At 40.9% G+C, this 127529-nt stretch overlaps 2 protein-coding genes across 2 annotated transcripts; both read right to left on the minus strand.

Moving 5' to 3' along the window:
• Window positions 1-25035: 25035 nt before the first annotated feature.
• TAF1 (TATA-box binding protein associated factor 1) lies at window positions 25036-96689 on the minus strand. Its single transcript, XM_037126704.2, is given in 39 exon segments — window positions 25036-29126; window positions 29129-29194; window positions 30245-30401; window positions 30670-30774; window positions 32051-32176; window positions 35154-35270; window positions 35632-35699; window positions 57028-57112; window positions 57195-57287; window positions 58956-59078; window positions 60160-60227; window positions 66560-66737; window positions 67034-67132; window positions 67365-67473; window positions 70301-70512; window positions 72463-72628; window positions 73109-73322; window positions 74419-74597; window positions 75203-75378; window positions 75659-75778; window positions 75970-76119; window positions 79869-79949; window positions 80580-80710; window positions 81342-81483; window positions 81614-81814; window positions 83541-83645; window positions 83890-84063; window positions 84530-84703; window positions 84831-84938; window positions 85036-85163; window positions 85530-85706; window positions 87122-87329; window positions 87670-87888; window positions 88276-88494; window positions 89140-89381; window positions 90502-90624; window positions 95193-95309; window positions 95443-95557; window positions 96516-96689. Coding segments are annotated over 39 exon segments (5457 nt in total). The 5' UTR covers window positions 96636-96689; the 3' UTR covers window positions 25036-29064.
• A 9642-nt stretch (window positions 96690-106331) lies between these two features.
• On the minus strand, window positions 106332-112840 carry LOC119035391 (rho-related GTP-binding protein RhoG-like). The gene is made up of 3 exons (XM_037126715.2): window positions 112755-112840; window positions 107315-107406; window positions 106332-107135 (listed from the first exon to the last, which is right to left on the minus strand). Exons 2-3 carry the CDS (start codon window positions 107315-107317, stop codon window positions 106545-106547), a joined length of 594 nt encoding a protein of 197 aa, XP_036982610.1. The 5' UTR covers window positions 107318-107406; window positions 112755-112840; the 3' UTR covers window positions 106332-106544.
• Between the last annotated feature and the right edge of the window lie 14689 nt (window positions 112841-127529).

The raw sequence follows: 127529 nt of genomic DNA on the forward strand, positions 1-127529 counted from the left end.
GGAGGAACACTCCAAGGCACATCATAATTGCATTGCCCAAGATGCAAGTTATAAGGAGAGAATCTTCAAAGCAGCAAGAGAAAAGGAGAGAGTTACCTATAAAGAAGTTCCCATAAGACTATCAGCTGATTTCTCAAAAGAAACCTTCCAGGCAAGAAGGGGCTGGAAAGAAGTATTCAAGTTATGAAAGGTGAAGACCTACATCCAAGATTACTCTATCCAGCAAAGTTGTCATTTTGAATGGAAGGGCAGATAAAGTGCTTCCCAGATAAGGTCAAGTTCAAGGAGTTCATCAACAGCAAGCCCTTACAATAAGAAATGTTAAAGGGGTTTATCTAAGAAAAGGAAGAAGATAAAAAATACTAACAGTAAAATGACAACAAACTAGCAACTATCAACAACCACACCTAAAAACAAAAACAAAACTGAAATCAAACTAAGCAAACAACTAGAACAGAAACAGATTCACAGAAATAGAGATCACATGGCGGGTTATCAGCAGGGAAGGAGAGAATGGAGGAAAAGGTACAGGGAATAAGAAGCCTAAATGGTTGGTATAAAATCGACAGGGGGAGGTTAAGAATAGTGTGGGAAATGGAGAAGCCAAAGAACTTATGACCTGTGGACATGAAGAAAGGTGAAGGAATGCTGGTGGGGGGCGGGTACAGGGTAGAGGGGAACAAAGGGGAGAAAAAAAGGGGGATAACTGTAATGGCATAGTCAATAAAATATATTTTTTAAAAAAAGATCAGCCCCGGCTGGTGTGGCTTAGTGGATTGAGCACTGGCCTGCAAACCAAAGGATCGCTGGTTCGATTCTCAGTTGGGGCACATTCCTGTAATGCAGGCCAGGTCCCCAACAAGAGGTGCATGAGAGGCAACCGCACATTGATGTTTCTCTCCCTCTCTTTCTCCCTCCCTTCCCCTCTCTGAAATACATAAGTAAAATATTTTTTAAAAAGACCAGAGCAGAAATAAACAAAAGTAACTTTTAATTTTTAAAAGATTTTATTTATTTATTTATTTTTAGAGAGAGGGGAAGGGAGGGAGAAAGAGAGGGAGAGAAACATTGATCAGTTGCTTCTCCCATTTCCTCCAACCAGGAACCTGGCTCCCAACCCAGGCACGTGCTCTGACTGGGAATCGAACCAGCAACCTTTTGATCTGCAGTATGACACCCAACCCACTGAGCCACACCAGTCAGGAGATGAAATAAAGTTTAAAAAAAATACAAAAGATCAGTGACACCAAGAGCTGGTTCTTTGGAAAGATAAACGAGATCAACAGAACTTTAACTGGAATCATCAAGAAATAAAGAGAGGACCCAAATAAATAAAATCAGAAGCGAAAGTGAAGTAACAATTGACTCCACAGAAATACAAGTGATTGTAAAAAAAACATTACAAACAATTATATGTCAACAAATTGGACAATCTGGACAAAATGAATAAATTCAAAGTAACATACAATCTTCCAAAACGGAATCAGGAAAAATTAGAGAATCTGAATAGGTCACTAGTAAAATTGAGGCAGTAACAAAAAACAAAAACAAAAAACTCCCAAGAAACAAAAGTCCTAGACTGGATAGCTTCACAGGAGAATTTTACCAAGCATTAAAAAATGAACCCCTCTCCTTCTAAAACTATTGCAAAAAATTCAAGAGGAGGAAAGACTCCTGAGCTCATTTTACAAGGCCAGCACTATCCTAATTCTAAAACCACATAAAGACATTACGAAAAATGAAAATGATAAGCAAATATCCCTTATGAACATCGATGCTAAAATCCTCAACAAAATATTAGCAAACTGGATCCAGAAATACAACAAACGAACTGTTAGAAAGGCAAACTAAGAAAACCACCCCACTTACAACTGCATAAAAAATAAATACCTAGAAATAAGTTCAACAAAGAATATAAAAGACATACTCAAATAATAAGACACTGAAGAAAGATATTCAAGAAGACACACACAAGTAGAAGCACATAACGTGTTCATGGGCAGGAAGAATTAACATCATTAAAATGTACACGCTACCTAAAGCAATCTATAGATTCAACACAACTCCTACCAAGATACCAATGGTGTATTTCACAGAACTAGAACAAATATTCCAAAAATGTACACGGAATGCCAAAGGTCCCCGAATAGCCACAGCAACCTTGAGAAAGAAGAGCAAAGGCAGAAGACTCACACTACCTGATATCAAACTATTGTAAAAGGCCACAGTAATCAAAACAGCATGATACTGGCATTAAAAACAGACATATAGTTCAGTGGAACAGAATAGGGAGCCCAGAAAAAAAACCATGCCTTTATGGTCACTTAATATTTGACAAAGGAGACAAGAACTCACAGTGAGATGCCAGACAGTCTATCCAATAAATGGTGTTGGAAAAATTGGACAGATATGTACAAAAAAGAAACTAGACCACCTTCTTACACCATACACAAGAATTAACTCAAGCCCCGGCTGGCGTAGCTCAGTGGATTGAGCTCGGGCCTGGGAACCAAGCAACCATGGTTCGATTCCCAGTCAGGGTACATGCCTGGGTTGCAGGCCAGTTCCCAGCCGGGGACACATGGGAGGCAACCATACATTGATGTTTCTCTCCCTCTCTCCTTCCCTTCCCCTCTAAAGATAAATAAAATATTTTTTTAAAAAAAAGAATTAACTCAAAATGAATTAAAGACTTAAACATTAGACTTAAAAACATAAAATCCTAGAAGGAAACAGACAGTAAAATCTCAGACATTTCTCATAGCAATATTTTTTTCTGATGTATTACCTCAGGGAAGGGAAACAAAAGAAATAATAAACAAATGAAACTGAAAAGTTTTTGCACAGCAAAGGAAACCATCAACAAAATGAAAAGACAACCCGCACATGGGAGAGCATATTCGCCAATGATACATCTGATAAGGGGTTAATAGCCAAAATTTATAAAGAACTTATAAAAACTGAACACTGAAAAAAAATACAGTTAAAAAATGGGCAAAGGGCCCTGGCTGGTGTAGCTCAGTGGATTGAGTGCGGGCCTGTGAAGCAAAGAGTCCCGGTTCGATTCCCAGTCAGGGCACATGCCTGGGTTGCAGGCCAGTTCCCAGCAGGGGACTCATGAGAGGCAACCATACACTGATGTTTCTCTCCCTCTCTCCTTCCCTTCCCTTCTAAAGGTAAATAAATTAAATCTTTAAAAAAAATTAAAATTGGGCCCTGGCTGAGTAGCTTATTTGGTTGGAGCATCATCCTGATATGCCAAGGTCGTGTGTTCAATCCCTGGTCAGGGCACATAGAGGAACTGACCAATGAATACATAAATAAGCAGAACAACAAAATCGATGTTTCTCTCTCTCTCTCAAATCAATAAATATAAAAAATTAAAAATGTAACTGCCTATGGCCCCACAATTCCACTTCTTAGAATATATCCGAAGAAGCCCAAAATACTAATCTGAAAAAATATATGCACCCCTATGTTCACAGTAGCACTATTTACAATAGCCACCATCCGGGAATAGCCCGAGTGCCCATCAGCACATGAGTGGCTAAAAAAGCTGTGTACAGCCCTGGCTGGCGTAGCTCAGTGGATTGAGTGCAGGCCTGTGAACCAGATGATCACGGTTTGATTCCCCGTCAGGGCACATGCCTGGGTTGCAGGCCAGTTCCCAACAGGGGCCAGTTCCCAGCAAGGGATGCACCAGAAGCAACCATACATTGATATTTCTCTCTCTCTCTCATTTCCTTCCCTTCTAAAGATTAAATAAATTTTAAAAAAAGAAAGAAATCCATCAGCAGTTAAAAAAAAAAGCTGTGTACATTTACACGATGGAATACTACTCAGCCGTAAAAAAGGAGGAACTCTTACCCTTTGTGAGAACGTGGAAGGACCTGGAAACTACTATGCTAATCAAAATAACGCAATCAGAGAAAGACACATACCATATGATTTTACTTATATTGGAATCTAATGAACAAAATAAACTAACAAACAGAACAGGAACAGACTCATAGATACAGAGAACAGACTGACAGCTGTCAAGAGTGGAGTGGGTAGTGGGGCTGGGTGAAAAGGTGAAGAAATTAAGCACCTCCCCCACAAAAAACCTTCATAGACAGACCATAGTATGGTGATTACTAGAGGGTAAGGGGGGTAAAGGAGGCTGGAGAGGGTGGGGGGAGGCAGGCACACGGTGACAGAAGGAGACTTGACTTGGGGTGGCAACACATACCACAATACACACATGATGTGTTATAGAATTGTACACCTGAAACCTATATCATTTTATTAATGAATGTCACCTCAATAAGTCAATAAAAATGTACCTGTGAGAATGGCCATCATCAAGAAATCCACATCCAACAAGCGCTGGCGAGGATGTGGAGAAAAGAGAACCCTAGTGCACTGGTGATGGGAATGCAGACTGGTGCAGCCACTGTGGAAAACAGTATGGAATTTCCTCAGAAAACTAAAAATGGAACTGCCCTTTGACCCAGCAATCCCACTGCTGGGACTATACCCTAAGAACCCTGAAACACCAATTCCAAAGAATCTTTATAGTAAATCTAGTATTCTATATATATATAGTCTGTAAATATGTTCAAATAATGACACATGCACAAAAACATTCACTAAAACAATTGTGTGCAAGAGCTAAAAACTGGAAGTAACCTAGAATTCCACCAGTAGGAAACTGATTAAATAAACCATGGTACCGCCAGCAGCGTAATACTATGCAGTCGCCCAATAACGAGCAACCCTCTGTGGACTAACCTGGGAAGACCTCCAGCACCTGCTGTCAAGTGAAAAAAGCAAGGTACTAAACAGTGGGCATGTAACGCTACAAGCTGTGGTGTTTTTTTTTTTTTCAGGAGTATATAGATACATGGTAAATGTATCAAATACTTCTGGAAGAACATACAAGAAACTGATAATTACGGTTGCCTCCAGGGAGGGAAAATGAATTGGGGGATAGAGAGGGAAGGAAAACGTACTCTTTACCATATACCCATATTCTGCTTGTATAATGTGCTCACATGATGTACACTCACAGTTTTTGTGCACATTATACACCCGATTATTATACCCATGGTATGTAATCACTATACCCATCTATAATGTGCATCCTTATTTTCCCCTCAGAAATGTGGGCAAACAAGTGCACATTATACATAGCAAGATCCGGTACCTTTTGGTAGATTTTAACCTTGGCATTATACACTATGTATACAAAAATTGAAATACTGTATGGAAAGGAATGGTGAAAGGGGATGGGTGCTGTCTTCCGGAACCATGAAACTGGAGGATGTCATCGAATCTATCACACTTTCTGACGTCTGTCTGCTTCTAGTGCCTCAGACACGGCTGAAGGGCACTTGTACAAGACAGCTGCAAAGCACTTCTACACAATGATGCCTAGGAGCTATAAATCTTGGGTGTATAAGGCGCCATTTCCATTTTGCCCTCCATCAGAAAGCAGGGCTCTGGGAAGAGCAGGCCGGATGTGAGTAGGGGCGAACGCCTAGCTGTTTGATAGTGTCAGAGAAAACAACGTGGCCTTTTGCACCATGACTTAAGATATTATTAGAATGACCATGTTTTTCTGCTACAGAGAAGAGCACACTGCATAAGGGCTAGAGAGAGTATTAACTTAGAGACATTGTAATCGGATTACATGGACTCTAAACCGAAAACAAGGAGTTAGAAATATGGTCAAGTGAAAATAAAATCGATTATAATGGAGCACGTTAAGAATGGCAATAGCCCTGGCTCGGTGGCACAGTTGTTTGGAGCATCATCCTGTACACCAAAAGGTTGAGGGTTTGATTCCCGGTTAGGACCCATATCTAGGTTGTGGGTTCGATTCCCGGTCAGGGCATGTACAGGAAGCATCCAATCAATGTTTCTCTCTCACATCCATGTTTCTTTCTCTCTCTCTGTCTTCTGTCTCTCTCTTTTCTCTCTCAAATCAATGACCACATCCTCAGCTGAAGATTTAAAAAAAAAAAAAAGAATGGCATTAAAGAAAAAATGGCAATGCCACAGTCCTCCCTTATCGGAGAGGACGCCTGAAACCACAGTTAGTACTGAACTCCATATACAGGGTGAGACAAAAGTACATTTACAGTTGTATGTGAAACAGTTTATTCTTGTATTATTATTTGATTATTGTATTATCAATATTTTCTATACAAACAACGAACCGTAAACCTACTTTTGCCCCAACCTGAATACTATGTTTTTTCCTATACACACACACTTACAATAAACTTTACTTTCTAAATTAGGCACAGAAAGAGGTTAACAACAATAACTAATAAGAAAATAGAAGAGTTTATAACAATATACTGGAATCAAAGTTCCGTGTATGTGGTCTCTCTCTCTTTGATGATTGATCTTATAACAGAGATGGCTACTAAGTGACCAATGGGCAGGGAGGGAGCACAGAGTGGAGATGCTGGACGAAGGAATGATTCCTGACTCGGGCGGGACGGCGTGGAATGGCTTGAGATTTCATCACGCTACTCGGAGTGGCGCACGATTTAAAACTTACGAACTGTTTATTTCTGGAATTTCCTGTTTAATATTTTCAAACCGTGGTTCATTGCCGGTAACCGAAACCACACAAAGCAAAGCTACAGAGAAAGGAGAGACAACTACAGAGGAGCTGTTGCCACCTTTGCAACAATGGAAGAGAGGGGGAAAGTAATATTAGAACGTCAGATGCTCTTTTGCCCCCGGAACCCCCGTCAACTTGTTTTCCCTGCTGTTGGCTTTTCTCAGAGCCCTTTGCACTATGCCCTCTGGAGGCCGTGTTGCATGAAAAGCAAACTATCCTCCGCCCTGGTTTTCTTCAATGAACGTTCCCTTCCATCCGCTGCCTTAACTGAACTGGAGTTCTCTCCGGAGGCTCCTGCCTTCCTGCAGTCCCTGCAGAAAGGGAGGGATTGCTTCTTCTCTCACGTTCTACCACCAAGATGGGGGCGGGGGCGAACTGATAAGGGAAGCTTTCTCTTTGCGGCCTACTGCCACGCCTACCGCTGATGGGTAAACAATTTCTCTTCCTGTGAGGCTCAGGGTTTCTGGGTTTGTAACTGTCTTCACAAACTGAAAACTATCATCCCAGCCTTCAGGAAGAATTTTTTTAAATTCTTACTTAAAAATTCAGTAAGAATTTTTAAATCCAGCTTTCAGTTTTCCTTTCTACCCCATGTCCTGTCATCACCTAGAAGACTCCGGAATTCATCTAGATGACCATCTCAGTCCTGCTATCAATAAAATCTGGAACAGATGGATAGCTGTAGGAGGGGAGGAGGGCCAGGGGATGGTGGAAGGGGAAGGGACTAATCGAAGGACATGTGTGAATGACCCACGGACGAGGACAACAGAGAGGGGACTGACTTCGACTAGAGGGGTGGGCTGGGTGAAGGGGGACAAAAGGGACAAAACTAGGACAACTATAATAGAATAAACAGTAAAAAGAGAAAATATCCAAATTTCTTAGTATGACAGATAACAGCCTTCACACATAGTCACCAGTCTACTTTATTTCCTGACATGGCTTCTTAGGTACTTTATATTCCAGCTATAGGAAATACTTTACAGTTCTCCAAACACACCGCTAATGTGTTCCTCCAGGCCCTTTATCGATCTCATCCCTCTGTAATGCCAGTTTCCACCCCGTGCCTAATTCGCCGGTTGAGCAGACATATGAATGATACATTTAACAACCTACCTTTCTACTTCCTATTCTGCCTTTACTACAAGGGCTTTTAAATTTTTGTTTCATTTTTATCTTTTTTTTTTCACTAGAGAGAGAGAGAGGAAGGGAGGAGAAAGAAAGGGAGAGAAACCTCAATGTGAAAAAGAAACATTGCCCCACCCGGGGACTGAACCCACAACCCAGGCGTGTACCCTGAGCGGGAATCAAACCAGCAACCTTTTGGTTTGCAGGCCGATGGCCAACCAACTGAGCCACACCAGCCGGGGTTTTACTTCAGGAGCTTCGTTCTCCATTCCATTTCAGCCTTCACTCTCGGAGGCTATCCAGTGCTTCTTTATTGGCCAGAAAAATATGATCCCTAAAATCTTAAACCCCAGTCTCACGAAAAGCCAGAGAGGACTTTCTCCCTTGTGGCTAAGACTGACTAATTTATCCTCCTGCATGCAACAACAACAAATGGACAAACTATATGAAGCAAGAGTTTGCAGACATTCAACATCAGTCATCACATGATGACCATCCCAGAGAGACGTGAAACAAACCAGATGAGTCTTATGATAGCCAGTGTGAGATAGAATCTAAGTCAAAGGGCAGAGAAATGAAGCCCAGGCAGAGGCTGGCAGTCTCTCTGCGCGGAGAAGACCGCTAGAAGCCCAGGGAGGCCAGGGTTTCTAAAGATCACAAGACAGAGTCCTGGAGAACAGAGAGCTGCACGGAGAGAAAGTTCTGGAGATCTGCAGAGGATGCCCCTGAGTCTTCAACCGAGTATGGGTTAGGGAATGTGTATAAAGAAACTACGTAAAGCTGGAGAAAGAACCACCTGAGCAGATTAGAGAAAAAGACTGGATAGAATGCTCAGAAGGGTTTTTGCCTCAGTAGTGCAGCAAAGTTAGCCCGAGACTAAAAGGCTGCTTTGATTCTGGTTTAAAAATGCTTAAAAGTGCCCTGGGTTGTGTGGTGCCGTTGGTTGGAGCATCATCCCACGCTCCAAGAGGGTTGTGGGTTTGATTCTCAGTCAGGGCACATGTCTACCTAGGTTGTAGGTTTGATCCCGGTCAGGGAGAGTACAGGAAGTAACCAGTTTCTCTCTCACACTCTCACATAGATGTCTGTCTGTCTATCTGTCCCTTCCTCTCCTCCCTCTTTCTCTCTTCCTCTCTCTAAGGTGAACGAACCTTGGGTGAAGATTTTTTTTAAAGTTTAAAAGCCCTGGCTGGCGTAGCTCAGTGGATTGAGCGTAGGCCTGTGAACCAAAGGATCGCGGTTCCATTCCCAGTCAGGGCACATGCCTGGGTTGCAGGCCAGGTCCCCAGTAGAGGGCATGTGAGAGGCAACCACACATTGATGTTTCTCTCCCCCTCTCCTTTCCTTCCCCTCTAACGATAAATAAATAAAATCTTAAAAAAAAAACACATTCAATAACCTAGTAATAGAAGAGAACTTCCTCAACATGATAAAGGCAACATTTGAAACACCCACCACTAACATTATACTTAACAGTGAAAGACTAGAAACTTTTCCCCTAAGATCCAGAGCAAGGCAAGGATGTCTGTCCACTCTCACCACTTGTATTTAACATAGTGCTGGAAGTCCTAGCCAGAGCAATCATGAAAAAGGAGAAGAAGAAAAAGTACAAAGCATTCAAAGTAGAAAGGAAGAAACAAAACCATCTCCACTTACAGATGACATGATTTTGCATAGAGAAAAAGCCCCTAAAGAATCCACACACAAAACTTATGACATTATGCTATGTGAAACGAGCCAGTCACAAATGGGCAGGTTCTGTAAAATCCCACTCCTGGGAGGTGATTAGAGGAGGCAAATTCATAAAGACAGACGGTGGAATTGTTGTTACTAGGACCCGGGGTCAGAGGGAAGCAGGGAATTATTGCTTAATGAGTACAGAGTTTCTATTTCAAATGATAAAGGATATTGGAAGCAGATAGTGGAGACGGTTGCACAACATTATAAAACTAATGAATGCCAGTGAATTGCACACTTAAAGTGGTTAAAATGGAAAACTTTATGTATGTGTCTGTATATATAATATTTACCACAATTTTTAAAAACCCACTCACCACAGCACATCATACTTACAGAGCTTACAACCGGTGATGAAATCTCACAGAGGAAAAAAAATGTCATGTCCACAGGAATAAAGGTAAGAATGACAAGAGATTTGTCAGAAAAAAAATGCAAACCAAAAGTTAGTGGAGAAACATCTCTGCAGTACTGAAAGAAATGCTACCCCCACCTGCCGACCTAGATTCCACGCAAGGTAGTGAAAAAGGGGTAGCACAAGCCATTTACGGTTGAACCTGCTCTGTATTTGGACTGTACTGGTGGTTGCGCAGATCTACACATGATAAAATTGCATAAAACTAGCCCTGGCTGGTGTAGCTCAATGGATTGAGCGCGGGCTTGTGAACCAAAGGATCGTAGTTCCATTCCCAGTCAGGGCACATGCCTGGGTTGCAGGCCAGTTCCCAGCAGGGGATGCACGAGAGGCAACCATACATTGATGTTTCTCTCCCTCTCCTCTTCCCTTCCCCTCTAAAGAGAAATAAATAAAAATCTTTTTTTAAAAACTGCATAGAACTAAGCACACTCACACACACACACACACACAAATATGTGTGTGAAATCTGAATAAGGTCTGTGAACTATGTCCACGTCAATTTCTTGGTTGCATAGTGTTGTCTAGCCATTCTGCAAGATGTCACCACTGGAGAACCTAGGAGAAGGATAATTGGGCTTCTGGGTTTTCTTACACTTGTCTGGGAGTCTGCAGTTATCTCCAAATAAAAAGGTAAAGCAAAACCATACGTTTATTATCTTATTATTCCTATGAGTCAGGAAACTGAGCACTGTTTACTTAAGTTCTACAGCTCAGTCTCACGCGGCTACAGAGTTGCAGCCAGCACTGCAGTCAGTTCAAGGTCCAATTAGAGCAAGATCTGCCTTCATGTTCACTCAGTGGTTGACAGCAAGATTCGTTCCCCGTGGACTGTTGGACTGAGGGCCTCGGGTACTTGCCACTGTGGGCTCTCTCCATAGGGGAGTGCACAACACAGCAGCTGGGCTCCTCTGAGTGAGTGAGCAAGAGTGTGCCAGCAAGACGGAAGTCATGGTCATTTTTAATTTAGTCTTGGAAGTAATATCTCATCACCTTTTTCTTTTTTTAAAGATTTTATTATTTATTTATTTTTAGAGAGCGGGGAAGAGGAGGAGGAAGAGAGGGAGAGAAACATCAAAGTGTGGTTGCCTTCTGTGCACCCCCATACCAGGGACCTGGCCTGCAACCCAGGCATGTGCTCTGATGAGGAATTGAACTGGCGACCTTTAGGTTCATAGGCCGGTACTCAAGCCACTGAGCCACACCAGCCAGGACAACGCCCCATCACCTTTACTATATTCTATTTGTTAGGTCACTAGGTCCAGCCCACAGTAAAGAGGAAGGAATTATATACAAAGGCAAGAATACCAGCAGGTGGGAATCTCTTGCGGCCATCTGTCTACCACAGTAGCCAAAGAAAATACTGTAAAGGATGAATAATAAAGTCATTTGACCCACCAGATAGAATTAAATGCATAGTCATTAAAACAGTCTTATAGTGGTCCAGAAATAAATAAAAAGATTAAACACAATTAAGTAGAGTCCAGGAAACATAAGCATTGTTAAAACCAAAAAATTGGGAAAAAATTGGAAGATTAAGTGGCCATCAACAGGATATTAAAAAACGAGGCAAATGGGAAATGTGAGTAACCACTGCTGGATTGTATCAAGGTCAAATTCAAGTTGCAATATTATACTATAGTTTTTTTTTAATATTTTATTTATTTATCTTTGGAAGGAGAGAGGGAGAGAAACATCAATGTATGGTTGCCTTTCATTCGTCCCCTGCTGGGAACTGGCCTGCAGGGAACTGGTCTGCAACCCAGGCATGTGCCCTGACTGGGAATCGAACCACGATTGTCTGGTTCGCAGGCCCGTGCTCAATCCACTGAGCTACACCAGCCAGGGCGCAATATTACACTATAGTTTTACACAATGTCATCACTGGTGGAAACTGGACAAAGTGGACGAGGGATCTCTATTATTTCTTACAATTATCTCAATAAAATTTTCCATTAAAAAACAATGAGGTATGTGTGTAGAGACATTCACAATGTATTAAGTGTAAAAAGTAAGTTGCAGAGTAATAGGGATCGTATGAACTCCTTTCTGATAAAATATGCATGATCTATTATAAAAACTTTACAATAAAATGTATGAAAACTCAGTAAAACAGACATTTATTTCATAGGGTAGAAGAAAACGTCTTATTGTATCCCCTTACCACGCCCACCAAATCTACTTTGCTTTCGGAGTTCCCTGTCTTGGTTAATGGCATCATCTCTTATAATCATCCAGCCCTTCTCTACCTCCTTCTCACTCCCATTACTCATTTGGTTACCAATATTCCTAAAGATCTAGTGAATATGTTCCCTTTGTCCTTTAGCCTCATTCATTGCTTCTCTTCTGAATTACCACGATTTTCAAATTGGTTTCCCTGACTTCTTATTTGCTAAGATAACTCAGATGTGGGCAGGGAAGAAATATGCCCAACCCCACTTTACGAAAACCCTTATTGGAATTTTTATGGAAATACATTGGGATCTATCCATCAACTTAGAACATCTTCACACGGTTCCAGTTTTGAATCTTCTTTTTCATGAATCTGGAACGTCTCTCCATTTATTTAGATCTTTAATATCTTCCGGTAAAATATCATTACATTCTTCCTAAAGGTCTTAAAAACATATTCGCTCAATTTTTTCCTAGACTTCAAGTCAAGATGGAGGTGCAGGCAGACATACTTCACCTCCTTGTGCAACCACAAGAAGAATCGCAAGTAAACCTCAAAACAGAAACACCCAGAACTGCCGGAAAACCGAACCGTATGGAAGTCCAACAACCAAGGATTTAAAGAAGCCATATTCATCCAGACGAGTAGGAGGAGTGGAGATGGGGGTCGGGGTGGAGAGGATGCAGTGTGGCACAGAGAGGCAGCAGCGGAGGTGGGACAGGCGGTCCCACATTCACACGTGGTGGACAGAAATCAGGAGGGATAACCTAGGGGAGCCAGCAATCCCATCCCCAGGCAAGACCTTGCAGCCCAGGGTTCCAGCGGCGAAGAGGAAGCCTTGTAACTTCTGGCTCTAAAAACAAGTGGGGGTTGGGCCAGTGGAAGAAACTGCTGGTTTCTCAAGAGAGTCCATTTAAGGATCTGGACAGACTTAGAATGTACACAAACCCACCCCTCTGGGAATTGCTACAGGGCAACAGCTTTCAGAAGGGTACCAGTAGCACACAGGAAGTGGGTGAAGTGACTAGAAACAGGGTGAGTGCCGGGCAAGCCTCCAGAAGTCAGGCGGCAGCACAGTCCCCTCTCTGATCCCTCCCTGCCACACAGAGCCACAAAGCGGTGGAGCAGGTTGCCCCACCTTGGCAAATACCTAAGGTTCTGCCGCATAAAATGTAACAGGTGCACTAGGACAAGGAGTCAAAGCAGCTCTACCTAATACACAGAAACAAACACAGGGAGGCTGGCAAATGGAGGAGACAAAGAAATATGGCCTAAATGAAAGAACGGAATAAAACCCCAGAAAAAGAACTAAATGAAATGGAGATAGCCAACCTATCACATGCAGAGTTCAAAACACTGGTGATCAGGATGCTCAGAGAACTCATTGAGTATAGCAACAACAGAAGGGAAGAAATGAAGGTTACACTCAGTGAAATAAAGAAATAATACACAGGGAACCAACAGTGAAGGGAGGGAAGCTGGATTCAAATCAATGATTTGGAACATAAGGAAGAAATAAACATTCAACCAGAACAGAATGAAGAAAAGAGAATAAAAAAAAACAAACAAACGAGGAGAGTATAAGATGACTCTAGGACATCTCAACAGTGTCTACTGCCCCCACTGACTAGAATAGTGAAGTCATCATTGTTCACGTACGTGCATTCCAGTCCACCCTCCTTGGCTGCTAGGCTATATCTACGTTGCATAAACCGTTCTCATTATAGTAACAAGGGCTGGACTTTTTCTGGACAGACCTCGCATGTATGTATGTATGTATGCATGTATGTATGTACACATGCATGTATGCATGTATATAGTGTGTGTCTACACACAAATCCTGGAATATTACTTAGCCTTGAAAAAGAATGCAATCTTGCCATTTGCAACAATATGGATAGACCTAGAGGGTATTATGCTAAGTGAAGTAAGTCAGAAAAGATGAATACTGTATCATTTCATTTATGTATGGAATCTAAAAAACTAAACAAATAAGCTAACAAAACAAAAGGACTCATAGATACAGATAAACTAATAGCTGCCAGAGAGTTGGGTAGTGGGGGTGTGGGCAAAAAGGTGAAGGGGATTAAAGAGGTCCAAACTTATAACAGGGATGTCAAGTACAGCATAGGGAACACAGTCAATAATATCACAGTAACTTTGTAGGGTGAGGGATGGACAGTGGACTTTTTGCAGTGATCACTTTGTAACATATATAAATGTGAAATCACACTACATTATATACCTGGAACTAATATAATATTGTACATCAACTATATTTTAATTAAGAAGAGGTTTACTCTCCAGGATGAAAATTAGACATGAGGCCAATGTTTTTTTTCTCTCTCTCTCTCTTTAAAAAGTGCTGTAAGATACCCAAGGTTGTTTATACTTAATTTCAGAGAGACGTATCACATGCTACAAAAATTTACAATCTCTATTTGAAACAAAATGACTGGGAACTGGGACTGGAACATGACCCAGGTCTTGTCCATGAGCTTGTTCATTTCCTTGCATGAAAAGAAGAGAAAACCCACTACAGAGAGAGGCTCCGCTCCTTCTGGACAGGAAGGAGTTGCTGTGGTCTGACTATTCCTGTTGAAAACAAATCCCCTTATAAAAAAAAAAATTCTATCTGTGTTTGTCACTGCTATGTCCCAGTGCCTGGCACGTGGTAGGCACACTATAAATATTTATTGACTGGATGACTGAATCCTATATGCCTCCTTATTTCTCGCCTCCTGTAACAATTAATCACCAAGCTGGCTGGGTGTATGTATCTACTACCTATCTCCCAAATGTACCCCATTTTCTTCAACCCAAGTAGCACTGCTCTACTTAAAGTCCTCAACCTTCTCACCTCAGCTGATGCCACAGCCTGGTAGCAAGTTAACAGTGATTTCCTCTGGTGGCGGGATTGCCAGTTCCCAGCTCCTTCGTCTTCCTTATCTATAATTTTCTACAATGAGCAGTAACACTCGCACAATAATAATTTTTATCACTTTTCATAGTTTATTTTTATTGTATTTTTTTCCATTACCATTTAGCTCCCTATGCTCTCTTCCACCTCCACCCCACCCCCTTCTCCCTCGCAATCACCACACTGTTGCCCAGCAAAACAGACACAGACTCGTAGATAAAGAGCAGGATGATGGCTCTGGGGCGGGGGCTGGAGGGGGGCGGGGGTTGGAGGGACTGAGCAAAAAAAAAAAAAAGAGAGAGAGAGAAAGAATGCATGGATAATAATAATTTTTAAAGTTTGAAAAAACTTTATAATTCCCCCCATATACTTCCCCCGCCCTGACTGGGATCAGCTGAAATTATGCAACTGTGAGAAAAAAGACTAGGAAATAGTATGCAAAAATGAAAACAGTTACTGTGTTAGGGTAGTGCATTATAGCTGATTTTTTCTTTCACTAAAACTTATTTGCAATATTTTTATGATGAAAGTATGTTTATTATAGAAAATGTTCTATAGAAAAACTTAAAAAATAAAATGAAAACCACTCTTCATCCCACTGTGCAGATATAAACCACCAATATTTCCCCTAGACTTTTTTTTTTTTTTTAGCGAGGGGGAGGGAGAAAGAGATGGAGAGAAACATGAATGTGTGGTTGCCTCTCACACACCCCCTACTGGGGACCTGGCCCACAACCCAGTGCATGAGCCCTGCCTGACTGGGAATCGAACCCACGACCCTTTGGTTCACGGGCTGGCACTCAACCCACTGAGCCACACCAGCCAGGGTGACTTTTTCCATATTTACTTTTTAAACAAAACATGTGGTCATCCTCAATTTTGTATATATATAGCTTGTCTCACTTGACATTTTACCATGAGCATCCCATGTCTATCTTGTGGCCGTACCTTAACTGAATCCCTTATTTCTGAACACTCATTGTTTCCAATCTTTAGTATTAAAACACGACCCTTTGATGAGCATATTCTACATAAATCTTCAGGTTCATCTCTGATTAGAATTTTTTTAATGGAATTACTTAAGACCAGTATTGTTAAGGCTCAGCATCAAACAGCTTTCAGCAAAGTCGTACTAAGTTACACTCCCACACACAGTGTATCAGTGCCTGCATTATTTCATCATATTTTTTAAAAGCAGTATTGTGTGAAAACACACGGGTTTTCAAAACAGCTGGTATCCAAATCCTGGCTCTACCATTTATGAATATGTGACTTTAGGAAAGTCGCTTAATTATTGTGATCCTCAGTTTTCTCATCTAGAAAAATGAGCATCTACCCCCTGCTCCAGGGTTTATCGTGAGGATTAAAGAAGATAAGGTATTTCGTTGAACCATATGAAATCGCCAATACTCAATCTCAGTTTGACACACAAAAATGTTTTTCATATGGTTCAAACCTAATACATCAAACATGGTATGTCATGTTACATGGTCAATAAATGGTAGCTATTGCAATTACTATTATGAAAGCAGGATAATAGAAATCAATGGCATCCTTACTGGAATAAGCATTCATGCCCCAAACTTGGAATAAGCATAAAGAATCTCCTGAAGAAAAACTTCAGGCCTTTTTTTAAAAAGCAGTAGAGGCTTTAGTTATACAAAGGCAGAGGAGTTGTTTATATTTTACTTTTTTAAAAAAGATTTTATTTATTTATCTTTAGAGAGAGGGGAAGGGAAGGAGAAAGAGAGGGAGAAAAACATCAATGTGTGGTTGCCTCTTGGGTACCTTGGGTTCGTACTGGGTACCTGGCCTGTAACCCAGGAATAGGCCCTGACTGGGAATCGAACCAGCAATCCTTTGGTTCACAGGCTAGCACTCAATCCACTGAGCCGCACCAGCCAGGGCTCTTTCCACATTTTCACTTGTACCAGTGCCCACCCACCCCCGCCTCCATCTCTGACATTGGCTTTCAGCCAAGGGGATAATATAACTCTGGGTGGTAGTGAAAGCAAATCTCAATGTGAGGAAGATTAATGGAGGCAATGGGAGTTTGAAGTGTCTCTCATTAATTCTGACAAACACTCCTCTCTTGAGGATTTCTACTTGGTGGAGAATGCAAGAAGACTAACTCATGTATGGAATTTAACACTAAGGTTTCACTTTCAGGAGTTAGAATAACTTACATTGGTTTAAATGATGAGCTATTGTTTACTCAGAATAGCTAACACTTACTGGGTGTGTCCTACATGTCTGACCTTGTGCTAAGCACTTCACGCGCTAACTCCCCTTTGGTTCTCACACGACACCCGTCAGGTAGCTGAGCTAACTGTTCAAGATCACATAGCTAGTAAGTTGTGGAAGCCACAGTATGACACTCACACCTGTCACATTACGCTTTTCTAAGCCACTTGGATCTGAAATGTGGGCTCTTGTTGAAATGGCTTTTCCTCCACAAAGAGATTCTGCTGGAATCTGGAGTTACAGCTGTCATTTAGAAGGCTGGAGGAAGTGGAATGACTTGGAAATCTACCTCAAAAGAATGAACATGTGCTGCTCCAACTTTTCCATTGCAAATTGACAATCCCACCTGTGACTTGCTTATGGTTTTTTTTTTCTTAAGATTTAAGAATATTTAAATTATGCTCTATTGTTTGAGACTTAGACACCTTTGGAGAGAAAATTACTTTAAACCTCCGACTATATCTCCTTTTAAATTTGCTTCTTAATCAAGAGTCCAAGAAACACTCAATATTATATGTAAAACCTTGCTTATATTTTTTTCTAGAGGGAGATTTCACAGCTTTTTACCATATTTTCAAAATTGTCCATACCCCCTAACCAAGTTAAGAGCCATCCTTTTTTTAATGTTTTTTTTAAGATTTTATTTATTTATCTTTAGAGAGAGAGGAAGGAGGGAGAAAGAGAGGGAGGGGAACAACAATGTGTGGTTGCCTCTCACGCACCCCCTACTGGGGACCTGGCCCACAACCCAGGCATGTGCCCTGACTGGGATTCAAACTGGTGACCTTTTGCTTCGCAGCCTGGCACTCAATCCACCGAGCCACACCAGCCAGGGTAGAGCCATCATTTTAACCACTGCTCAGTAGACTGAAAGGTGTCTGATAGAGCAAAACAAAGGTAGAAGGTTGAAAATTCCTCATTGGTAAGGAATCAATTTGGTTTTGAATTTAAATATTGGGACTTAAGAATTTTTGCAATATTAACAAACTTCTTAATCTGGGATCGGGGAAGAGGAGAGCAGGCTTACTTGAGAGGCTTTTAAAAAAACTCTTCCTCCCAGATTCTGATGAGCTCCTCGGCCACGTCTACAAGGTACCCAACCCCCCTCCCCTGCCCACCACCACCTTGAGAATCTAGAATCTTTGATTAGGAGAAACAAAAACAAAGTCTGGTTTAAATTCTTGCCTTCATAGTCTTAATATATGTACTATGCTGACATTATTTTAAATATAGGCAGGATGTCAAAATTTAGAATAAAGACATTTAGGAAGTGAGTTGCCTAAAATAAACAGCCTCTAATACACTTCCTACTGATATACTTTCTCTTCTGCTATAGTTACAGTTGGTAAGTGAAGCAAAATATATCTGGTACCCTAGCAATCTTCATTTCTTATTTATGAATTCATTTTCTTTCTAAGTATTTAACCATCTCTCTAATTTGGAGCATTTATTTGCTCCCAGTTTTCCAGTATAGTTTTTTCCTCCCCTTAAAATATTCCTCATTTCATAAAAAGAAAAAAACAAAGGAAGGAATAATTTTGTGATCATTGATATGACACACCTTCTACCTACTAAAATGTAAATTAATTTTGCTTACTCTGTTATTTGACCACTCTTTACATATACGGAGTGAGGCAAAAAGAGGTTTACAGTTGTGAGTATGCAAAACACACTTTATTCTTGTATTATTTATTAATTATTATATTGTTTTCCATATGAACAACTGTAAACCTATGCTTGTCCCACCCTGTATTATAGATACCTGAGTCAAATTTTTGGTTGATAAAGTCTTACTTGGACAATATAAGTGAGAGAGAAACACAGATACAAAAATATATTTTTATTTTATAATAAATTAGAACAAACAAATATTTTAATAAATTGAAGAACTGCAACTTGGAGCTGACTGAAAATACTGGATGCCAAGTCCCCAAAATGTAGAAAATCCAAACCTACATAAGCAAAATTTAAGAGAAATTACTTTAAAAGTCTCACATCTATTTGAACCAATTTGCAGAATTTATAATTCATATGGAATTGAAACTGTCAGTGTATGCATGATATTATAAATAGGTGAGATATATAATATTAAAGGTAATATTTTTACAATCCTTGACTATTAAATTATTATGAACCAAAATGTCAAGGATAAGTTTGTAATATTATATACCTGATAGTAAAATATTTGTAAAATATTGTAAAATATAGTAAAAGAAATTCTACATTTCTTCTAAATAATTATGTTATTATTAATATTGTTGCTATTATTACTTTAATGACCATCTGCATCAGAATTACAGGTGTGCATATCAAAAACGCACATTCCGAGCCAAGGAATTTAAAGTTTTAAAGGCAATGTCTACTCCCATTTTGATGTGCACTAGTTTAAGAACAGCTGATAACATTAATTTGGAAATGTTGATCAGTTTCCCAAGCTTCCCAAGGTAAGAATCACTTGGGCCACCTGCAAAATAGAGCACCGTCTTCTTCCCCAGAATTGGAGCCTATGAAGCAGTATTTTTTTAACAATTACACCAGTTGTTTGTCCTCACAGTCAGGGAAAAACATCAGATTATTATATTCAGGCAAATAGTGTGCTGTAATACCTAGGACTCTGGAATTGCAAAAGCAGCTTAAACTAATAATAGAGAAAAAGTTACTATTTTTACACTGATGTGGAAAAGAGCCAACATTTTACACACACAAACCTGAAGTTACTCTCTCAAGCTCCACCTCACCCCCAGTGAAAAGTTTCCTGCTACTTTTAAGATAAAGACTAAACCCCTTATTAGGGTCTACAGAGCCCAGAGGCATGCTTTGCCCCCTTCCCACTGCTTATCCATCTCCCTGGTCTTAACTGAAAAGTGGTCCTTCTGTATTCCAAGGCTAATCCCTTTATCCTTTGGCCCCCAAACCAGTTTTCTCATCTGTAAAATGGGAATAATAATACCTTTCTCAGATGGCACAGGATTAAATGAAGTCAGAGGCTGGCACAGTCAAGGAAGATTATTATTTAGTCAAAGCAAGTGGTTTCTACTTCCTCACATTCAACTCTTCAACCCACTGGACATCTGATTTCTGCACCCACCAGTCCACGGAAATCATTTTCTCCAGGCTCAGCAACTGCCACGTCCAAATGACAAATTTCAGTCCTTATCTGATGACCTTTCTGCAAGTGCTGGCCCTTGCTGACCATTCCCTCCTTTAGAATTGCCCTTGGCCTACACACAGCGTAACCTGGCTTCCTCATACTTCTCTGCCTAGTCCTTTAAAAGTAACTTTTGTGGTTCTTTCATGGCTTACCTTTCCAAATTTCTAAAAAAAATATTTGCATTTTATCAAAGTACCATGTGTGTATTTCTGTCAGTGATGGCCACTCAACAAGGTCTTCCTGGAGCATTACATCAGCATCCTCACACGTCTGTTTTTTCTTCACAGTACTTGTCACTCTTATTTACCATCCACCTCCCCCACTAAAATTCTAAGCCCTTTGAGGGGAGGAGTTATGTGTTATTCACTGATGTATTCAGAGCACCCAGAATAATGCCTGGTACCCACTAGACCAGGGGTGTCAAACTCATTTTCACTGGGGGCCACATCAGCCTCACGGTTGCCTTCAAAGGGCCAAATGTAATTTAAGGAGTTGCTACATTTATACAGTCCTAAAATTATTTCAGCCCTTTGAAGGCAACCTCAAGGCTAATGTGCCCCTGGTGAAAATGAGTTTGACCCGCCTGCACTAGACTCGATCAATATCTGGAGAGAGAAACAAAGAGATAGAGAAACACCAATGTGTGGTTGCCCCTGACACACCCCCTCCTGGGGACCTGGCCTGCAACCCAGGCATGTACCCCGACTGGGAATCAAACTGGCGACCCCTTGCTTCGCAAAATATCTCCCACATTTAATGCATCACTTGGACAGTCTACCTCCTAAATTCTCTCACACCTCTACCTACCGTTCTTGCCATACAACGGACTCACATCTTGCCTAAATGACGGCCACACTACCCCCAGTTCTATTCTCCCACAGTCCGTGTTCCAAACTGCTGCTCACAGCACCCAAGCCCCTCAACAGAGCCTCAGCACCTTTAGGATGAAGTCCAAATTTTTTACCAAAGGCTGCGAAGCTCTCCATAATCTGGACTCTGGCTAATTTTAGTTTCCGTTCTCACCAGCACCTTCCACGTGTGCCATCCTGAACTATGTGGTCACATGCTCTCCTCTCTGCCTGGAATAATGCCCATTCCTGACCCCCAATGTCTTCCTACCCTGGCTAACTCATCCTAGTCATTTCTGAGAAGGTCTGTCTCCCATACTTCCAGACCTGGCGCTACTTGCCCTGCCCTCTACACCTTTAGAGGACACCGCATCTACCATTTCACTTATCCCACTCTGGTGGACTTGTCCAGCTCCAACACTGTATTCAAACCCCCAGCATAGTGCTTGGTACACAGTAGTCAAGAAATAGTTATTGAGCCCTGGCTGGTGTAGCTCAGTGGATTGAGCATGAGCCTGTGAACCAAAGGATCTCAGTTCAATTCCCAGTCAGGGCACATGCCTGGGTTGCAGGCCAGTTCCCAGCAGGGGACGCATGAGAGGCAACCACACATTGATGTTTCTCTCCCTCTCTCCTTCTCTTCCCCTCTCAAGATAAATAAATAAAATCTCTAAAAAAAGGAAATAGTTATTGAAAGGAAATTCGTTCATCCTTCTGTCTCTCTTATCCAGATCTTCACCTCAAACTGCTTTCCCTTTTCCTGCTTTCTGCATCCTGCCAACTGTGTTTATAAGTACCTTTGGAGAAAAAAATCACATAATAAAGTAGATTGGTACCATTTGAAATTAATGCTCCCTAATTTCATTGGTGCATTCAATACCCAGCAATCCTTTTCTGGATCCATAGCTCCAGCTCCCATTTCCCTCAACGACCATGGAAAAAAAAAAAAAGAAGAAGAAGAAAGCCTTAAACATTAACAGAAGGGTTTACAGTGAAAAGAACAAGAGTTTGAACTGTATCTTGCAAATCTTTTCTGTGAATATGCAAACATGGATTTATATCGTCTTTGTCCCCCAAACAAAATTAAACACTGCCTAAAACGTATCACTTATTTTTTCAAGAATATCTTTGAAAGTACCATGCTAAATGAAGTAAGTCAGAAAGAGAACTACCGTACGATTCCACTTATATGAAGAATCTAACAGAAAAATGAACAAGTAAAACTCCCTCATATATCCAAAGAACAGGTCGGTGGTTACCACAGAGACAGGAGGTTAGGGGCGTAGGTGAAGGGGGTAAAGGGGTGTTAACTGCATGAAGATGGATAGAACTACTTTTGGGGGGATCACGTAGCATATATGGATGCTGAATTAGGTTGTACATCTGAAACTATAATAAAAAGACTATCTTTTTAAATTAGGACATACAGATTTTTCCTCATTTTTTTCACAATGAGGAAAAATCTGCCTTTTTTTTTTTTTTTTTTTTTTTTTACTGAATGGATGAGCTGTAATTCAACATCTTTGCTCTACTGATGGACATTTAGCTGGTTCCCAAGCTTCCATCTCACTTTTACTTTTCTCGCAAGAACTGAAGCTATCAAGTATGAACCCCTTCAACCTCCTCTCCTTTATCTACACACTTATCTGTAATTACCTCCATCCCTTTCTCTAGCTCAGGGGAAAGATCTCTTCTCCTACAGGAAGGAATGCTAACTATGGCAACTCGCATTCCCTCCCGTTTTCACAGATCTTGCCCACAGTTGTCCTCTCTTGGTTTTTTCTAAACTTTCCTCCGTTGCTTTCTACCTAAGCCTAGGTAAGCAGACTTATCTTCCATCTTAAGATTCTCCCTTTTTTATTCCTTACAGCCTAGCTCCTTGAAAGAATAGTCTATGATCTCTATCGTCATTTTCTCACCTTCCATCTGCTCCTCACCCCACTGCTGGCTGATTCCAGTCTCACTATTTTTTTAAAAGATTTTATTTATTCATCTTTAGAGGGGAAGGGAAGGAGAGAGGGAGAGAAATATCAATGTATGGTTGCCTCTCACGCGTCCCCTGCTGGAAACTGGCCTGCAACCCAGGCATGTGCCCTGACCGGAAATTGAACCTCGATCCTTTGGTTCACAGGCCCGCACTCAATCCACTGAGCTACACCAGCCAGGGTGTGTCTCCCTACTCTTAACACTGCTTTTGCCAGCTAATGTCACTGGGGACCTCCTCCTAACAAAACCCAAAGGCTTTCTCTCAGGATTCATTTTACTTCACCTTTCTATGGTATATATGTTATCCTTTTTTTTGGCCTTAAAACTCCTTCCTTGGTTTGAAAAAATGTCACTCTTCAGGCTTTTCTTCCATTTCTCATCCCCCCCCCAAATACTACTGGTCTTCACTGCAATTCTGTCCTCCAAGCTCTCCTGAGCCTATACACACATTCTGGGTGATCTCATCTACTTCCAAGGCTGCACAAATCCTAAGTTTTAGACCTATCATACTTGAAACTTGTATGCTTTCAATTGAGCTTAGCTATGTCTTCTCCTTCCACCCTTGACCTTATGTAGTCAGAGAATGCCACCACCATTTACCCTGTCACCCAAGTCAGCACTGTAGGTTCCACTTACTTTCCATTATCCAATTAGTCACCCAAGATGTACTTCTCTTTCCCCCTACTGCCAACTCCTCAGGCAGTTTAAGTCTCCCTTACCTGTCCTCTGGCCTCACTCCTCCCCAGGCCGTCCATTCTCGCACTGCAGCCAGAGTGATCTCTCTAAAATGAGCGTTTAATCCTGAACCTTGTAATCCCTCTATGCTGCATGATCTCTCTACTCCACCTATCCAAAACTACTCGGTCCTTGAACAACAGACCATGTAGTTCCCTGCCCCTCGGCATTATTCCCCCCGCCCAGAATGCCCCCCTCCCCTTTTCTCCCCTAAGACTGTCTGGCAAACTCCTTCCTACTCTTCATCTTTATGATCTACCTCAAGGGTCTCCTCTGGAAGCCTTTGCATTCTTACTCCATAAAGCGGAGTTGGTAACTCCTTCCTCTCACCACAGAACCTTGTAAATATATATCGCAATGGTCACTTTTTATTAAACTTAACTTATTCAAGTCCTGGCTGGTGTGGCTCAGTGGTTGAGTGCCAGCCTGCAAACCAAAGGGTCGCCAGTTCGATTCCCAGTCAGGGCACATGCCCAGGTTGCGGGTGAGGTCCCCAGTAGGGGGAGCATAAAAGGCAAACACACATTGATGTTTCTCTTCCTTTCTCTCTCCCCTCTCTAAATAATAAATAAAATCTTCTAAAAAATAAATAAATAAACTGAAGCCATTCACGTATCTATCTCTCATTCTAGATCTAAGTTCTCTGCAATCGGAAACTGTATCTTATTTCTGTATCAGCATCTAGCAGGCTGCTTGCTAAAAACAGGTGGCTTGATAAATGTTGAATGAATGTATGAGTACCCTGTACCACTCACTCATCCAAACCAAAATCCTAAAAGCCATCTTCCATTCCTCATCCTCTTCCACCCCCAAACACCAATCGATCATCAAGTCATTGATTCTATCTCCTAAAGATCTCTCAGATTCATCCCCCTCTTCCCGTCCTAACGCCACAGCCCTAGTTTGGGCTCCATTACCCCTTACAGTGGAACCTCAGTTCTCAGATTTCATTGGTTTCAGAAGGCTGTTCAAGAACCAAAGTGTCCAAGATGGGAGACGTAAGAGAACTGAGGTTTGGCCGTACTTGAACTAGATTTGTTCCCCTCCAAACCAGTCTCCACAGTACTGCTTGATTTTTTTTAAAAACATTTTTATTACAAAAATAATACATACTTGTAAAAAATTCAAACAATACAGAAATAAAAGCACAATATCACACCCAGTAAACACACAACCATATAGCCCCCCACCTCCAATCCCATTCCTCAGACATTATCACTGTGAATGGCTCAGCATATGTCCTTTTAGACTTTTTCCTTTGGACATACAAGTACATACAATATAAATACGTACATATACACGATTGTGTCTTTTATAAAAATGGCATCATTATTTGTCATGATTCTTCAATTTCTTTCTGGACTCAATGTACAGAAAATTTCTAAAACACAAACCTGATATATCACTCCCCTTAGAGCTCCTCATTTCCTAAAATATAGAATTCACACTCATTAGCATCAGAGTCAAAGTTCCTGATTTGCTTCCTGCCCATCTTTCAGTCTCATGTCTAGCCATTCCAGCATTAAAGGACTGGAACCAAACCACTTTAAATCCTTTTTGGAACAAGGCAGGTACAAGCAAACAAGCAAACAAACAAACAAACAAACAAACTAGGAACACACTCGGCCATTTCTACACTTCAGCTTTTTCCCTTCAAGTTACGCCCTGCCTGGACTTCCTCGTCTGGCAAGCTCCTACTACTCCTTCGACAATCAGCTTAAGAATTACCTCCAGGAAGACCTCCCTGACTTCTTCAGACATGATCACTCCTGTTTCCCCTGTACTTTGTATCTAGCTCTTTCATTGCACTTATCTCACAGAACTGTAATGCTTTATTGATATGTTTTGAGTTTTACTCCCCCTCCCCCAACTTGATGGCAAGCTCTTTGGGTAAAAGGACTGTCTTATTTAGCTTTGACCCCAAGGATCTTCAACAACAAATCTGCTGAGAATTTTCTCATTCTCGGAACATTTACTGAATACCTCCTAGGCACAGAACCACATCCTAAGTGTGAAAAGAAACAGAAGACACAGCCTTTGCCCTAAGGAACTTACCATTTTCCTATCATTTCCCCTGGGGGTGGGGGACAGAGCACATTTATATGGCAACAGTATCAGTTCTGACACACAGGCTGTTTCAAAGATTCATAATCATTTGCCTCAGACCCATTTATTTTGCACGAGGCATTGCAAACATCAAATAAGTGATAAAACAATGGCCAATGTGTCCAATGGGTTTATGTGTTCAGTGTGGCATAGAGCCCGCGGGAAAGAACCCAATGCCCTGTCGCAGCAGGGGGGCTGCACCTGTTCCGGCCTGCTGGAAAACTGAGATGATACCACGCTTGAAAAACTTCTAATAGGACAAGAGAACATAAAGTAATTAGTCTGTTCATAATTTCCCCACCTTCCCCAGGGGAAAAATGATACCAAGAGCAGAAGGTGAAGTTAAAGATGGGCACTGGAGGAGGAGGAGATTGCACTATTTTTATCAGTGGTAGGAGGAAAGGGATTGCTTGATTTTAATTCAAAGGGTGACGCTGCCCCAGGAAATCAGGGTAGGTGATTCATTCATCATCACTTACTCACTAGTTTTTAAAGTGTCAGGTAATCTGGTGATTTCAGGAGCAGACACTATGCAAATATTAATATAAAAGAACTGAATCACCTAGACTGGAGAACAGGGAAGACCAAGGAGGCCCAAAGGAAGCCTCATTCATCAGAGTCCAAGTCACCGTTCCCAGCAATGGAGTGGAAATCCTCACTGTCCTCCTCAACCTCTCACAGGTGGACCTGGCTTAGTACCCTCGGCCCAGAGCGCTGCTCTTCCTCCTCTTCTTCCTCCTCTGATACCTCATACCCACCAATGCTGCTGAAGCTTGTGTCTTGGGTGTTCAACTTGGGATCAGGCTCCTCATAGCTCCCATAACTAAGAAGAGAAACATGTCATCTCTCATGCTTGGGCACCATCCTCTAGCTGACCGGTCCCATTCTTGGTGCCACCAAGGGATCAGCCCGTCTCACCTCCCCTGGACACTAAAATGACTGGTTCTGGACTGTTCTACGGGTCCCTGAGAGAGAAATGATCCTGTTCAAAAACATCAACTCGCCAACTGGATATACACCAGAATCTGAAACTCCCCTGTATCTGAACAACACCCTGCCAGCTTCTGTGACCATCAACACTCTGACAGCCTCAGAGTTTCACCTACCACTTACAGCTTCAGTCATCTACATACCCAATTAGTCAACAGTCCTAGAGAGTCCACCTCTTCGATATATCTTGTCTTTTTTCCCTCCTTTCCATCCCTACTTTTCATGCCTTGACTTAATCCTTTGCTGTGTCTGGCCTGCACTATCGAACTCAGTCTTCATGCCTCCAGTCTTGCTCTCCTCCATTCTTCACACTTCTGCCAGAGTGTGCTTTATTTGTTTGTTTGTTTATTCTGGATTTTACTTAAAAACATCACACAAATAATGCACGTTCACTGGTTTAAAAAATTAGAATACACAATCAGAAAAAAAGAAAAATCACCAATAACTCCACTACCCAGAGATAATCTTTTAGCATATGACCTTCCAATTTTTTCCTATGCATTTCACTTAGATGCTTAAACATTTTTTATTTACAAAATTAGAATACTCTACATAATTCTTTAGGAATCTGCTTTTTTCACGAATGATTATAATGAACATCCTTATAAACATACACCAATAGCATCAGTTTAATAGCTGCACGGTATTCCACTGTATGGCTGCAACATGATTTATTTAACAGTCTCACTAAGACATTTAAACTGTCTCCAATTTTCCTACTATTAGAAACAGTTCTGTGACAAACGATCCTTGTACGAACATCCCAATACAAGTATTATTATTCCCATAAAATTTCCTAGACATGACATTTGGGAGCCAGAGGAGATGCACATTTTCAAAAATTTTGATTTCTCATTTAGCTCGGTTTCCTTCTCTAACCAGGGCCCCTACCCCACTCCCACCCAAGTCCCAGAAAAACCCCGTGGTCGCCTATTATAGCACTTTTCATGTTATACTGTGACCAGTCACCTGTTGACCTGTTTTAGGTTTCCCGTCAGATTGAAGTTCTTGGAGGAAGGGACTACTTTGTAGTCTCTTTTATACCTGTGATAAATATCTGCCGAATGAATAAAAGACTGTAACTGCTTCCTGGTTACCTCTGGCTGGATGAGTAGATACCTTAAATACAACATGTCCAAACAGAGATTAATTTTTTTCCCCCTTTCCACTTCATCTAATGCCTGTTCTTCATTTTTCCTATATCAGTGGTATTCTTTTTCATTATATATTTGATCTCCTTACCTCCTAAATCCTATCGATCTACCCGCTAACTAGGTTTTGAACATGTCCCTTCCTCCCCACCTCTAACAGATACTAGTTGAGATCCTTATTGTTGTCCTAGAGTTATTTAACACACAAATTTGAGGTTAATTTCCTTTTCCTTAGATAATGATTCCCATTACCACAAAGCTAAATGTCTTAGCACGTACGTCATTTAAGGTCTTCTGCAACATAAAACGTTGCTATTTTTGGAGCCACAACTCCCAGTACTCTCCCTTCCCTCCGGAACATACATGTTACATTTCTGTGCATCTGAACATATTGTTTCATCTCTAAGGATCTCCTCACCTGCTGCCACTTATTTACTTAGTAGACTCCTAGTCATCTTGAAAAACCCAGTTCCAATGTTCCCTCGTCTGGGAAACTTCTCGATGGCTGCCAAGCAGGGTAAGACACTCTCTCCTCAGTGATGACTTGGCACTCTATACTTAACTTATGCTATACCACTTATCACGTTGTATTTGTAATAATTTTGTCTGTATCAGTCTCTTCCACTAGACTTGTAAGCTCCTCAGGGGCAGGATGTCTTGCTCCTCTGTGTATCCCCAAGGGCCTAGCACAGTGCCCGGCCCTTGTAGGCACTCAGGAAATGTTTGACGGATGAACGTAATCTGATGCCGGGCCCTCTGACATCGTAGCTGGGCAATGATGCCACAGCCCTGTAGCATGTTGCTGTCGATTACCTGATGTTGCTATCCTCCAAACCATGAGAAGCCTCCCCACCGTCTCCCTCATAGGACATCATGCTTTCTTCGTTTTCTATGCCCATCCTCGTGTTCTCCTGAAGCATGCGGGGCTGTTTGGGTCTTATCCCACCAGATTCCACATCAGAGTCACTCCCACTCTCACTCAGCTGGATAGCTGTGAAAAGAGACAGATTTGGAGATAAGCTTGACAGAATTAGCATATTGGGCTTGGTCTACAAAACTAGTTACACTACACACCTATACGGGCTCTTGCCTGGACTCCTTACCTCAGAGGAGTGCCCAGAGTAATCACCGGCAAGATCTACAGCTTAGAAACTGAATCCAAATAACCACTTCCCTTTCTACCTCAGTCCAATCCACCTGTTTTTCTCCTATCATCTCCTCCTATACTTTTCTCCTGTCACTGCCATTGACCCACAAAGCATCACAAGGCATGATCTTTTTCCTTCATTTTCCTTCCCTACTGCCACGTATCACACTTCTGTTTTTATGAAGTACTCACACCAAAAGTGCTACTTAGGCACTGCCTTTTCTCACTGTCATCTTTTATATCTCCTGTATTGTTATTCTTCACTTCCTCTAAGGCTAATGTATTTGATCAGCTTATGAGTAAGTCCTCAGTACTCTGAGGTCTATTAGTAGGACTTCATTAAAGAGCATAGGTGGGCCCTGGCTGGTGTGGCTCAGTGGATTGAGCTCTGGTCTGCGAACCCAATGGTCGCTGGTTCAGTTCCCAGTCAGGGCACATGCCTGGGTTGCAAGCCAGGCCCCCGGTAGGGGGTGTGTGAGAGGCAACCACACAGTGACATTTCTCTCCCTCTCTTTCTCCCTCCCTTCCCCTCTCTCTAAAAACAAATAAATAAATATTTTTTTTTTTTAAAAGAGCATATGTGGCCCTGGCTGGTGTGGTTCAATTGGTCGGAGCATTGTCCTATGACCTGAAAGGTAGATTCCCAGTCAGGGTACATGCCTGGGTTGTGGGTTTGATCCCTGGTTGGGGCGTATGTGTGACACAACCAGCCAATGCTTCTCTCTCACATCAATGTCTGTCTCTCTCTCCTTCCTTTCCTTTCTTTCTAAGGTCAATGAGCATGTCTTCAGATGAGGGTAAAAAAAGAAAGAGTATGTGGCCAAGAGCTTCCTATCCAATCCTGAGGGTGCTACGGTGAGCTATATGGAAACAGAAGCAAAGAGCATGACTTACCAGAGAAAGGATTATCTCCTTCTTCATCACTCCCAGCATCTTCCTCATCATCTTCTCCTTCAGACATAAGCAAATCTTCATACAGGACGCTGGCTTGAGGCTGTTGTACAGTTCCTTCCTCTTCATCTGCAAGGTCACCATCTGCATCTTCACCTTCCTGGATAAGACCAGTTGGGGGTCAAGGTCCCATCAATCACCCAAGTAAGAGACCAGAAGCCACCACCAGCCCCCCTTGCTGCCTCACAAGAAGTCGAGTAATTTTGGTGGACAGACTTGTTTGGCTGGTTCCAATGATTAAAGTCAGACTGGGACTCACTCTAAAGACCCTCTGATAATCACCTTGGGATTTGGCCTTCCCTGTACTGGTTAGGCTCCTACCATATACAGGTATAATGTAACCACAAGCTTTCTGTAATCATACTCACTGGGGCTGGAGTCTTAGGTTTCCCATCTTTCTCCTCATCATTCTCATACCCTTCAATATCTACATCAGAGTCTTCCTCGCCCAGCCTACCTCGGCCCTGGCGCATCTGAGTAAGGAACACAAATAGCACATCATTGAGAGACGTGCCTGTAGGAGGAGTTAACCAGGGCTCTCGCCCAGGACGGATGCTCCTCGCTGATATCCCAGTCAACCCCACAGCTAGTGGGGGCTGTTTACACAGCTCCAACCATGTGCATTTTTCCCCATTTATTCTTTGGAAATCACCGGTAGGGTAAAAAATCCAAAGAACAGGAAGGTCCTTGGTCTACTCCTACTATACCATCACAAGGAGACTCTTCCTTTCTAACCCAAGCTTTTCTTAGCTTGGATTAAGACCCTCTGAGATAGAAAAACCCTTTTGGGTTTTGTACTTTCCAGTGGAATCCTGATTGAGATAAGCTGATAGGATTTCTGACTTCACATCAGAAGTATCTTCTGAGTCCTGGCTGGTGTGGCTCGGTGGACTGAGCACCAGCCTGCAAATCAAAGGGTGACCAGTTCGATTCCCAGTCAGGGCACATGGCTGGGTTGCACGCCAGGTCCGCAGTAGGAGGCACGCAAGAGGCAACCACACACTGATGTTTCTCTCCCTCTCTTTCTCTCCCTTCCCCTCTCTCTAAAAATTAATAAACAAAATAATTTTAAAAAAAGAAGTATCTTCTAATACTGCTAGAAAAGGCCAATTAAAAATTTTAATCTACTTTTATAAATAACTTGAATTTACATTACAGCATACATACAGTAGAGTAGCAGGGCAATTATTCTGAACTCTGTCTCTGAATGCAGCTGGTCTTTTTAGTCGCCTGTCAGGCTGCTCTGATGCCTCATACACTTTGACATCTGTGCCTTCCCCAAAGTTCTGCTGTGCCTGACTCTGCCCATGGGGTGAGAGAGTACATAGCAATTTTGGTGGACAGACTTGTTTAACTTGTTCCAAAGTCAGACTGGGACTTTCTACAGAGACCCTCTGATATTGTCTTGGCCTGAAATTTGGCCTGCCCTCTATTGGTGGGGCCCCTATATCATAAAGGCGTAATGTAACCATAAGCTCCTGTAAGCATACGCCCTGGGGCTGGAGTCTCAGGTACCCCATCTTCCTCCTCCTCATCATACCCTTCAATAGCTACATTAGTCTTCCTTGCCCAGCCTACCGTGGCACTGGTGCATCATGCAACATGCCACCATCCCACTTTGAAATTACATTCTTAACCTGCATTCCCAGGGCCAAAGAATTCAGTCATCCTTGACAGATGTCAGATATCACCCCACTCCCTGCTCCAAAACATACCACCAATCTCACAAAGAGAAAACAAATATCCTACCTGTGTCTCCTGCTTTTCTGGAGTGGTAGTGGGGATATCCAGGACGGACATATTGCTCTCATCTTGAAATACAGAGGCATCTCGAGACATACTGAGGGATGTGGTGGTATCATACAGATCAGGAGGCTGTGACACAAATCACACAACTTAGCTTCTATTTAGGAAAAGGAGTAAGGACTACAGCGAATTCCCCTTTAGAGTACTCATTGCACCAAAAGATCATACAGACCAATCCGCTTAAAGAAAAAACATAGCTTGAAATAACTTTATGGAGGGGTTTGGGGAAATCTTACAGATGTTGTTCATTCTAGCAGAGAGGAATCTAACATATATGATCATTAGATTCCTGAAGCAGAAAAGCATCAAAGTTATAGGACAATTCTATGTACTAATAGCTCTTCTGGTCAATATCCTAGTTTCTTCTAAGCCTTGCCTTATTGTTTTTAGGCCCAGGGCTTCAGACCCAGTACTATTTTGATTAGCTTAGACTTGCCTTCTAATAGGAAATGGGATCAAGCAATTTCAATCCCAATGACAATGCATCAGAGGATGCTGTGAGGCAAAATGGTGCAGTGAAGAACCGCGGGCTTTAGAGTAAACTGACCTGGGTTTGAGTCCTGGCTCCACCATTTGCTGACTGAGTAACTTTAAGAAATTACTTAAGCTCTCCAAGTCTTGCTTTCCTCAACTGTAAAACATGGTAGATAATGTCTATCTCACAAGGTTGTTGGGACATTTAAGAGAGATGTTTAAGTTCATAAGTAATACCCAATGCCTGGTATTCAAAAAATTATAAGTATATTCTTCCCTCTTCCTTCTGCTGAAGAGAATAAGGATTTAGCAAATGGACTTATTTAGTGACATTAGGGAAGGAGGGACCAATAAAGAACAAGCTGGAGAAATAAAACAGGAAAGAGTTCTCTGAGGGCAGAAATATTATGCAGCTATTTATTTAAAAAAAAAAAACAAACATGTTTTCAAAGACTAGGTAGTGAAATAATGTGCCCCTAAATATAATGTGAAGTAAAAACAAGATCCAAAAGCATCTTGACCAATTTCACTTTGTCCACAAACACAGATGCAAGTGCGTGAGTGCGCAAACACACACATCACAGATTTGAAAGAAACACTCCGAAATGTTCACAGTGGTTGATGCTGAGTCGTGAACTTCATTTTAGGTAACTTATTTCTTCTTTATGAAACTGCAAAGTAAGCAGTTTTAAATAAAGTGTTAAACTGAATGTATGATGCAATACAAGCTAGGTGAAAAATGGCTGCATGAAAATTACTGACGACCACCAATTAGAGCTGGAAGTAAAGTATAACTAGTGTTATGTCTCTATACAACTGGAATTGTATTAGGTTAAACTTATGCAACCCTCTTCAGTAACCTTTGGGTTTGAAACTAGTAATGAGTAAGAACAATCATTCATGTCCATCTTCCTCAGGTTAAGACGTAATGAACTGGGCTTACTATTTTTAAATTACATATATTGAGTGAAGGCAACAATGAGAGAGTGAATGGAATAATGAAGAGGCACCATCTACATCCTGTTCTTCACAGGAGACACTCTAACTGCACCTAACTACAGCTACAGCTCAGAAGGAAGAACGGTTGCCAAATTTTCTTCAGTCACTTGAGATAGCAATGGAGAGGTAGAGAAGAATGGAAGAAGACTTTCAGGTCCAAGTCTCTGACTCACCAAAGAACGAGGGCTATGCTGTCATGGACTAGCGCAAACCATGTGCAACTTCGTGGCTAGAATCTCCTGGGGAATGATGGCTGAAACCCAGGCTTTAACTTACCAGAAGGTACCTGGTGGAAGCTGCAGACTTATTAGCAAATAAAGCCTTCCTGGGCAACATCATTCCCCTAAACCCTCCTTACCCAATCTACCCACACACTCAAAAAACCTTTCCTTGTTCTGGGCCTGGAAGAAGTATGTTAGGGTTCTTTATACACAAGCTCTCAACAACCTATGTTTGGGGATGAAAGAGAGAGTAAAAGATAGATAGGGCAAGTACATGAATGAGAAATAACAATAATCCAACAGAAATCATATAGGTTGAATTATCAGTTCAGAGCAAAACCTGAGTAAAATGAAGAAAAGTTTTCTAATGGGAATTGGGAGAATTTTGCATTAAAATATTTTGTTAAATTTGAAAGGGTCTTTGAAAGCTTTGTAGACAACTTCTGCACAGATAAGAAAACATTTACTGAATGTCTAATATGTGCCAGGCAAATTAATTCATTTCGTGTTTCTAACAATCCTGAAAAGTACATTTTAGAGAAGAGGAAACTGAGTTAGAGAGGTTAACTTCCCAAGTTCACAAAGCTAGATAGGAGTACAGCTAAGATTCAAACCCAGAACTATTTTATGCCAAATTTCATGTACTTTCCACTTTACCATAATGCCTCCAATATAGAACAAGCACCAGCTATATTCTGGTAAGTCCCATTCTTCAACTATGCCATCCCTCTAAAAGTACCATATAGATGAAATATACTCATTATATTCAAGGTTCAGGACAGAAGCACTAAAAATGTCTTATCACTCCTGCTCTCTAGTGTTCGGGCATCTAAATTTAAAATTATATATATTACCTGTCATCCTTTACGAAGAGAGGGAGTCAATCCAGGAAAATGGGCAACATCTGAGCTACACTAAGTACCTCTGAGGGAATGAGTAAGCGGACATTTATAAGGCACAGGAACAGTGTGGCCCGTGTCCATCACTGAGAAGCCTATACTCTAAGGACATGCCAGAGCCCCAATTCACAGCTCAAAGGAGCTCCAGAGACTCAAGAGGAAGGCCTCTGGCCATAGTAGCCAGGAATCTGGTATTCCTAACTACTACTTAAACAACTAAGACCCCACCCCACTCACTCATCCCACACCTGCCTCTACTAATTCAACAAGGCCGCCAAGACCCATGGCCCTCACTCACCTTAGCCTTTGAGAAGACAAGAAAGCACACGAAAGGCATATGAAGAGGAAGGACAGAGAAGAAGGGTATCTCAGTAAATACATCTATTAATATGCTCCAAATTTCCCAAACCAACAAGAAAACTATAAGAGGAGGTTTCTAGCCCTCAGACTCACCTGAGGTGTGTAAGGCCCTGGGGTCATTGGGTCCAAGCTTTCTAATTCTGCTTCCTCCAAAGCTGCTTCCTTAGCTGTACAAATATCCTTCTCAAGTTGAGTCAAATGCTCATCATACTGAGAAAGAAAATTAGTGAATTCATTCAACATGCATTTTAGGCACTAGGAATAGAAATGTCAACAAAGCAGACAAAAATTCCTGTCCCTCATGGAGCTTCTGTTCTAGAGAACACAGAGGGTGTAAGGCAGCAAGCTGACACATGGTAATTAAAGCAAATCATTATATAGTTTGTTAAAAACATTTAGTTCTATGTAGGAAAATAAAGCAGGGAAGGAAATAAAGGGTGTGGGGTAGGGGTAGGGGGTAGGATGTTACATTTTTAAAACAGGACAGACAAAGAAGGCCTCCTTACCCAAGGGAACAAAGGGATTCATTCCATAAAGCTAGATCCCAAAGGACCTCCTCTTTACCACCTACCTCAGTCAATGTCTGGTAACAGACATTCACGATCTCCTGAGCAGTCTTAGTATACTGACTTTCAGGCCCTATTAAAGAAAAACAGAAAATGCTATGACCCTTGCAGACTTCAGTTTCAGAAATTCATAATGTCACCAGCATTGGCATTAGAACCCAAAAATCATGCTTCAGGTTAAACTTGGATTCTTGCTTTACTTTGGAAGTAGAAAATTTCAAATGTATTAAAAAACAGAGGCACTAATATAATGAACACCCATGTACCCACTACTCAGCTTCAGTGATTATCAACACTTAAACCTGAACTTTCACATGCTTCCCAAATTATTTTGAAGCCAACTCCAGTATCATTTCATTTCACCCAGAAATTACTCAGTATGAATCTTTAGGGACTCTTAAAAAATAACGATGTATGATACTATAACAATGTCAAAAACCCATAGAATGTACAACAGCAAGAGTGAACCCTAATGTAAACATGAGCTTTGTGTGGTAATGATGCGTCAATGCAGGTTCATTGAGGGCAACCAATGCACCACTCTAGTGCTGGAGGTTGGTGATGGGGGATGCTGTGCATACGTATGGGGCACACATATACTGGAAGTCTCTATACCTTTGGCTCAATTTTACTCTAAACTGCTCAAAAAAATAAAGTCTACTAAAAAACCAACTATATTAGATCTAAAGTAACAACAACATTATTAGACAGCCAGTCAATACTCAAATTTTCAATCATTTCATAAATGTTCTTTTACATTTCATTTCTTTGAATCATAATCCAAATAAGTCCCACACATTGCATTTGGTTTATGTGTCTCTTTAAGACACTCTTACCTATTAGGTGATTCTTAATGAAATTATATAGTTCCCCATATGGCACAGGTGGCAAACACAAGGCCTGCGGGCCAAATCCAGCCCTCCACCTTGTTTCTACCCAGCGGCAGCACCAAGCTCTCACTTAACTGTGAAGGAGTAGTTACATTTATACAGTCCTAAAAGTACATTCATCCTTTTGAAGGCAACCACGAGGCTGATGTGGTCCCCAGTGAAAGTGAGTTTGACACCCCTGCCATATGGCCTTTGTCACAAGTTGCAAACTGGTGGCTTGCAGGTCAATTCAGTTTTGTTTGGCCCACACACACAAAATATCAGTCCCGGCCAGTATAGCTCAGCTGGTGGGAGCATCATCCCAAACACCAGAAGGTCCTGGGTTCGATGCCCAGTCAGGGCATGTGATTAAGCTGCAGGTTTGGTCCCCAGTCAGGATGTATGCAAGAGGCAATGGATCGATGTTTCTCTCTCACATCAATGTTTCTCTCCCTTTCTTTCTCCCTCCCTTCCCCTCTCTCTAAAATCAGTAAGTATGTCCTTGGACGAAAATTTTTGAAAAAATCAGTCCAGCTTATGAAAATGGACTGAACTATATACATCCACAATATATATAACTTTTTGTATGTAAATTATGCCTCGATTAAATTTTTCAAAATCTGACTTCCAACCAAGATGGAGGCGTAGGTGGAAACACTATGACTCCTCGCACAACCAAGTTTAAAGACAACAAAGTTTTAGTAACAAAAATGCAGCCAAAACACAGAAAATTGAACTGTATGGAAGTCCGACAACAACGAACCGTTCAGCCAGACCAGTAAGAGGGGCGGAGTCAGGGGCAGAGTCAGGGGCGGAGGGGGGTTGGGCAGGAAAGATCTGCTGGACCCACCCAGGTGTGCAGGCGGTGGTTGGCAGATCCCAGGTGTGGAGTGGCAACTGGCGGACCCACAGAGGGTGTAAGGCAGCAAGCTGACCGCGGTCACACATTTGCGTGCAGATAAACCAGGCAAAGGAGCGAGCAGTGAGACAGACTGCCAGGTCCCAGTGGCGGGAAGCAGCAGAGAGGACTGCCATTGCCCCTCTTACACCCTGCCCCCACATACTGTGTCACAACCCAGCGACCTGGGTAGCCTGGCCCTGGTGAACACCTAGGGCTCCCCCCCTCGTATGTAACAGGCTTGAACAGACCAAAACATTATGGCTCAAGAACAACTCAGAGCCCCAGAGCCAATAACTCTAAGCAACCAAGAAATAGCCAACCTATCAGATGCACAGTTCGAAACACTGGTGATCAGGATGCTCACAGAACAGGTTGATTTCAGTCACAAATTAGAGGAACATATGAAGGCTAAACTAAGTGAAATGAAGGGAAATGCACAGAAAACCAATAGTGATGGAAAGGAAATTGGGGCTCAAATCAATGAAGTGCACCAGAAGGAAGAAAAAAATGACCAAACAGAAAAGGATGAAGAAACGAGAATTCAAAAAAATGAGGAGAGGCTTAGGAACCTCCAGGACATCTTTAAACGCTCCAACATCTGAATTATAGGGGTACCAGAAGGGGGAGAGGAACAGCCACCAGTGGAAAACTTATTTGAACACATAATAAAGGAGAACTTCCCCAATCTGGCAAAGGAAATGGACTTTCAGAAAATCCAGGGAGCTCAGAGAGTCCCAAAGAAGTTGAACCCAAGAAGGAACACACCAAGGCACATCATAATTACATTAGCCAAGATTAAAATGAAGGAGAGGCCCTGGCTGGTATAGCTGAGTGGATTGAGCGCGGGCCTGTGAACGACACAATCGAGGTTCCATTTCCAGTCAGGGCACATGCCTGGGTTGCAGGCCAGTTCCCGGCAGGGAACTCACAAGAGGCAACCATACATCGATATTTGTCTCCCTCTCTCCTTCCCTTCCCCTCTAAAGATAAATAAATAGCAATAGGGGAGTGGGAGGAGGAGAAGGGAGGAGAAGGTACAGAAAATAAGTAGCATAGATGGTAGGTAGAAAATAGATAGGGGGGAGGGCAAGAATAGTATGGGAAATATAGAATCTAAAGAACTTGTGACACATGGTCATAAACTAAAAGGGGGGAAATGGTGGGGGAGGGGTGTGCAGGGTAGAGGGGAATGAAGGGGGGAACAGGACAACTGTAATGGCATAATCAATAAAATATATTTTTAAAAAAGAAAAAAAAATTAAAATTCTTAATTGACAACATTTTAACAAGAGATTTTATATAAAAACCCAAACTTCTAACTTCTCTTAAAAGATGAAAAGATCTGGGCACTGGCCAGATTGCTCACTTAGTTAGAGTGTTGTCACAATGCACCAAGGTAGTGGCTTCAATCCTAGGTCAAAGAACATGTAAGAAGCAACCAGTGAATGCACAAATAAGTGGAACCGCGAAGTGATGTTTCTCTCTCTCAAATCAATTTAAAAACTTTTTAGAAAAGAATCAACTAATGAATGCATAAATATGTGGAACAACAAATCAATGTTTCTATCTCTCAAACCAATAAAGAAAATTAAAAGATCTGGCAACACAGGGTCAGCGTTCCCACAAGGCACCAACTAGCCGAAGCTGAGCAACAGCTGCTCCTTTTAGATAAGGAATGTTACCAGAGTCCCTAACCAGGTCTGCTTAACTTGTTTATGCCTGGACCCTGAAGGCATCTGAGTTTTTAATCCCTGTCTGAAGTGCTTTATAATACTCTTTATACTGTTTATTCACCCATTCGTTCATAAAACATATTTTAGTACTTTCTATGTGCCAGGCAGAATACACAGAAATGAGTGAGGTAGAGACCATATCCTCAAGAAGCTTCTAGTGTACCAGTGAGATAGACTATAAACAAATAGGAAAGACTATTTGTGAAAAAATACGTAAAGGGTTCAGTAGAGGCACAGGGGAGGAAGTGGCCGATTCTGGGAGGTAAAAGGTATAGAGGAACCAGAAAAGGCTTCACAGAGGAGGTGATCCCTCAGTTAAACCTTCTGTTTATCAAGATGTAAAGAATAAAAAAATATACCACATGTGCATGTAAAGCTTTCATGCCATACCTACTCTATTACAAGTTATTATATGAACAAATACGTCTCTTTCAGTTAAAACCTCTCACAAGTATATGCCACCTATTCTTTAAAAGATGTAAAATAAAGCTGAGTCCTTACACAAATTGACTGGGCCAAATACAAATAAACCAGAGAGAAAACTAAGTCAACCATGAGGATGCTTAGGATGCATAAATACAGCCCGAGCTGGCCAACAATCAAGAATAGTTTGAGCGATAAGACTGCAGCTCATGTTTCTAGAGCTCTAATCTCCTAGAGCCACCGGTAAGCTGGTTCTCAAAATACTAATGGAGAAAAACTGCAAAATTATCAGACACGTTTTCATGTTGATAGCAATGCATGATGCTAGAGAAAAAGGCTGTAAACAGGTTGTAGGCCTCCTTCACCGAGCCAATACAACATCAATTTCTTAGAGTATACTGGCTCTCCTATCTACAAGGACCTGCCTCATGGCTAAAAATCCAGACTACAGGTGAAGAATTTAGCATTTATTCTACTTTGGTTCTTTTTTTGAAGATTTTATTTATTTTCAGAGATGGGGGAAAGGAGAAAAAGGGGGAGAGAAACGGCGACGTATGAGAGACTATCCACTGGCTGCCTCTCACACCTCCCCAGCCAGGAACGTGGCCCACAACCCAGGCATGTGTCCTGACTGGGAATCAAACTGGAGACCTTTTGGTTCTCAGGCCAGAGCGCAATGCACTGAGTAATATGCTCCAGCCAGGGCTCTACTTTACTTTTAACACCTAAACATAAACCAACCCTTCAACATCTCAATGCTCTCATTTACAACAAAAGGAAAAACTTAGTTTTATACAAGTGCAAAGATTTAAGGTGGGACCTCTTCCCTCCCCATTTTCTTTTTTTAATTTTATTTATTGATTTTTTTTTTAAAGAGAAGGGAATGGGGGAAGAGAAGGAAGAGAGGAAAGAAAGTGAGAGAGAGGAAGGGGGGGAGGGAGGGAGAAGGGGGAGAGAGAGATAGACAGGCAGATAGAGACAGACATCAATCTGTTTTTCTACTTATTGATGCATTCATTGGTTGCTTCTTGTCTGTGCCCTGACTGGGGAATCGAACCCACAACACCCTAGCGTATTGGGACAACGCTCTAACCAAGTGAGCTCCCTGACCAGGGCATCCTTCCCCATTTTCTTTGTAACATACAACTCTAAAGAAATACTCACTAACACTCCCAGAATATTAAAAAATATACCTACTACATAGCTGTTACACTTGTCTATGTGTTTTGATTACTAGCTGTGTTTGCTCTCAGTTTCTGACAGTCCATGTTCTCAAGAGTGACAAGAGTTTCAGCTATTTAACTTTATTACTTGAGTATATGCAAAGTGGCACTGAAATATTTTGGGTGAAAGATGGTGATGGAGATGGCAAACCACTGTTAACATCACCAAAAAGGGACAAAAATACCCAGATATTTTCTTTCTTTCTTTTTTTTAAAAGATTTTATTTATTTATTTTTAGAGGGGAAAGGAAGGAGAGAGGGAGAGAAATATCAATGTATGGTTGCCTCTCACGCGTCCCCTGCTGGGAACTGGCCTGCAACCCAGGCATGTGCCCTGACTAGGAATCAAACTGTGATCCTCTGGTTCACAGGCCCGTGCCCAATCCACTGAGCTACGCCAGCCAGGGCTAGATTTTCTCTTATCTCTACCTACACCAGGTATTTTTGAACAGGATGGTAATGAGAAAGAGATCCAAGAGCTTCCTAAAACTGTAAACAAAATTCTATATGTAATATAAATTGTTCTGGGTACAAAATCTGTTTCTTCATCAGACTCTCAAAAGGGACCCTAACTACCTCCATAAAACTAAAACCCTTGCTCTGTATTCTGAAGCAACCAGGCGCTTACTAAAAGATGATCAATTTTAGCCCTGGCTGGTGTAGCTCAGTGGATTGAGCGAGGGCCTGCAAACCAGATGATTGCGATTCGATTCCCGGTCGGGGCACATGCCTGGGTTGGGGGCCAATTCCCAGCGGGGGACGCATGAGAGGCAACCATACATTTCTATTTCTTTCCCTTTCTTCTTCCCTTCCCCTCTAAAGATAAATTTTTAAAAAATCTTAAAAAAAAAGATGATCAATTTTAGGTTTCACAGCTTAGAAATAAAAGAAGAGTCCAGTGTAGAGACACACAAAGAGAGCAGGGCCACTGCAGGAGTAATAAAAGTGCTGAGACTATTTTGTATGTGTGTGTGTGTGGGGGGGGGGCAGAAACTGAATTCCAATTTCCTGGTCCCTAAATGGTTACTATATAGAAAATCAGAATTATTTCAGAAAGCATAAATTTCAGAATGACATGAAAATGAGTATGAAATAGAAGGCCATCTATGAATGACCACTGTGCCCCCTACAGGAGAACAAGCTACTCTTTTACAGAAAGAAATGCTTTTCTCCATATTTGCACTCTCTCTCTCTCTCTCTCTCTTAATTAAATCATGGCAAAGCTGCCCCAGCCAGGTGGCTCAGTTAGTTGGAGTGTTATCTCAGGCACCAAAAAGGTTTCAGGTTCAATCCCTAGTCAGGGCGCATACGGGAGGCAACTGATCAATGTTTGTTTCTCCCTCTCTCTCTCTAAAATCAGTAAACATGTCCTCAGGTGAGGATTAAAATAAAATAAAATAAAATAAAATAAATCCTGGCAAAACAACCATAAATGTCTTGAAAAAATATTTATTTATATTTTGCCTCTTTCCGAATGAGGACCGACAGTAACCTACAGTATTACATGTAATTCATATCCAAATGTCCTTAAATAGTGGTAATTCCAATGATAGCTTTAGGAAATTGATATTCCACTAAAATCGGGAAGTTTCCTCTTTTTTTGTTATTTCTAAGTTAATTCACCCCATTAGTGACACAAGGACAAAGAAAAGTTACAAGCTTTGTATTTCTAGTTAGAGAGGGAAAGCAAGTATCATTGCTATCTTGAAGGGTTTCAGAGAAAAATGCCAGTCAAGTTGGTGAGCAGTCATGTACAACTAAGGAGAGCAGGAGGTCTGTGATCACTTCTAAGCTCACATTTCCTTTGAGAACCTTTCCACAAATACTAAAAATAACCTTCCTCCTAAGAAAATGAGGACTCTGCCAAGACAAGCATAAGTTATTATCTTGACAGTGATCAGTGTGGGTGATATGCATGTATTCCAATGTGAATCATTAAAATTAAAAAATAAAATAAAATCTGAGTAGCAAGACAGCTTAAAAAATCAGTGCCAGCCGTGGCTGGTGTAGCTCAGTGGATTGAGCACGGGCTGGGAAGCAAATGGTCGCCGGTTTGATTCCCAGTCAGGGCACATGCCTGGGTTGTAGGCCAGTTCCCAGTAGGGGATACATGAGAGGCAACCACACATTGATGTTTCTCTCCCACTCTTTCTCCTTCCCTTCCCCTCTCTCTAAAAATAAATAAATTAAATATCTGGAAAAAATCAGTGTCAGATTTTAAAAGAAAAACAGAACAAAAAATGCACAGCTAATTCCTAAAGAAACTAGAATTACTAAATTCAACTATGCATAATCCATAGATGCAAAGAGATAAGCTTGGGCTCTCCCAATTCTTAGATAGATAGCTCAAACTAGGTCCACGAAAGGTAAAAAGAGAAGCGAATATAATCTTTCAGACTATAGCTAGGCTCTCACATTATATAGAATGTGGATCAAATGCAAATTAAGATGTTTAGTTTCCAAGATGAGGTTTGATCTCTCAAATCACAGTAACAGAACGCCACCCAGAATCTGAACTATAAACTCAAGAAGCTCGGAACTATCCAGAGGGGAAGTGAGGTAATGAATCTCACTGGGCAAGGGTACGATTTATATTCAGGACCTGTTTGATGAAAAGCTCCCCCAAACCTAAAAATGCTTTAGTTCCAGATGCACCACCATTCCATTTAGCAACTTAAAAAAACATATAGACAGATCCAGATACAATCTACTTGGCTAAACACACTCATGTCATATCTCTAGAACAATTAGAAAACTAACCATCTACTTTACAACACCTTTTCCTATAGAGTAAAATTTATAGTAGGGCTTGACTTTTCACTTTTTTTTTAAGAAAGCGCTTTATTTTTTTAAAGATTTTATTTATTTTTCTTTAGAGGGGAAGGGAAGGATAGAGGGAGAGAAACATCAATGTATGGTTGCCTTTTGTGTGTCCCCTGCTGGGAACTGGCCTGCAGGGAACCGGCCTGCAACCCAGGCATGTGCCCTGACTGGGAATCGAACTGCGATTGTCTGGTTTGCAGGCCGGCGCTCAATCCCCTGAGCTACACCAGCCAGGGCTTGACTTTTCATTTTTAAGCCCTTAATATAAACCACGTATAGTGCCATGTTCTGATACAAAATTAAAATTAAAAAAAAAAACAGAACGAGCAAATAAAGAAACGGGAGAGGTCCTTGTCCTTAATGCCCTTTCTGGTGTCATGGAAGATGCACATGCACACACTCGCAATTTCAATAATGTACAAAGTACTAAGGGACTGTAGAGAAAGTTGTGACTGTGTCACAGAATGAAGCAGTGTTAAAGAACACTTCATCGAAACTGTTTTCATCAAGTCCACAGTGATATGCTAACCGCGAAATCCAATGAACATTTTTCAGACTCGATTCTAGGAACCTTGTGTTGAATTTACAATTGCCACTCACTCCTCCCTTGAAACTCTGGTCCTGTGGCCTCCATAGACCACTCCCCACTCTTTCCTGGTACTGCACCTCTTTATCTTTGGTCACTAGTTCACTCAACAGATACTTACTGAGTATCTACTATGTGCCAAGTATTATCCTAAGCACTAGGGAAATGAGACAAACACAGTTCCTGCCTTTATGGGGCTTACAGTAACCACTTATTAGATTTGGGCCATTTTTCTTTCTATGTTCTTCACCCAACTTTATATGATACCAACTACAATAGCTTATGGAGAGTAAACAAGGGGGAAATTAACATTAATTTTATATTCCTCACAGTAAGGTTTTGTGTTGTTTTTCCTGGCACCACAAAGATGCCTTGAAAATACGTTTAGAGAGAACTCCATTGCTAAAAGAAAGTCATTTTTTTCCTTCTGTGCTTCCTTTTACTTTTAATAAATAATAATCTTTTTTTCCCCAAAGGTATTTTAAAAAATGTGAACTTTGTTGTATTTAGCCTTAATATTTCCTGGTGTATACTTGTTTACTGGCTTACTATACTATCTCACTCACCTCAAGTACAGACTTTCAGTGACAAGCTCACCACCTTATACCAGATTGCCCTATCGCTATGTACTCAGTCAGTACAGTACGTAAGAGAAGAGGACTAGTTAAGTTACAGACGTAAAATAGCTATCCCTCAACAAAGTTAAGAGAACACTGAATTCTCAAACAACAAGGCAGTATTCTCAAGAAATGTCCAATGACAACAACCACTGGGAAACCTAATTCTACTTCAGCCACAGTATTTTTTTTAAAACAAAGTGGAAATCCAATTTAGACACTTTTACAGAAACATTCCTAATGACATTCATTTCATTCCTTTGCCTTTTTTAAATCACAAAAGAACAGATTTTAAACAAGACAACATATTTGTATGACTGAAAAAATGTCCTTAATGTATATATTGTCAACAGAATGTAAATATATTTCTTTTGTCAGAAAAAAAAGTGTGTGTGTATATATATATGTGTGTATATATATATGTGTATATATATACACATATACATATATATGTGTGTATATATATATATATATATATATATATATATATATATATAAACATCTAAAATGCTTCACACAAAACCTGACCTTGGCTACTCTAGAGAATGGGATGGAAGGAGGAAAAGGACAGAGAGGTTTTTCTTTTTTCACTTTGTATAATTCTGTATGGTTTGATGTTTTCAAATGAGCGTGTAATTTTTTTACGATGGAAAGTTTTGGTTTAAGTTATTATACACTTGAACTTTACAGAAATAATTTGACTGGCAAAGATTTTTAAACATTGGGAATTCCCAGTGTTTGGAGAGATAAGAAAAAAGTCCTCTCTGTGACTGTTATTTTTACTATAAACAGGTATAACTTTTTTTGAAACCTTTCAGAACATTTATCAAAATTTCCTACAGAAATATTCCTACAGGCACACAATGGTATCAATGAAACATAAAACCAGTAAAAAGCTATTTGCAAACCAGCATTATAGAAATACTTTATAATCCCCAACAGAGGAATGATTATATAAACTATGATAAATATATATGGAATACATTAAACAGAATGACAGATATTTATATGTACTAACACAAGACAGAATCAGTGAAGTTGTCAATTCTCCCCAAAATGATCTACAGGACTAACCCAATTCCTTTCAAAATCCCAGCAGAACTCTTTTTATAGATGCAGACAAGATTCTTCTAAAATTTATGTGAAAAGGCAAATGAATAAGAAAACAACTTAGAAAAAGAATAAAATAAGTCAACTGTAATTGAAAAATGATTAAAAATGAATAAAGTGAGGGGAAATCACTATGCCTAAATTTACTCTATGGTAGCATGTAAAGGGATAGATATAGAAGATCAATGGAACAAAATAAACCCAGAAATAGATCCACACACTCAACTGATTTTTGACAAAGTTGCTAGAAGCAATTCAAAGGAGTAAGGATAGTCTTCTCAACAAATAATATAGACCAACTGGACATTCACAGGCAAAAAAAAAAAAAAAAGAACCTGAACCTAAACCTCATAGTGTATACAAAAATTATTTCAAAATGGATCATGGATTTAAATGTAAAACACTACAACTCCAAACTTTTCAAAGACAATATGTGAAAATCTTTGTGACCTTGGGTTAAGCAAAGAATTCTTAGATATATACCAGAAACACTACACAAAAAGAAAAAATTTGGTAAATTGGGCTTCATCAAAATTAAACACAAGAGACTGAAAAGACAGGACACAGACTGGGAGAAAAATCTTTGTACATCATTTATCTAATAAGTAACGTGTACCTAAAATGTATAAAGAATCCTCAAAGCTCATTATTAATAAGAAAACAACACAGTTAAAACTGGGGCCAAGAAATGAACAGACACTTCACAAAAGAAAACACACAGATGGCAAATAAACATACCAACAAATGTTTAACATCAATAGATATTTGGGAAATGCAAAGTAAAACCACAATGAGAGAGAAGACAAGGTAAAATGTTTTTAAAGAGCAGTAATACTAAATAATACTGCAGAGAAACTAAATCCTTCATACATTGCTGATGGGAATGTAAAATGGCATAGGTACTCTGGAAAAAGAGTATGGCAATTTCTTATAGAAATGAAACCTACATTTTCCATCATACTCTTCAGCATTTACCCCAGAAAAATGAAAATTTATATTCACACAAAAACCTGTATAAGAATGTTCATAGCAGCCTTGTTAAGAATAGGATAATATTGGAAATCTCAATGTCCTTCAGTGAGCTGAACAAACTCTGATACAATGGAAAACACTACTCAACAATTTTTTAAAAAATGATTGATACATACAATAATTTGGATGGATCTCAAGAGATGCTTATTGAAAAGAGTCGATCTCAAAAATGTATTATTCTTTATCTAATAGGCTCAAGTGTAAAAACTATTGAGAGATCAGATAAGCAGTTGCCAGGAGACAAAGACAGTGGTGGGTGCATGCCTGGCTGCTGCAGACACAAAGAGGTTACATCAGGGAATTGTTTTGTGGTAAGGAAACAGTTCTAAATCTTGACTGTGGTGGTAGTTACACGATGGCATAAAACTATACAGAAACATGCACAAATACAGATTTTTAAAAAGGTACAAAGTGAGTAAGGTCTATAATCTAATTCATGGTAATATCCTAATATCAATTTCCTAGTTTTGATTTTGAACTACCTGGTTTTGATTTTGAACTACAACTATATACTACAGCTATGCAGGATGTCACCACTGGAGGTAGCTAGGCAAAGGGTACATCAGACTCTTTGTATTATTTTTATAATTTCTTGAGTCTATTTTAAAATATAAGTTTAAAAAAAGGATATACTCATGAGCAAAGAGCAAATTACAGAATAATTACAAAATGGCACTTTTATAAAAAAATAAATTTAAAAATACTACAGAAAGAAGCATGGAATGAAACTATGGGAGATAGGAATGGAAGGGTAGGCAAAAGCTTTAATTTTCAATTTTATGTACTTATTCTTTGACTTTTTTATAAGAAATAAAAACTTTTTAATTTTTAAAAAACAGGTCTAGCTGACAGGAATGTCAATGATAGGTTAGAAAGATTTAAGTCTACAGGTTGAGACATTAGCCAGGTGATAATTTATTATAATAATCTAGGCAAAATATAATGAGGGCTTTAGTGACATATTGAAAACTGGGGATTTATTCAAGGGAAAGAATAAAGAATAAATGAGTTTTTCTAGATGTAGCTACTGGGTGATGCTAGTGCCCCAGTAAACCCAGATTGGAAACAGTAAGGGAGTAAGTCAAGTTAAAAGACAGAGAAGTTGGAATAGATAAGGAAATAAGAGCATTGAGTTTGAGGCACGTCTTAAGTTCCACAGGAACATCCAAAAGGAAATGTTCAGCAGGTGTTTGGAAGTATTAGGTCTTTGCCCAGAACTGAGTTGAGAGTCTTCAGGAAAGAGGTGGTGTGGTGGCTGAAGTTACAGGAATAAGCAGAACATCATTCAGCAAAGGAAACTGAAAAGGAATGGGCTAAGAGGTAGGAGAAAAAGAAGAGTTGAGAGTCACAGAAGAATGGTCAAGGATATCAAATACTGGGGTGAGGTCAAGGTAAAGACTAAAAAGCACCCACTAAATCTGGCAATTATGTTATCCTGTTCACTAGGTATGTTGGGCATGGCAGAAGCCAGATTAAAGCTAAGTGAGTCATGAATGGCAGGTAAAGAACAGAAGAGAGATGTTACATACTCCTAAAAAAAAACTCTGCTCCATGCTACGACATAGATGAACCTTGAAAATATTATGTTAAGTGAAATAAGACAGACATAAAAGGACAAACATTCCATGTATTTTATGATTCCAATTATACAAGGTACCTAGAAGAGGCAAATTCACAGAAAGTAAAATAGAGATTACCAAGGGCTGGGGGAATGGGAGAATTGGGGCTATTGTCTAATGGGTATAGAGTTTCTGTTTAGGATAATGAAAAAGTTCTGGAAATAGATAGTGGGGATGATTACACAACACTGTGAATGCACTTAGCACCACTGAATTGTACACTTAAAATGGTTTAAAAGGCAAATATTTTTGTGTACACTTTACCACAATAAAACAAACAAACAAACAAAACCTGGCTGTGAAGAGAAAGGATGACAGCAAGAGGCTGAAGCAGGATTGAGGGAGATTTTACTCTCTTCAATGACACAACAGACTTAACTTTTATGCAGGAATATTTCTATCCTGGCCCCGATCTCAGAAGTGTCATTTGCAGAAAAAAAATCTTTATTATTTATTAAGGGCTAAACTTACAGAGTAGTCTCATAGGATAGATAGATTCGGAGAGAAGTACAGTCATCTGCTGCAATATGATAATTTGGTCAGTGATGGACTGAATCTATACTGGTGGTCCCATACAATTATAATGAAGCTAAAAAATTCCTATCACCTAGTAATGTTGCAACACAATGCATTACTCGTGTGTTTGTGGTGATGCTGGCATAAACAAACCTGCTGCGCTGCCAGTCCTACAAAAGTATAGCACATTGACAGTAGTAGGTTCTACCATCCAGGTCTGTCTAAGTACATTCTATGATGTTCACACAGTGATGAAATGGCCTAATGATGCATTTCTCAGAACATATCCCCTCTGTTAAGCAATGCATCACTATATACAAGTATGTAAACACTTCAAGCACTATATTAACTTATGATCAATACTGAATCACCTATTCATATTCTTCAAACTGATTGAAACCTTTACATTAAATAACCACACAGGGAAAAAAACAGCACAAGTACAATAGTAGCAGAACTTTTCAATTACCTAGGAATAAGCTCAACAACAAAAACATAGGTTCTCAATAGCCACAAATTAATAAATTTGTATAGGAACAAATTAAACAAAAGATGCCTAGAAATTATATAAAGACAACTAGAAGCCTTTATTGAGCTCTGGCTAGTGAGGCTCAATGGACTGAGCACCAGCCTGGTAACCAGAAGGTCGCTGGTTCAATTCCTGATCAGGGCACATGCCTAGGTTGCGGGCCAGGTCCCCACTGGGTGGTGTGCCAGAGGCAATTGATCAATGTTTCTCTCCCTTTGTCTTCCCCTTCCCTTCTTTCTAAAAGTAAGTAAATCTTTTTAAAAAGAAACTTTTATTGAAGGATGTAAAGGAAAATGTGAGTAAATGAAGAAACATAAGCTCCTGGATGGAGAAATGCAATATTATACAGATATACACTCTAAATTAATTCATAAATTAAATAAGATTTCAATACTATTTATTTACTTGGAGGAAAGTTAGAATCTAACAAAAATGATCCTAGAGCTTATTTAGAATAACTGGGTGAAGATAACCAAGAAATTTTAAATTATAAAGTCTGAGTGATGATCATTGTAATACTCTCCGGTGATAAGAGCACAAATTAAACAGATAAATAAAAAATAGAGACTTCTGGCCAAGATGGAGGTGTAGGTGGAAACACTGTGCCTCCTCGCACAACCAAGTTTAAAGACAACAAAGTTTTAGTAACAAAAACGCAGCCAAAACACAGAAAATTGAGTGTACGGAAGTCTGACAACAAGAAACCATTCAGCCAGACCAGTAAGAGAAGCTGAACCAGCAACGGAGCAGGGTCGGGCAGGAAAGATCTGCCAGATCCACCCAGGCACGCAGGTGGTAATTGGCAGATCCCAGGTGTGGGGTGGCAACAGGCAGACCCAGTGGGGGGCGCAAGGCGGCTGGCTGACCATGGTCACACATTAGTGCACAGATAAACCAAGTGAAGGAGCGAACAGTGAGTTACACGGCTCAGGCTAGGGCCCCAGTAACGGGAATTAGAGCCTGAAAGCACCAACTGGAAAGACTTTCGGGGTCAACATGGCAGGAGAGGATCCCAGGCTCACAGAGAGTTTGTTGGAGAGACCCACAGGGTCCTGGGAGGGTGCACAAGCCCACACACCTGGGAACCAGCACCAGGAGGGCCCCAGTTGCTTGTGGGAAGCGGCAGAGGGGACAGAAATCTGAGAGAAAGCAGAACAAATGGACCCCACCCCCACATACAGCGTCACAGACCAGCGACCTGGGTGGCCCCACCCTGGTGAACACCTAGGGCTCCGCCCCCATATGTAACAGGCTTGAACAGACCAAAACATTATGGCTCAAGAAGAACAGCTCAAAGCTCCAGAGCCAATAATTCTAAGCGACCAAGAGATAGCCAACCTTTCAGATGCACAGTGCAAAACACTGGTGATCAGGATGCTCACAGAATGGGTTGATTTTAGTCACAAATTAGAGGAACAAATGAAGGCTGCACTAAGTGAAATGAAGCAAAATATACAGGGAACCAATAATGATGGAAAGGAAACTGGGACTCAAATCAATGGAGTGCACCAGAAGGAAGAAAAAAATGACCAAACAGAAAAGAATGAAGAAACAAGAATGCAAAAAAATGAGGAGAGGCTTAGGAACCTCCAGGACAGCTTTAAACACTCCAACATCTGAATTATAGGGGTACCAGCAGGGGAAGAGGAACAACCATGAGTGGAAAACTTATTTGAACAAATAATAAAGGAGAACTTCCCCAATCTGGCAAAGGAAATAGACTTCCAGGAAATCCAGGAAGCTCAGAGAGTCCCAAAGAAGTTGGACCCAAGAAGAAACACACCAAGGCACATCATCATTACATTAGCCAGGATTAAAATGAAGGAGAGAATCCTAGAAGCAGCAAGATCTACAAAGGAGTTCCCATCAGACTGTCAGCTGATTTCTCAAAAGAGACCTTAAAGGCAAGAAGGGGCTGGAAAGAAGTATTCCAAGTCATGAAATCCAAAGACCTACATCCAAGATTGCTCTATCCAGCAAAACTTTCATTTAGAATGGAAGGGCAGATAAAGTGCTTCTCAGATAAGGCCAAGTTCAAGGAGTTCATCATCACCAAGCCCTTATTCTATGAAATGTTAAAGGGACTTATCTAAGAAAAAGAAGATAAAAAATATGAACAGTGAAAGGACAGCAAACTCACAGTTATTAACAACCACACCTAAAACAAAAGCAAACTAAGAAGACAGCTAGATCAGGAGCAGAACCATAGAAATGAAGATCACATGGAGGGTAAGCAACAGGGGAGTGGGAGGAGGAGAAGGGGGGAGAAGGTACAGAGAATAAGTAGCATAGACGGTAGGTAGAAAATAGACAGGGGGGAGGGCAAGATTAGTATGGGAAATATAGAATCTAAAGAACTTGTGACACGGACATAAACGAAAGGGGGAATGGTGGGGAGGGGGTATGCAGGGTGGAGGAGAAGGAAGAGGGGGAATAGAACAACTGTAATGGCATAATGAATCAAATATATTTAAAAAAATAGAAAGCACCAAAATAGGCTAAAAAATATATATAAGAATTTAGTATGTATTAAAGGTAATGTTTCAAGTAGTAGAAAGAGATAGACTATTCCATAATTAGAACTTGGACACTTCAGCTAATCATTTGGGAGAAAAATAAGTTAGATATTTACTTATTACGTTATCTTCTGTTGTTAAAAATTGATAAGCATGCTAGTATTTAAAATATTATATGCATCGGAAGACAATATACTTGAGTTACCTTGGGGTGGGAAAGGTCTTTTAAACAATTATACCAAAAACAGAAACCATAAAAGACTGAAAAATATTTAAAAAGGGTGTGGGGAAAAGTAGGTTTACAGTTGTGAGTATGCAAAACAGAGCCCATTCTTGTATTTTTATTAATTATTGTATTATGTCCCATTAAAACTGTAAACCTACTTTTGCACTATCTGTACATAAAAATGAAGTTTCTCTGTGTCAGAAAACACAATAAGCAAAATTAAAAGACCTTCTGGGCATGATGAAGTAACTGCTATTGGACTAGTCTTCCCACTGCAACCAGAAAGCTAGCGACAAACATACGAAACAACTATTTTCAAACAGTGACCAACAGGAATGGAAATAAAGAAGTGAGCCCTACAACTGTCCATGGCTTCCCACGAAACCCAAGCAAGGCACAGCAATCTCACGAAGCTACAGAGACAGTGTCTGAAAGTCTGAGGAAGCTAAGAAAGCTGGAAACTGCAGGGCAGAACTGGAGAGGAGGGAGCTCCATGGAAAAGTAACTTAAGATCTGCAGAGAGGCTCCCTTCAGCCTTTGGCTGAATATTAAGCTGCACATGTATAGGACAAAACAGGTCCACAAAGGGACCTGTAAACAGAACAGCTATCAGACCTAACTAATGCAGGGTTGGGACTTAAACAAAAGTGGAAAAAAATGTTCTCCACAATTTTTTTTGTAAATTTATTTTATATATCTACTTTAGACTGAAGGGTTCTGCTGAGCATTCCAAAACTTCAAGCTCTGTTTTTGATAGATGATCTACCTATCCTAGATCCACGATGAAGATGGCTTCTTACTATTGTTGATTTGGGGGTTTGAAGAGGAGGTGAGGAGGAACTTCCTAGGCAATACTTTGGGAAAAAAGATCTCATCGTGAATAGCTTTGGCACCACCTACTGGTCGAGACTGTACAGTCCATTTTAAATTTAATCAAACATTTAGGTAGTAATGCCTCCCTCTGCCTACTTATGACCTTATGGCTTTGTTAAGACTGGCAAAAGTTTGGGTTGTGTTTTTCAGGAGGGATTTCTTTATGTGCATGACCTTCCTTTCACTGACATGGAATGCTGTATGCCTTTTGATACCATTGCAAGTAGCTCCAATCCCAAATTTTGGGTTTCCCTGATTAATCTTCTTTTCAAATGTTATCTGGACATAAATAGGCTCTGAGATTGACTCAGCACCCATGTGGCAGCTGGTGGGCACAAGGGCTCAAACTTTATTATAGTGCACAGTCCCATCGCCACCACTTAAGTACAAGACCAAGTCCTCTGATGTGTACCGCAGACTTCCTGGTGCCGTTTTATATGCCGTGTTCTTATCTTCCATTTGTTGTTGCCTAATAACTCTAGTTTTGGTGCTAGGCATTCTGGCTATATACAATATACCTCATGGACTACATATGTAATAATAATGGATAAGTCAATGAAGGTATATAAAAGGCTATGGAAATATACTTACATGCAGTGTTGCATGTGAAGGACTTGAAAGGAGAGTCAAAGTAATATTAACTAGTGATACCATTCTACTAATTTTGGTCAGTAAAAACATTTTAAATAAAAAAATTTAAAATAGGAAATAGACTCAACATGAACTTTGTTACTATTAATTAAGAACAGAGGCAGGTTCATATCTGGCCAAATCAAACAAGTTTGAAGCTAAAGTATTAGTTTGTGTATAATACCTAATGGTAGGAAACATCTCATATACACCTTCAACTCCACGATGGATGTCCTTTCAGTGCAAAATAAGTCCCATTTCATATCATATAACACCACCTAACACCCACAGACCTAATCAGAAGTTTCTTATACTGCCACCCACTGGTTAAGGAAGGGTGACGTCAGCCTTATAGGCTCTCCACTGCTGCTACCAAATCATTATGTACTTTCCCTTGGGGAAATAAAACCCCTATTTTGAGGCATGTTTTCTACTCTGCCAGAAGTTGATAACCCACTGCCTTGCAGCCAGATTTGACACGCAGATAGCTGTTTTTATTTGGCCACTAGGATTTTTTTAAAAACTAAATTATTTGCAAATATATAAAAATTGAGATGTGAAAATATCACACCAAAAAAATAAAAAGAAATCTGGATACACACACACACACACACACACACACACACACACACACACACACACACATTCCTCACCTAAGGATAGGTTTATTGATTTGAGAGAGAGAGGAAGGGAGAGAAAAACCCCGATGAGAGAGAGAAACATCAATCAGTTGCTTTCTATTTTGCACCATGACCAGGGACTGAACCCGCAACCTAGGTCTGTGCCCTGCAACATTTTGACGTACAGGATGACACTCCAACCGAGTCACCTGGCCAGGAATATATGAAAATATATATATAATATATATTTTTTAAAAGTGTAACTGAGATGAAATGAACAGTTCTGTGTTGTTTTTCTCACTTAACATTGCAAGCATTGTTGCCATTATATTTTTTTTAAGAAAAAGAGCTTTCAATCTGTACATAATAATCCATTTTACAGATGGCATAACTAAACATCCCCTTTACATTAACGATTCAAGCTATTTTTCATTAACATAAATAACATTGTCACAAACATCTTTGTTGGCATCTCTGATTAGGATTATTATCCTATTACCATATATACTCATATGTATCATTTTATTTAATCCTCACAATAGCCCTCTGAGAAAGGTTCTATTAATTACTCCCATCTTACAGATGGGAAAGCAAAGGCAAAGTTACTTATCCCAAACCACACTGCTGTTAAGCAGCAGCGCCAATATCCAAATTCAAGCCTACTGGATTATAGTCTGTTCGCTTAACTATTTTTAAGTCTCTCTCAATGCTGCCAAAGGGCTTTCCAGAAATGTCTGACAATTTTGTACTGCCAACAGCAATAAGCCTCCCTAGCACTGAATATCTCCATTAAATAAATGAGCTCATCTAACGGGTGGAAAAAATTGCACCTCTTTGTTTCAATTTGCATTTGATTACTAAGTGCAACTGAATATTTATTCATATTCATCAGCTATTTCATTTTGGTCTTTTGTGATTTGTCCATCTGCCCCCTGTTCATTTTTCAATTAGTATCTTCTGGATTTTTCTTACTGCTGTACATATAAGCTCCTCATATCTTAAGCCAGCCATCGCCAAGCCAAGCAGCCTTTCTTAATACTCCTGCTTGTATACCATCTGTCATAATCATTACTGGACATCAGTGAGCCTACTGACACTTCTATTTTACCAGAATTCTGGCTGATTAGCTCTAGGTGTTTTCAGGAGATAATAATGGATTGGAAACTGCCCCGACAAAGGGCATTTCCATGCTCTATTTCCAATGAGCAGTAAGAAAGGCACGAGAAAGTACATTCTTTTAACTGAACCCAGATAAACGAAAATGGAAGGCTCATCTCCCACCACTTCCCTTAGTGAACTATATCAGTTCTAGTCAAGTATAGTTCCCCAAATTTACCCTGTTCCTTCATTCCTCTGTGATATGGAACATTCTGTTCTCTCTGCTGAGAATACTCATTTCCTCCTCTGTCTTTCTGGTTGTCCAGAAATCCCCTCCTCGACCTCCTCCCTCCAATCCTCTGTCCCCTCTCTCTGGCAAACTTACAGCCATACTACTTGGGCTGCTGATTACTGCTGAAGAAAAGCCCTAGAATCCTGTGCACTTTCAATTGAAACCTCAGTATGCTAGTCAATTCTCTCAAATGCCCTTAGCTCCCTCTTCTATTTTGCTTAATGAGTTATATGTGATCATCATTTCACTGCTTAATTCCCTCAATGTCCTCCCACTTAGGATAAAGTAAAAACTCTAAAGTTTGGCATATGGCACACAGGCCCTCTGTGATTTGACTCCTATGTATCTCTCCACATACAACCAGCCACTCACCAACATTTACACTTAACTGCAACCCCAACAACTTATTTCATAAGCCTATAATGTAACTTCAGTCCTCTGTGACTTTACATATTACTGTTCTCTCTGCCTAGCAAAATCCATTGATCCTTTGGAACTCAGCTTAAGAGAACTCTTTTCTAGAAAGCTGCTTCTAATCCCACTCTGATTTAGACACCCTGTTTCTGTGTTTCTTTGGCACTCTGCAAGCATCTAGCAATAATATTTAAGTTCCATAATTTTTCTTTTGCTTCCCTAACTGAGCTATATACCCAAGTGGGGGCAGAAACCATATCTAATTTGATTTTGTATTTTAGCACCAGTGCCAGCACATATTAGGTGCTCAATCTGTTATCCATTCAGTTCATACACTGAGCAAAAACTCCATGCTCTGAGGAAGCTTGCCATGGTCTGTACATCACACATTTCCCTAAGCTCCATCCAAGGGCCTAGGATATGGGTGAGTTTTCATATCTCATGGAAAGTAGTGGTAACTCAAAGTCCAAAGTAATATCCACTTGATTTTTATTCTCATCTCATTTTTCTGTGCTTTCCAAAGTTAAAAAAATATGCATTGCTTTTTCATCATTAAAAGTTACGAATAAACTTTGTAGAACACATACACTAAAATATGTGCCTGCTTTTTAAAAAGGCACAGTAAGACAACTGACTGATTCTGCTGACTATCACTGCTCATGGCTTCCTTATGCACTTAAATTTTAATAACGCTAACTAATGTCGGATGGATAGATTAATGTAAAGAGAAAAAACAAGAACATATACCCACCATTGTACTTAACGCTGTTGGCCAAGATAAGGTTGACGTCATCTAGAAAGCTCTCTCGACTCTGATACTTGTGCTTGGAGATATTCTGTGATTAAAAGAATTAGGTACTCAGATACACATACAAAGTTATTGGATTCCAAAAAGACATCTTAGATCAAATCACTCACCTTACGTATAGTCTCTAAATCCATTGGACTGACAATCACTTTGTAATAATCTGGAACAAACTTCTTATTAACTGGGTGATGAAATGGCCAAGACTAATAAAAAGAAAGCATGAGAAATTAAGTAAAAAACCATTCTTTATACTGAAGATTCTCAACCTTCATTGGATCACAGATATTCCTAAGACTCCGACAGAACTATAGACCATTTTCCCACAAAGACACACAATCACACAAACCTATGTAATTTAAGGGGTCCGTGTACCCCTATAAGGGTTCCTATACCGTGATAGAGTAAGAACCCTTGCTCTATACTCATTATTAAAATTTCTTATTCCTTAGTCCCATCCAGAAGTTTTACAGCATTATACACACAGAATATATGCCTACAACACAAAAGGAAACATAGGCCCTGGCTGGTGTAGCTCAGTGGATTAAGCACGGGGCTGCGAACCAAAGGGTCGCCAGTTCACTTCCCAGTCAGGGCACGTACCTGGGCTGCAGGCCAGGTCCCCATTGGGGGCCACGTGAGAGGCAACCACACATTGATGTTTCTCTAACTCTCTTTCTCCTTCCCTTTCTTTCCCTCTCTCTAAAAATAAATAAATAAAATAAACAAAATCTTTTTAAAAAAGAAGACTGTTAAAAAGGTTATATGGATTAAAAAAAAAAAAAAAGGAAACTTAGTTCCAAATTCCTAGGCAGGATCCTTGTAACAAAAATGGTACAAAGAATCAACACGGCAGCCCTGTCACAAAGTTGCAAAAGACAAAAAAAAAAAAAAGAGACAACAAACTGGTTAATTATCAAATGGTCATTTTTCAAAAAGCAACTCTAGCCTGGCTGGTGTAGCTCAGTGGATTAAGCACAGGGCTGCGAACCAAAGGGTCGCCAGTTCAATTCCCAGTCAGGGCACGTACCTGGGCTGCAGGCCAGGTCCCCATTGGGGGCCACGTGAGAGGCAACCACACATTGATGTTTCTCTAACTCTCTTTCTCCTTCCCTTTCTTTCCCTCTCTCTAAAAATAAATAAATAAAATAAACAAAATCTTTTTTAAAAAGAAGACTGTTAAAAAGGTTATATGGATTAAAAAAAAAAAAAAAAAAGGAAACTTAGTTCCAAATTCCTAGGCAGGATCCTTGTAACAAAAATGGTACAAAGAATCAACACGGCAGCCCTGTCACAAAGTTGCAAAAGACAAAAAAAAAAAAAAGAGAGACAACAAACTGGTTAATTATCAAATGGTCATTTTTCAAAAAGCAATTCTAGCCCAGCTGGTGTAGCTCAGTGGATTGAGCGTGGGCTGCGAACCAAAGGGTTGCTGGTTCAATTCCCAGTCAGGGCACATGCCTGGCTTGCAGGCCAGATCCCCAGTGGGGGCCACATGAGAGGCAACCACACATTGATATTTTCTCTCTTTCTAAAAATAAATAAATAAAATCTTTAAAAAAAAAAGCAACTCTAAACCCAAAGCTTCCCGGTACCTGGCATACTAATTTCTCTCCTGGGCTATCCAGGAGGATTCAAAGATTGAATGTAAACAGTTAGGAAGAAACAACCTCTCTACATCCGCAGACTCCTGGTCTCTTTGATTTCAATGATAATGCACACATAGAGCAAAAATAATCAGTTTTTAAATTTGTATGCCAGTTTGAATTGACAAACACCACCTCACAGAATCCCTGACATATGTAAGCATGCATACCCTGCTCTCTCGCTTCCCCTGTACTATCTTCACAATATTTAGCACAGAAACCACTTACATCTGGAACTGCCATCATTTTCTGTGTGACAATATTGTCCAGGATAAAAGAAAATGCTACTTGGTCATCGTCATCCAACAAAGGATTGATAGCTTTCTCTAAACGAGCCAATTTGTCTTCTTTCTGATGTGAAACAAAGCAAAAGACAAGTAGTAATTTCCCTGAGGTGTAATCATCACCCAAAATTAAGGATGATTTTAAGATTCAGTTGTCTACTGCCCTTGCCTCAAAAAAATCTAACTATGAATTGTTGACTATTCAGTTTCAGGCAGAAAGTCCAGATAAACAATATTCCAATAAAAGGACCAAAAATGATGTACCAACCACTCCTTTAGGTATTTTGGGTTCTGTTCTTACAGATCACCAAAAATTTACATTCCTGGGCATCAAAACCTTAGCTTCCACAACAAAAACACCTCAACCAAGTTAGGTTTTAATAGCCTGCCATTTTTACAAAAAACTATTACTTATAACATTACTCCTGATTAGTGACTCTTGTGTAAGGGAATCTAACCCAATAAATTAATTTCAGAGTATATTAGGAAAAAGATTATGTACCAGCTGGTCCACATACTCATCAACACTTAGTACTGTCCACTTTTTAAGTCTTTTTAAATTTTAGCCTCTCTGGTAGTTATATAGTGGTATCTAATCATGGTTTAAATTTGCATTTCCCCAGTGATCAATCAAGTAGAGAATTTTTTCATGTTTATTGGTTATTTGATTATCTTCTTTTATGAAGCATCTACTTCAATACTAATATCATCATTATCATCACTGCATTTCTGTAACCTTATAAGTACCATACTTGTTTTTTGCTAAGGAGCTAGAACATAGACCAATAATCTTTCAAAAATTAAAATTCCTCCCTACCAAATCAGTCTCTCAGCTCCAATGATTTCCTGGAAAATTACTTTCCTTGGCCCTTTCTAAAGCAGTATGTGGGTTCTAGATTTTTATCCTAGCTCTACTACTTTTTAGTCCTGATGCCTAGGACAAGTCCTTTTCTTCTAAGAACCTCAGTTTTTCCATCTACAAAAGGAATGGACTATATAATTTCACAGGTCCTTTCCAGAGTCTAACATACTAAAAATCTGCTACTCCCACATTTCTGCACTCTTCCTTCTGTTACACCCCCCACTTCCTCAACCCTACTACCCACCACCTTCTAAGTAACTGCCTTTCTCTCGTTTTAAAGTCTTACCTCTTTGAGTTTTTCATCACAGAGATCCAGCATGGACTGAGAGATCTGCGTCAATGAGTGCTTCGGCCCTAAATGATAGAGAAACAAGAGACGGAACTGTTCAAAACAGGAGGCAAGAGCTGCCAACACTTCTCCAGATTTTTACCACATTTACTTAAGCACTGAGTATGTGCCAGGCGCCAGCCTAGCCTCTGGGTTACACAGATATACCAGTCTTATCTCCATTTTTAGTGCTTAACAAATAGTAGATACACACAAATGAATAATTTAATTTTAACTCCTCCTTATTTGTGTATATCCATACATAGTACTACTACGGTTGATACTGCTGCCTTTAATACCTTGAAAATGACACTATGGATGGGGAATGACAATTTGTTTAAGGATGGCTGAGGAGATCAATACATGATTTTAAAAATCTTTCCATATTTAGTATACAGAATTTGTGACTGCAATTTTTGTTTGCAGAACTCATAGTGTGCAATGTCCTCCCAACAAATGGCTAATCAAAAGCCTTTCTCACAAAAGAATCTCAACCCCACCTTCAGACTTTAGTTTCCCTGAAATCCGTTATAAGAGTTTCAGAAAATCCTTGAACCGATTTCCTACACACTCCCTGCTTATGACTGCCCTAATTTAAGCTCACCAGGATATTTAACACATTTTTATCTAGACCGTAATTCTGACTACTTCCTTAAGTACTTCTTTGCTTATCTTCTTGTCTATTCTTTCACGGAAGTGCTCCCCAAAGCCTAAACCTCAGCTCTTCTCAAGCCCTAATTAATTTAGCATTCAACTGTTTGCTCATTCAACAAATGTTTAATGACATGTTCAATAATGAGAATAATGAGGACATAAGACACAGTTCCTACCTTAAACAGTTCTTGATTTAGTCAAAGAAAATGACAAGAAAACAAAAAACATTGTAAGACAGATTTTAAGTGCTTAAAGTTTCCATGGATGAAATAATAAAATGTCTGTTAAGTACATAGTAAACAATAAACAAGATCAGCCCCATGTTAGTAGTTGTTCAACTGGGTGAATAGGTCCACTGAGATTTATTACCGCCCTCTCCACTTCTGTATATGCCTAACAGTTTCCATAAGAAAGAAAGTTTTAAAAAACTGAGTATAAGTGTGAATAGAGTGATATACTGGTTGCTATAAAATATGGATGGGTTGCATATCAAGTACATTGTAAGCTGTTTTCCAACAATTAAATCTGTGTACTGAGGAGGAGTAAGGAAGGCTTGCTGTGACTGACATTTGAGCAGTGTCAGCAATGAAGAGAAAGAAGTCCATGAGGTAGAAAATAAGGTAGAAAAATATTCCAGAGAGAGGGAAAAGTGTGCAAAGCACAGAAGTAAGCAAAATTCTTAGAAACATAATGTGGCATATTTCACAACAGGAACCAGAAGTAGTTTGATACAATGAGAATGGAGGTATGCGTGGAGGAAAAATAGCAAACATTACTTGGAAAGGTAGGAGGGGCCGTATTACAAAGGTCTCATAGGCGACAGAAAGGCTCTGAAGATTTAAGCTGGAGGATATTTTTTCAAATCTGTGTTTTAGAAAAAATACCCTGTCAACAGTGTGAAGAATTAAGGTAACAGAGTAGGAAAAGTTTAGAAGCTGTTACAAGAGGTCAAACAAGAGATGAGAAGGGCTTCAGCTACGACAGTAGCAATGAAGCCTGAAAGGCAGGGATATGTTCTAGCAAAACTTAGAAGGTACAATTTATGGGACTTAGGGATCTATGAGAGTGGAATAAAGAGGATGGAACCAAAGATGACCTCACATTTCTAGGTTGTACAGCTAGATGAATGGTAATATTATCAATCTAAATAAGGCAACCAGATAGCTTCCAGTAGGGCATTGAAAAATGGATGTATTTGGCAGGCAATTGTAAACATGAGTATCGAGTTGAGAAGAGAGGTATGGGTTGGAGATAGTGATATCAGTGGATATATGGTAGCTTCTTAAGTCATGAGAATGGAAAGGGTAGGAAGGAATTAGATAAAGTACTCCTGGAATAAAGGAGAAAAAAGAGTATCAAAGAAAGGCCCTGGCTGGTGTGGCTCAGTGGACTGAGGGCCGGCCTGCAAACCAAAGGGTCACCGGTTTGATTCCCAGTCAAGGCACATCTGTGTTGCAGGCCAGGTCCCCAGTGGGGGACACGTGAGAGGCAACCACACATTCATGTTTCTCTCCCTATCTCCCTCCCTTCCCCTCTCTAAAAATAAAATAAGTAAAATCTTTTTTTAAAAAAAGAGTTTGGACTTCCAGCCAAGATGGAGGTACAGGTAGACACACTGTGTCTCCTCACACAACCAAAATAAGAACAAAAAGTTAGAAACGAAAGAACAACCAGTACCAACAGAAAACTGAACCATATGGAAGCCCGACAACCAAGAAGTTAAAATAGACGTGTTCATCCAGATGGGTAGGAGGGGCAGAGTCAGGCAGTCAGGCGGAGAGGGGCTGCTGCAAAAACAGCGGTGGCTGTGGACCTGGGCGCAGGGTGCCAGCAGGCGAACCCAGCGAGGCAGCAGATTGTGGAGGAGCAAGGTGCACAAGGTGGTTTGCAGAACCAGGCAGACCCATATTCATGTGCAGATAAATCAGGTGAAACTGGGGAGCAAGACAGACCATGCAACCCAGAGTCCCAGCATGGGAAATAAAGCCTCAAAACACAGATTGAAAACACCTGTGGGGGGTTGCGGTGCTGGGAGAGACTTCCAGCCTCATAGGAGAGTTTGTTGGAGAGACCCACAGGGTTCTAGAACATACAGAAGCCTGCCCACACAGAAATTAGCACCAGAAGGGCCCAGTTTGCTTGGGGGAAGCAGTGGAAGTGACTGAAATCCGGCAGAAAGTGGAGCAAGTGTCATTGTTCCCTCTCTGACCCCACTCCACATACAGCATCACAACCCAGTGACTTGGGTTGCCCCACCTGGGCGAACATCTAAGGCTCTGCCTCTCACCAGGTAACAGGTGAAGCAAGACAAAAAAAAAACAAAACACAAAAGAACAGATTAAAGCTCCAGAACAAATACAACTAAGTGAAAAAGAGAGAGCCAACTTATCAAATGTACAGTTCAAAGCACTGGTGATCAGGATGCTCACAGAATTGGTTAAATTTGGTCACAAATTAGATAAAAACATGAAGACTACGCTAAGTAAATTCAAGGAAAATGTACAGGGAACCAACAGTGATGGGAAGGAAACTGGGACTCAAATCAAGGGAGCAGACCAGAAGGAAGGAAAAAATGACCAAACAGAAAAATATGAAGAAACAAGAATGCAAAAAAATGAGGAGAGGCTTAGGAACCTCCAGGACAGCTTTAAATGTTCCAACATCCGAATTATAGGGGTACCAGAAGGGGAAGAGGAACAGTCACGAATGGAAAACTTATTTGAACAAATAATAAAGGAGAACTTCCCCAATCTGGCAAAGGAAATAGACTTCCAGGAAATCCAGGAAGCTCAGAGAGTCCCAAAGAAGTTGGACCCAAGAAGGAACACACCAAGGCACATCATCATTACATTAGCCAAGATTAAAATGAAGGAGAGAATTCTAGAAGCAGCAAGAGATAAGGGGACAATCACCTACAAAGGAGTTCCCATCAGACTGTCGGCAGATTTCTCAAAAGAGACCTTACAGGCAAGAAGAAGGGGCTGGAAAGAAGTATTCCAAGTATGAAAGGCAAGGACCTACATTCGAGATTACTCTCTCCAGCAAAGCTTTCATTTAGAATGAAAGGGCAGATAAAGTGCTTCCCAGATAAGGTCAAGTTAAAGTTCATCATCGCCAAGCCCTTATTATATGAAATGTTTAAAGGGACTCATCTAAGAAAAAGAAGATAAAAAACATGTATTGTAAAATGACAGCAAACTCACAATTATTAACAACCACACCTAAAACAAAAACAAAAACAAAAACAAAAACAAAAACAAACTAAGCAACTAGAACAGGAACAGAACCACAGAAATGGAGATTACATGGAAGGTTAGCAATAGGAGTGGGAGAAAGAGAGAGCGGGGAAAGGTAGAGAGAATAAGCAGCATAGATGGTAGGCAGATAATAGACAGCGGGGAGGGCAAGAGTAGTGTGGGAAATGTAGAAGCTAAAGAACTTGTGACACATGGACATGAACTAAAGTGGGGGAATGTGGGTGGGAGGGGGTGTGCAGGGTGGAGGGGAATGAAGGGGGGAAATGAGACAACTGTAATAGCACACTCAATAAAATATATTAAAAAAAGAGAAGATTTTCACCTTTTGAACCCAAAATAGTAATTTAAAAAAAGAGTTTAATCAAAGAAGAAAAAAAGTACTCAATAGTGTCAAATAAAGCAAAGTTCAAGAAAGAAATTTCCAAGCACATGCAAAGACACGTAACAACAAAGACAAACACTATATGATCTCCCTTATATGTGGAACCTAAAAAAACAACCCCAACTCATGAAAAAAGAAATCAGATTTGTGGTCACCAGAGATGGAGGGTGGGGTGGGAGGAGAACTAGAGGAAGATAGTCAAAAGATACAAACTTCCGTTTACAAGATAAATAAGCACTGGGAATGTAATGTAAAACATGGTAACTACAGTTAACACTGCTGTATGATATGCGTGTAAGGCTGTGAAAAAGTTGTAACTTTTAAATTTCTAATTTTCTACTAACAGCTCCACCTAAAGGAACCACAGATATCTCCAATTCTGTATTTTCAAAATCAACTCTTTCCTTCTCATTTCCCTTCCAATCTGGTTTTTAAGTATTTATCCTTGCAACTTGAATTGGAACAGTTGGGCCTAACAAATTTATTCTTTGTTTGTATGTATCTGGCATTCTGCTAGGCCATGGAAATAGAGATGAGTAAGACAGTCTGTGGCAAGTCAAAAAGTGGATAGGCGATCAGACATATAAATGCTTATGTATAACAATAAAAGCTGTATCAACTGATTTAATTTAATTGTGCTAGAGGTGCACAGAATATCAAAAATGTTTATTTTGGGCAATCTGAAGAAGTCTTGATAAAGAGATGGTAGGAATTGGTCTGGAAATATGAATGGAAATTAGCCACCGACAGGAAAGAAAGAGCACTACAGACAGAGGGCAAAGACTGTGCAAAGGTAAGAAAAAATAGCATAGGATGTTTAGTGAAATGTACTGTTGAGTATAGCAGGAGTCTACAGTAGGAAAAGGAGCCAGTCATCGGAGATGACACTAGAATAAATGGGTCAGGCCTGCTTGTGAAAGGTCTTACAATCTAGGTACTACTATTGCCCCAAGGTTACAGATAAGAAAACTGAGGACGCTATGAGCGATTAAATAATTTGTCTGAAGTAACACAAGTAGCCCTGGCTGGTGTAGCTCAGTGGACTGAGTACGGGCCTGCTAACCAAAGAATTGCAGTTCGATTCCCAGTCAGGGCACATGCCTGGGTTGCAGGCCAGTTCCCAGCAGGGGATGCATGAGAAGCAATCATATATTGATATTTCTCTCCCTCTCTCCTTCCCTTACCTTCTAAAGATAAACAAATAAAATCTAAAGAATAAATAAATAAAATTATTTTTAAAAAGTAACACAAGTAAGAGGCAGAGCCATGACTCATAGTGTATCTGTACTCTAAATATCTACATTTATGTATGAATCTGTGCTCAAGGATACAATGGAAACCACAAAACTTTATCCTTTACATGAAGAAGCTGTACCGTTCCCATCCCCCTTTAAAAACTCAGAAAGATTTCTTCCTCCTTGCTTTTCCAGCTTCTAAGCAAAGTAGACATATGACATCCCCTATAATAGGTTTGTAGACCAAATCAAAGATTTCACATACAGCAAATATGGTCACAAGCACATACTTTGCACAGGTTCCATCACATTGAATGTTTCTCCTTTCTTTTTACCTAGGTCCACTTGTTCCTGCCAGTTATTCCCCCATGCAACTGTTTCATTCCAACAGATAGACTCCAAATTCCCCAGAGGATACATAAAGAAGTAGTAATAAAAACAAGCAATACACAGTTGACCCCTGAACAACGTGGAGGTTAGGAGCGCTGACTGCCCACACAGTTGAAGATCCATGTATAACTTAAGTTGCCCTCCACATATTCGGATCCCCAGCAGCAGCTGACTCTTGAACAATGTCGATCTGAACTGCAAGGCTCAACTGAAAAATCACATACAAGTGGACCCACACCATTCAAACCCATGTTGTTCAAGGGTCAACTGTATAGTAATTGACTAAAATGTACACTACCAGATTTCCATAACCCCAAAATTCACTGATACACTTTAAGACCTTTCAGTCAGTTCAATATAGTCTGAATTTACTAGACCAGCAAGGGATAAACAAGCATCTGAGTGGTGACCTCTTCAGTCAAAGAACTGATCATTCTTACCATTGTAGGTTGCACTATTTTTCACAATGAGCTCCAAATGCTCTCTGAACTCTTCCCGAGATGGGTAGAGGCGTTTACGCACATTCTCACGGAGTGTCTGTAAGTCCATTGGTCGAGTAATGATTTTGTAGTAGTCCTTTACAACCTTTCCATTGACTGGAGTGTGGAAAGGGTATGTCTGTGCAAACAAAAGCCAGGACCATCCATAAGCAAAGAATACTGGCCAGAGCCAATTCCTAAAGATTCTCTCATCTGACCTGTCTACCTGGCCACCAACTCTCGAAGGACTCTTTCTCATGGAAGAAGTCTATTTCCTCTAACAAACTATCTTTTTAAAAAAAACCCAAAACTACATCCCAAAATATTAGGAGTTCCATGTACCTAGGACTATAGTCTACTGTCCTCTATCTGAAGTCACAGACAGAACAAAGAGCCTTGCCATCTGTACTGCACATATGAATGCAATGAACTCACATTTGGAAGATCTCTCATGTCATTGATGATAGACTCTAAGATGGATGACAATGTCACCATGGGGTCTGTCCGGCGCCGGTGGATGGATTTATGAGGTCTCTAAGGAGAAACAAGGAATCAGAATGCTTATAGAGATTTAAAAAATAAAACAATCCTTTCTTCTAGCTAGACAGATATAGTTTAGAAGTCTTGTAACGAAGACTCTACATAATTTTCGGGGCAAGGACAAAGGGAGAATCTAATCTAAGGCTGGGTTAGAATCATGGCTTAGAGGGCTAGGGGGAGCAATGAGAATCTCATTTGGTCAGAATGAAGCAATGCAAATACTCACATTCAAATAGTCACAGTGAACAGTGGTTCCAACTCGCCGTTTCTTCTTGGGAGGGAGTTGCTGTTTAGGGAACTTGAGAACCAGAGATTTTCTGCGAACCTCATCTGCACTGCAATCAATAACACTGTCATAGCATGCAGTCCCTTATTTCTAGTCCCCAGAAGAAAAAGCAACTAGAGTGAAAAGGTCCAAAACACCTGACCGTGAACCTGAGGAGGAAAGAGCCAAACCAAAGGCCAGACATTCACAATCTAAGGCTCAGATCAGGCAAGGCCTCACAGGATCTCCAAATTATTAAAGAACTAGGCAAGCCACAGCTGCACCTCAGTTTCCTGTTTAGAAGATAAGGAAACTAGGCTAAACGAATTTCTAGAATTCTTCTAGCTCCAACATCCTATCTTAGGTTAAAGAGCTAGGAAACTTAGAATGGAAACAAGAAAAAAACTGAAAACTGGTTTTGCAAATAAACAAACAAATTGGTTTGACTTTCCTTCAATCATTAAAAGTCCATCCACCTTCTTCCCTTCCACTGTATGGGGTGAAGAGGACTGGGAAATTAGAAAAAATTCCTTTTTGAATGTGCTCCAAAAGATGACTATTACAGTATTGATAAATTAAATCAACAAGGAAACAATAAAGCTCAATGCTTAAAAGAATAAAAAACAATGACTATAACTGAATATCAAATTTTAAAATACACACACAAAAAGGAATTCAAATATATTTTGAATATCCTGACTGTACAACTTCAGTAAAATATACCGTATCTTCAGACTATAGGACACACTTCCCCCCAAATTTGGGAGGAAAGCAGGGGCGCATCTTACAGTCTGAACGTGGCTTGCCTGGCTCACTGTGGGGTGGCAGTGGAGCGGGGTCACAGGTTATTAAATATTTTACATTTTTTGCTTCAGAATTTCTTTCCTATTTTCCTAAACCTAGGTGAGTCTTACGGTCCTAAAAACACAGTAGTCCAAGGACAACAAGCTACAGAAAACACCTGACTCTAATTTATAGGTTTGTTGTTGGTAATAATATTGGTATAATTCTCAAACTATTTGGTATGTGTCATGAGATAAAGCAAATGAATAAATATAGTGATGTTGAGAACCAGAGAAAATATGAAATACAGGGAGCCAAGGAAGAGTCTCTAGATTTGGTCTGAAATGGAGGTACCTCTATGAAGCTGTGATTTACAATATATGTGTGTTTCCTAGTTCTGCCCACCAAGAGCCTAGAAGCAATGACATCTAGATCCTAGTTTCAAATCAGCATTCCCTAATAACTGGAAGCAGGGCTCCGTTAGAGAAATGGCTGATTCTAGGTCTGGGACAGGGAAATTGCAAGGAGAGCCTAGAACATCTTGTGCTAGAAAGCAAAAAAGTTCTCAGAGTTTTATAGGGTCATTTCAAAAGGAGACAGGATCTAGTTTGAAGGGGTTAAATCTGGGACAACATATGGGCATCAAAATTAATGATGAGGTTAAGTTTACAAAAGAAAAATTTCAGGATCCATAGTAGTACTCAAAAAGGAAGGGAAGTGGGGAGGGGGTGGATGGCGGTGGAAGAGGGTATGCGGGGAACAAACGGTGAGGGGAAAAAAAAACAAAAAGGGAGGAGAAGCTTTTCTTTATAAAATGCCATTAAATGTAGAAATAACTTTACAGTTAGAAACAAACCACTGTTTTGTAACCCCAATGTAATAACTGAGGCAGGACTGACTGTAAGGGAACGGGACATTCACTCATATATTAATTACAAAAGGAAAAACATACCTCTATTATAGAGGAATCTGGGATCATCACTTTAACAAACCAAATAATTAAAATATTAAGAAAACCTGACATTATGAGCTACCTGATGTGGTATATTAAATACATTAACGCCATCCACGTGGTAATCTTGCCAAAGACATTTAATCTGAATATAATCAATGAGAAAACAGCCAGACAAATCCCAGAATGCGGGACGTTTTGTGAGACAATTAATTGGCCTGGACTCTTCAAAAAAATTCAATGTTATAAAAACCAAAAAAGGTGGGAAGGACAGTTCTAGATTAGAAGAGACTCAAAATATTTAACGTTTGAACTGCGACTGGATCCTGAATTTGGGGGTAGGCAATAAAGGACACTGAGACAACTAAGGACATTTGCATAAGAATGGGATAAGAGATACTACTGAATGGATGTCAATTTTCTTAGGTGCCATAATAAGTATCAAATTGTTATATATCCTTACACTAAAGAATCTGTAAGTCCAATGTCATGATGCCCGCAACTTATTTCTAAACAGTTCAGTAAAAATCGTTTAAATATATAAAGATGAACAAATGCTAACAGCTGGTAATTTAGAGGAATAGTATGCTGTATTATCCTCTTCAGTTTTTCTGTAGGTTTCCAGTTTTCAAATTAAAAGTTACAAGAAAAATTTAAATTTAAAAACTTCTCCACTTCTCTGTTAAATTATCTGAGGGTAAGAGACAGGTATGTGTAAGTATAGTTTATGTCTCAATCTTCTTGGATAGTCCATAGTTATAACATTCTGAGATTAGGGACCTTACAAATAATTCTGAGTGCCTAGAAGTAGAACAGAAAGAGCATCTACTATATTGCCAGGCACTGTGCTTGATACAGTCTCTCTTATTTCTGTTTTCATAACTACCCTGTGAAGGGGTTTTATTTATCAATAAACCCTTGGGGTTTTATTTCATAAATAAGAAAACTGAGGGTAAATGGTAAAACTTAGTAAGTGCCTCACAACAAAAGATTGTAATCTTCATTACTGGCAACAATGTGGAGGAAACTCCATGAAAGTTCCTAAGCCCGCACTCAGTTCCACATCAGAGAATACATAACATCCACCCCTGCCACCCATCACTATCACCAACAGCCAACAGATCTCTTTCAAGGCACTTCCTGCCTGCTTGCTATCCCTTACCTCTCGATTAGCTGTTTCCCCAAGACAATCTTGGTCCCTTCAACCTTGATGAGTTCTTCATTATCATTATGAATGACTGTCTTTTCCAACTCCTCCTCCTGCTCCTCTGTCATGGCAACAGGGTTGGAAGGTGGTGCATTCGTTTGATAATAGAGCGGGCAGAATTTGTTTGTCCTCATGTGCCCAATGGCACCACAAGCCCCACATTTCAGCTGCAGGAGGAAAAGTATCAATGTCAGAGGAAATATAGACTACATAAGTCGTTCAGCCTGTATTTCCAGAAAAGAACCTTCAATGAAATTTTTTTACGTAGAGAAATGAAGTGAGCCCTGCTTAGTGTGGCTCAGTGAATTGAGCATCAACCTGCAAACCAAAAGGTCGCAGGTTCGATTTCCCAGTCAGGGCACATGCCCGGGTTGCGGGCCAGATTCCCCAGTTGGGGACATGGGAGAGGCAGCCAATCTGTGTATCTCTCACACATTGACGTTTCTCTCCCTCTCTTCCTCTCTCTCAAAAAGTAAATAAATAAAATCTTTTTTAAAAAGTTAAAAGTCTGCTAAAAAAGAAATACCGCATTTGCCGTATATAATGCATACCCATGTTTCCGGCCCAAACTTTCAGGAAAAAAACTCGTTTTAATTTGTTTAATTCAATTTTTGTTTACTTATATTTAGATACTGTTTTTTGTATTAGAATGGAATTTTAGCATTTATTTTTGAACGTATTATGATACAGGCAGTTTTATGTAACAAATAATTATAAAACACATTAACAGGGTATTTCAGGTACTACCCATGTATAACTGTGCATCCTTATTTTTCCCTCAAAAATTTAGGCAAAAAAGTAAGCATTATACATGGCAACATACAGCACATACAAGGTAGGAGAGAAACAAAGGCAAGCTCAAAACTTTTGTTCAAAAAGAACTGTTAAACACCCTTCAACCAGAAGGCACTGGACAAAAGTACATGTAATGGAAAAGACACATTAAAAAAATGTACAGAACCCTTTTTAAAGACTTTATTTATTTTTAGACAGAGGGGAAGGGTGGGAGAAAGAGAGGGAGAGAAACATCAATGTGTGGTTGCCTCTCAGCTGTCCCCAACCAGGGACCTGGCCCACAACCCAGGTATGTGCCCTGACTGGGAATCAAACCGGCAACCCTTTGGTTTGCAGACCGGTGCTCAATCCACTGCGCCACACCAGTCAAGGCGAGAACAAACATTTCTTTTAAAATCCAGTAAGAAAAAAAAAGGGAGAGGATTTCCACTCCCAATTTAAGTTGTAAACTATGAAAATAGTAAATTTAAAGAAAGGCTATTGGAGGTCCAAGGCTGCATTCAAAAGGGCAGACAGACAGTATGGACATATTTCTAGCCTGAAAGAAAAGACTAAATAATAAATACCAAGTCCCCATCCTAGTTTTGCAACTGACTCCATTTTCATCTGTAAAATGAGGTAAATACTTTATCATATTTATGATACAAGAAAGGAACATTAAAGTATTTTAATGACCTCATGTTAACAGCAGTTTAAGTTTGTTGAGAATTTCATAGTTTATGAAGTGCCTCCCATGTATTATATTGTAACGACCCAGTAAGGCAGGTATCGTTTTATAGAAGAGAAACAGGTTTGGAGAGGTTAAGGGCACAGAGCTATTAAGTGGCAACCAGACCTGAACCCAGGTCTTCTGTGTGCAAGTCCATGGCTCTGTCCACTGTACCCCAGTTGTCTCATTTTATGGTGTACATTACAATTACACTGCATAGTAATACCTGGAATCCTACCTGAGTTACGCAAAGCAACATGTATTTTATATACTTCTGTTGCTTCGATAAATACAATTTAAAAACAAGATGTGTGTATATGCACATATGTACATACATACAGGTTAAAAAAATCCACCAAACCTATCTCAACTCCTAGAAAATATTTCCAATGGACGAAATACGAAATGACACCCAATGGCACACCAGGTTAGGTGTGGTGGTGTTGGTACCAGTCATACTAGTACTGAAAATGCTCAAGGAGCTACGTCAATTCAGACTAGCTTTCGATGACACTGCCCTCATTCCCAGCAAGGAAGAATCCCAAAACCTAAAGGAAAAGGTATGTCTTCTTCCTTTGCTTTGGTAGTTAGAATCACACCACACTGTACTTACTTTTAGGTCAGGACGTTCCTTCAGTTTTTTGGGCTTTTTCTCAGGAGGACCCTTAAGCTTTTCCTTTTCCTGGTTCCGCTTAAGCCGCCTCAGCTGCTCTTGAATCCTCCGCCGTTCCTTTCGCATCTCTTCTCGATGCTGTTCATCAAAAAGGGCAAATTTTCGACTGCAGAACAGTGGGGGCGGGAGATAGAAATCATAGGACCATAAGCAAAGCTAAACCAAGAAAACTGTCCTAATAGCTAAATATCGCCATGCTAAAGTAATTCATTAATAAAATAAAGTAAAATAAAAGGCGCTGCCTGGCACTCCCATCTCCCCCCTACCTCAGCCTTCCATCTGTAGAGGGGCACCTCTCTCAGAATGAGAGTAATCCCTAAGATTTTTGCCAGCCAACCAACTAACCAAAATGCAAAGGACCCAGGTAGAACTACAAACGTGCCTTTATTTTGTGGCAAAGTTGGAATTCTCCCTCTGATTTGGCTCTATTCAAACCCAAAGCTCTAAAAGGCAAGATGGTTCTCAATGAACAGACCCCCCAGGACAACTATGCAGGATCCTGCCACTAAAATTAAAGCACCGCTCTCACTCCTACACCCTGCCATTATCGTTGTTATCACAGTGGAGGGCGGTGAGTCAGACTCACATGAACTCTTCATCTTTTGTGGTCCGTATGCGCACATAGGCATCTATGACAGATGGCTTTCGGACTGTCTCACAGCGAACATACTCTTTCCCCTCTTCATCTCGAAAAGTACGATAAATCTTGAGACAACGGCCAGTGGCAGAAGAGTTAAGGCTAGTCACAGAAGCTGTGTCATCATCTCTGTGATTGTTTCCTGCTGCTGCTGAGCCTGCTGCTGCAAGGCAGGAAAAGATTTCCACACATTCTTCCCCCTAGTACCCAAATGGCCATTTTCTTGGGGTTGAGTGAAAACCTTGAAGTTCAACATGCCACAAAGCTACGGTTCTAACAGAAAGTATGAGTCCCCACCCCCCCCCCAAATATACTGATTTGTCCTTTCCTGACTTCATTTTACCACTGCCAATGTTCCCATTTTTGTAAGTATAAAGTTCTGGAAGGATCTCAAAGAACTGTGTGTTTGTTATAGGGGACAGAAGAGCAGTAGCTGTATTGACTCCTCGGAGCAACAGCGCAAGCACAGACCGAGCAGGAAGTGGATGATGAGCACGTTAAAGAAAAACACCCAAGCACCCGGAGGGAAAAATAGTACCGCAGAAACAAATTGAGTCTTAAGGCCAGCGTATGCTTCTCAAACTTTAATATGAATGAATAAGAATCACTTGGGATCTCATTAAACTACAGATTCTAATTCAGTAGATTTGGGAAGCCTGAGATCCTGCGTTTATAACAAGCTCTCATGTGATGTAGACGCTGCTGGTCCAGGACCACGCCGGTAAAAAAGCTTTATCACATCTTTACAAAGTAATCAGAATAATAAAATTACACAAAGTTTTTACAGAGAGAAGGAAACAAAGGGAAGACTCTATGAGTGAGAATAGTCACTTAAACCATCTTCGGACTTTATCCTCTCAGCATCTACATCGATGTTTTCAATTGCATGTTTGACATACATACTGGGAAGAGTTAATGGAACCTCAAATTCCACACATTGCACCTGCCCATCTTAATACGGCTTCTTTCCTTTAATCAATGGTGTCACCATCTTTCTAGCAAACCAAGAACTAAGGTCACCTTGGTTTTTGTCCTCTTTTCATTCCCAATATCCATATCCCAAACCAATCCAGAATTTCATCACCCCCACCCCCAAATTCTACAGTTTTTAATTGTTTTAAACCCCTTTTTTACGGTCTAAGACTCCTTTGAGAATCTTCTGAAAGTGATGGATCTTCTCCTCAGTTATTAGTGTGAAGTTTATACTTTTTAAATCCTCCTTTTTTTTGCCTGTCTGTCTATGAAGCCACTAGCCTCACCCAGTAGCATCCGCTGTAGTTCCTTCCGCTCCTGCTCCTCCCGTTCGCGTGACAGCTGAGAGCTGGTTTTCTTATTCTGCAACATATTCTCAATGTTCTTCCCCATTTCTTCAAAGTCACTGTCTTCAGCTGAGCTGCTATCTGTGTCTGTTGACAAGACTTCAGTTGATGATAAAACCCTAAAAAGAAAAAAATGTTAAACTAAGACAAGGGAAAATATGAAAAAGCTGAACAAATACAGTTTTAGGCGAGAGTAGGAAACTGAAAAATCAACTTTAAAAAGGAATACTCAAAATCCACCAAGACATGGGACCCTAACAGAAAAGCTTTACAAAGCTTTCCTAGACATTTAGTTAACAAGGCAAGTTTGAAATATGAAGTAGTACAGCGCTTCATATTCGGAATCCCTGGAAAAATCCTGAGAAACAAACTGGCACATTGCTCATTTTTAATAAGGCATCACCATTCTCTCCCCAGTAAGCCTTCAGAAAAAACACACCTGTCCCTTAGCACCACTGTGGTGCTTTCCAGGTCCAAGTAGACCACAACAGTCACCATGGAACCAAAGTACAAACCTAGCACCTCTTGCCATTCAAAATCTCTGCCAAGTTGCTTTGAAGGGAGTAGGTTCTCTAGCAGTATTATGAACAGATACCACCCTGAAATCTAGATACCTGACTACCTAAATCACATTATTGGGTGACCTCCTATTCATTATAAAATAGTGTCTGGGGCCCCACCCCTCCTTCCAGCTTGGACTTTCTGCAACACTGAAAGAACATACTTGTTCTGTAGGTCGAAGATGCGCTGACACTCCTCTTTGTAACGTTCCTGATGCTCAGCCACAGAGAATCTTGATCCACGGGCAAATTTACTCATGGGCCCTTCCCCAGAGCGGGCCTGTTCTGTTGACATTGTGCGTACCACATCGATCACTTCCCAGCGGGACAACTTTTTAATCTACAAGAGAGAGAGACACACATACACGCACGTACACAAATCATCCAGGAATCTCAAAGAAGAAACCAAAACACACAGAGAAGGAGACAAAAAAAATTCACCCAAAGCAGGTTCGACGGAAAACTCTGGGAAAGGTAACTCCTGAAAAAGTATTCGAGATCCAGTGTGCTACAATTTACACCATGAAATTCTTCAGACAGTTTCTTACATCTGCCCCCTAGCTGTTCCCTCTTTACACAAAGCCCCTAGGAGCCTTTAAGTTTTCCTCTTCCACACCCACCTCTTCCTCAGGTACACCAAATTTACGTAGAAGTTGCTTGGCATTTTTCAGAGAGAGGCGACGAAGGTCTGCATCTGTTCCTGTCACTGTCTTCTTGACTGGCTGAGGCTCCTTATCATCCTACTCCCAAAACAAAACAAAACAAAACAGGTAAGAATCCCAGTAAGTATAACTTGTTATAATAGATGTCTACTCTAAATTCATCCTGTCACCTTAACTGCTTTCCAGATCCTCTGTCCCATTCACCTACACTATTTAAACTGTTCCCTCCTCCTTTCATTTTCACCTTCTAGAAACTCAGACAATCTCACCTTCTGCTGTGTTGGTTTGTTCGGAATCTTCACATAGGAAAATCCTTCACCACACCCTGTGGGATCTGCCACCCCAGTCACTTCCAAGAGACACTTGCCCTTCATGGCAGCAATGAAGGCCCTTGTGGTATTCCAAGGAGCGGTGCGAACCTGAGGTATAAAAAAAGATCCTAAAGGTTAGGGGAAACTTTGCTGTATGTCTAGCCATACTTAGACAACTGGAATAATTACAATAACATACAATTTGATGCTTTCTTAAACTGTCCACAAAGTTCAACAGTTACATAAAGCTACCCAGTACTCAGCTCGCTGTTCTTCTTTCCCATGGTACTTAAATCATGTTATTAAATAAAGGTCAAGTTCTCAGACAGTGTGAGGAGCAATATGTGGAATAGAGATGCCCTCATCTCCCATATAGCCTGGGCTTAACTGGGAGTTTTCAGACAGTGTTGTCTGCAACCTCTGGATGTGCAAAGAGGTGAGGTAGATTGATGACTGCATCTGATTGTCCAACTGCTCAAATGGCTTTAGAATGACCTGGGTAGTCTCATAATTAGATGATAAACATGCTTTACGAAGCACTGAACGCAACTCCAGCAGCACTAAACCAAAGCTGATTCTACCTCTGCCAATGATGTGGTAACAAAGACCTGTCCTCTCCGGGGCCCCTAAATAGTGTTTACCAACCCCATGAAATAATCAGGGAATTAAGACAAGGTCAGTCAAGAGTACACACAATTAGCTTAGAAAGCAGCCAATTCTCTAGATTCAAAATTCAATCTTGAAGGCCATTCAAACAGACTCCCTAATTTTCAATATTCTTAGATATCCAAACATTTTTCACTCCAACCTCAAAGGGTATACCAGTGGTTCTTTACTTACTCTGTCTGACCTCATTTACAATTATTCACTCACTTATTGAGTGACTAACTGAGTATCTACCACATGGCAGCACTACTTTTTCATGGACCTCATATTAGTGAGGAAGACACAACCAACCCACCAAATTCAACACTGCATGATCAGCGTGCCATGACAGGAGAGAACCAAGTACTATACATACATAAAGACAAGAATGATAATCCAATGTGAATGAAGGGTGAGGGTGAGAGTCAGGGAAAGCTAAGAGAATGTAACTTGTAGAGGAAGGTCAGATGGTAGAAGAGGAAAGAAAACATTCTAAGCAGACAGATCAACAGTTACAAAATCCTGAAAGGCAACAGAAAGAAATTTAGGGAGCCGACTGAGTGTTAGTATGTTTGTAGCTTAGAGCACAAGATGGGCAATGACAGGAGATGAGAGGAGGTTAGGCTTATATACAAGACCTAAATCCTGCAGATCCTTGTAAATCGTGTTAAGGACTTCTTTCTCAAAGAAATAAGGACCCAAGGGGTGTCTTTGGACCAAAATAGCGGTATAATCAAATTTTTCCTTTAAAAGATCATTCAACTTTTAAACAAATGGCTCTAGAACAGTTGGACATTCATTCATATACAAAAAAAGAACCTTAATCTATACCATGCACCCTATACAAAAATTAACTCAAACTGGATCTAAACATAAGATCTAAAACAATAAAACCATCCATACACAAACTTGCACGAATTTCAATATAATTACAAATTTAAAGAAGACAGACAGAAAGAATATATACTTTAAACAAATGGTGCTGGGGAAATAGAATATCCACATGCAAAATAATGAAATTGAACCTTCACCTTACAACATATAAAAAAATTAACTCAGTCCTGGCTGGTGTAGCTCAAGGCCTGCGAACCAAAGGATGGCGGTTCAATTCCCAGTCAGGGCACATGCCTGGGTTACAGGTCAGGTCCCAGCAGGGGACGCATGAGAGGCAACCACACATTGGCATTTCTCTCCTTCTCTCCTTTCCTTCCCCTCTAAAGATAAATAAATTAAATCTTAGAAAAAAAGCCTATAAAGGATAAAAAAACATTAACTCAAAAGGGATCGAAGATCTAAACATAGATCTAAACATATAAAACTCTTAAAAGAAAACATGGGGGGAAAGCTTCACGACACTGGATTTGGCAATGATTTCTTGGATGTGGAGCCAAAAGCACAAACAACAAAAATAAAATTAGATAAAATGGGCTACATCCGAATGAAAAACATCTCTGCATCAAAGGACACAAGAGTGAAAAGGCAACCTACCGAATGGAAGGAAGTATTTGCTTAACAGCTAACAAGAGGTTAATATCCAGAACATATAGAGAACTCCTACAACTCAACAACTGAAAACAAACAACCCAATTCCAAAAAGGGGTAAGTACCTGAATAGACATTTCTTACAAGAAGACATACAAATGGCCAACGAGAGCATGGAAAGATGCTCATTACCACTAATCATTAGGGAAATGCAAATCAAAACCACAATGAGATACTACATCAGACCCATTAGGGTGGCTACTATCAAAAAACAATAAATAGCCCTGGATGATGTACCTTAGTGGATTAAGCACGGGCCTGCAAACCAAAGGGTTGCCAGTTTGATTCCCAGTCAGGGCACTTGCCTGGGTTTCAGGCCAGATCCCCAGTTGGGGAGACATGAGGGGCAACCACACACTGATGTTTCTCTCCCTCTCTTTCTCCTTCCCTTCCCCTCTTTCTAAATAAAATATTTAAAAAACCCAATAAATAACAAGTGCTGGCAAAAGTATGAAATAACTGAAACTCTCACGCGCTATTGACAGGAATGTAAAACGGTGCAGCTGCTTTGGAAAATAGTACTGATGTTCCTCAAAAAAAACTAAAAATAGAACTACCACATGATCCAGTAATCCCACTTGGGGGTATATATGCTAAAGAACTGAAAGCAGGTCTTAAACACATGTCTGTACACCCATGTTCATAACAGCACTATTCACAACAGCCAGGAGATGAAAACACCCATCTTCCATCTATGGATAAATAAACAAACAATGGAATATTATTGAACCTTAAAAGGAAGAAAGTTCTGACACGTTACAATCTGGACAAATCTTTTTTTTTTTTTTTAAAGAAAGATTATTTACTGACTTTTTTTTTAAAGATTTTTATTTATTTATCTTTAGAGGGGAAGGGAAGGAGAGAGGGAGAGAGACATCAATGTATGGTTGCCTTTCATGCGCCCCCTGCTGGGAACTGGCCTGCAGGGAACCAGCCTGCAACCCCGGTATGTGCCCTGACTGGGAATCGAACGGTGATTGTCTGGTTCACAGGCCCGCGCTCAATCCACTGAGCTACACCAGCCAGGGCTGGACAAATCTTAAGAATGCTAACACGACAGGAAATAAACTAGTCACACAAAAACAAATATGATATGACTCCACTCTGGTGAAGTACCTAGAGTAGGAACATTCATTGAGACAGAAAGTAGAATGGTGGTTGCCAGGGGCTGGAGAAGGCAGGACTGGGGAGACAGCATTTAATGGATACTAGAATGCCAGTTTTACAAGATGAAGAGTTTTAGAGATTGGATGTACAACGATGTGAATGTACTAACATTACTGAACCATACACTTAAAGATTAAGATGGTAAATTTTATATTATGTATATTTTACCACAATTAAAATGAAGAAAGAGTGCATACTATATAATTCCCTTTATCTAAAGTTCTAGAAAATGAAAACCTATAGTGACAGAAAGCAGATCAGTAGTTGTCAGGAGACAGAGAGGGTAGAGAGAACAATTTCAAAGGGGCACTAAGAAACTTTTGGGAGTGACAGATACGTTTATTATCTTGTCATGAGGATTTCACAGGTACAAACATACGTCAAAACATACCAAATAGTACATTTTAAATATGTGCTGTTTATTCTGTCACTCACATTGCAATAAAGATGTTTTTTAAAAAGACAAATGGGGTATACTAACAAAAATTAGTGTAAAGCATTACCTCATCATCAATCTTCATCTGGAAATCTTCCTCATTTTCTTCTTCTGGAGCAAAAAAGGACTTCTCACCATAGCCAGCATCCTGGCAGGAGACAAATCCATCCATAAATCAATCAGAAAACACAAAGCACAAGTTTCACTGAATACCAAGTGGAGAATATCAAAGCACATTTTGCACACAGAATGGACTTTGTAAAATCTCTGCTGTATCTATCACCATTCTACATCCTTAGGTTATCAGAAGATACAGGAAGCTAAATAGAAATGCTCATTTAACTCAGTGGGACAGAATTGTACTATTTCGCCCTAGCTAGATCTTTCATATTCTGGCCTTATAAAGATACTGTTCTGCTTTAAACCACATGTGCAGCATCACCATCATTTCTGCCCACCTGGGAAGCTGTAGAAAACAACCAAGAAATACTTTCCCTGTTTACATACCTGTCTTGTAAAGAGAATTTAAAGTCACCACCCAGTGGATGAGCAACCATTTTTAAGGCAAGATAATCTCTCCTAAGTCCCTCATTAAGCCACTGGTATTTAGCTACACTGTAGTTTCCCCCAGAGCCGATATACCTCACATGGCTAGAATTTCCAAGTAACTGGTAATAATCTAGTAATCATCATTTCTAAATCAGTGAGAACAGGCTCTGTCCTGTCTCTCTGAAAATAACTCACAGGCATAGGCAGTGCCCAAGAGGAAGATGCTCACCTTCAGTCGCTGCTCTGCAGCTATCATGCTATAATAAGCGCAGCACTGCTCTGGAGACACCATAGCTCTGATCTCCTCTTCAGTTGGTAAACGGAAATCGGACTTCAGCACCCACCAATTTGAATCCATTCCTAGAAAAGAGAGAGAAAGAGAGAATGAGACTGTTCTTAATTCCAAGGGCCCTTTTTTTTTATAAGGTAAATTTTTTTAAAGATTTTATTTATCTATTTTAGAGAGATGGGGAAGGGAGGGAGAGAGGGAGTGAAACATCAATGTATGGTTGCCTCTCATGCATCCCCTGCTGGGAACTGGCCTATAACCCAGGCATGTGCCCTGACTGGGAATTGAACCACGATCTTTTGGTTCGCAGGCCCGCACTCAATCGACTGAGCTATAACCAGCCAGGGCCCCAAAGGCCCTTTTATTGACAGCAACTGGGATAGCAAGCCAAGACTGAACCAGGCAATGTCCTAGGAGGTACCAAGCCTAACCACAGTTAGAATGACTAGCCAAGAAAACCCCTGCTGCTAGGTTTCCTACATCTCACATAAGACATCCACCAATCTCACTGCATTTCCTGGCAGGCAAAATCAAAAAGCAATCAGAGCTTCCATAAGTGAAAGATTTGCTTTCCCCTCCTTTTGATTATCATCAATTTCTATTTCTATTTTATTAGCTGTATGCTTATCCTTTAACTGAAAGCCATCATTCCTTTCTTGGAAAGAGGCAGAGAAGACAAATAAATTAGTCATAACTGATGACCTGTGCGTTTGAAGTCAGCACAGAGCTTTAGCCTCTTCCGGATGCTGCTTTCTGAATGAGAAGGAAAGGCTTTTTTAATATCTTCCATCCGGATCCGCCGTGGCCGATCTGCACTCTTCCAGAAGAGACGGTAAATAAAAACCTGCCCAATAAACCAAAAATTTTTTATGTGACAAGGTAAAGGATAAAAGTCACCAGGGCCCCTTCCCCTGCTAAGCCCCTATGTGTTTTGATCTGTCCTGACGTGCCCCTAAATACATACACCCTTTTACCTGAAGAAAGTCTCGAATATGTGTATTGGCCCTTTTGGAGTTGGGCCCAGGAACTTCAAACAAGGGACACTGCTGGCCAACCACAAAGATATCCACTAATTCTCGAATATAGTAACCTTGCCTCGTCCGAATGATAAGGAAATCAGTTTCTGGCATCTTATGAAGATAAATTGGAGCACGAAAAAGATTGTTCTCAAATGCCTAAAGAAAGAAAAAACACAAAAGTAATATATAGAGAAACTCCAGGAGATTTAGTCAACTGATGATAAAGGTAAATCACGCTAATTTGCTCTCCATTGCCATTATGCCATCTATCTAGTATTATTATAAACAAATTATAATATAGAATATCAAATGGGACTAGACAGGTAATTTTTTCCCACTGGTAATTTTTAGGAGTTAGTAGTGAGGAAACTAAAGGATCTGGATTCAAATGACACTGACTGCTCTGCTGCTACTCACTACATCACATCAGATAAATTTAAATCTCTGAGCTTAAATTTCCTCATACACAAAACTGAGATACTTAAAATGCCTACTACCTCACGGGATTGCTACAAAATTTATATATGAAAATCACTTTAAAAACAAACAAGTACTATACTAGCTACCCTAGACGCCAGAACAGGCCCTGACATACTACAGGACAGAGCAAAGCATTTGTTAAATAAATTAATTAAAAAAAAAAAAAAACAACGAATGAAGTAGAAAGTGTGCTAGAGAAGACATTAAACACACAGGACAAAAATCATTCGAGCTTAAGTAGCAGCCAGATGGGGATCTCCTGTCACAAGAAGCCTGTGATTCCAAGGAGAGACTTCACAGAGGACCAGAAGAGTGGACAGAAAGAAAGATCTTCAATAAATGGGTGTGAAAAGAAAATTCTAAATGTGAAAAGTAGAGAGAGAGAAAAGTTACAGAAGATTTTAAAAAGGATCTTTAAGAGCCTACAAATGAAGGGGCTAGATTGGTAGAAAACCTCAAAAGGAAGTTAAGGGCAAGAATGCCAGGAACAATATAAAAATAATACCCAAAATATGGTGGGGCTGTAGATGTAAAGGATAAAGAAAAAAAGGCTTTGCAGATGCTTTCGGAGAATGAGTGATAGTAATAATGACTCAAACTCCGTACAATAGGGAAATGGTTAAGAAAAATGGAGTGGAGGGAAAAAGGTAGGAAAGCACTACGGATTTCCTCACATCATCTGTGGACCTCTATACTTCCCCTGCACAAAATATGTGAAAGGTAAGTTACCAGAGGGCCTCTCTACATCAATGAGCACAAAGAGGGGGTTAAAAAAACAACTCTTCACTGTGGCTGGGGACTGTCAGGTCCAGGTGTGGTTCAATACTCAAAATGACAATACAATCAAAACATACCAATTTTACACATAGAAATCAAAATTAACTATAGCAAATTATCATCCAAAGTTTACTCCCCTATGCTACCCAGATACTTCCGGACCTCTTACCCAGTGTGTACTTTTTAAAAAAAAACTATTTTTTTTTTTTTAAAGATTTTATTTATTTCTCTTTAGAGGGGAAGGGAAGGAGAGAGGGAGAGAAACATCAATGTATGGTTGCCTTTTGTGTGTCCCCTGCTGGGAACTGGCCTGCAGGGAACCAGCCTGCAACCCAGGCATGTGCCCTGACTGGGAATCGAACCGCGATTGTCTGGTTCGCAGGCCCGCGCTCAATCCACTGAGCTACACCAGCCAGGGCCAACTATTTTTAATTAAGCTTATAAATAATATAATTAGGAGCTACTATTTTAAAAAAGATCAAAAAATTGGATTACACTGATCTTCTCCATACTTCATGTATGATGCACAGTGCCTCAATCAACTAGAATTGGTCCTTTCTGAGCTAACTGGCTATTCACTGTCAATTGCCTTAAGAAAACCTTAGAACAAGGAAGAATTCCTCACCTGCAGCAACTGGCCAGGATGGAGGGAGCCCAGGAAAGGAGACGTATGGCAGTAAACGGTTTCTCCGTATTTACAGTCTGGGGCTCCGGGATCTTTTCCAGGTTTCTATAAGGAACACAGCGGACCCAGTTACTACCTCAGAATATAATCAATACACCTGCACAAAATATTCCATGACCATAGTATTTTACTAATATTACAAACTACAAGAAAGATACCACTCCTTTCTCCCAAGAAATTTATAGTATAAAAAAGACAAAATACAAGGTCACAGATTATCGCTGTACATATAACCACAGCTATATTAATACAGATTTTCTGAGAACAGATTTTCTGAGCAGAGACTTACCCGCTTATAATAGTTTTTTATCTTGGTTGCCATGCCAACCTGCATCATTAATGGCCCATTTTCCTCACTGTATTCTGCTAGAATAAGATCTCCATCTTTGCCTGTGAGGTCCTGAGGTGTGCGCATGAAAAACATCTCTCCACCGCCTGAAGCTTGCCTCTCTTGCTCTCTCATCTGCCCAGAACAAAGACAATACTGTCTAGCTCCTGATAAGGCAATAACTATACATATTAATGACATTCATTCTGAGACAATGACACTGAAAACAATTTCACCTTGTCTCTTTTCAATTTCACTGCAAAATTCTTCAAACACATGAACATTTGTTATCCCACACTCTAGATACAAATGTTTACACCTTGCCTATATTTTACCTATGACTACATCTCTATAGATATTGCTGAACCATTTTTGAGAGCTGCAGTCATCATGACATTTCCATTTCACACTTAAGTCTTTTCACGTGCATCTCGCCTAAGAATAAGGACACTCTCCTAAATACCCACAATGACGATCTAGCACATCTGCAAAAATAAACAATAATTCCCTAGTATCATCTAGTGTCCAGTCTATTTCCCCAATTGATACTTTAATGTTAACTTTCACAGCTGTTTTTTCTCTAACCAGAATTCAATCATACCTTAGCCTTCTTTTTTATGTGCTTTAGCAAAGGCTGGACTGAGTGGGGACCTGGCTGAGACAGTGCTCCAAAGGAGTACTTCTTCAGAGGTGGGCGATGGAACTGCCGGAGTTTGATGGGCCCCATGTGGGTGGGAAAGAAGGGCTGCCGTAATTCCACAGCAGGAATGGAGTGCTAAGGCAGAAAATACAAGGATTCTAATTAAATACAATACTAACTCCAGCCCAGGCCAGACTTACCCATATCCTCCATCAGAACGAAGCAGTGGTTCCCATGCACCACAGAAAAAAAAAGGTTTTACCTGGATAATATTTCCTCCAAAGGTGCCTCGAAGACCCTGTTGCTTGGGGTAGTAATATTCATCGTTGGAGAGATTCCATGGATCTTTTACTTCCGGCTGAGACATGTTCTAATGACAGGTCATCAAAGAAACCTTAGTCAGACTTCCCTTCCCTATTACCTTTCTTAGTTCTTCTAAACACTAAGACCCCTTTCCCTTCACAGACCTGCTGTGGTTCCTCCTTGATTACTCCCGTTTTCCCTAAGAGAATTCGACTCTTCTTCAGAGATGATTCCTTTTTACTCTCCTTAGAGGGGGAGTTAGAGGTGGCCTCTTCCTTCTCATCAGGAATTTCTGAAAATGAAACAAAAGTCACTCTGGAATTCACCTTAAGAGTCACCTCTCCTACTGAAAACTTTGCCATTCTGAACCAGATCTCTCATGCCACCCCAAACCAATTCTACTCCATGATTCACCCTACCCAAACAAACTACACTCCTGACATCTCAAAGGTACTACTTTCCAACATTCCTACACTGTGCATTTCCTCTGAACAATCCACAAATACTGAAAACTGACCACAACTTTGCTCTCTCAAACTGCTACCTAGAAGCTTCTAGTCTTGACCTTTGCAACCCTTCTGATTTCTTCCAGCTCCCTGACATTAGCTACAAGATGTCGATCATGGAGGAGTAACACTGGCCCCTGCCAATACCATACCCAAAATAAGGTTCTCATCATTGGGATCAAGTGTCAAAACAGGAGGCTCCAAGAGCCGGGGCATGGCCTGAGCATCCCAGATGATATTGTCCTCCCAGCGTCCATACACCAGCTCCTCGTTGTCAATGGGGAAAATGGAGTACCAAGGCTTGTCATCGTCCAGGGTGGCCGTAAAACCTAGTCAAAACAGAAGAAACATTACACAGACAAAACATTTATGTTCATCCCAATCATGAATCTAGCAGAGGGAAAAGGACCAAATGTTAGTAGAGTTAATCACGTGACTGAAAAGTTACTCACTCACTGAAAAGGAACCTAACACATACAGCATATATGTCATTTTAATAAAATGTTGCAGATAAAAATGTTCACTGCAGTATTCTCTGTAGTCGTCAAAATATGAATAGCCAAATGCTTAATAAGGGACTGGTTAAACTACGGTAATAAATGATATGGTAAGCTACGCTAATGATGATAGTAAATATATCAAAAATAAGGTTGATAAATTATAAACATATCCATGTAAGAACACTATACAACTAATAAAGCATTTAGATAAAATGAGAAGAAGGAAACAACTATTTCTTAGGTTTAAAAATAAGACATTTTTTTTTCTTCAAATTATAAAAGTAATCCAGGTTAACTGAGAAAAATTTGGAAAACAGAGAAAAGTATAACGAAGAAAACTGAGGGGAAAGGCCTGGTTAGAGAACAAGTATAAATGACCCATGGACATGGACAACAGGGTGGGGACTGACTGTGGAAGTGGGTGGTCAGCGGGGCAGGGGAGAGCAACAGGGGAAAATTGGGACAACTGCAGTAAAACAACAGTAAAAAAAGAAGAAAACTGAAGTTTGTGATCTTACAAACCAGAAATAACCACTTTAAACCCTATAGCATATTTTCTTTTAGCCACTTTTTTTTGTTTATATAGTGTGTTTTTCTCACTTGCACAAACAGGATATTAAATATGCTACTTCACATTTTTATTTCCATTTAAAATAAGCTACCCATGTCATTAAACGTTTTTATGAAGAACTTTGAATGACACAGAATATTTATAATGAGAAAAACACACTGTGCAAACTGTACCTGTAGAGATGAACTCATCCACATATATACACAGAAAATAGAAAATTGAAAACAAAAATACACCAAAAAGTAAAAGGTGATGATAATCTCTGGATAGGATTACCAGTGATTTTTGATACTGTATTGCATTTTCAAAGTTTTCTACATAGCATACCTTTTTTTTTTTTTGCACATTTCAGAAGAGAAAAATGCAACTTCTAGAGTGATCATGACAAAGGGGATTTCAAAACAAAAAGACTATAAAGATAAAGCACTGTTATAGTTCAGAAAGATCTTTAAACCTCAAAGTGGTTTTCACCTTTTTCTAATGAGAAATCAGAGTCTAATCCTGGCTTGTTAAAAGTGTAAAAAAAAAACCCAACAAACTATTACGGACTAGAAGCAGGGCTTAGATCCAAAATATTTTGGTGTCTCTCAGCAGCAGAAAAGCTCACGGCTAAGCCCATTTAGGATTACTGAGAGGAAGGGCAGTCCTGGGCACAGCTGGCACAGAAGCATACCTTGCTGAACATTGTAAGCCATGGCATTCCTAGTCATGCTGGAAGGAAGCCAGCCTGCCAGGCTTGCACGCTGAGGTTTTGTCCCTTTGTGTTTGACATCCTCCCCATCCCAGATGATATCATCCTCCCAGTGCAACTGTGTCACCATCAGGAAGTTTTCATCAGCCAGAAGATCAATGCTACCATTCTCCCCAGGTTTCCTCAAGTCCTGTAGAAGTAGGGAAGGAACGACAAATCCCTGAATGGTCACTGGGCAAAGTTCCCACTCCGAATCCCACATCAGATACATCAAATGTGGTCCCTGACTTGAGAGAAAAACCTGATAATGGAGTTCCCACTCTTAGTCCAGCACAGCACTCATTTCAAAAAACAGAATCCTTGCGATAGGGCCTAGTTGCCAAAGCAATATACCATTCCAAGCAAAAGGCTTAGCCACCTAAATCTCCCACCAAAGAAACCCACCCAATATCTTCCTAATTGAAAACTAAAGTAAAACTGACAGGGTCCTGGGCACACCGATTCTCTTCTTCCATGCCAGGGTTACTTACCTCCAGCATTCTACCATTTATCACAGGTTCAGGTTCCACCTTTTTCAGTTTGAAGCCATAGTCAAACCCACTGCCATCTTCAGGGACACCCAGCATATCATACCACAGTCGGGCAGGCCCATAGCGCCACTCAGCTACTCTTGGTTTGGTATCTGTCACTTTATCTATATCTCCAGTTGACTGAGAAAACTTGGACTCCACAGGAGCCATCATTGTAATCTGCAACAGAGCAAAGTGGAAGTGGAAGAGGATTTCCTGATCTCAGATGTCCTAAGGCCACTAATAGGCAGGAGGAGAACCTAGAAGGGCTAGAAGGATAATCCTTGAACTGCACTGGAGTAAGAATACAAACAATGAAGGTACATCATGGCATACTGCCTATCATTTAAACTCTCTTATTCACCAGTGTGTATATTACCATCTGCTTGCCCCCAATACTTTCCTATTACTGTACAATAGAGAAGGACAGCCACTGGGATTAAACTCACGGCCACTCATTGATAATCAACACAGGACTCTGCCTGTTATTTCCAATTTAGACATAAGCTAGGAAGGACTCATCTGCCCCACCCCCAGGTCTTACTCCCAGGTCCCTATTTTGCCTACTTCATCATCAGAGAGACACTGCTCTGGAGGTGGCGGTGGAGCATAGTCGTAGTTCCACAAAGACTTGTGGTTGACTTCTGATTCTACTGAACACTCCACCTCCTGGAGCTGCTCTTCCTGTATCAGCTCACGGTGCTTCTTTTTCCTCTTTCTCCGTGCACTGCGCCAAACAGATGGAACATTCTTCCCTGGTCCAAAAAGACGTAGGAAGCGTAACACCTAGAACATAGAACATGTTACTATGTCAGAGACTCAATGTCCACTAGAAAAACAGCAGCATGTAGGTCTGGAAATTCCCTTGAGGGATCTACTCAACTGGCAGGAGGGATCAAAGGATGCTGATTTCAGATTTATAAACATGTATGCAACAGGTCAAAAAAGTCTCTCAATAATTTGAAATAGTTCTTTTAAAACAACAAAGACAGTTTATAATGAGAACTATATACATCACGTGTCCTACAATGTATACAATTTTTAAAAAAGACTTGACACAGCCCCGGCTGGTATGGTTCACTAGATTGAGTGCCAGCCTGCAAACCAAAGCGTTGCTGATTCGATTCCAGTCTAGGGCACATGCCTGAGTTGCAGGCAAGGACCCCAGTTGGGGGCATGCAAGAGGCAACCTATCAATGTATCTCTCTCTTTTTTTTAAATCAATGCATCTCTCACACATCGATGTTTCTCTCCCTCTCTTTCTCCCTCCCTTTTCTAAAAATAAAAATAGGTAAAATCTTTTAAAAAGACCTGATACAATGTGTTTGAATAAGGAAAACTTTAGCTCTTAATTCAGCATTTTAATAACAGAACTCAGTATTTAGAGTAGGTCAGTGGTTTTCAATAGAAATATTCTCCATAGAACGTTACCTTCCCAGGCCGAAATTCTGGGAAAAGTTCTGTGACACTCGGCAACAGCTTGGTGGCATCATGCTGCATAATCCCGGCCAGTGGTAGGGTCAGCTTTCCATCCTCAGTTTCTGCCTGTGTTGCTTCCTGAGGTCCCATCTCAGATTCTGAGTCAGAGGAACTACTGAAGTCCACTTTGTCTGAGGCCAAAGAGGAAGGGGCAATGATGGAGGGCAAGATGATGCCTTCTCCATCTTCAGACACTGAAACAAGGAAGAAAAACCCCCTTCGCATGTAACTGTGAGCATATTCCTCAAATTCAGCCAACACTCACTCCAGGCAATATGCGTGGCTCAACGGCAGGGGATATAGTTCCAAGCACCCAGGTTACTAGTATTATGCAACCCAGAAAATTCATTCCAACTCAGTATATCCCATCATCCCCAACTCACCTTGTACCTGGTACCCTAGGGTAGTGATGAGAGAAAACAAACACTATTACTACATTTACTACTTTCTGTAAGTATGGCAGGTTAAAGGAATATGACAAACAGCAAAATTATATAACACTTTTACACCAGTCAGGCCTCATCATGTCTGGTTTTGGAACCCATAGGCTGGAGAATTTTAAGCCCACAAAATAATAAGTTTATATAGCATAAGATAAGATCTATGACATAAAGTTAACTGATACTATTTAGACTGCAGACTGAAAAGGAAATAACTTAAAGCTCTAATAGGAGGAATCTAGGTTAACACAAGCCTCACAATACAAGAGGATCAAACCTGTACTTTGGAATCAAAGGAAGATCAAACCTCTTCCCAATCTACTGCTACAGACATAGAAATAAGATTAAGATGATCCCTGAAGACCCTGCCTTTGAAATCTCTGAATCTCGTAGTTGACTCTATATGACTTATACACATTCTATGGTGCCTTCCCTATTTAACCATTTCTTTTCAAAACAGTCCTCTAAACAGGTAGCTTCCAAATACCAGTATGAAGATGAGTTGCTTCAGAAATTACTTGGCGAATGCTTTGAAATTCCAGGAGTCTACTCACTATCTTCTGAATCACACTTTCCAAGGATAGAGGCAGAAATCTGTATTTTTTTTTAAAGACTTAAGGAAATTCTGATGAGTAGCCAGATTTAAGAACCACTGACCCGAACATTTCCTTAAGTGCATGCTAAAATACTGCTGTGAAATGTTTTAAAAGTAAAACTTCCCTCTAATACAGAAATTTGAAAATTGTAAGAACCACTTCTGGAAACTACAGCCTTTCCAAACAGCTTAATTTTAATACCTCTTATGTACATGCCAAAAGCCTGGACTTAGGAATGGAACTTCCTCCTCAGACAAAAGTAGACAGTCTCTGCTTACCACCAGTAATAGCATCCTGGTCCATATCCTTCTTTAATGGTCCTGGGGGTGGGGGTGGAGGAGGCATCAACTTGCAATCAATGTCTTCACAATCCGCATCATAGTCATCATCATCATCATAATCTACTAAAACCAAGAAGATGATCTCCTCAAGATCCAGAATGTCAAACAGCCTTGAACTCCGTTGTCACTCGAGAATTTAAAGTACCACAGGAAGCACAATGCAAATCCTTTAAGGATACACAAGAGATGCAGCTTCTACCTTCAGAAACAGATGACGTCATGGTACTGCCAAATGCTGCAACACCAGGTACACCTCATAGAGGAACTGAGGGAGCACGCCAGAACTGCTTAAAACCTTTGCTCCTGCTCCTGATCAAATCCTAGTTTATTTTTTATTTTCACCCTGCTCAGTCTCATAGTTGAATTTAACATTCTTTCTCTGTCAGTTTCCTTCCAGACAAGACTTTCTTCCTTCTTGCCTCCCAAGTCCCACACATTTTCTTCTGTCTGTCCTGTGTAACTTGTTATTTTTTTAATAGCATCACCCAGTACTTGTTCCTGAACACTTTGCTTTTATTCTTCTACACACTCTCCATTCCCTTTTCTCAAGAATCACCTTTTCCAGATTTCACCCAAATCTATGTCTTGCCCTGCCTTACCTCCTCTACAAGTGCAACGCATGTTCTGCTGTCTAAACAACCTTCCCACTCAGATATTCAACAACTACATCTTGTATCACACCAAATATCACTCACCTCTTTTAAAATCCCTTTGTTACTACTATCAATACCACCTCCAACCTCATTTTCCCAGCTTATAACTCTAGTCTCTTGTCTCCTTCATCAATCTCTTACCCCCAACACACCTTTTCCAATCAATCATCAATAGTCCTTATAGCAACTATCACTTATTGAGCTCCCATTATGTGCCAGGTATTTGTAGCTATTTTATCTATACTATAACCCTCCCAATAATGCAGCGATGTAGAATTATTCTGATATAGAAGTTAAGTGACTTGGGATCACATGGTTTTAAGTGACAATCAGAATGCAAGTCTGGTTTAACAAGGACCGTACTCTTTTTTTCCTTTTTAATTATTTTATTTATTTATCTTCAGAGGGGAAGGGAAGGAGAGAGGGAGAGAAATATCAATGTATGGTTGCCTCTTGTGTGTCCCCTGCTGGGAACTGACCTGCAACCCAGGCACGTGCCTGGCTGGGAATCGAACTGCAATCCTCTGGGTCACAGGCCCGCGCTCAATCCACTGAGCTACACCAGCCAGGGCGCAGGATCGTACTCTTTCCAACACACTTCTTCACCCACCAAGTCCTACTGATCCTTTACCAGCAACTCTCAAGTTTAACACTGCCTATCATTTTCCACTATTGTCACTCCATTCTAGGCCTTGATAACTTTACATCAAGCTTGCAAGAACAGTCTCCAAGTAACTCTGCCCACTTACCCTTTTTATAATCAAAACCCCAAAGCATCAACCATCACTTTTCATTTTCATTTAAGAGAGCAACTAACATTACCAGAGATCTACTATGACACTATATTATGTAGGTGCTTTCATACAAAGTGATAATGAACTTGAGTTCTCACAAAAGCCCTATTAAGGGGGTAGGTATTATTACCTTTATTGCAGACAAGAAAACTGAGGGAATTATTACAAATGAGAAGTCCAAACCTCAGAGACATGAGCAAGTTTCCCAGGGCCAAACTAAATATGGAATTGGAATTGGAATCTATAACATGTTGACTCCAAAGTCCATTTTTTTATTGTATTTTTTCCAGTACTATTTATCCCCCTTATATCCTCTTCTACCTCCACTCACCTCCCCCCCCCCAACCAAAGTCCACTTTCCTTTCATTATACCATCCTGCCTGTTATTTAACAATCTATGTTGGTTCACAATCCTTTTATGGCATCACATCCTACGTAATACATACACAAAGGTGCTATCAAATTGCTCTACCCTTGGTTCTTGCCATTTGACAGTATGTTTTCCACCCCTTTCAAGAAAGCCCGCTGGTCAATTCCATCCCCCCCCCACACACACACACTACTGGCTGATTACTATTTTCAAACATTTAGACAAGCCATTTTTCCAAACCAAATTACCCTGCTGCTTCCTCTCCATTAAACCATGTCTTTCAAAAGTTTACTTAAATCCACCTCGTGAAGCCTTTTCTAAGGACCTCCACCCACCTCAAATTATTCTAAAGAAACATCCTTGTAAATCAAGCTGTATGAAGGGGTCAATACCAGGGAAGGAGGAAAGTAAGAACATATATAAAGACATCCTCAGAAGACAAGGAAACTTAGAAAAGAGCATCCAGGCCCTGGCTGGTTTGGCTCAGTGGATCAAATGCCAGCCTGTGAACTGAGTGGTCACCAGTTCAATTCCCAATGGGCTGTAGGCCAGGCCCCCAGTTAAAGGCATGTGAGATATATAACTGATATATCTGTCACATGCTCATGTTTCTCTCCCTCTCTCCCCCTCTAATATTAAATAAATCAAATCTTTAAAACAGTATATAAATAAAAATAAAACCTTGAAGAAAAAAAAAAACATCCTGGAGTACTGAGACTCTACCTAATACAGTATCATTCTTTCCAGATTGGCTCATAAAATCCAACTAGGAAACCGCCACCTACCCTCTTCCTTACCATTCCTGGCTAAGACAATAAACTCAAACCTGAAAAATCCCAACATCCTCTGAAAATCAGAGCTGCTATCACCTTTCCCTTAGCTCAAGCCATGGTGCTCAAAAATAACAATTATGCTATTCGACTTAGCTATTCTGGCAGCCCCTCAAAAACTAAGTAAAAGACTCTATAAAGAAACATCAGTTTATAGCTGGTTTGTCTTATGATGAATAATTTTGCTTTGCATTCATTTGCTTATCCCACCTTCCCCAAATGGTAACAATATCCCTAAAGGTAAGGCCTGTGCCTTCTATTTTTCTGGGTTACTTTTTGTGTATATGATGTACTTAATTCTCTGTATACGAGCAGCTCAAATCCATTAACTGGCCCTGGCTGGTGTAGCTCGGTGGATTGAGTGTGGGCCTGAGAATCAAAGGGTTGCTGATTCAATTCCCAGTCAGGGCACATGCCTGGGTTGCAGGCCAAGTCCCCAGTATGAGACACATGAGAGGCAACCACACATAAATGTTTCTCTCCCTCTCTTCCTCCTCCCTTCCCTTCTTTGTAAAAAATAAATAAATAAAATCATTTTTAAAAACCATTAACTGGCCCGGAAGAAACTAAGTTCAAGAACTTACCAAGATTTTATCTAAATTTCTCAGCAGCCTGACTACTAATTCAAAGAGGTGGACAATAAATAAACAATGAGCAATTTCACATAAAAGTTTCAAGCAGCAAGAGGTAGTATGGGGTTTGGAAATAATAAACGATGACCACTACCTCTAGATTCTAGAACACAGAACTGAGCTCCTCAAGGTCAGAAAATGAATTTTTCTATCTTTTTACCATACTGTCCATCACAGTTTATAGCACACAAGTACTCAACCAATGTCTAATAAACTGAGTTGCTGATTTAGTCACAGATGGCCACTATCTAACTGCAGAACTTTTGACAAAGTTCTGCATTTTTTACAGATTTTATTTTATTTATCTTTTAGAGAGAGGGGAAGGCAGGGAGAAAAGAGAGGGAGAGAAACATCAATGTGTGGTTGTGTCTCACACACCTGCTACTGGGGACCTGGCCTACAACCCAGGCACGTGCCCTGACTGGGAATCGAATCGTGATCTTTTGGTTTGCAGGCAGGAGCTCAATCCACTGAGCCACACCAGCCAGGGCCAAAGTTTCACATTTTACTAAAGTTCTCTAAATTTCAAGTTTTCCTACTCTGTGATGAGGTTAAGAATAAATAATCACTAAAATCCTTTCCAACTCTGACATTCTGATTCTATAATATAACACTTCATATATGTTGTAAGCATTAAGTCATTGTACCACCACACAGGTGTTTCAGTGATTAACAGCAGCTGAGCCAATAAATATATGCATTCACTTATATGACATTATAGACTTAATCCTTCTTGAACTACCAATTCCTTTGAAACTGAAGAGTGAGTTTAAACAGCATCTAAAACAGTGAGAGGAACGCCGTAGCTAATAAAATAGCAAATGATGAGAAGAAAGCATTATCATCCTTATTTGGTATTCATCAAGAATGTGGGACTAGCCCTGGCTGGTATAGCTCAGTGGACTGAGCACAGGCCTGCAAAACACACAATCGTGGTTCCATTCCCGGTCAGGGCACATGCCTGGGTTACAGGCCAGTTCCCACCAGGGGACACATGAGAGGCAACCATACATTGATATTTCTCTCCTTCTTTCCTTCCTTTCCCCTCTAAAAATAAATAAATAAAATCTAAAAAAAAAAAAAGAAGAAGAAGAACATTTAGGCCAAAGAAGGTAAGCTAGGAAAAAAAAAAAAAGAATCTGGGACTAACCAGCATAAGAAATAAAAGCCTGAGTATGGTGATATACTCTGCCCTAGAACACAAAAGAAGACAGTGGATCCTAGAACTGAGCTCAAAAAACGGGAGAGAAGCACAGAGAGCAGGAACAATGGCAGAAAGCATGCTTAGAAACAAACTACACAGCAAGAAAATGCACTGGAATGCTCTGTTGATAACACCAAAGAATCACCTGAATGGCAAAGGGGCTGCAAGCCCCCCACTGTCTGCTGGTATCTTCGACTCTCATCTTCTGCTACCTCACTGATATCTGAATAGTCCACAGCATCTTCTGTACTCCTAATCCATCCTATAAATAAAAGGGGGCATTAGAGGTCAACACAGAGCAAGTAACTGTCGTTAAGTAATTCCCATCAAAAAGTACATGTACAGTAAATGGCTCGCCTCCCCACTACCACCTTGTTCTCCATGACCCACTTCACCTTCATCATTTACCAGAGCACCATCACTGTCAGTCAATTCTTCATTTGCCGTGAGTTCGGTGATCAGGCTGCCGAGACCCAAAGCCCCCAAACCTGCCAAGTGCTTCTTACACTCCTGAAAAATGGACAGCGCCACAGTGTAAGATAACAACTAAACTCAAGCTTGGCACACCACAGGGTTTATTTCCCTGATTCACAAAGCTGTAAATACATAGGAAAAATGACTATGCCACATGCTAAAAGGATCATCCATCACTTTGAAGGCTGTAAATCTTCAACTAAACTCCACGTTGATCAGGCCTTTATTAACATATATGCAATTACATCACCATACTCTAATGTGAGATCATTCAAAGAACCATCACCAAGACTAAAGAAATGGGATAGTAGTTCTATGAATAAAAGGTAAGGCAACTGAGGTCACATTGGATTAAAGTAGGCAAGAACATTTTTTTGCTACCTTATGTGTGTGTTTGTGTGTGCTGCAGTGAAGGAGCAGTATTGCTCAATATTTCTCCAAGAGAAAATGAACCTAAATGAAAGGAGGTGAGTTTCAGCTGGGCACACGGGAAACAATTTCATGACTGTCAGGGAACAATGAGAAAACTACCCAAGAAGTGCTTTGGGATGAGAAAAGGTCCGCCCCAGGAGGTCTGAATATTCGCTGTTCTAAAAAAACTGGGTGGGACCTGGACCATAGGATTTTTGCAGGTTGTGGTCAAACCTCTACCTCTACAGTCATCTCAGGGCAGCAATGTCAGAAATGCAGACAGTTTCGAAAATCCCCAAGAACGTTTAAACCGCTATTTTTCCCCCTACTGTCAGATCAGACAGGTTATTTCCAAAGCCACCCACAAACACCCCTGACCTTATATGGGGGCTTGCCTACCATTCTCTCTCCTACCCACCCTCGCCCGGGACGGAGCCCTCCACTCGACTTAACTGCAAGATCTACTGAGATGCTATCTTATCTCATACTAACGGCGCCCTCTTTTACCGGTTTTCAACTCTCAACACTCCCCTTACCCTTGGTCGCACCACTCCCAGCCCTACCCCAAAGCCCACTCCCTCACATCATCCAAGACGCTTTCCCCCTCCAGCTGCCCGGCTCCATTGATGTTGCCGAAAAGGAAGCCGGTCAATGAAAACGGGCCACCCCCGGAGGAATCTTCATCGCTGTCCGTGTCTGACATTATGGCGGATACGGAACTCGCAACGGATTCGGGAAACAGGAAACCCTTGCCGGGACCCATACCGGATCTACCGACAGTTGTCGCACAGAAGTGACGTAATCTTTCCTCGCGCAGACCATCCCCTGCCGGAAACGGAATCCGGCGGAGGTAGGGGGGAAACGGAAGAACCGGTTTTCCGATAAAAGGTATAACTGACGTTACTACTTTCCCAACGTATTTTGATTCGAGCGCACGTAATCAGGAAGCTGAATAACTGGAAAGCGATTGGTCAAAGAAAACGCTCATTCCTGCCCCCTTAAGCAGAAGCATTAGCACTCCACTTCCACCAATCGGAAGAAGTGGCCTGAGTCACGTGGCCTATGTCCCAGTAAACCTCAGGTCACTGCACGACAGCAAACGGCAGTAACGGTGAGAACCGGTCCCCTCTTCTCTGTACTGCTACGTCACCGCTCAGTCGCAAAAAGAAACTGGCTATAAATTGCACTGTGCCAAAGTTACCTTTCTAAACTGATTACCTTTAGTTGACATTTCTCTATGCAAATGGGCTTTTTCTCCTCCGCGCTAAACGTTAAAGTAGAACATGAATAAAATGAGCAGCTGACCAATCACCATAGATTCACAATTATTACTGTTTTGCCCACTTTTCTGAACCATTTGAAAATGAGTTACAGCCCTGGCTGGTGTGGCTCAGTGGATTGAGTGCCAGCCTGTGAACCAAAAGGTTACTGGTTCCATTCCCAGTCAGGGCACATGTGTGGCTTGCCAGGCCAGATCCCTGGTTGGGGACGTGCAAGAGGCAGCCAATCCATGTTGATATTTGTCTCCCTCTCCTTCTCCTTCCCTTCTTTCTAAAAACAAATAAGTTTTTTTAATTAAAAAAAAAATAAAATGGGTTACAAACATTGATTCTTCATGCCTTAAAATAAGACATTTTTCTACATAAGCACTTCACCATTATCACAGCTTTAAAACTTAACATTAATGCAGTATATTTAAATATACAATTTATGTTTAAATTTCCCCAATTGTCCTCTAATTGGAGTATTTTGCACCTTAATCCACAATCCACTCAATTAAGGTCTATGTATTGCATTTGGTGGTTTCCCTTTAGTCTCTTATTCAGCCTTTTACTTTGTGTTGCATGCCACTACATTTTCAGAAAATCCAGGCAAGTTCTCTTGAAAATATTCCACATTCTCCCCCTGGCTGGTGTGGCACACTGGCATGGGGGTCATACTGTGTACAGAAAAGCTGCTGGTTCAAGGGTTGTGGGCCAGGTCCCCAGTAGGGGCGTGTCAAAGGCAACAAATCAGTACTCCTTTCACTCACCAATTTTTCTCTCCATTTCTCCCTCTTTCCCCCTCTAAAAACATTCCATATTATGAATTCATCTGATTGTATCTTCAAATTCACTCAAGTTAAATATTTTACCAGCTACCCAGAGACACCAGGTTGTCCCAATATTAGTGATGCTAAATTTGATCACATAAAAAAAAAAAAAGACCACCAGATCTCTCCATGGCAAATGTACATTTACCCTTTTGTAATCAGTGAATAATTTATGAGGAAATACTTTGGGATTGTGTGAATATCCTGTTTCCTACACAGCCCTTGCACCCAATGATTTTTAATTATTTTTTAAAAATATATTTTATTGACTATGCTATTACAGTTGTCCCATTTTCCCCCCTTCACTCCCCTTCACCCTGCATGCCCCCTCCCACCCACATTCCCCCCCTTTAGCTCATGTCCATGGGTCATACATATAAGTTCTTGGCTCCTACATTTCCCCTACTATTCTTAATCTTCCCCTGTCTATTTTCTACCTACCATCTATGCTACTTATTCTTTGTACCTTCTCCCCCCCTCTCTGCCCCTCCCACTCCCATTGCTAACCTTCCATGTAATCTCCATTTCTGTGGTTCTGTTCCTGTTCTAATTGTTTAGTTTTTTGTTTTTGTTTTTGTTTTAGGCGTGGCTGTTAATAATTGTGAGTTTGCCATTATTTTACTATACATGTTTTTTATCTTCTTTTTCTTAGATAAGTCCCTTTAACATTTCATATAATAAGGGCTTGGTAATCATGAACTCCTTAAACTTGACCTTATCTGGGAAGCACTTTATCTGCCCACCCCCATTCTAAATGATAGCTTTGCTGCATAGAGTAATCTTGGATGTAGATCCTTGCCTTTCATGACTGGGAATACTTCTTTGCAGAAGAAGTATTTGGTGCCTTCTTCCCTACAAGGTTTCTTTTGGGAAATCAGCTGACAGTCTTATGGGCACTCCTTTGTAGGTAACTGTCTCCTTTTCTCTTGCTGCTTTTAAGATTCTCTCCTTGCCTTTAATCTTGGGTAACTTAATTATGATGTGCCTTGGTGTGTTCCTCCTTGGGTCCAACTTCTTTGGGACTCTCTGAGCTTCCTGGACTTCCTAGAAGTCTATTTCCTTTGCCAGATTGGAGAAATTCTTCCTCATTATGTTTTCAAACAAGTTTTTAATTTCTAGCTCTTCCTCTTGTCTTTCTGGCAGTCCTATGATTTGGATGTTGGAACGTTTAAAGATGTCCTGGAGGTTCCTAAGCCTCTCCTCATTTTTTTGAATTCTTGATTCTTCATTCTTTTCTGGTTCAATGTTTCTTTCTTCCTCCTGCTCCAAACTGTTGATTTGAGTCCTGGTTTCCTTCCTGTCACTGTTGGTTCCCTGTACATTTTTTCCTTTAGCTCACATAGCATAGCCTTAATTTTTTCATCTAATTTGCGACCACATTAAACCAATTCTGTGAGCATCGGTGTCTTGATGGTAATTCTGTGATTACCAGTGTTTTGAACTCTGCATCTGATAGGTCGGCTATCTCTTTATCACTCACTTACTTGCATTTTGGGTGGTACTTTAAACTATTCTTTCATTCGGGCCAATTTTTTTTTTTATCTTGACGCACCTATAGTGCGTCACTCATACGTAGTAAGGGGCGGAGCCTTAGTTGTAACACCAGCTCTGGGCAACCCAGGTCTCTGCATTATGACGCTATATGTGGGGGAGGGGTCCTACAGGGAACAATGGCGCCTATTCAGCCCTTTGCCAGCTTTCAGTCACTTCCCCCACTACCCACAACCAAACTGGGCCCTTCTGGTGCCAATGCCCCAGTAGATGGGTTTGTGCATGCCCTAGGACCCTGTGGGTCTCTCCAACGGACTCTCCTGTAGGGCTGGGAGTTTCTCCCACTGCCGCCTCAACCCCCACAGGTGTTTTCAATCACAGGCTTGAGACTTTATTTCCCCATGCCGGAACCCTGACTTGCGCGGTTCGTCTTGCTCCCCAGCTGTTCCTCCCAGCTCATCTGCACAAGTTTGTGGGACCGCGGCAACCGCCAGCCACCACCTGCCCCTCCCCCCACCCCAGTCAGCCACCACCTTGCCACGAGTCCTTTCCACCCGACTGCCCGTGTCCACCCCTCCTACCCCCTACCGGTCTGGGTGAATGTTTCTTCTTCAACTCCCTGGTTGTCGGACTTCCATACAGTTTGATTTTTCTATCAGTTCTGGTTATTGTCTGGTTTTAAATTTGCCGTTGCCATTCTTCTGGTTGTGCAAGTAGGAACAGTGTGTCTGCCTATGCCTCCATCTTGGCCGGAAGTCGTTGTCGCCTTCCACCCAATGGTTTTAACGTCTATTCATTATCTTTGCCTGAATCAATTATATTGGAGAAGTGCAAAAGGATGGTTTTTCTAATTCCTAAATTCCATCTATATTTACTAACTGGACTTTATCAGTAAAGAAATGCTAACCCCTTTTCTTACCTCTTTCTTGAAATTTTAAAAGAATTTATTTATTTTTAGAAACAGGAAGGGAGGGAGAAAGAGAGGAAGAGACAGACCAATGTGTGGTCGCCTCTCACACGCCACGCCCCCTGCTGGGCACTTGACCTGCAATGCAGGCATGCGCCCTGACTGGAAATCAAACCAGTGAGCCTTTGGTTCACAGACCTGTCCTCAATCCACTGAGCCACACCAGCCAGATCGTTTCTTACATTTTTAATGTGTTACAATCTAGCACGATTTTATCCTTTCTGATGCTCAAACTGTCTGAGATTTGTCCAATGGGAACTACTTCACTCTGGCTCCTGTGACCTTCCAACATGACCCACAAATGTTTGAGCACTTGTTTTTTGGCACAAGATGTTCCAAGCTTACTTTGTACATTACCTGTCCAGGACCCGATATTGAGGCAGGATAGTAAGAAGCTAGAAAAATTCCTTGGTAGGTGGAATAGGGAAACTGAGACAGACAGCTGAACAATCTGGCTGGGCAATTTACAGCCAGATACAGAAGGTCACCTTCTTAGAGATAACATCTAGGCCTCAGTTGTTTCAGCTCCAGACCCAGAAAAGCAGCAATACCAGGTGGGTGGTGCCAGGACCAGCTGCAATGACTGATGACCCCCTGCCCTGTCACTGACCAGTTGGTGGCAGACACAACCCTGAAGTGGCAAACCTGGAAAATTGAATGTTCTGCTGAAACCCTTCCCTGAGACCTCCCCTGAGATTCCCTGTAAGTAACCATTTACATTAATTTCTGGTTTATCCTCCCTGTGTTTATTATGTTTTACTGCAGTGTAATTGACATATTAGTTTCAGGTCTACAACATAATTTTTCAATATTTGTACTTCCCATGTTTTGTTTTGCAAAATAAGCAAGTAAGTCTATCAGGGTGTCCAACTTTCTGGCATGTCTGGGCCACACTAGAAGAAGAATTATCCTGGGTCACACATTAAATCACAAACCTAACTGATGAGCAAAAAAAAAGCTTTAAAGTAAATTTACAATTTCGTGTTGGGCTGCACTCATAGCCATCCTGGGCCACAGGCAGCCCTTGGGCCGTCAGCTGGACACCCCTGGATATTTTTTAAGGTTTTTTACATTTATTTTTAGACAAAGAGAGAGGGATAGAAACATCAATGGGTTGCCTTTTGCATGTCCCCAACTCCCCCAACCACAGACCTGGCCCACAACCCAGGCATGTGCCCTGACTGGGAATCAAACCAGCGACCCTTTGGTTCACAGGCCAGTGCTCAGCCCACTGAGCCACAGCAGCCAGGACCCATGAACTGTTTTAACAGTAGTTACATTTCTAGGCCAGATGATACAGGTCTGCCAAAACCTGCATGGTAGCTGATACTATGCAGTTTGGTAAAGAAAAGTTAGAATACTCTTGCTATACTATTTAAGACAAAAAAGCAAGATGGAATGTTTTTTAATGTACCTTATAATGCCTCTTGGATGCTTGTGCTTGAGGAAAAGCAAATATGAGGTAGATGGAGGCTTGTAGAATGTGGAAAGAGACTTCAATACTATAAATATTAAAGATGCCACTCTTGGCTCAAAATGTAGTTTTACGTAAATTTGCCATATGACCTAGTTATTCCATTCATACGTGGAATCAAAAAACACCCAAAAGAATGAAAAACATGTCCACACAAAACCTTGTACACAAAGGTTCCCAGCAGCATAGCCAAAAAAAACAAAAAACAAAAAACAAAAAACAACCCCAATCTTATGTTCCTCAACTAGGAATAGATAAAATATGGTACATCTGTATAGTGGAATACTATTCAGCAATAGAGAGAAATGAAGTGGCCATATGTGCTATAAAAAGGATGAACCTTGAAACTATGCTAAATGAAGTAAGTTCCAACCAGCCTCATATTGTTTGATTCTATTTATCTGAAATGTTTAGGAAAAAAAAAAAAGTAAATGAATGGTTGCCAAGGGCTACAGATAGAAGCAGGGATTAACTGCATGAGGGAACTCTCCGGGGTGATGGAAAGGTTCTAAGAGTAGATGTTGAGTGATGGTTGCCTGACTCCAAATTTACTAAAATCATTAAATTGTCATCTTGAATGGTGAAATCATTAAATTGTCATCTTGAATGGTGAATTTTATGGTATGTAAATTATACCTCAATAAAGCTACTTACAAAACAAAACATTGTTTTGCTCTTCCTTACTAGTGCATTCAGCAGTGCACCAAAACTATATACAGTTACCAGCTAGGATTAATTTTTATAACAGATCTTTTCCTGACATAACTGGGAGAGGCTCCTAGTACAATAATGCCTATTAACACAGTAGGAGCATGATAATTGTGTACTGAATATAGTGTAATAAATTAGAAAAATCCCCTACAGGGAACTAACTGATCTGTCATTAGTGAAAACCAGAAAATGAGGCTACTGTAAATCCTGAAGAGGAATAGGTGGGGCAGTACAGGTGGGGCGTGGGGCAGGAACTAGTCAATGTTAGCAAGGCTGACAATTCCATACACTGATTGTCTGATTTGGAAAATAAGTACAGTTACACACAAGTACAATGTGCAATACAATCATCATATTTTTAAAAATATTTTATTAATTTTTAGAGAGGGGAAGGGAGGGATAAAAAAAGATCAATGTGTGGTTGCCTCTCACGCATCCCCTACTGGGGAGAGGCATGTGACCTGACTGGGAATGGAACCGGCAACCCCTTAGGTCACAGGCCAGCGCTTAATTCACTGAGCCATACCAGTCAGGGCTAATTATATTTATCCTATCCTTTTCAAGTTGAAAAGAATTTTGAAATAACTCAAAATGGGGGAGTGGGAGGGAGAAGGCATTTTTATTTTTTTAGAAAGCAACAGACCAGAAAAGCTTATTGCCATCCATCATGAATAATTTAAAAGTGATACAAGTATGTTCGTCTTCATTCAAATTCCTTTTAAGTATAAAAATCAAGATGTCAGTGTATGCTTAGGATCATCAAATCAATCCAATAGCAAAACCACTGTCTCACAGTTGTGGATCACACCTCTGTTTATTAGAGGACACAAGTTTACCCAAACCAAACCTATGCTTACATTTGGGAATTTTCCAGACAAGAAGAGCAGGAGGCACTATTAAATTAAAAGCCATTTTATTTTTTTAAAGATTTTATTTATTCATTTCTAGAAAGAGGTGGAAGGGGTAGAAAAACATTGATATTTGAGAGAAACATCAATAGATTGCCTCTTGCACACCCCCAACCAGGGACCTGGCCCACCACCCAGCCATGTACACTGAGTGGGAATCGAACTAGCAACCCTTTGATTCACAGGCTAGCGCTCAACCCAGTGAGGGCTAAAGGCCAATTTAAAACACTTCAGTAGCTAAACAGAAAGCTCCCAGAGACATAGGTGTTTCTAACCCTTCAACCGTGAAGCCCTGTGTGCACTCCAGCAGCAATCAGAACACCCTGAGACTGGAATATACTTGAGCAATAAGGACTTTCATTTGACTGCCTCTGGGAAAACTCAGGGAACTCTACACAATGGCAAAGGACACCTCATGCACACAGGTGAGTTGACCCCTACAGTTACTGTACCTCACTGTACAGCAACCTCACTCACTTCACCGTACTTCCCTGTACAGCAACCTCACTTCACCGTACCTCACTGTACAGCAACCTCACTTCACCGTACCTCACTGTACAGCAACCTCACTTCACCGTACCTCACTGTACAGCAACCTCACTTTCCAAAGCGCTCCTGGGCCTTCATTGAGAAGGGCCACACTCACTCTCTTCCAGCTGACACACTGCTTATAAAAAATCTCCGCCATTCCCCACCACCACCACAGGAAGCCCTGGAACACACGGTGGGAAATAAATACAGTACCCTGAAATTGAGATAGAAGGCACAAGTCAGACAATACTATCCACCCTGAATCCTCCACAGCTTTAGGCAACTGGTGTAGAAATAAATGGCAACGAAGTAGTGTATGACATGGAGGAAACAGTGATGAAGGGAAAACAAAACTAAACACCGTAGTCCCAGGTTAGGGAAAGGGGAAGCCAGAAAAAAAGTAGTAAGAATAGAGTTGACATAAGCTTTTTATCTTCTGTCAATACTTGATTTCTCCTTGACCTCCCGGTTCCAGATTCCCCAAGAGGAGGGTTGCCAGATTAAGCCAATTAGCCAATTAAAAGCATAGGATGCTGACATTAAATTTGAATTTCAGATGAACAGCAAATAATGTTTTGGTGTATGTCCCAAATATTGCATGGTACATTGCTTGTACTAAAAAGTTATTTGTAAAAAAATATTTTGTCTTTAATTTTAATTAAATCCATTGGAGTAATATGGGTTAATAACATGTAAGTTTCAGGTGCACAACATCTGCATACTCCTCTGTGTGCTCACTGCTCAGTCTAGTCTCCTTTTGTCGTGTAAAATATTACTGTTTTTTCTGGCAGCCCTATTCAGGAGGTTTGGTTAGCCTGAGGCAAGTCTTCTCACATCTAATCAAAGAGCCACAGCAAGACTGTCACAAAGCAAAGCACAGACACTTCACCCACCACAGGGGAAGGTAGTGCTGTATGCCATCCTTTTACCTGCCAAAGGCTCAAAAATCCAATGCTATTTTGGCAGGATGAGAGGGTATGGACGTGGTAGAGCTGTCAACTGCTATCCGCCAGGTGGAGAAGTTTTTCTTCCATAGTCAAATAAAGGTCAGAAATCTTACAACCATGGAGAAGCAGGCCTACTGGGATGAAGAATCTGACTCACTGCCCCGGGACAGGCTGAGCATACTCCAGCCCACGACCTGGAGATCCAACATACTCCAACTCTTTTGGAACAACTAAAAGACTTCAAAAGGCACACAGGGCTGAACGAACAAATGAACACACCCACACATACACACCCAAGGTATACAGAGGAGGAAGAGGAAAAGGGCATAGTAGCCTTTATAGTAACTCAAGAGGAATGACAGTAAAAGTTCGTGACTGCCATTTCTTTCAAAGGCATGAAGGAAGCCACATTATGCTTTTTTTTTTCCCCCATAGCCTCCTGCATGGGAATTCCTAGATTCTATCAACCCAGCATCTTGGAAACTGTGTTTCCAAAGATGATAATAGGTATTGCATAGGACCAAATGAAAGCTTCCGGAATGTTGCATACTTATTAAAAATTATAAATTCCTACAGTAGAGGAACCTCTTGAGCTTTTATTTAAATAGCTGGTTCCTGGCTTATTAGACCACAGAACCTTTTAAAGAAAATCTATTCCCATCTCACAGAACTTTGGAAAATTCTACTTAACCAGTGTTGCCAAAATGTCTTAGCTCAAGAACGAGAAGGACATGTCAACACTGGGAACACCCAGGAATCACGCATAAACTTCTTTTTAAAACAGTGGATTAAAAAAAATTAGTGTATTAGAAAGTTTAAGGCAATGATTCGAAAACCGGCAAGCCTTGTCTTCCTGCTGTGAGGCACTTTCTCAATGGTAACTACAGGAAGAAAAGCTCAAATTTGACTTAAAAGCAGACAGGCAAAAGTCTACAAAGAACAGTACAAGGCTGCTCTGCTTAGTTGCGGCCTGGCCAGGACAAGAAGGAACAGCGCATTGTGGTGTCTCCTCTTACTGTTTTTTTTTTAAATATTTTATTTATTTATTTTTAGAGAGAGGGGAAAGGAAGGAGAAAGAGTAGGAGAGAAACATCAATGTGTGGCCGCCTCCCACGTGGCCCCCACTGGGGACCTGGCCCGCAACCCAGGCATGTGCCCTAACTGGGAATCGAACCAGCAACCCTTTGCTTCACAGGCCTGTGCTCAATCCACTGAGCCACCCCAGCCAGGGCTCCTCTTACTGTTTTGATCACACACACACACACACACACACACACACACACACACACCCTCCAAAAGGTTCAAACCAAACCCGCAAAGCAGCCATATACAGACTAGCCTATCTGTCTTCATTCCTCCAGAAGCCCAGTAACCTAGAGCCCAGGGTTTCCAAAAGAGTCAAATGGCTCCGTTGGCATTTACTAAATCCTGTCAAAGGAATCCCACCCCCTTCTTCTCCTTTGAGGCAGTTCCTACGTGCCGCCCCGAGAGCTATAAGAGGACACATTTCTTGGTGTTCTTCTTTGTGGCAGGGTGAAGCACAGCGCGGATAGCTTCCAAAAATACCTCCTGTACCCCATCCTGCAGCAGGGCAGAACATTCCAGATACTTCACAGCCCCCACCTGCTTGGCCAGGATAATGCCTTGCTGAGGAGTCGTGGGCACTAGGCTCTGCTCCTTCAGCTTCTTCACTGTCTCAAGGTCAGTCCGCAAGTCACTCTTGGTGCCTACCAGCAGAACGGGTACATTGGGGCAATGATGGGTGACCTCTGGGTACCACTTATGCCTCACATTGTCATAAGAGGATGGGCTGCTGATGGAAAAGCAGATGACGAAGATATTGGTCTGGGGGTAGGAGAGCGTTCTCAGTCGGTCGTATTCTTCTTGACCAGCCGTGTCCCATAGGTTCAGGCTGACAAGTTGGCCATCCACAGTTGTCTGCGCGCTATAGTTGTCAAAGACAGTGGGGATATACTCTTCAGGAAAGGACTTTGTTGTGTAACTGATGAGGAGGCAGGTCTTACCCACGGCCCCATCTCCTACAACCACACATTTGATCGTCTGCATTCTTCCCTTGGAGTCCTACGTGTAAGAGAGAAATGAAGAGTGTTCCCAGGTGCTTCGTTAATGAAGGGAGCCCAACCTTCATAAACATTTCTCTCTGAGGACAAAGAGAGGAGGTGAACCCCCACCCACGACCCATCCCTTTCACACTACAGAAGAACCAGCTGGGGAAGGTGGTACAGGGCCAGAGTTCTTACCATGGACTGCTAAAGGACAGGCTTCAGTGGGTCCTAAAAGCCGCCTCTGAAGTTGTGTGCGATCCTATATGTATGCGCGTAAGTGAATTTTTCTGGAAAGAAGATCCAAAGCTGTTATTAGAGTCTCGAAAAGGGCTGTGAGCCCCCAAAAGATGAAATACCATTCATATACCTCGGTATTTATGCTCCATTGTTGTCATAAGGTCTGAAAATATGCTAAAGTGCTAAAATATGCAAAGGTGCTAAAATATACTAGGTGCTCAGTAAATGGTAACTCGTTTTTTTAAAAGTATAGAAAGATAGTTCCCGAAGTTGAAACGAAAGAAACAAGGCTCTCACTTTGGGTCTGTGGCTATAGACCCAGCAAAGGAACCTCCCTGTTCCTGAAAAACAGCGACACTTACTACAGAAGTGAAAGGTAGGCCAGTCAGAATCAGCCATGTAGGTAAGTGATTACGAGTTCAAGCTCTGATGCCCTGGCTGGTGTGGCTCAGTGAACTGAGTACCAGCCTATACACAGGAAGGTCACTGGTTGACTCCCAGTCAGGGCACACGCTTGGGTCTCCAGTAGGGGGTGTGCGAGAGGCACCCCATCACTCACCCATGGATATTTGTCTCCCTCCCTTCCCTTCTTGCTAAAGGTAAATACAATTTTCTTAAAAAGATTCGAAGCTCTGAGGTCAAACCTCTGGATTCAAAAACCTGTCCTCTCTTTTCCTAAAGCCTTGGGAATTTGGGCAAATTTCTAACCTGAGGCTTAAATGAAAGAATGCGGGTACAGTCATTATTAGAGTCTGCCACGTATGAAGTACTTACTAGGTTTCAGAAGCTGCTAAAACTTTGTATATTATTCTTCTACTATTCTGCCCCAGAAGGCAAAAGTTCGCTGATGTGATTACAACGCTAGACAAGCCAGGGGTCTCATCCCTTCCCATCTTCTCCAAGTAAAACTACAGGTCACAAGAGCACCATACTCTTTGTCCATTTCTTCATGCATGAAGTACTTGGCAGTTAATGGCATGGCATGGCATGTGGTCCCCAACAAGGGACTGGTTTCGATTTTTCCTGGGCCAGGGCGGGGCGGGGAGGCAGGAGCACAGGAGAGGAGGCTCAGGCGGTAATGGAACAAGTTACCAGCCCACTGCTCACCTCCTGCCCGGCGGATACAGGTCTGCGGGCTGGGGGTTGGGGACCCCAGCAGGGATGATCTCCAAGAAACATGTTTACTATGAGTTCCCGTGTTCAAACACCCACATCAACACCCTGGTAATGCCCTACCTTGTCAGTGCCCCAGACCACTCCGATTTCTTTAGTTTCTTAACTACTGCCCTCATTTCAGACCCAGTCCTTATAGCATTCACCTCAAGTGTCAGAACGTGGAGAAAAGGGGATACATTGTCATATGTATTTGATTATAGAAAAAAAATTGATAATTAGCTTCTCACCTTGGGAATTTGAGAGAATAGACACATCCCCTACCCTGCTGTTTTATTAGTAAAGGTCTCTATTTAGCCCATATCATAGGCAAAACCAAAACAACACTCATTTGGGTCTCAGTAAAATTGGCCTTCTGAGGATACTTCGCACAGGCCCACTAGGGGTAGCTATCTTCCCACAGCCAGTTCCAAACTGGGAAGCTTTTCACCTAGAAGCCTTTGGTAGTACAGGTCCCACAGCTACAAGTCCAGAGGGTAACTCAAGACTAGCAGGCAACCATCCCAGGGTATTCACTAACCATCAGCTCTACCTTTTTCTACTTAGGAACAGGCTTAAGGATCAAACACACAAGGTCACTAGAAACGGCAAAGTCACTACCACATTCCTTAACTTTCCCAGTCTAGATGCATTTCTTTGTCCTCTGAATTCTGTAGCAATCACTGCTTTTATTTCTCATCTTCCCAGCCTCCTTTAGGTCTCATCTAATGTCAAACATCTCTGCTCCAAGTGACCGCTTTCAGGACAGTATTGCATCTCAGGGGGTTGCTGTACCAGAGCGAAATTCTTGGGCACAAAGACCACTTTGCACTGCAAACTCAGGTCTTCTTCTCTATAAGTAGGAAAAGGCACCTACACTCACTTCTACTCATTTATTATCTCCAAATACTCCCAAATACAACCCAAATACTCCTAGAATATATGGTCTGCATCTGGGCACTCCGGTCACACTGATGACTGTGGGCCTAGATGATGAAGTGCAGCTAGAACACCTGAGGTCTGAAGCAAAACTGCAAATATGCTCACGTGTAACACACTGTCTGTGAAAGGCGGACAGGGGGAGGGGAGGATCAGCGCAAGTCCCAGGTACTTTAGAAGGCTGTTTTGTACAACTGACCCATTTATTCAGCCCACATGTTCATTACACTATTTTATCTGCTTGTGTATGTTTAAAATTCCCCATAGTTAAAAAGTCTCATAATAATACTAAAAATATATCAAGCCCTGACCAGTGTGACTCAGTGGGTTGGGCATCATTCCACAAAGTGAAGGGCCACAAGTTCATCCCGATCAGGGAACGTGCCTCAGTTGTGGGTTTCATCCCTGGTTGGGGGCGTGCAAGAGGCTACAGGTCATTGTTTCTCTCTCACAATGATGTTTTTCTCCCTCTCTCTAAAAATAAGCAAAATTTCAAAAGTAAAAATATGTCCAAAACAATTGAAAACAGGATCTTTAAGACCTATTTGCACACTCATGTTCATTGCTTCATTAATATAGCCAAGAAGTGGAAAAGTGGAAGCAACCTAAATGTCACCCTAAATGTCTATTGGTAGATGAATGGATAAAGAAAATGTGGCACATAAATATATCTATTTACAAATATATTTATGTACTTATATATTATATACTATATATACACATATATAGTATATATATATATTTATAGAAAGAAGATGGGCCCTCAGTAGATTGTGCCTGGCTTGAGAACCAAAAGGTCGCCACTTCTGTGTTGAGCGCCAGGCTACCAGAAGAGGGCGTGCAAGAGACAACTGATATTCATCCCTCTTGCGCACCGTTTCTCTCCCTCCCTCCCTCTCTCTCTATAAAGTAAATAAATAAAATCTTTAAAAAAAAATAAAACGGATTTTATATGCTTCAACATGGATGAATCGTGAGGACTTGATGCTAAGTGAAATAAACCAGTTACAAAAAAGCCAAATACTGCATGATTCCAATTATGTGAGCTATCCAGAAGAGTGAAACTTACTGAAACGAGTAGAATGAATGACGGTGGTCAGGGACTGCGGAAGGGAGAAATGTGGGGAGTTGTTTAATGGGTACAGGGTTTCAGGTTTTTAAAATATTTTTATGTATTTTCAGAGAGAGAGGAGAAGGCCGGGAGAAAGAGAGAAACATTATTGAGCACGAGACACATTTATCGGCTGCCTCCCGCACACCCCTCAACCCCGGAATGTGCCCCTGGAATGTGCCCCCACCGAGAATAGAACCGCAAACCCGAAACCCTTTGGTTGGCAGGCCGGGACTCAATCCACTGAGCCACACCAGGCAGGGCTAGAATTTCAGTTTTGCAAGATGAAAGAATTCTAGATTTGTTGCAAACAACGTGAATATAGTTAACACTACTGTATGGTACACGTTAAAATGGTTAAAATATTAAAAGTAAAATGATATTCTTTTAAAGGCTTGGGAGTTAGAAGAGAAAGGCCAATACCCTGTTTGTCATCTATTTGAGAAAGGCTTGTTAACTTAAGTTCCAGCACCCAGCACAATGCTGTCCCCTCCCCATCACCACCACTATCCACGCTGTTCCAAGCACTACTACTATGGGCAATGAACTGCTAGGAGGGACTCAAAAGAAAGGGGGTACAAAGAAAAAGAATGCTAGAAGCTTAACGTCTTGTGGTGAAGGCAGGAGGCAAGTAATAGTGCACAGTAATGTATGGCTCATGGGGGGAGGAAGTTGCTATAGGGAAGTAAAGGGAAACTAAACACTGAGAGCATTCTATAGGAATTGTGTGCAGCAGGGGTCCCCAATCCCCGGGCCGCAGACCGCCGCCGCGGCCAGTTAGGAACCAGGCGGTAAGCAAAGCTCACTGGAGTTACGCCTCCTGCCTCCCCCCCCCGCCCCGCCTCCCCTGTGTACCGCCGGTGCAGGTGCCAAGCTCACCTGAGCTCCGCCCGCGGTTCGCTCCTCCCCGACATCCAGAGCCGGGGCAGTGAAGCTCGCTTAAGCTCCGCCTCCGGACCCCCCCATTCCACAGTGGAGCCAGCGAAGCTCACTTGAGCCCCGCCTCCAGCCCCCCCTTCCCATTCCGGAGGAGCTGGCGAAGCTCACCTGAGCTCCGCCTCCTGTTCCCCTCTTCCCCCAGCCACAGCTGGGGGAGTGAAGCTCACTTGAGCTCCTCCTCCGGACCCCCCCATTCCACGGTGGAGCCAGCGAAGGTCACCCGAGCTTCGCCTCCTATCCTCGCACCCCTCTCCCTCCACCCCCCTCAACATCTTCCACGAGACAGGTCCAGGGTGCCAAAAAGTTTGGGGACCGCTGGTGTATGGTACTTGTACCCATCTTTTCTAGTTTTTAACTTCACAGTAGCCCTAAGTAGACATCGGAGCAGCTTAGAGATCTTCAAAGTGCGTCTAGGATTAGAAACTGGGAGACGCATGGAGCTGCCAACACCAGCACACCAGAAGGCTCCGTTCCTTGTTAGTCATTTACTATTAACCTTGGAATCATAGCTTCTTCTAAACGTTCCTATCTCATGTGACAAAGCATCCTTTCTTCACTTGTACAGCCTGCACAGAAGTTACTTTTCTCCTAAGTTGAACACAATATAATAAAAGATTCAATAACAGTGAGAACAAGAACGCAGCTCAAATGACTACTGTTTCTCCGTCATTCTCCAAGTCTCACCCTTGCAGCAAGTCTCAGTCTAATCCACTTAAATCACCCTCCCTGAAACCAAAGCAATTCAGCAGAAGATCCCTAGTTTTATTTAGTACTTTCTGCAACTTAGTTATCCACTAAATTGGCGGGGGGAGGGGATGGTTCTCACATTGAAGACTAATTTCTGTGGTTCAGGTGCAGTCAAGGAAGACTTCAGATGACTGGAGGCGAAGGAAGCAGGGTGAATACTCCCGAACCGGGAGCCAAGGGGACTATCCTGTGTCTGGCAACTTCAGCACAGAAGCAATCTCAGCGATCCATCAATAGCCACAACGATCCCGCTGGGCACGTCCCTCACACTCTCCTCCACCAAGAGTGCTGAGTTCTTCTGTGACTCCAGCGGGACTCTTGAGCCAGGGGCAGAAAGGTGCCCCACATCGGATTCGCGGAGCTGGCTCACTCTCCCCCGCTACACATACAGCTCATGCCACCCTCAGATCCCTTCCACCCAAGAACCGGCTCAGCGACTAAGGTCCCAGGGATGGGGAGACTCGGCAAAAGAGGGAATGTGGGCACTGCCTGGCGTAAGGGGTCACATACCCTGCAAAGTGCTCGTGGTCCCGCGCAGTTCAACTGCTGCCGGTAGAGCCTCCCGGCGTCTTTCACTGGGATCCGCTGCAGCGGCGGGCTCAACTCCACATCCGGGCAGCGACCCGAGTCCCACCCCGTCGTCGGACGCAGTCTCCTCTCTGCGAGCCCGGAGACCTCCTGGGAAGTGCAGTCCGGGGACCAGCCTCTTTTTCTGGCGTCACAGCATCCTAAACCACGCCTCTGGGTAATCAAGCATTGCTTACATTCCTGACCCCAGGACCACCAGGTCCTGGGTTCAGAGAGTTCCCCCGGCCTCACCTTTCCTTTGGCAAAGTGAGGCCACCCCTTCTTCCCCAGACCCCTGTTTTTCCTCAGGACCATAACATAAAGAGCCAGTTAGGGAACTGAGAAAGTGTTAAGAAAGATGGAAGCGATCAAAGAAAATGTGGTAAATAAGCGATTTGGGGTTGCTCTTTGTCACCATATATTAGTTTGCACTTTCTAGAGTTTTATATAAATGGAATCATACACCATGCACTTTCAAGAACAGCTTAATTGAGATATAAATCCACATACTACACAATTCCCCACTTAAGTTGTACAATTCAATGGCTTTTGTATCTTATTATTTTTCAAAACTATGGTAAATACATATAACAGAGTTTGCCATTTTAACTTTTTTAAAAATTTATTTATTTATTTATTTATTTATTTATTTATTTATTTAGGGGAAGGGAGGGAGAAAGAGAGGGAGAGAAACATCAATGTGTGGTTGCCTCTTGAGCGCCCCCTACTGGGGACCCGGCCCACAACCCAAGCATGTGCACTGACTGGGAATCACCCTGTGACCCTATGGTTCACAGGCTGGAGCTCAATCCACTGAGCTACACCAGCCAGGGCTAACCTTTTTTTTAATTGTATCATTCAGTGGCATTAAATACATCCACAATATTGTGGAACCATCACCACTGTCTACTTCTAAAACCTTTTCATCTCCCCAAATTCTATACCTGTTAAACACTGACTCCACCTTGCCCCTGGAAACCAATCTTTAATCTGCTTTGGGCCTCCATGCATTTGACTTTTGCAGCTGCCATTCATCTATTGATGGACATTTCTCTCTATTCTAATTTTTGACTATTATGAATAATGCTGCAATGAACATTAGCATACAAGAATTTGGTTTTGTTAATTTTTCTTTTTCTATTTCAATGATTTTCACCTTGATCTTGTTTTTCTTCTGAAACTTCGCTTTATCTGCTCTTCTTCATTTTACTGAAGTGAAAGCCTAAGTCATTGAAAGCTTTCTGCTGATCTAATAGAGCTGCTTAGTGCTTAAAAATTACCCCCAAACTACTGCTTTAGCAGAATGCCATAAATTATTTGTTGGGCTTTCATTTTCATTCCATTCAAAATATTTTCTAATTATCCTTTTCATTTCTTCTTTCACCCATGAGTTGTCTACAAGTATATTATTCAGTTATCTAGTAGTTGGGGATTTTCCAGACATCTTTCTGTTATTGCTACATAATTTCATTCCATGGTTTCCAAAATATATATATATATATATTTGTAGGACTTCAATCCTTTTGAATTCATTAAGATTTGTTTCGTGGCCTAGAACATGGTCTGTCTTGGCAAATACCTCATGTGGACTTGAAAAGAATGTGCATTTTGCTATTTTGGGGTGGAATATTCTACAAATGCAAATCAGGTCATTTGACTGGTAGTGATGTTCACTTCTATATCCTTGCCAATTTTATGCCTACTCATTTCATTAGTTATTGAGGGAAAGGTATCGAAATCTCTGACAAACTTTGTGGATTTGTCTACTTCTCCTTGTAGTTTTTCAGCTTTCATTCATGTATGCTGAAGCTGTTATATTAGGTGCACAAACATTTAGAATTGACATGTTCTCCTCATTAACTGACTTTTTATCATTATATTACATTTTATTTACTAGTGTTATCTTTGCTCTGAAATCTACTCTGATATTGATACAGCCCATCCACCTTAAAAGACTAGTGTTATCATGATACATCTTTTTAAAAACATAGTTTTAGACTAGTTGTGTCTTTGTGTAAAGAGCCTTTCTCGTGGGCAGCACGAAGTTGGGTCTTGCCTTTTTTCCCAATCTGACCATCCCTACCCTGTAACTGCAGTGTTTAGACCATCTATATTTAACACGATACGGTTAGGTTTTAGTCTGTCACCTTGCTATTGGTTTTCTATTTGTCCCATCCCTTGTTTGTGGCCTTTTTCGGCTTTCTTTTGGATTAATCGATATTATTTGTATCTCCTTTGTTGACTTACTAGCTAGCCCTCCTTCTTTTGTTGTTTTAGCGGTTGCTTCAAGGTTTATTTTGTGCAACCATAACTTCTCTCAGTCTACCTTCAAGTGTCATCATACCACTTCATGAAGAATATAAGAACCTTATGTTGCCCGGACTGAGCAGCTCAGTTGGTTAAAGCATCATCCCATCCCAGGGTTTCCAATTGCCAGTTGGGTCACATACAGAAAACCAATGAGTACATAAATGAGTGATACAACAAATTGATGTCTCTCTCTCTCTCTATATATATATATATATTTTAAATTTTTATTTATTTGCTTTTAGAGAGAGGGGAAAGGAGGGAGAATGAGAGGGAGAGAAACATCAACATATGGTTGCTTCTCATATGCCCCCAGCTGGGGACCTGGCCCAGTCTGGGCACCCAGGCATGTGCCCAGACTGGGAATTGAACCACTGACCTTTCGGTTCACAGGCCAGAGCTCAGTCCACTGAGCCACACCAGCCAGGAATCAATATCTCTCTCCATATCTCCCTCTCTTTAAAAAAAAATCAATCAATAAAAAAAATGTTGCATAATCTTATGTTAATATACTTCCATTCCTGTCTTTCTGGTCTTTGTTCTATTGTTAGGCATTTTACTTTTATCTTGCGGTACATTGTGATTATTTTTGTTTAGACAGTTCATTTTAATGGACTGGTTTTCAGATAAGTTTTAGGTTCACAGCAAAACTGAGCAGAAAACACAGAGAATTCCCACATGCTTCCTGTCCCCCCACACACATACTTACAGACTCCCCCTCTATCTCAACAGCCCATATCACCAGAGCTGCATATTTGTTACAACTGATGAAACCAAATTGACACATTGTTATAATCCAAAGTCTACATTAGGGTTCACTCCTAGTGTTGTATGTGCTGAGCTCTAACAAATGAATTCACCATTAGAACAGCAATACAGAATAGTTTCACTGATTTAAAAATCCTCCATGGTCTCACTATTTATCCCTCCTCCCCCCTGACTCCTGGCAACCACTGATCTTTTTACTGTCTCCACGGTTTTGCTTTTTCAGAATTTCATGTACTTGAAGTCATACACTATGTATTGCTTTTGCAGATTCCCTTGTTTCATCTAGCGATAGGCATTTGAGGTTCATCTGTGTCTTCTCAGGGCTTGATATTTCATTTCTTTTTTAAAAGAGTTTATTTTCAGAGCAGTTTTAGGTTCATGGCAAAATTGGATTGAAAATGTAGACAAGTTCCCACGTATTCCTGAACCCCCTCCCACACATAACCACCCCCATGATCAACGCTCACTACGGTGGCACATTTGTTGGAGCTGATGAACCTACACTGACACATTGTCATCACACCCAAAGTCCACCGATGACATTAGGACTCACTCTTGGTGTTGTACATTCTACAAATTTTGCCAAATATACAATAACATGCACCCACTTTTATAATAGCATACAGAATAGTTTCACTGCCCTAAAACACCTGTGTGCTCTGCCTATTCATCCCCATCTACCCTTTAACCCCTGGCAACTACTGATCTTTGTATTATCTCCACAGTTTTACCTTTTCTGGAATGTCATATAGGTGGAATCATATAAAAAATATGTAGCCTTCAACCAAGATTGCTCTATCCAGCAAAACTTTCATTTAGAATGGAAGGACAGATAAAGTGCTTCTCAGATAAGGTCAAATTCAAGGAGTTCATCATCACCAAGCCCTTATTATATGAAATGTTAAAGGGACTTATCTAAGAAAAAGAAGTTAAAGAAACATGAACAGTGAAAGAACAACAAGCTCACAGTTATTAACAACCACACCTAAAACGAAAGCAAACTAAAAGAACAGCTAGATCAGGAGTGGAAACATAGAAATGAAGATCTCAAGGAGGGTTAGCAACAGGGGAGTGGGAGGAGGAGAAGGGGGGAGAAGGTACAGAAAATAAGTAGCATAAGACAGTAGATAGAAAATAGATGGGGGGGCAAGAATAGTATGGGAAATACAGAATCTAAAGAGCTTGAGACACGTGGTCATAAACTAAAGGGTGGGTAATGGTGGGGACGGGGGAGTAGGGTGGAGGGGAATGAAGGGGGGAATAGAACAACTGTAATGGCATAATCAATAAAAATAAATAAATAAAAAATATGTAGCCTTTTCAGATTTACTTCTATCACTTAGTAATATGCATTTGAGGTGTCTCCATGTCTTTTCTGCCTTGCTATCTCATTTCTTTTTAGTGCTAATATACCATTGTACAGATGTACTACAGCGTATCCATTCACCTACTGAAGAACACGTTGGCTGCTTGCAAGTTGAGCCAGTTGTGCGAATAAAGACCTATAAACATTCAAATGCAGGCTTTTGTGTGAACCTCAAGTTGTCAGCCCTTCTGGGTAAATACCAGGGAGCAGGATTGTTGAACCATATGGTCAACTAGCTTTTTAAAACAAGCGTCAGTGAGATATCATTTCATAACAAGTTCACTCATTTTAAGTGAGCAATGAAATGATTTTTAGTCACTTTACAATGTTGTGCTGCTATCCTCACAATCCAATGTGAGGGCATTTGCATCCCCTAAGAAAAGGCCCCTAAAGCCCAGGTGCAGCCAGTTCCTGCGCTTAAACCCCAGGCCACCACTAAGCTACTTATTGTCTCTATGAAGTTGTTTTTCCTGACCATTTCACAGCAGTGGGGTCACACAATATACCTATTGTGTTTTTTGCATCTGGCTTTTCTTTTTCCCACTTAGCATAATGTTTTTGAGTGTCCTCCCTGTAGTAGCATGTACCAGTACTTCATCCCTTGTTATTGCAGAATTGACTTTTTTTCTGTGTCAAACTTATAGATGCATGACATCTGAAAAGCTCATTTTCGGTTTATGGTTTGATGACTTTTGACAAATGGATGCACCTATGTAATTACTGCCACAGTCAAGGCATATATTTCCATCAGCCCTAAAGGCTTCCTTATACCCCTTGGCAGTCAATCCCTACCACCCCCCAGCCCCAGAGGATCACTGTTCTGCTTTCTTTCACTAAAGATTAATTATGCCTTTCTAGGATTTCATATAAACAGAATCATACAGCATGTACTCCTTTGTGTCCACGTCTTTTGCTCAGCATAACATTTCTGAGATTTATTTATGTATGTATTTATTTATTAAGATTTTTTTAAAAAATATTTTCTTTCTTTATTTTTTTAGAAAGAGGGGAAGGGAGGGAGAAAGAGAGGGAGAGAAACATCAATGTGTGGTTGCCTCTCATGTGTCCCCTACTGGGGACCTGGCCTGCAACCCAGGCATGTGCCCTGACTGGGAATCAAACCACGAGCCTTTAATTTGCAGGCTGGCACTCAATCCACTGAGCTACACCAGCCAGGGCCTCTGAGATTTATTTATTTTTATTGTTTAATGAATTTTTACTTATTTACTTACTTATTAGAGAGAGGGGAAGGAAGGGAGAATGAGCGTAAGACAACATCGATTTGAGAACGTTGATCAGTTGCCTCTCACACGTGCTCCCAACTGGGAACCGACCCCACAACCCAGGCATGTGCCCTGACCAGGAATTGAACTTGTGACCCTTTGGTTTGCAGGCCAGCATTCAATCCAGTGAGCCACACCAGCTGGGGCTCTTGCCTATATTCTTATATACTTTTTAGCTTTTGTTACTACCGTGAATGGAATTTCTTTTTATAAGTTTCTGCTTATATTTAGAAAAATTACTGATTTTGGTATTATATTTGTAAGTGGCAATCTTATAATATAAATATTTGTTTATTTGTTTTTTGAAGACTTTATTTATTTTTAGAGACAGGGGAAGGAAGGGAAGAAGGGAGGGAGAGAAACACGATGCGTGAGAGATCCATTAATCACATACCCCCAACCAGGGACTGGTCTGAAACCTTGGCATGTGCCCTGACCAGGAATGGAACTGGTGACCTCCTGATTCGCAGGCAGGTACTCAACCACTGAGCCACACTAGCCAGGGCTAAACATTTGGGGGTTTTTTGTTTAATAATTGTAAGTTGATTTCTTGAAATTTCATATCAACTAGAAATAAGGAAAGTTTTGTCTTTGCCTTGCCAATATTTATACCTCTTATTTTGGTTCCTCATTTCACTGTATTGGTTAAGACTTCCAGCATAATTCTAGTAATGAACTATAGAAATGATCCCCGAGAGTAGAATCTTTCTAGCATAATTCTAAGTGGTAGCTAAGTTACCTATGAAGTCCTGTGATTAGGTTCCAGGGAGTAACAGTGAGATTGGAGAGAAGCTAGAGACAGGGCAAAGGAAGAATCAATAGAACTTGGGAACTAACTGAATAAGGGAATTGAAAGAGAATTACAGTTTAGAAATAACTATGATGTTAAGCTTAAGAATGGGGAGAATGCCCTGGCTGGTGTAGCTCAGTCCATTGAGCGTCGACCTGTGAAGCAAAGGGTCACTGGTTCAATTCCCAGTCAGGGCACATGCCTGGGTTGTGGGCCAGGACCCCAGTAGGGGGGGCACACAAGAGGCAACCACGCATTGATGTTTCTCTTCCTTTCTCCCTCCCTTCCCCTCACTCCAAAAAGTAAATAAATAAAATCTTTAAAAAAAAAGGATGGAGAAAATGAAGTTGCTATTATCAGGTAATGGTATGAAGGGAGTTATTTGGTGGGAGAGGATAATTTCAATGTTAGGTAGTTTAGTTCGAATTTATGTTGGTGCTTTCATGCAGAAGTGTCCTGTAGGCAGTTGGAAATAGAGAACTCTAGTTTGAGTGAGAGGCCTGGGCTAGAGATAAAGATTTTGGAGTCATCAGCAAAGGTGGTAGTTGAAACAATAATGTGAATTAGTTACCTGCAAAAAAGAAAGAGAAAAAGAGGAAAGATCAACATTGGGCCTCAAGGATGCAGGTAGGAGAAAGTACAGGAGCCAAAAAAAAAAAAATAGAAAAGAAGTATTTAGAACAGACATCTACAATAACTTTAAAAGTTAAAATACCCACAATAGCCAAGTGCTGGAAGCAATCTAGGTGCCCATCAGTAAATGAATGGACCAAAAAGCTAGGGAATCCCATGCAGCAGAAAGAAAGAAGGAGCTCCTGCCCTTTGCAACAGCATGGATGGAACTGGAAAGCATTATGCTGAGTGAAATAAGCCAGATGGTGAAAGACAAATACCATATGATCTCACCTTTAACAGGAACCTAATCAACAAAACAAACAAACAAGCAAAATATAACCAAAGACACTGAAATTGAGAGCAGGGTGACCAGAGGGGAGAGGGGAGGGCATTTTAGAGGAAAAGGGTGAAGGGTTTGCAGGAGCAATTATAGAGGAGACATAGACAATAACGGGGGTGGGGGGTGGGGGCGTGTAGAGGCGAGAGGGAGGTGGGGAGGGCTGGGGGGGGGAGGCAGAAAACTCTACTTGAACAATTAAAAAATAAAAATAAAAGAATGAAAAAAAAGTTAAAATACCCAACAATACCAAATCAGAAAAAAAGAGATGAAGGGAAACAAGGGGTAGAAGAAGCAGATCTTCGGAAACTGTCACTAAAAATATCCCTAGGTTGACAATTGCAAAGTAAAACACTTTTGAGATACTAAGAGAAAATGAAACACTGACAAGGTATTCGATGCTATTAAGAAATTCTACATTTTATTGGGTGTGATAATGGTATTGTGGTTGTACTTTTTCGTGTTTATCTTTTAAAGATAGGAGCCAAAATATTTAAGTGAAATTATGTGATACCTAGGATATGCTTTAAAATACTCCAGCAAAATCTTACTAGGTAAGAGGACTAGACAAAAGAATAACAAAATGGTGTTGTTATTGAACTGGGTGACTGGTACCTGGAGCTTCTTTACACTATTCTCTTTCCTTTGCCAGAAGGTAGAAAATTTCCACAATAAAAGGTTTACAAGTGCTGTCCACAAGAAACTCATTTTAAACATAAAGACACAAGGAGGATGAAGGTAACTAATCTCATGCAAATAGTAACCAAAACAAGGAGTCTTTGAGACTGGCTCCCGGGCATACGTATCAGTTTGGCTCAAATAAACTCTTAAAAATTCTCAAACATAAAAGTAACCACAATAGAGCCGAGCTGTTTATATTATCAGAAAGAAATAGGTTTTAGCCCTGGCTGGCATAGCTCAGTGGATTGAGCGCGGGCCTGCAAACCAGAGTATCGCAGTTCGATTCCCAGTCAGGGCACATGCCTGGGTTGCAGGCCAGTTCCCAGCAGGGGACAAATAAGAGGCAACCATACATTAATATTTCTCTCCCACTCTTTCTCCTTCCCTTCCCCTCTATCGAAAAAAAAAAAAAGAAATAGGTTTTAAATCACAAAAGGTTACAAGAAACAACAAAAAAAGGACATTACATATTGATAAAAGAGCTGATCCAGTAAGAACGTATAACATATATTAGCCGAACAACAGGGTGTCCTAAAACATATGAAGCAAAAATGAACAGCATTGAAGGGGGGCATAAACAGTTTTACAAGTTGGGACCTTCAGTAATCCACTTTCAAGAATGTAGAGCACAATCAGGTCAGCGCAGAAGCAGAAGACTTGAACGAGAAATCAACCAGATGACTTGTGGCTAGGGGCTTCTGAAAAAAAAAAAAAGTCTTGGCAATGGTGGGAGGAGAGTGGGGGTAGCCAGGGGAACCAAGCATGTGATTAGAGGATTAGAACTTTTAGCTCCATCCCTTGACCTCTGTGGAAGAGAGGGACTGGATATTGACTTAATCACCAAATGGCTTCCTTGGTTGGAGCTAGTTTCCTGCAGCAAAAGGTTGCAGGTTCAACTCCCAGTCAAGACACATACCTAGGTTGGCACGCAGGGGTGTCAAGCTCATTTTCACCAGGGACCACATCAGCCTGGCAGTTGCCTTCAAAGGGCTGAATGTAACTTTAGGACTGGATAAATGTAACTACTCCTTAACTAGGGGCAAGGAGCTTGGCGCCGCTGCCTGGTAGAAACAAGGTGCCGGCCGGATAAAACAAGGCGGAGGGCTGGATTCGGCCCTCGGGCCTTGTACTTGCCACCCGTGGCATATGGGACCGGTGTTTCTCTCTCACATCAATGTTTCTCTCTTTCCCTCTTCCTCTCCCCCCACTTCCCTCCCTCCTTTTCTCCCTTTCTCCCTCTCTAAAATCAATGAATATATCCTCTGGTGAGGACTAAAATATATATACATTTTTAAAAATTAATTTTATTTAGTTATTTTTCAAGTACAGTTTTTTGTCTATTAAAATATATACATTTTTATATATGTTACCATATATATATAAAAAAGAATAGTATCACATATAAATATATAAATAAATATATATAATACCACTCTTTTCCTATAAAACTGACAATATCAGAAAGGTATTGCTTTCACAAGTGTGTGGAGAGAAAGACACTCATATTTTGCTGTTGGATTGTAAATTAGTATAACTTTTGGCAAGCAACTTGTCAAAAAATTTCAAAATAAATATGCCTTTTTTATTTAGTAAGTAACAGAAAACCCAACTCCGGTAGACTTAAACAAGAAAAGGATTTATTGGTTCATACAACTGCAAATTCCAGGGGATGAGCAGGCTTTGCGATTGGTTTGAGTCTGCGGAGCAACAATATCACCAAAGACCTAATTCCCTTCCATCTGTCACTTCAGCCTTCCACAGTGGAGCTTCCAGGCATATTTGACTCCCTTTTTGGTGGCAAAAGCACTGCAGCATTTGAACGCTTTACATCAGATACCACACTGGCCAAAGAAGAGATAATGCTGACTTCTCTTCTCTCTCTCAGAAGAGCAAAGAACAAAAACAAACTTCTCCCAAATACTTCAATAAACTCCCTATAACAATTTCTTCATTTGAATTGTGTCAAGTGGCCCGTTCCTAAACAATCTCCTTGACAGGACAATGGTAATAAGCACTGATTGGCTAAGGCCTGGGTTGCCTAAACCACAGGTCCCCAACCCCAGGGACCACAGGCTGACATCCCTCTGGGCCTGTTAGGAACCTGGCCACACAGCAGGAGGTGACTTTGAGTGTACTGGGCTTGAATCATCCCTACACTATGCTCCCCCCCCCCAACTTTGCGGAAAAACTGTCTTCCTTGAAACTGGTCCCTGGTGCCGAAAAGGTTGGCGACCACTGGCCTAAACCAATCACTGAGGCATGGAGGGATGGACTATGGACTTACCCTTACTGGGCTACCCAGGGTGGTACTGCCTGCCAAAAGCTGGTCAATTCCACCCCTTCAAACTTTATGACTGCTAAAAATGGGCAAGCTGTGAAATGGATGTTGGGCGGGGAATCACATCAGCCACAATATACTTTAATCCAGCGACCATACTTCGAGGAATTTATGCTACAAATATATTGACATAGGTACACAAAAAAGTATGTTCAAAGAGACTGTAATCACAGGATATTGGAAACAATGAAATGCCTGGATCAGGTTAAATAAATTATGATGTAGTCAGAAGAAAGAGTAAGGCAGCTGTACATGTATTAATATGACACAATCTCAAAGATACATTAAGTGACAAAAGCAAAGTGAAGAGCCTGCCACCATTTGTGGGGGGAAAAAAGAGATGGATACATAAGATATATTTGCAAATGAAAAAGGGAAACTTCTGTTTTCATCAATAAACCAGAGAGACAGTGATATCCAAACACATGTGCGCACACACATACATATACACCCATTTATAAGTGCATGTGCATGATTTATATAGAATATGTGTAGAAGACACACAAGAAATTGACAATAGTGATGGTCTCTGGAAGGGGAACTAGGGAATAGGAGTAGGGGGAATATACAACTTTCATTGTTTATATTTTTTGAAAAGATTTTATTTATTTCTAGAGACAGGGGAAGGGCAGGAGAAAGAGAAGGAGAGGAACATCCATGTGTGCTCACCTCTTGAGTGCCCATTACTGGGGAACTGACCTGGCCCACAACCCAGGCATGTGCCCCAACTGGGAATCAAACTGGCGACCCTTTGGTTCACAGGCTGGCACTCCATCCACTGAGCCACACAAGCCAGGGTTTCATATATATTTTTTTAAGATTTTATTTATTTATCTTCATTGTTTATCTTTTTCTACTGCTTGACTTTTTAAACATGTGTATATATTTTTAGTTAAAAATAAAAATATTTGCCTGGTGGCAAGGAGAAGTCCTTAAGATATCTATACACGTGACCAGAACAGCCACGCCTGCAGAGTGGGATCACCCATAGTTAGGCTCCTGGGCATATTCCCCACTTGCCATCAGGGGTGCTGGACATTTATCGAAAGACCCAGGAGGGTGGAGCACACCACTGTCAAGGTATAACTGAGGCGGGCTCCGGACCACTGCTGAGACAGCTGAGCTCCACACCCCAGAGGGCTGCCCCACACCACGCTGATCTTCCTTGACATCAGCCGCTGGAGGCTCTGCCCTGCTGGACTGGGGACTCCATCTGCCCTGCTGCCCACTTGGCTCCTGAGATCCTTCCTTGCACAATGCTGACAACTCCCTTGCCCACTGCGCTGTGTCCCGGACCTGCAGAGTCCTGCACAGAGTCCTGCACAGAGTCCACTGTGCCGAGACTCTGGGACTCGGGTTCAGTATCCCCCATTGAGAGCTGTGTGTGTGTTATTTCTCTTAGACTGTTAGAGTGTGAGTAGGATATTAGTGTGTGTTGATGTTCTACTTTGAGTAAACCTGCATTCAGTAAAAGCTGAGTGAATAGCATGGTGACTGTGCGTGACTCTGGGCTGTTCCTTGGTGCCGGGCCACTCAGCAGGCAGCTAGCCGGGCAGTGGTCCAGCTGACTTATAGGAAAGACTGTATCATGAACACATGCTCGTGACACTCACAAAATGTCCTTCTTCACATATGATATATAGATAATCTAAGACACAGGTGGCAAACACAAGGCCCATGGGCCAAATCCAGCCCTCCTACCTTGCTTTATCCGGCCCAGCACCTTGTTTCTATCCAGTGGCAGCATTGAGCTCTCACTTAACTGTTAAGGAGTAGTTACATTTACACAGTCCTAACATTACATTCGGCCCTTTGAAGGCAACCACGAGGCTGATGTGGCCCCCGGTGAAAATGAGTTTGACACCCCTCATGTAAAAGAATCAACTGAGATACTGTTAAAATTAAACAGAAGAGTTTAGGTGTTTTTTGTAAATTCTATTTTATTGATTATACTATTACAGTAGTCCACATGTTTCCGTTTCCCGCCACCCAGCATCCCCAACCCCCTCAGGCAATCCCCACATTTTTGTTCATGTCCTTGGGGTATGAATTCTTTGGCCACTCCATTTCCTATAGTGTACTTTACATCACCCTGGCTATTCTGTAATTACCTATTCGTACTACTTAATCTCCTCACCTAGAAGAGTTTAGGTTCCTTTTTACATTTTTTTAAAGATTTTATTTATTTATCTTTGGAGGGGAAGGGAAGAAGAGAGGGAGAGAAATATCAATGTATGGTTGCCTCTTGTGCACCACCTGCTGGGACCTGGCCCTCAACCCAGGCATATGCCCTGACTGGGAATCAAACCTCGATCCTTTGGTTTGCAGGCCTGCGCTCAATCCACTGAGCTACACCAGTCAGGGAGTTTAGGTTCTAAATCAATAACTTCTCTATAGAAAAATAATATCTAGCCCTGGCCAGGTAGCTCAGCTGATTAGAGTTTCAAGGTTGTGTGTTTGATCCCTGGTTCAGGGCACATACAAGAATCAACCAATGAGTGCACACGTAAGTAGAACAACAAATCAATGTTTCTCTCTCTCCCTCTCTCTCAAACAACAACAACAAAAACCCAATTATCCAAATGGAGGAAAAAATATCCCATTTACAGTAGAAAACAACAACAACAAAAAATGATGGGAATAAACCTAACCAAAAATGTACAAAGAACTTACATGAATAAAACTATAAAACACTGCCCTGGCCAGCACGGCTCAGTGGATTGAGTGCCGGCCTGTGAACTGAGAGGTCACTGGTTCGATTCCCAGTCAGGGTACCTGCCTGGTTTGCAAGCCAGGTCCCCAGTTGCAGGTGTGTGAGAGGCAACCACACATTGATGTTTCTCTCCCTCTCTTTCTCCCTCCCTTCTCCTCTCTCTAAAAATAAATAAATAAATAAGATCTTTAAAAAATATTACTGAAGTCTACAACTATGAAAATATGATAAATGGATAGATGTACAATATTCCTGAAGGAGAAGTTTCATAATTTAAAAAATTTCAAGTAACTAAATTTCCATAACAATCCCATCGGGATTTGGGGGAATAGGGTGGAAACACTCAGTAAGCTGGTTCTGAATTTAAACTGGAAGAATATGCAAAAAGAGCCAAGAAACTTTTAAAAGGGGGGAACAAGGGAAGACTTACCTACCAGGTGTCAAATTATTATACAAAGCTGTGATATGGCTCAAGAATAGACAAACAGATCAACGGAATTGAATAGACAGTCAGTTACATATAGGAATTATGTATATGACAAATATAACATTTCAATTCCCTTCTGAGACACCTGTAAAGGTACACTAAAATAATATATAAAATACATACAAACCCCAAAGGACAAAAATTTCCAAGGGTTCTCTAGTGGCAGGAAAGCCATTTGAGAAATGGTAGCTGAAATAGTATCTGGGAAGAAATTTCGGTCTAGTGCAGAGACAGACACAGATGAGAAGAGGCCATTTTACCAGTAAAACTATGAAAGGCTCCAGGATCCAAGACATCAGGTACAGCAGAGAATGGGCGTGACCCAATGGAAGCTGAAAAGAGAGTTTAATTACAAGTTTATATATGAGCCCTGGCTGGTGTAGCTCAGTGGATTGAGCATGGGCTGTGAACTAAAGGGTCATCGGCTCGATTCCCACTCAGGGCACATGTCTGGGTTGCAGGCCAGGTCCCCAGTAGGGGACACATGAGAGGCGATCACACATTGATGTTTCTCTCCCACGCTGTCCCCTTCCCTTCCTTTCTCTCTAAAAATAAATAAAATATTAAAAAAAAAATATATATATATATATCTTTGACATTCTTTTACTGCATAGTACTTTATTACATGGATATGCCATAATTTAACTATCTCACTATTGATAAACACTTAGGTTGTTTGCAATTTTTTGTTATTACATATTATACAGCAGTGAAAATTGTACATGTATCTTTGAATATTTGTGCTCATATTTTTTTAGGATAATTTCATAGAAGGAAGTTTGCTGGAAAGAAGGCATACACATTTTTTTAAAGATTTTTATTTATTTTAGAGAGAATGGAGGGGAGGGAGAGAGAGAGAAACCTCAATATGTGGTTGTCTCTTGTGAGCCTCTCCACTCAGGACCCAGCCAACAGCCCAGGCATGTGCCCTAACTGGGGATCGAACTGGTGAAACCTTGGTTCGTATGCCAGTGCTCAATCCACTGAGCTACACCAGCTAGGGCCACACACATTCTTATGTATCTAAAATGTT

Source organism: Artibeus jamaicensis, unplaced genomic scaffold (assembly GCF_021234435.1).
Source record: "Artibeus jamaicensis isolate MK-2021 breed Jamaican fruit bat unplaced genomic scaffold, CSHL_Jam_final scaffold_2375, whole genome shotgun sequence".
Taxonomy (NCBI): Eukaryota; Metazoa; Chordata; class Mammalia; order Chiroptera; family Phyllostomidae; genus Artibeus; species Artibeus jamaicensis.